Below are 129,217 nucleotides of genomic sequence, written 5' to 3' on the forward strand. Positions count from 1 at the left end.
TAAATTAACAATGAATGTATATATTAATCTGGTAGATTTGACAATTTTATGTACTGTCTTCTTATCCAATAGCATGATAATTTTTCCACTTGTTCAAATCTTGTTTTCTGTTCTCCAATATAGTTTTATAGTCTTCTATATATAATTCCTATGCCTTTCTTAAAGTTAACTACTGCTTTGCATTTTAAAGGGAAAGGAGGCGAAGGAAGAAGGGGAGGGTCAACCCCACCGCTTGCACCACCCAGAGTCCAGCCGTCCATTGTGGTGGTGGCCGAGGCAGCGCCACTGCTCCAGGATTCTGCTCTAAGGACTCGCAGGGGGCGCAGGACCGCGCCGCGTCACCTGGAGCAGCAGAGGGGCCCACCCGGAGCAAGTAAGTAACTTTCACGGGCTCCAGTGAACCGGGCGGGCGGGGGATTCCAACTCGGAGGGAGTGAAACTTGCTTGACGCTCTTCAGTGTCTTCCTGCTCCGCCGCAGCCAACCCGCACGGCCATCCTCTCTACACCTCGTCCCAGTCTGTGGCCTCCGCGTCGGGTCGGTCCGGAGACTGCAGGGGCCCCGCGGGAAGGAGCTCAGGGGGCGGGGGCTGGACGGACGGAGGGAGGCCGCTGGCCGGCAGGGGTCGCTGCGCCCCTCAAAGAACCTCGGTCTACCCTGTGTCCTCAGAGAACATGTTAGCTGTGCACTTTGATAAGCCGGGAGGACCAGAAAACCTTTACTTGAAGTGGCCCAGCCCAGCCCAGGGGAGGGTGAAGTCCTCCTGAAGGTGGCAGCCAGCGCCCTGAACCGGGCGGACTTACTCCAGGTACCCAGGGGTCTGGCAGCGGCTGGGACTGGGCGGGACTCCAGGTTCTTCAATAAACATTCACCAGGGGCTTCCCTGGTGGCGCAGTGGTTGAGAGTCCGCCTGCCGATGCAGGGGACACGGGTTCGTGCCCCGGTCTGGGAAGATCCCACATGCCGCGGAGTGGCTAGGCCCGTGAGCCATGGCCACTGAGCTTGCGCGTCCGGAGCCTGTGCTCCGCAACGGGAGAGGCCACAACAGTGAGAGGCCCGCAACGGGAAAGGCCACAACAGTGAGAGGCCCGCGTACCACAAAAATAAATAAATAAATAAAAATAAACATTCACCAGATGAAGAAAAGACCTAGGGCACTACCATTAATGCTCATCATGATGTGCGTGCTGGGGGTTCTGAAACTAGAACCACTTAGCCTCCGTTGTTTACACAAAATACAGGGGTGTTCGCACAGCAGAGTCCACCCTGCATCAAACCACTGTCTGCTCGGGTTTCAGATAAGGAGACTGGAACTACCATTTGTTGAGCGTGTGTGTGTGTGTGTGTGTGTGTGCGCGCACATGAGTGTTAGACCTTGCTCTATCTCCTTTACTCCTCAGGCAGCCCTGTTCACCATTTGTATTCCACAGATAAAGAAACTGAGGGTCAGAAAGGTTCAGCAATGAGCCCAAGGCCACACACTAATTTATTTATTTTTGGCTGCGTTGGGTCTTCATTGCTGCGCTCAGGTTTTCTCTAGTTGCGGCCGTGGGGGCTACTCTTAGTGGCGGTGCGCGGGCTTCTCATTGCAGTGGCTTCTCTTATTGTGGAGCACAGGCTCTAGGCACACGGGCTTCAGTAGTTGTGGCTTGCGGGCTTTAGAGAGCAGGCTCAGTGGTTGTGGCGCACGGGCTTAGCTGCTCCGCGGCATGTGGGATCTTCCCGGACCAGGGCTCGAACCCGTTATCCCCTGCATTGGCAGGCGGATTCTTAACCACTGCGCCACCAGGGAAGCCCACCCAAGGCCACACACTAGTAACCAGGGGAACTGTGACTCAAATTGAGGTCTTTGTCTTAAGGCTCCAAAGTCTGTATTCTTTCCACTCTGAAGGTCCCAGAGCTGGCAGGGGGCAGTACTCTAAGAATTTTCTTCTGACTTCTTTTTGAAGCACTAAACTAGGCCAGCTGCATTTTTTGAATTAAGAAATGTACACCAGAATCACAGGGGGCACTTATGCAAAATAAATAGGGCCAGGACCCAGGCATGTGTACTTTGAAAAAGCTCCTCAGATGGTTCAGATGCACACTCCTAGTTCAGTCCCTCTGGTCTCAAGCGTCTGGTTAGAGGCTTCTGAGGACTGTGTTGAGCGAGTACAGAGCCTGGCACTTGATATATGAGAACTATCATTAAGGAGTCCACAGTTTGGTTTGCAAGGCAGAAATAGAGACACAGATGTAGAGAACAAATGTATGGACACCAAGGGGGGAAAGCTGGGGGGCGGTCGGGGGGTGGTGGTGGGATGAATTGGGAGATTGGGGTTGACATGTATACACTAATATGTATAAAATAGATAACAAATAAGAATATGCTGTATAAAAAAAATTAATTAAACTGAAAAGAAAAGGAGTCCACGGTTTTATTCCCAGTCTTGCTATTAATTTGCTTTGCCACCTTGGATGGGCATTTCCCTGCCCAGGTCTCAGTTTCTTCATTTGTAAAACAAGGGATTTAGATGAGAGAAATAGCTAAGGACTCTACCAGTTAGACATCCACTGATTACGGGGCCTGCAGTCTCTTATTTGCATGAAACAAATCACCTCTCCTCTCTTTTTTCTTGAGTTAAAAAACCTAACTTTACCCTGAACTTTGTCTTGAAATAAAAAGGGGCTATGGGAAGAGGGCCAGGGATGGTGACACACAGACTTCTGATCATGTTCACTACTTAGTGCACCCTTTCTCTGCAGAGACAAGGCCAGTATGCCCCACCCCCAGGAGCCAGCAACATTTGGGGACTCGAGGCATCTGGACACGTGGCAGAGCAGGGGCCTGGCTGCCAGGGACACTGGAAGATTGGGGACCCAGCATGGTTCTGCTGCCTAGCGGGGGCCAGTATGTCACTGTCCCTGAACGGCTCCTCATGCCCATCCCAGCAGGACTGACCATGCCCCAGGCTGCCGCCATCCCAGAGGCCCGGCTCACCACCTCCCAGCTGTTACATCTCTTGGGTGAGGACCACCCCACCCTACCTCATGCTCACTCCATACAGCATGGTTCAATTTCTTCATGACTCAGCCACCTCAGAACCCAGCAGTCCTGCAGGGCAGCTTTGATCTGGCCACTGAGCCACACCCAACCCCAGCACCTCAGCCTACTGTACCATCAGTAGTATCAGGTCCTCATACTGTGCAGCAATATTGAGGCTGAAAATCATGGCTAGCACACAGAAAACCTGGAAAGCGCTGGATGAAAGGCCTGTGCACATCCTCACACTGTAAGCCCAGCAGTAGCCCCAGCTTCTCAGTCAGGCTAAGCTTCTCTCTGGGAGCCCTAGCACAGCAGAAGGAGGCATTCAATTAACTCTTTAATTCCTCCCCAATCCCACTGAGGCCAGCAAAGAGCTTACATGAGGATCCCTGGCTTTGGGGAACTCAGTGTAACTGGCAAGACAACCACAGTGTTTGGAAGGGTGGCCCTGTCTCTAACTACAACAGAAGCTCAAGATGGGAAAAGTTGGTGTGGGCAAAGAGGGTCCGAGAAGGCTTTCTGGAACAGAGGGCCTTGAAGGGTGGCAGAGCTGTGATGGACAGATGGCATACGAAGGTGGCCTAAGAGGGTCAAGGTGAGATCAGCTGCTTCACTCAGAAGTGAAGGATGACAACTGTAATTTGTGAAACATGAGACTGGGACTAGATTGTGGTGGCCTTGAATGGCAGGCTATTTGGACTTGACATGAAAGCCAATCAAGAACCACTTGACATTTTGAGGAGAAAGTGACATAATGAAAGCTCCATTTCAGGAGGAGCCTGGTGGCTGCGTGTGGTGCCTGGATTTGTGAGACCAGCTGGAGGCCAGTTTCAGACTGAAGAGGGGCTGGCTTCAGGTAGTGACAGCAGGAATGGTGGTTATTCTTACTCATTCAGGTATAGGTCAGAGATATGTTTTGGTATTATTTCATAGGTAAAACAGAGATTATGGATGTGGCTGCTAATAACTGTTTCCAAAAGTTGTTTCCCACTTTGACCAGAGGCAGTAAGACAAAAAGTCAAGATGTTCTCTCAAAACAGCCAGAGATTTGACATTTGGTGGCCCCAGGGCCAGGTGATCATGGTAGAATAAGCCTATGTGGAGAATGTGTAGCAGTTGCAAAGCAAAGAAAATGGTTCCTGTACTTTCTGTCACAGGAAATGTTCAGGCTGGTGACTCTGTGCTAATCCATGCAGGGGCAAGTGGTGTGGGCACAGCTGCCATCCAACTTACCCGGATGGGTGGAGCTGTTCCTCTGGTCACAGCTGGCTCCCAGCACAAGCTTCAAATGGCAGAAAAGCTCGGAGCAGCTGCTGGATTCAATTACAAAGAAGAGGATTTTTCTGGGGCTTCCCTGGTGGCGCAGTGGTTGAGAGTCCGCCTGCCGATGCAGGGGACACGGGTTCGTGCCCTGGTCCAGGAAGATCCCACGTGCCACGGAGCGGCTGGGCCTGTGAGCCATGGCCGCTGAGCCTGCGCGTCCGGAGCCTGTGCTCCGCGGCGGGAGAGGCCACAACAGTGAGAGGCCCGTGTACCGCAAAAAAAACAAAAGACAAAAAAAAAAAAAATAAAATAAGAGGATTATTCTAAAGCAACACTGAAGTTCAGCAAAGGTAAATAAAGCTTCTGCCATTCAGCAGGAGTTTCAGAGATGATTAAATAAAATCCTCACCAGCCTCAGTGTTGCCTCTGGATCTGTCTTCCCTCTGCTAAAAGCACAACAACTGCCCAGGCCAAATTCTAGTACTCTGGTGTTTGACCACTGGAGACAGGCAGGCAGTATTTAGGGCTAAGATGATTTTCCTGTGCATTCTTGTAAGTGATATGATTCATACACTTTTTAGAAGGTGGATAATCACACAGAGTTGGCCTGGAATTATTCAGGACCTCTTTTTCCCAACCAGCCACTCTGCAGTGAATTAACAGGAGGCATGGAGCAGAAACCAGTTTGGAGCTGGTCAGAGTAGGCTTGGGTAGGTAGCTCCCTAGACGGGGGAGTGGATGTGTCTGCCTCTGTATTCTGAACCTGAATCTGCATATATTTGGCTCATCCCCTTCCACTGTTCCACATGAATCAAAAAGGAGAGATGAAAACAAAGCTAGCAAAGCCATGATTCAGGCAACCCAGCTCAGACACTTGATAACTTAGATATGGACTAGCCTGTCCTGTAGCCTGGGGTGGATCTCCCCTATTCCCCTGGGTGCCAGTGGGTTCTCTACTTACGTGGAGGTCCGGGGAAATATCAGATCATGGTGCTGCCCCATTTCCCTCCTGCTGTGGCAGGGATCATAAAATATGAACTATATCACACATGTATAATAGAGTTCAGCCAACTAAACTCCATTTACAACCATGTTTCTATAAGCAATGTTTTGAGTTCCAACCTATAGATTTACTGCTTGCACTTGTATTTATTTATACCCATATTTCCACAAATATACCATCTAATCTTATTTTACACCAAGCTTTCTGTGTCTGACTAGCATCACATAACTGTGTTTCATGTGAAAGGCGCTGGAGTCAACCTTATTCTAGACTGCATAGGCAGCTCCTACTGGGAGAAAAATGTCAACTGCCTGGCTCTTGATGGTCGCTGGGTTCTCTATGGTCTGATGGGAGGTGCTGACATCAGTGGGCCTCTATTTTCAAAGCTACTCTTTATTTTTTTATTTATTTATTTTTTTTTGCGGTACGCGGGCCTCTCACTGTTGTGGCCTCTCCCGTTGCGGAGCGCAGGCTCCGGACACACAGGCTCAGCAGCCATGGCTCACGGGCCCAGCCACTCCGCGGCATGTGGGATCCTCCCAGACCGGGGCACGAACCCGTGTCCCCTGCATCGGCAGGCGGACTCCCAAACACTGCGCCACCAGGGAAGCCCTCAAAGCTACTCTTTAAAAGAGGAAGTCTGATCACCAGTCTGCTAAGATCTAGGGACAAAAAGGTGAGTGATGGGTGAAAAGAAAACGTGATTTAACTATTATCCATAAAAGTGTGATTCATTCACATAATCCTGAGAAAGTAAGATCATATATTAAGTTAGAGAGCCTATGTATTAATAGAAACCTGCTCCTCTGTGGATAAATAGGTAACCTAATTTCACAGAACTAATTAAAATTGGTTGATAAAGGCCTCAACATCTTGGAAACAGGGTAATGTATTATGTAAACTTTATAACAATGAACAAAGCATTGACCATATTAGGAAACTACTAATAGTTCCAAGACTTTGTTTTCAAAGGCAAAACTGTTCTCGGTGTGCTAAGAAAGCCTCTTAGGTAAGTAAGGTTAGTAAGCTTCTACCTTTAACAGATTATACATTCATGAAGTCTTTTCTGTGTGGCATTCCAGCAGGTGCCAGCTTTGGGAGTTTCGTAACAGGGTTTCACAACTGATGGGGGGACAGCAGAGGTTAAGCACCCCTTTTGAATTGAGCCTATATTAAGTCCTGTCTGTGGCTGCCTCCTGCTTGAAGTCTTTATTTAAAAACAGCCTTTCAGGGCCTCCCTGGTGGCGCAGTGGTTGGGAGTCCGCCTGCCGATGCAGGGGATACGGGTTCGTGCCCCGGTCTGGGAGGATCCCATATACCGCGGAGCGGCTGGGCCCGTGAGCCATGGCTGCTGAGCCTGTGCATCCGGAGCCTGTGCTCCGCAACGGGAGAGGCCACAACGGTGAGAGGCCCACGTACCACAAAAAAAAAAAAAAACAGCCTTTCAGCTTCCAGTGACACTAATATTTTCTCCAAGCTTTCGTCTTTATCTGGGACAGAATAGAGCTTACAAATCTAGGGACATGCACACACATGCTGGTAGTGAAGGGATTACATACCCTTGTGTGACTTTTCAGATGTGTACAAGTTTCAGAGAAAGCAGAAAGACTAAGCAGGGTGGGGAGTGGCAAGGTAAGGCCTCTGTCCAGGCTGATGGTCTCCTTTTCCTTATCTTAGTACAAGCAGATGCTGGTGAAGACTTTCACTGAGCAAATTCTGCCCCACTTCTCCACGGGGAACCCTCAACGTTTACTGCCGGTTCTGGACAGAGTCTACCCCATAACTGAAATCCAAGAAGCCCATGCGTACATGGAGACTAACAAGAATGTGGGTAAACTCGTCCTGGAGCTGCCCAGTGAAGGAGGAGGGGCAGTACAGGACAAGGCTACCTCAGGTCTTCCAAGAGCAAACTTGGAGAAAATTCACAGTACTCAGGCGACCGGGTGCTACACCAGGCTCGCCTGTAATCCCCTATTCCTCTCCCAGCCTCAAATGATCAGTGTAAAGCCGGTCTAAGGAAATAGTGGACTTGAAGAGTGGCGCGTGGACTGTGGCCGTTAGGGTGGGGGTGAGGTGGGAGTCGGGACAGGCATCGCCGAGGGGATTACAGAAGAGGCTCGGTCAGCTGATGCTGAACTTCGGGGGCTGAGCCAGCGCCAGGGGTTCTGGGTACGGAGTACAGCGTCGGCCACGACCCAATCGGCCAGAACCCTGCAGGCTCGTCTTCGTGCACTGTCAGGGGCCCAGGCACACCCACGCGTCCCCCGCATAGCAGCGCGCGCCCCGCAGGCCCGGACCCCACTCTAGTCCCCGCCCTCTCCGGCAACTCACCCAGGCGCAGACCCATCTCTCACAACTCTCCTCAGGCTCCACCCCCTTCTGCCAGCTTCCGCTGCTCTGGGCCTCCGCGACCGGAACACCGCCCCTTCTTAAGCCCAGGCCCCGCCTTTCAACCTTCCGGCCTCTTAAGTGTCTCAGCCCCGTTTTGCCCCGGAGTCTTTTCCTGAGGGGAGACTACGTCAGCACGTTTTGGCGTGAGACGGTGGTATTCCGGTGTGTTAGAACAGCTTCCGGCGGGGTCTGGATGTTGATGTCCTGCGTCTGACGCCTTGTTGCACTTGAAGCTGAGCGAGCTCCGGAGGAGTGCGGAGGAATTTACGTGTTTGCTGCGGTAACCTCATCAGCCTGCCAAGATGGCGATGCAAGCGGCCAAGAGAGCGAACGTGAGTGTCTGGGACTTCTGTCGAGGAGGGGGAGCGCTTCGCTGCTGGGCTTTCTCAGCGGCGTAATCAGAGCATTCTTGGCCTTCTTCCGTCCCCTAGGCGGGGAAGCCCAGAAGTTACTGACCTGTCGGGGGATTCCATTCTGGACCGGTCCTTAGGGATGTGCTCCTTGAGCCACACTTCCGCCCTTACCCCTTTTGAGAGTTCCTTTAAGTCTGTTATCCTAGGGTCAGTGATGGTGTTAACAGCCTGTGTTGCTTCACCTGCACCTGGGACCCGGCCTCAGGACCTTCTCCTTGGCCTAAAAGTCGGTAGCACAGATGAGTCCGCAATAAATAACTTATCCTTAACAGGCAGCTGGAACCTGGAAGTCTCCTCAGATCATGGAGCTTTTTGGATCCTTCATTAATGTTTTCAGTGATAATTTTGAGCGTCTAGTATGTACCAGACTTGAGTGATAGGATACTATAAATCAGTCATATTTATTGAACACTTACTATGTGCCAGACACTAGTCTAGGTATCGGAGATACCTAGAATAAAACAGAAAGGCCTGCTGCTTACATTGTAATATTAGGGAGTCGGGGTGTTATGGAAGCCTAAGAAAAATTGTCTTAGGAGAGAGAGTAGTCAGCTCTTAAGATGCTGAGAGGTACAGTAAGTTGAAGACAGTTAAATATAGTGAGATGAAGATTTTTGGTAACTTTGATGATAATCATTTCAGTGGATGAAATGTGGGATGCGGTGGGGTGAAAAGAAGATAGAAGTTGAGAAAATGGAGACAGCTCTTTCCACACATTTTCTCGTAAATAGGGAGAAGAGAAATTGGATGATAGTTAACTTTTTTTAGGATGTGTGATATAAGGTGTATTTGTGTGCCAATGAGAATGATCCAGTAGAGCCGGAGAAACTGATGATGTAGGAGAAAGGTGGGTTAAGTTCAGGAGTAGTTTGGGGTGGGTGAGGGGTTGGCATAGCAATGAGAGGGAAAGTGGCTGGATATGGATGAATGCATATTGAATATCAGGTACTTACCATTTGGTCGTATCTATTTTCTCCAATAAGCAAGAGCCAAGGTTATCACCTGGGATGAGCAGGGAAGAGAGGATACAGCTCAGCTCGGATGTTAGAGGGAGTGGTGATGGTAAGGTTTGACGAAAGAAGGGAAAATGTGATATAGTCTCTTGCAGAGTGAGAAAGCAGATGTACTAGAGATGTATATTGTGATTGTCTGACAGTGTTTATCATCTATTTGAACTTAACCTTAAATCTTAAAGTCTAAAACTTTATTGTACTTATTTGTTTACCATTTGTCACCACCACCAGTTTGAGGGCAGGGAATAAGTATCTCATTCTTCCATTTATCCAACACTTAGGTTAATGCCTGAAGTAGTTGCCAGTTTAATAGTTATTGAGCAAATTAATGTCTAGTATGTAATTAAGTATGTTAATAAGAAGCACAGGAGTGAAATCTGGACCGGAGATACATATTTGAGAGTCATAGACTCAGTGTGGAAAACGTGCATGGTTAAGAGAATGTACAGTTAAGGGGAGTATACAGAGAGTCAAGAAAAGAAGTCTAAAGGTGAAACTCTGTGGAAGAGCCTATTTTAATGACAAAGAAGACTGAGAACAACTAGCCAGAGAGTTAGGAGGAATCCAAGGAAATAGAGTGTCAAGAACAGTCAAAAACGTACTAGTCAACAGTGTCAGAAGCCTCAGAGAAATTAAGTGGATGAGAATTGAATACTATACTCCAAAAAAAATTTTTTTAATGCAAAAAAAAAGAACACTGCAAGTGAAAGGTCTTAGTGCATAAAAGCATTTTTCATCGGCGTGCTGGAGTAGGAGCTAGACTGTGGTAGGCTGATGAGCGTTATGAAGTAAAGAATATAAGCAGTGAGTATAACCTGCCTCTTTTCAGATGCTTGACTGAGAGAAAAGAAAAAAGAGCAAGACAGGATAGCAAAGAGAGGGCTGATAAATTCAGGAAAGGCAGAAAACTTGTCTTTTTTCCTTCACTCTGTAATCCTAATACCTTGCCTGGTGTATATATAACGAAGGCACTCATTAAATATTTGAGTGAATGAAGAGGGATCCAAATAAGTGTTTTGTTTTGTGTAAGTTGGGAGTACATAAGCAGCTGCTCACATGAGTAATAAAAGAAGCCAATGGTGAGGGAAAGGCTGTAAATTCAAAAGAAAGAGATCATTGATAGAACAAGTTCCTGAGAAGACCAGAGAATGGTCATCAGTGGGAGTTTTATTATCCAGCAAACAGGAACAGTTCCCTTGTTCCTTCCCACACATGTCTGCGGCATTGAGGACTTTTAAGTGAGGTTGGAGATCTTTGTTTACCTGTAGTGACTGAAAACCTGGGTTTTGTAGTAGCCCCTTATTAGTTCCTACTAATAGTCCTCCCTAAAACCAATGCTTTTCCAAAGAGCATGCCATTTTCAGTGATATCAGATTATAATTCTTATTCTTGGCTTATAAAAATTATGCATCATCTTTATTAGAATTTATTATGAGAATTTTAAAAAAATGATAGCACTCCTGCCTCTGATTATAATAACAACACATTATTTTTCATTTTAGATTCGACTTCCACCTGAAGTAAATCGAATTTTGTATATAAGAAATTTGCCCTACAAAATCACGGCTGAAGAAATGTATGATATATTTGGAAAATATGGACCTATTCGTCAAATCAGAGTGTGAGTCTTACTGAGACTTTTGAAATGTCGTTTAAAAGAAAATGATTGAAAAAAAAAAAGAAAATGATTGCATAATTTATAATCTCAGAATTATAGCTGACAGAGGGCCTAACCAAGAGCCTAGAGACCAAGGGAAAAGTACCTACAGAGACCCTCATGATCCAGCTCAGTGAGAGCCAAGAATGGTAGCTGTGAAATTATAGAGAGCATGAAGTAGTAATGAGTGGTTTGAGGCGAATGGATGGGAAGAGAAAAAACCAACATTTATTACATACCTACTATTTGTTAAGAAGTACTCTGCTGTGGGTTTTATATGCATTAACTCTAACTCTCTCAACACTCTTCACCATCTCCTTTACTGATTCCAGAATTTCTGAATAAGCTGTGCAAAGGGATTTAAAAGTAACAGAAAAATGCTTTTTTTTTCCAACTATAGCTTTCTATTGAAGATTTAAAGGTATGGGGCAAAATAATTATAACATAAATCCGTGTTTTAATTTAAAGATTGGGGTTCATACCTTCATATGATGTTTAACATCTGCTGTATGCCAGTTGTCGTAATAGGTGCTTTTGTTTGCATCACCAACACTACAGCCCTGTGTGGAGGTGAGAGTGTCTATTTCACAGGTGAGACTAAGGCTTAGAGAGTAAAGTACCTTTCTAGCTTCACACAGCTATTTAGTGATAAAATCTTCTGATTCTAAATTGAATCTCTACACAGTACCACAGCTGCTGTCATTTTAACTAGTATACATAAGCCAATTACCTGAGTCCATCTAAGAGGATTTCTAAGCTTTTTATTTTTAATTGGAATATCCCTTTCTTAATACATTTTCTTCTATGACTTGAGAGTTCCTCCGTGGCTTTTAGAACTCTGAGATCTTGAGGACTCTCCTTTACAATGATCACTATCCCTCCAGAGCTAGAAATATATCATCATTGGTACTCAAACAGGGATGAAAATGAAGTGTTATAGAGCAGCTGTCCTTTTTAGGAACTCTCTTTGCATATTTGATAAAAGCTTTTGACCCTTTCTACAGAATACACACAACGTTTTGCAAGTGATTTCAGTGGGTACATGGACTCTAGGTTGAGAACTCCTGTTCTAGACATACAAGAATAGTGTACAGAAGAATCCCTGACTTTGGGGCTCAGGAGACGAGATTCTACTGCAGGCCCTTTTACTAGCCATGTGACCCTAGACAAGTTGCCCAGCTTTTTCCTCACATGTAGGATAATTGGTCACCTTACCTGGCATGTAGTAGACTCGCGGTGCTTTGAACTTTTTAAAGCCCTTTCATACTTGTTACATCTTTTGATTATTAAAGCCATGAGTAAGGTGGGACAGGTGATGGAGCCTGATGTCACTATTTGACACATGAAGCAGCTGAAGCTCAGAGAGGTTAAGTTACACGATTAGGTTTTCTTATTTTCACTTTAAGCTTTTACCACCAATCAAGAAAATAATGTTGACTCAGTGCTTAACATATAGTAGGTAGCAAGTACATGTTTTTAATTAAAATTACAATGTGGAGATCAAGATATTAGGTTGATAATTAGGGGCTGGGGCGCTTGAGATGGAGAGTCTTTCTTTTTTTTACATCTTCATTGCAGTATAAATGCTTTACAATGTTGTGCTAGTTTCTGCTGTACAATAAGTGAATCAGCTATATGTATACATATATCCCCATATCCCCTCCCTCTTGAGCCTCCCTTCCACCCTCCCTATCCCATCCCTCTAGGTTGTCACAGAGCACTGAGCTGATCTCCCTGTGCTATGCAACAGCTTTCCACTAGCCATCCATTTTACATTTGTTAGTGTAAATATGTCAATGCTACTCTCTCACTTCATCCCAGTTCCCCACCCCCACCCCCGTGCCCTCAAGTCTGTTCTCTATGTCTGCATCTTTATTCCTGCCCTGCCACTAGGTTCATCAGTACCGCTTTTTTAGATTGAGATGGAGAGTCTTTAAAATGCAATTAGCGCCTCTCCCTATTCTACTTCCTAAGAAGATGTAAGAGGAAGGAAGAGAGATGCTTTTGTTTTGTTTTGTTTTGTTTTGTTTTGTTAGCTTCCTGGAGAAAAGATGTGTGAGAGAACTGATAGGAGAAAGTAGATCTCCACCCTTCAAATGCTTATTAGCACTTGCTGAATGCATAGCACTGTGGGAGTAAAATAAAATATAAGGTCATGTTTGCCCTTAAGGAACTTAAATTGTTGTTGAGTTTTTTATGGTTTTATTCTGAAGGAGAAATTAGGTAGAGTTTTTGGGAAAATCTTTGGGACAGTGTTTTTTTCCTTTGGGTAGTCCCAATTTTCATACCTAAAGCATTCTAGAAAATGGTTAAAAGTCAAAAGTCCAAAAGTTGTTAGATTATTTGCAGAGAGTAAAGAATATTATAAAATTTTTCGTCAGGCCCATGTAACCTGACAAAGTGGGAGTGTTTGATGACACTGGCACCCTCCAACCACCCGGCACCCTATACCTATCCCATCCCCTTCTACAGGAAGCACAAGCTCTGACCAGGGCCCAAGACTGTAGTCTCATCCTAGATCAAATCTAGGCAGGTGCCTCCCCTTCCCATGGGGCCCACTGCCTTTCCTTGACCCTCTGCAGGGACTGTGGCAGTTAATAAACCTTATTCTGCAGTTGCATTGGGTGGAGAGAACACAGATGGAGGAAAGGGGATCCATCTTTAGCTTACCGGAGCATAGGCTGGATGGGACCTCTGCCAGCTGTCCCCACTCACAAGCACATGGCCATCTGCCACCTGCAGTTTGTTGCTCCTCACACTTCCCTAGCTCCTCCCCTAACGGAAGCTGGTGAGGTGAGGAGAGGAGGTGGCAAGGAACACCTACACAAGAAGCAGCCCCATATCCATGAGTGAGATCCAGCTTCTGCTTTCCACTTCCAGCCACCTTCCAGCATTCTGCTCTGGCTCACAGGTAACCCCACCAACAAGCACACTTCAAACCCAATCCCTCCAGAAACCCAGCGCTTTTCTCCAGCTACACAGGGCTGTGTAATGCATAAAAGTGCAGATATTATTAAAAATGAATGTGTGACCCTTGTTTTAAAAGGGCAGTGAATCTTAGGGGAATTCCCTGGTGGTCCAGTGATTAGGACTCCGAGCTTCCACTGCAGGGGGCACAGGTTCAGTTCCTGGTTGGGGAACTAAGATCCCGCATGCCACGTGGTGCAGCCAAATAAATAAATAAATACATAAGCAAGCAAGCAATGAATCTTCTAAGAAGAGTGGAAGAAACTATATTGGCTCTTTACATTGGAGGATATCCTTTCCTGGCCATAAAGGATGGTGGTTGCTGTTTTCCTGTGTATCGTTTATAATTTTGCTGTCTTCCTGGTAGGGGCTTCCTTCCAATCCCACCTCCTTCTACAGACACAAAATGGTTTTATTTTTATGGATTTGGTAAACTTTAATAAAATAGTACCCAGAAACTTTTGTTCCCTACATTGATGGAGATTTTTTGTGGGTTTTTTTTGTTTTTTGTGGGGCGGGGTTTGGCCGTGCTGTGTGCTATGTGTCTTAGTTCCCTGACTAGGGATTGAACCCATGCCCTCTGCAGTGGAAGCTTGGAGTTTTAACCACTGGACCGCCAGGGAGATCCCGAGGTCATCTTATTTTTAAGGACTGGAACTAAAATTAGAGTGAGGGAGAAAATCAGAATCTTTAGAAACAAGGGACTAGTGTGGTAAATAACTAAAGTATTGGTTCTGTTGCATAAATGCATAGTAAGAAAAACCCCATTCTAGACACTGCTGACTAATCACAGCTATCACTCCTAAGGTAGCATACTTTCCAGTGTAAAATTGAAAATTGATTCTTATATGAGAAGTAGGAAAGACTAGAGCAGTGAACATGAAAACTGAAAGTTTCAAGCTAGTTCTTTGCTGCTATTGCTTTAGTAGCCATATTAGTATTCTTGATATAACAGTAAGTTTAACCTGAGCTATTTTACTTAAATAAAAACAAAAATTACATATTTTGAGAAATTATAGGCTTATCCAGCATACCTATCCATAGTATCTATTTCCTTTAATGGTTTTCAGGTATATGTGTATTTTAATTAAGTCTGATTCAACTCGGTAGGGGGAACACACCTGAAACTAGAGGAACAGCTTATGTGGTCTATGAAGACATCTTTGATGCCAAGAATGCGTGTGATCACCTGTCAGGATTCAATGTTTGCAACAGATACCTCGTGGTTTTGTACTATAATGCCAACAGGGTAAGTATGGCCACGGTTCTCATCACTTGGGGACCCCATGTAAGAGTCAGTAGAGAGCTGTACCACCACTAGGGGAGATGTGTACCCTGAGTCCTTTTCTAGCTACTGCTATTGGTGAAATTCATTTGACTGTAGATTGGTAACTGTTAACTTTGGTGCTTACCACATTTTCAGGCATTTCAGAAGATGGACACAAAGAAGAAGGAAGAACAGTTGAAGCTTCTCAAGGAGAAATATGGCATCAACACAGATCCACCAAAGTAAACGTTTTCTGCATTTTCATTTTGGACTGTTTAAAACCCACGAATGACCACCACTACCCTTTTTTTTTTTAACTAATAGTGAATGTTGTGATTTCTTATTTGAGATTCAAAAAGACCTCCTTGAAACTTTGATATATTTTAGAATATATTATGTTAATAAACTTGTAGCTTTTTGTAAAACATGTCAGTGTTTTATCTTAAAATTTCTCCTCCTGTATTATAGCAGAAAAAAAATAATAAAACAGCAGTTGAACCATAGCAAGAATTGTTCAGTGGTAGGTCGTCCTAGAGACTGAGTTTCTCGAGGATGGGGACCTTTTGATATTCTTAATGCCTCCAGTGACCAGTACAGTGCTTAGCCATCAAAGGAACTTGTTAAGAGTATTGTTATTTATTGAATATCTATTAATAATGAAATCTCCATAACAACTTAGTGAAGGTGTAGGTATCTCCACTTCGCAGGTCCAAAGCTTATCATGTTGAGTGAATGAATAAAATGCTTACATAAAAAGCTGCTTTTTACTTTTTTTTTTTTTTAATACTTTTTTGGCTGCACCTCATGTGGGATCTTAGTTCCCCGACCAGAGATCGAACCCGAGCCCCTTGCATTGGAAGCACCGAGTCTCAACCATTGGACTGCCAGGGAAGTCCAAAAGCTGCTTTTTTACATCAACTAGTTATTAGCCACATGAGTACACTTGAATACTTGCTTTACAGTTAACGACATACCTTTGTCAGTATGGGTACCCTTGTCCTTACAGGTTTATTCTAGAAATGGTCGTTCAGATGACAGCACATGGTTAGAAATGTGAGAGCAAGCTGCTTGGGTGGTGCTATTTGTTGTTACACGTCTAAGATGTATTTATGTACTTTCCCCTTTAGTTAGTAAGTGTCTGTGTATATTTTGGACCTTAGCTCACAGTATATCTTTGCCATAAATAAAATACTTAATGTTTATTCTTATAATCACAGACTCCCATGGTGTGGAAATAGTATGGTTATTACCACATTCATCATAGCTCAGCAGCTTGGAGGAGATAGCTATAATTTTCTTTTTATAGTTTAGGCATGGGCCAAATGGAAAAACATGGACTAATTGTTTTGTATATAACTATAGCCCAAAATCAATTTGAAGAGTACAAGCACTGAATCATCTAAATGGACAAAAGCCTATTCTACTTTTAAATGTATTTAGCTTTCAAATCTAACATTACTGTAAGAAAATGGGCTATTTTATACTTTTTGTGCTGTCTTCTCAAAGCCTACTATTGAAAATGAAGAAATAATTGTCTTATTTATTAATTATGTCTGAGTGCTTTTTGAAAGCACTGTTAAAGAGTAGAAAGAGTCATTTCTATAAGGGCAGGAAGATGACAAAGGAGCCACAGCTGTAATTTTCTTGTGAATGTTTTTATGAGTTTCTTACTAATTTTTGTAATGCACAGTGTGCTTTTAGGTATTTACAAATATAAAAAGAATTTTCTAAAAGACTTTTTAAGGGGATGACAAATTAGACTTATAGTGTGATTTGTCTAAATGGCAGACTGACTTGCCCCTAGTATAAGCTGTTTTAAATTAATAAAAGGGGAAATTCCTTCTACTGACAGCTACGGCTGGTCTATCATTTTGATTAATATATCTGTTAGTTGAATTTCATGACCTGAAGTTAAGAGTTTAAAAAAATGCCGTGTAATTGTTTGGAAATTTTTTAGCATGTTCCAGTTATGTTACAAGAACTTTAATTCAGTGCACAAATACTGAGCCTCTGCTCTGTGCCACGTCTGTGTGTAGTAAAACGCTGAGGACATAGTTACAATTAGTCCTCTGCAGCAGGCATTGAAGGCGCAGTTTTAAGAGTGTCAGTAAAGCAGGGCCTGTGAAGCCTAGCATCATATCCTCTCCAGGTGCTAGCCAGTAGGTATTTGCTTTTCCCCCCACCTCTTCTTAGTGTCTCCTGTTACCACGTTGGCTATAAATACTCTAGACTGAGATCTTTTATGTGACTCCATAATGGGCACCTGAAATGGTCCTTGGTGCTATTTTTGGTTATCCTATTGGTGTCATAGCAGAAAACGTGACTGTCTTTTATACAGGCTGAGTTCTGAGAAATTACAGACGTGTATCATTGAGGAAAGCTAGGAACCAAGACATTCTGAAGGAAACCCCCCCAGAAAGGAATGAGTGCAGCACCTTCTGACTGGTCTGGTCCCACTGCAGAGGTGAGCACAGGGACTGGTGATTAAAAGCAAAGCAGCCCCTTTCTCATTTCATTTTCTGCATCTTAAAGCACTGCATCTTCATTAACTCCTCAGTCCTCAGCAGGGGAATACAGCCAGGACTTCTTGGAGACAAAAGGGATACATAAAATAATCAAGATGTTGTGTCCCCATATCACATGTATCGTCATGTGATGTGTTATCAATGAGTCTATGAAGGAAACTAACAGTACCTGTTACCTGCCCCTCCCTCAGTCTTGAAACAATTCCAAGACATCGCTGACAGAATAACTCTACGGCCAAGAGCTTTTCTCACCCATGCCAACTAAAAGAAAAATCTCTTAGCTACATTGCCACAGGCTCCCCTGACGTACACTAACGCATATCAATAAGCAGGCTGGTTATAAAACCTAACTGGAAAGTCCTGTAAGTTACAGTAAATGTAGATTAAAATAAGCAGCATATGTGGAAACAAGTTCAAAATCATACATTCTTCTCAGAAGTAATTCCCCACTGTAAAGTTAGAGCAAATCTAGATGAAAATAAGCACACATTTATTTTCAAAAGTAACTTCCTAATGTGAGTGAGTGTGTGGCTCTGAGGCCTAACACACCCTCATTTCTTTAGGTGCACAAAATGCACTTTTCCATCTTTTTCAAGAAGGGAGCTCATCCTTCTTCTAAGTCCAAATGTAGATTTCATGATTGATCACCTAAAGTGTTCAAATCCCACATTTGATTGCTAAACTGTGGGTTTTGAGCACAATGTATTCCTTTAGTTACTCCGAGGGGAATTCTGAGCCTGTGAGGTGAGTGGCAAGTCGTAACCTACCTTGTGGGGCTGCTTAGAGGATTGGTGGTAATTTTATTTTAAAATTAGAAAAAATTAAAAATAGAACAAGGGCCAGCAAGTACAATAGGTACGTCGGAGCTACAGGTATCCCCTGCTTTTCGAAAGTTCCCTTTACGCTAATTCACTTTTAGGAAAGACCTACAGGAGTACCTGTTTTTGCTGCACGAAAGAAATCCAGAAAGGATTTTTGCTTTTATGAAAAAAGGAGAAAAGCAAAAATAGCGTTCAGAGCCACTATAGAGGCAATATGAACCCTGAGCAGTGAAAGTGACACCACCAAGCTCCTTCCCCGAGAACTATACTCAGTATCTCGGCATCAAGCTGTCGTAGCTTTGAACTGTGTCTGTGAGCATCTGTGCTTTCATCTCGATTTATTTCATGCATCCGTAAGCAAGATGTGCCCTCAGGTAATTGCTTCTTCGCTTTATACCATTTCAGCTTACAAAAGGCTTCATAGGAATGCTCTACTTTCTACTTTCAGATAGTGGGGGAAACCTGTACTGTATTTATTATCACTCTCCTGGCTACTTCTCCTTTCCACTCTTTTCCCAAGGGCAACTGACTTATGTGGTCCTTAAAGCACTTTCTACCTTCAATAAGGATGGACAGGAATTTGTCAAGCACAGAGCCTTTATTTTTCATATCATTTCCAAAAAGGACATCGTTTAAGTCAGCAGAATTTCTGAGAAAGAAAGTGACAGCAAAGGCAACTGGCTCAAGTCCCTCTGTGTACACCGTGTACATTTCATGTCTGAGCACCTTGTGTGTCTGGCTTAAGTAAAGGTAAGGCAGTGTAAATTGTGCGAACAAGAAATCTGTTCTGTGATCAGGAATGGCTACTACATGCATCACGCAAAATGCACAACCTGAAACATTTCAATCTGCAGCTGAAGTTTCCTCAAGCAAAGATGCGCGTGAACAATGACAGAACACATACAGAGCAACTTGGGCTGAGAGAATGGATAACGCCTTGGGGCAGTGAGGTTAGCGCACTGATCAAGAGCCCCAAGCAGGAGGAGCCGTCCCAGTGGCAGAGCAGGCTAGGAGGGTGAGCAGCAGCCATCTCCAGCCACCTTCAGTTCCTTCCTGCCTTCACTCTAAGTTGAGCAGCTCCACGTCAAAGATGAGGGTGGCATTGGGAGGGATGACACCGGGGTGGCCCGTGGCTCCATATGCCACATCAGGGGTGCAGGTCAGCTTCGCCCTCTGCCCCAAGCTCATCTAGCAGGGATGGGGGCAGATGGGGAGAGGAGAAAGAGGACCCAGCTTGATTTAAAAGAAAAAAGTAAGGTAACTATGGCATTTTCCCAAACCATCCTCATGGTAACTCTGAAGATCTGAGATGAGTTTTCTACGTGGCACATTGAAGTGTTGCTAAGAGTTGTAACAAATGCAGATTGTGCCTCAGACTAACAGAGACTTGACTGCGGGAAAATAACTTCTAGAAAGTAGTCTCAAATTCATTCATCCAACAAACACTGCTGGTTATTCAATTAGTGTATGGCCCAACACTTCTATTTGTTCATAATTTTTCCTTCTTCTTCCAAAGAAGCCTAAAGAGGTGTATAAAGAGCACATGTACATGTACATGCTCAAGTAGGTGATAGAAGCAGTTCATTAGAGAGATTTAGAGATTAGAGACCACAGCAAGGAGCATCACATGACTTCATAGAGCAAAGAAGAAGAGTTTGAACCAGGGCTCATCACAGCAGTCCTCAAGAACTTCTCTGGGGCTTCCCTGGTGGCGCAGTGGTTGGGGGTCCGCCTGCCGATGCAGGGGACACGGGTTTGTGCCCTGGTCTGGGAGGATCCCACGTGCCGCGGAGCGGCTGGGCCCGTGAGCCATGGCCGCTGGGCCTGCGTGTCCGGAGCCTGTGCTCCGCGGCAGGAGAGGCCACAGCAGTGAGAGGCCCGCATACCGCAAAAAAAAAAAAAAAAAAGAACTTCTCTGGCATTAGTGGGATAACTGGTGAAATTTGAATAATCAATTTTAAAATTTTGAATAACCAACTCAAAAATTTGAATAGATTGGTTAATAGTATTGTATCAATGTTAATGTTCTGGTTTTCATCACTGTACTATGGTTATGTAAAACACTAACATTTGGGGAAGCTGGGTAAAGAGTATATGGGAACTCTACCTGCAATGTTTTTGCAAGTCTGAAATTGGGTGTTTTTTTTTAATTTTAAAAAACAAATCACCTTGGCCTCCCCCACCCCAGCTCTTCTGCTGCCTCAGTCCCAAACAGCTGGTAGCTCACAGGCTTGCTCAGAACTAGCTGGGGAGATGTGCTTGGGATGAGAACCCCCAGCGACAAAGGAGTCATGCTGGCAACTAAAAGGGTGGGGCCACAAAGCCAGGACTGAAACTAGGTGGCATCGCCATGCCCTGACAGTGGAGTCAAAGCAGTAGTGGGTCTGTGATAGGGTGAGGGTGGAGGGCAGAGTGCTGAGCCCAGACCCCCAGCTCCTCAAATCCCCCTTAACAAGGATCCTCATCCTACCTGGGCTGCGCCCTCTTCAAAACCCTTGATGACTTCCTGTTTGCCAATTCTGAACTTGAAAGGTTTGTTTCTGTCTCTGGATGAATCGAATTTCTTCCCATTTTGAAGCATTCCTGTGAAAGCAAGGATAGGGTGGAAAATAACTGTGGTCATGAGCTAACTCCCAGTTCAGGTTCAACATGTCTAAAATGGAATTCCTATTCTGTACAAACCTTCTGTCTTTCAGTCCTCCCCATCCATCCTGTTGGCCAAGCAAGAAACCTGGATACTTCCACATACAGCATATCACCAAGTCCTACATATCTTTGGAGTCCAGCTATTTTCTCCATTTCTATTACCACCACCCTGTGTGCTCATCAAGCCACCATGATATCTCACCTGTGTACAGGAACCAACTCTAACTGGTCTTTTTGCTCTATTCTTACTCCTCCATTCCATTCTCCGTACTGTACCCAGAATGATTTTTTTTTTTAAACACATACCTGATCCTATTACTCCCTTGCTTAAAATACTTCAGTAACTCCCCAGAGGCAGAATCCAAATGCCTACATTGTATGCAGGCACTTTAAGATCTAGCTACTGTCTGCCTGATAACCTTCTCTCTGCCCTCCCCTTCCTTCCCTTCCCTGCCCTATTCAGGTCATACCTTTCTCAAGTACTTCTGCACATTGCAACTTTTATCATGGAGCTGCCTCAACCTGAAGGTCTGTTTTCCCAGGCATTTCATCCTCAGGTTGAGTCCACACCTGGTCTGCGCAAGGGTCCCCCAACATGCAAAACCCAAAGGTCATATCATCCTTTACTATAGTGAACTGTAACTGTAAAGTGACCCAGACAGGGACCTCCCTGGTGGTCCAATGGTCAAGAATCCACCTTCCAATGCAGGGGACATGGGTTCGATCCCTGGCTGGGGAACTAAGATCCCACATGCCGCGGGGCAACTAAGCCCATGCACCACAACAAGAGACCCCGTGTGCCACAACTAGAGAGCCCATGAGCTGCAACTACTGAGCCCGCGCGCTCTAGAGCCTGTGTGCACCACAACTAGAGAGAAGCCTGCGCGCCACAATGAAAGATCCCGCATGCCGCGACTGAGACCCGACACAACCAAAAATAAATAAGTAAATAAAATTAAAAAAAAAAGTGACCCAGCCCGTCAGTGGTGGCCTCCAGACCTCATACAAAAGAGATATGTGAACCCAGAACACCCCAAGTGTTGTCTTAGCAGTTTGGCGTACCCCTCAGCCTCCAGCTGCAAATACCTTGTCATCCCTGATGTACATGTGTTGTCTCAATCCAGCTGCCTAAGATCCAAGAGCTGCTTTTCTATTTTCTGTTCTTACTGGTGTCTCTAGTTCAAAGATCAGACATTCTGTAAGTGATGCTATTCCATGACTTCTTGTGGCCCCTGGACCACAACAGAAGGCAATTTGGGACCAGAGAAAGGCCTAGCCTGTAAGTTCAGAGACTGGATTCTGACTTCACTCTGACACTAACTCATTGTGTGAAGTGAGGCAAATTACTTCCTCTCATGGCCTCAGATTTGCCATGTTTAACATGAAAGGTCTGGGCCTGCTCAGTATCTGAGCATCTGTGATTCCATTTCCTAATTTCTACAACATAAATGTATAAAAGAGACATTCTTATTTACCTATTTTCTGGGCAGAATAAATTGTGCTCTTGCCCTGGGTACTAAATCAGGCAAAGAAGAAAACCCTATCGCTACACAGAGATGCACACAGATGGATCCTTCTGTATCAAATATAGGAGATCAAATACAAACTCATGCATACACACAGGTTGCTAAGATATTCAGAGATGCGCATGCATGCTCACATGCATATATGCATAGACCCTCAGAAGAAAACCCCGATGGCCAGATGCTAGGAAAATATTTAGATACACAGATATAACACATTCACACAGACACATACTTGTACAATACACATATGGATATGTGCACACACACATTCACACACTCCATTTAAAGACTGATTTGCTCACTCCCCAATTTCTTCAGGTTTCATATGACTTAATCCACTTCAGACGATATACTGTTATCTACTGCTGCAGATTCATCCAAAACCATGCAGTCCAGAAACAGACCCACAGATACATGGTGACCTGATTTGACAAAGGTGCTACTGAATGCAATGGATAAAGGATGATTTTTTTTATTAATGTTGCTGGATTGACGGTATATGCATATGGGGGAAAATGAAACATCAAAGTGAACCCCTATTTCACCCACACATAAAAATCAATTCCAGATGAATCACAGACCTAAATATGAAAGATAAAATAATAAAGCTTCTATTAAAAAAAAATAGAAGAACATCTTCATGACCTAGGGATAGACAAAGATTTCTGAACTGTACTAACTATAAAAGAAAAGACTGATGATATGTAGGACTTCGTTAAAATTAAGAATTCTGTTCAAAAGATGCCAATAAAGGAGTAAAAAGGCAAGCCATAGCATGGGAGATGTCTGGAGTAGGTGTAACCAACAAAGGACTCATATCTAGGATACAGATGAACTCCTACGAATCAATAAGAAAAAGAGAGACCACCACATTTTTTTTTAAGTGGACAAAATTTGGGCAAACTAACAAGGATATCCAAATGGTCAGGAAGCACGTGAAAAGGTACTCAGCTTCATTAATCATCAGGGCTGTGCAAGTCAAAACCACCAGGACAGGCCAAAAATAAAACAAAAACCTGACAACACCAAGTGTTGATGAGGATGTAGAACTGGAATGCTCAGACGTTGCTGCTATCAGTGGGAACTAGCACAACTACTTTGGAAAGCTGTTTGGCAGGATCTGCTACATCTGAGCATAGGTATAACCCTGTGCCCCGGCAATTCCGCTCCTGCATATATATAGGCGACCAGAATGCCTACACGTGTGCACCAAAAAAAATCACCATTCATAATAGCTAAAAACGAACAACAATCTCAATGTTCATCTACTGTAGAAACGATAAATTGCAGTATATTCATACAATGACCTGTACAGGAGTAAAAAAGAGCAAACTACTCTGGATAAATCTCACAGACATCAAAAGTGAAAAAAGTGACATAATGAGTGAAATAAGCTAAACACAAGAGAGTACATACTCTACAATTCCATTTATATGGAGTTCAAAAACAGGTGAAATCAATCCACAGGGACAAAAAGGTAGAATGCTGTTTACCTCTAGGGAGGTGTAATGACTGTGACGAGGCAAGAGGGGGAGTCCTGGGGGTGCTGGAAATGTCTGTTGATCTGGGGGGGGTGGTTACATAAGTGGGATCACTTTAGAAAAAGTTCATCGAGCTGTACATCTTAGAGTTATATTCTCTACTGTATTTATATATAATAAAAAAGTTTACCAAAAAGTCCCATACAGTCTCCTGCTGGGTTTGATGAGACAGTCCCTCCCCAGACCAGAGCCACTCGTGGCTGATGTTAGTATTTAATGCACATTGCCTCCTGTCTGTATGTATTGTGAAAGGTCTTTGCAAAAGGATGTTGTGGTTTGAGTAACTTGACAAGGACTGGTCTGTCTGCAACATGTAGAACAGATAAATCAATTACACAGGTCAGAGGCCTCAGAAGACTCATGGTAATTAGGCCACATCACCAGGAGATAAAACACAGCTCCAGCCCACTGACGTCAGCGACCGGCAACACAGCTGTTGAGAAATACCCACACTGTCTGCCTAGAATCAACCTGGCACTTCACACTGGCCCAGAGGACTGCTAAAAATGGTCCCATCTGACTATGTCCTAGGAGTTAAACTGGCCTTGCTGTCTGCTAAGTGGCTGTCACCAAGTTTGCCACGTTGGGAAGCAGGTCACAAGGCAGAGCACACAACCCCCGGAACAAACATCTGCTTGTAACCTTCCCGCCAGCGGTCCTCAGGATCTCAGCCCACCTGGCCTTCCAGTGCAGATCATCCAAGAGGGCTCAGCAGAGGCGGGGCCTGCTCTGGCCGCACAGCACCCTGACACAGCCACTGCCACCCGCGCCTCACACTGCGTCAGAGCCTCCAGTTGACTTCCTGCCCTCCCCCACCACCCCCAGCCCAATGAAGGTAGGGATCCTCTTGTTTCACTTTTGTGCCCCTACTGCTCAGCACAGCATCTCACACACAGTAGGTGATCAATAACAGTAGGCTGAATTGAATAGTCTGTTTCTGAAAAAAGAAAGGGAATTCTCAGGAAGCTGACCTCCTCTGCTCTAATAACACTGTAGGGTGAAAAGGGAGTCTGCAGGGAGGGTCAGGGCTCTCAGAGCTATAAGAGGAATTTCCAAGTATCGGACAGCACCAGGAGGGCCAGGGCTCCACCCTGCCTGCAACAGACAGAAGGGGAATGGAGGTGGTATATGAGGGCAGGGGTGGGCTTCCCTGGTGGCACAGTGGTTGAGAGTCCGCCTGCCGATGCAGGGGACACGGGTTCATGCCCCGGTCCGGGAAGATCCCACGTGCCGTGGAGCGGCTGGGCCCGTGAGCCATGGCCGCTGAGCCTGCGCGTCCGGAGCCTGTGCTCCACAACGGGAGAGGCCACAACAGTGAGAGGCCCGCGTACCGCAAAAAAAAAAAAAAAAAAAAAAAAAATGAGGGCAGGGGTTAACCTTGCAAGCCCCTTTTCTCATTCCCTCAAGGTTGGCTGGGAGGAGTTGGGGATAGCTGGTCAGAGGGACAAGACTTGGCTGCCTTGGGCTCTGGGCCTGGTCTGGAGGAGCTGATACCTCTGGAGAGGAGTATCAGAGGAGAGACATGCCTGGGGAGCGGCAGGTCTGGATGAGGGCTCAGGGAGTGAAGCCTACCTGTGTAGTGCACCACACACGTCTGGCCCTTCTTGGGGAATGTCCTTCCTGCAAGGAGACATGAGGAGAGATGAATAAACAGCGCATTGTAGAAAGTCGCCTGGGACATTTCAGGTGTGACTGTGACCAAGAGCTCTGGCCCACATTCCCCTCCATACCATGGAGATGCCCATGGTTCCAGTTCTGGCTCTGTGCTTAGTACGAGCCAGATTAGTCACTTTACTTCTCTGGACTTGATTTGAACTTTATTTCCTTGGGTTCCACAACTCCACTGTCTCCTGGTCCTTTTCCTTTCTTTGATTGCTCATTTTACTTTCCTTCGTCCATTCCACGAACCTTTCTGACAGCCTCCTCTCTGCCAGGCCTGGACTAGATTCCAGAGACACAGAGCAATCTGTGAACTCACAATGAGGTTAGGGAAACAGACACATAAATAATAGATTATAATGCAGGGTGATGACTGTGCACAAGGATGAATAAACACAATCATTCACACATATTTACGGAATACCTGCTGTGTTCAAGGCCTGGGCCTGATCTCGGGATACACCAGTGAATTATACAGACAAGATCCCTACTCTTTTGGAGTTTACATTCCAATGGAGGGAGACAAACAATACTCAGATAAACAAGACAATATAGATTGTGATAAGTTCTCTAAAGAAAATAAACACAATGATAAATTACAGAGAGATACGGTGGGACAGACCATTTTAGAATGGGTGGTCCAGGACAGGCTTTCAGAGAAGATGATGTTTCAGCTGAGACTTGAAGGATGAGCAATGCGCTGGGAAAAGCACTGCAGGAAGAGGGAGCAGCAGGCGCACAAACTGTGAGGCAGAAAAGGATCGGTGCATTTACAAAACAGTAAGGAGCCTAGATGACTGGAAAGAAGGGAAGGAGGTGGAGACAAGTGGGAAAGAGCCAGATCATACAGGGCCTTGCAGAGCTGGATTTAATTCTAAGTGCAGCAGGAAGGCACTGGAGGTTGTAAGCAAGAGAATGACATAATCTGAATTAAGATTTTATAAGATCATTCTGCCTGTGTGTGTAGGATGGACAGTTAGGCGCCTGTTGCAATAATCCAGACAGAAAATCAATGATGGCTTGAATTAAAGTGGTTGGCAGCAGAGAAGAGAGTAAAATAGATTGGAAACATACTTTGGAATTGGAGCTGACAGGGCATGCTAATGGCATGGAGATGGGGTCCAGGATGAGAGAGAAGGAGAAAACAACCACGATGCTTGGGTTTTAGGTTTGAGCGACTAGAAGGATGGAGGAGCTGATTCCTGAGATGGGGAAGACTGATGAGGAACAGATTTGTGCAGGTGGCAATCTTAAGATGCCTCTTAGACATGTGAATTTGTACTACAAGTAGACAGATGGAGAGTCTGCACTGGAGGTATAAATTTGAGTGGGATTTAAAGCCTTGTGAGGGCTAACAGCTGAGCCAACATTTAGATGGGGGCCCTTGGGAGGGAGCACCTGACTGACTGAGCAGCAGGGAAAGTATCAGAGAGGAGATAATGGTTAAACTGGGTCTTAAAAGATGAGTAGTTTACCAAGGAAGTTAAGGGAGATAATTTGGGAAGAGTGAACCACATGTTCAAAGGCTTCAAATCGAGCAGTGGTGGGAGCCCGTCTGGTTCCCTGCTGTGTAATCCTAGGGTCTAGCACACAGTATATGCTCAATAAATATTTGCAGAATGACTGGTATATTTAACAACTGGCAGACAGCTCGATAAAGCCGGAGGAAAAGTTGGTGGGGGGGGGCTAGGTACTGGTAGTAAGAGATGAGGCTCTAGTGTGGAAGGTAACAGGAGGCTGTATCACTGTCTGCCTGGAGAAAAAGTAAGATTAATTAAAACGTTTTATGCCCAGGGAGGGGCATGGTCAAATATGCATTTTAAAGAGTGCTCAGACTGTGGTGGGGAAAATGGTGGGGGTGGGGTGGGAGGCCAGATGGAAGGCCAGGAGGTGTGAATGGAGGTGGGGAGACCAGTTTAGAGACTGTGCCGAAATCCAGGTGAGAGATGATGGTGGCCTGAACTAGGGCAGGGGCTGAGGAGATGGAGCCTTAGAGATTATTCAGCAGAAGAACTTGGCAGGATTTGGTGTGGGCTCCACCAAGGCAGGCATCCCCAGCACTGCAGCGTAGTCATTGAAATATTAATTGGTACATTGCCCCCTCTGGGTTATAGCATGGTAGCTGGCCCTTCTGTGTTTTCTTGACTCAGGGGTTTAGAATGAGCTAAAAGCAGAAGGCCAAAGTTCCTCCAGGCTTTCCCTAAAAATCTGATCCCCCTTCAAGAGAAAATGCCCCTTGTCTAGTCAGGGAGGGAGGATAAGTAGAGAAAACTCTAAAGGCTTCTTTGAACCAGGGAAAGGAGAAGAGGCCTGGAGGCCACTGGCAGAACTCTATGGCAGTGCCCCGGTGGGTAAAAAGGCCTCAGGGAGATGCTTCCTGGGACGCAGCACCATGGTTCCCAGCATGGAAAAAGAAGCCTGCAGCCCATGGGTGATCCAAGGTTGTGGCTGGGACTTCTAGGGACCACTGCTTTTCAATAAGGAGGGTGGCCAAGAACCAAGAGACCCTCCAATTTCCTGGGGGTGGGGGAGTGTCAATAATGTCTGACATGCAGTTTGCCTGTCAAATCCTGCAGAAATGAGGGCTCCAGTCTGAATTAAGGTTGGTTTAAGAACTAAAGAAATAGCTACTCCTGGCACATCCAAACTCAATTACAGAAGGGTGATGCCTGTAATGTCTGGCTTGGGAAAGTGACTGGTGCCAATCCTGAGGCAGGAAACAAGGGAACACAGAGGAGTGCTAGGGAGTGGGGAAGACCAGGAGCATGAGTTCTGTTCTGGACTTGCTGACTTTGAGGGATCCGTGGGATGTCCAGATAGAGGCTGAGCAGCAGCTGGATAAATGGACCACCTGGAACTCAGATTGGAGGCCTGGGCTGGAGGCTTAAGTTTGGAGACCATCGGTTTGCAGCCCATAATGAAAGCCATGGGAGTGGACAGGATGGCCGGAGAGGCTGAGTGGGACAGGGAGGATAAAGCAAGATGCAGAGGCAGTGGAAGAAGCGCTCCATCATTCCCAGACTGGCTCGGTCCCTACAGCGTCTCAACGCCCAGATCGCAGGGGGCCGCCCAACCAGAGGCCGGGAGGCGGGCGCATTAGAAGGGGGCTGCCCCGAGCAGAAGAGACCCCAAAGCATGTCCTTTCCCCTGTTTTCAGACCTCACCCAGCAGGGCAGGGAAAGCGGAGCTAAAAAACGGCCCTAGGAAATCAGGAGTAGCGGATAATCGAGCGGTTCTAGCCGCGGGCAGCGGCAGCCCGAGGCCCCCGGGGTGGTGGCGGGCCGCAGACCCCAGCCTCCCAGCCGCCGCCTTCGTTCCTCTAGGTGAGCAGGCGCGTAAGGGGATGGCGGAGGGTGTGCTAGACATCCAACAGTCCCATCTAGGGTCTTCTCCCGCCTCCCCTATCCTAGGCCAGCTCTCCCTGTTCAGCACCCTCCAAGCCACCTCGGAATCGGACCCCCGCCCGCCGGGCTCCGCCCCGAGACCCCTCCTCCTCCCCCGGCTCCGCCACCCGGTACCGTCTCCCGGGGAGATGGTCTCGATCTCCACGCCCATCGCGGTCCCACTGGCCCCGCCTCCGAGGGTCCCCGCTGTTTCCCCGACCCCGGCTCGGCTCCGGCCCTGGCCCACTGGCGCTCCGGCTTGCCACCCCGCCGCCACTGCAGAGTCGGAGGAGGTGCGGCTGGAGTCGGGACCTGCGCGGGGAGGGGCCACCGGCAAGGGGGCGGCGGGGCGGAGCGGCGCGGAAAGGTGGGGTCGACCGGGGCGGGGCTCGGGGGAAGGGACCCTGACGCGGCTGCTCGGGAGCTTGACCAGGCTATTGCAGGAGGCATGCAGACACTCGTGCATCCACCCACCCATCTATCAATCCATTCATCCATCCATCCGTTCAACACATATTTATCTAGCACCTACTCTGTGTTAAGCTGGGGTGAGGGGGCCGGTCAACTCGGTCTCACAGACTAGGGGGAGAAGGCCGGCAACTAAACCAACACTTTTATTAACTGAGTTCACTGCCATAGCGTTCAAAGCGTCATGGAAGCACCAGAGAGGTACCCACCCCAGCTAGGCTGTCCGAATATGCAGGGGCAAGCTGAGGGGTGGGGGCGGGGGGTGGAGGAGAAGCCAGTAATTACTGACTCTCCCCCCCACCCCACCCCAAATCACTGTTCTCCATCCTGCGTAGTTCTGACGTACGCACAGGTGGACTCCCACGTTTCAAGGCAGAGAACTGTGCCCTGGGGATACCGGCTGAATTAAGACAGAATTGCTGTCCTAGAGGAACTGAATCTGCGATGGGCAGGGACACAAACTGTTACGGCGTGGAGAGATTTAAGCTGTGGGATAAATGAATGAATGAATGAGTTCTACCAGACCCTTCACCTCCACCCAAAGGAGACATAAGAATCTGGAAAGGTATTTTTTTGGAGAAGGTAACATTTCTTTGAAAAATGAATGGGACTTTCTCTCTCTTTTTCTCATTCTTCATGCATTGTTGCAAAAATTGATATGAAGCTATGATTCTTCCAGCTATGGTGCTGGAAGATAGGCATGGGGAGAAAAGCCTGAGCAAAGAAGAGTGGGCCCTAGAGGTGTTCTTCTCCTTCTCTCCCAGATGGTCGGGGCAGAAACTTCAGGTTATCAGCATCGCCGAAGGAGGGTTGGCTGTGTGTTCAAGAAACATGATGCTCAACTGTACTGTGAGGGTCAGGATCTGAAATTCCCCATGCGCGGCCCCAAGGCGTGGCCCAGAGTCTCCCAGGGGTATAGCCGGTCTTAAGCCTAGTGACGCACTAGCTTCTTGAACTGTGGCCATGGTCAGGCACTTTTGGGGTAAGTGTAGAATAACGGTTTGTAATTAGCACAGGTCCATGGAACGGCTTCAGTATTTTGTGTACGGAAAAGAACATTTTTCTGAGGAGATTTTATCTTATTTTAGAGGTCCTCGACTCCTTCCCCAACAACCCCCGCACCCCTAAAAAGGTTAAGAAGCCGTGTTGACTCTAGGGCTCCCGGACTCCTTCTTAGATTAAGAGAACTGATGAGAAGTGGGGGAAGGCGCTATACCTTTCAAGGGAGAAATTGTAGCAGGCTTACCTTCGGCGGCGTTTCACGGGGAATACAACTCCCAGAGGTCCGTGCGGCAAAGCCTGATCTTATTGGCCAATTGGAAAGACCGTCTCATAACGGGACACAAGCAATAGCCAATAGACAAGGGGCATTGCCGAGCTTGCCCAGCCACCGCTCCACCTATCAGGGGCCTAGGAGCCGATGCTTCCGGTCCCCGCTCAGGGCTTCGGATCCGCGGTCTGTGAGCAGGTACGGCGTCGGGGAGACTGATTTTCGCTTGGGCAGTGAGACCAAAGGTATTTTTGTCTCCACTGCCTCCCGGCCTGGCTGTTGTGGGGAGACTGTAGGTGGGCGGGGAGGGAGGTGGAAGGACAGGCACTTTGGGGGAGAGGGGAGAAGAGGAAGTGTCACAGGTATGCGGAGAAGATGGAGAGAATGGTGGGGGGCTGCGTGCGAGGGCTGGCGGATGCGGGCGAGCAGGGGGTGGGTTTAAACCAGAGAGTATATTCCCTGTGACTCACGAGTGAAACTTCTGGGAATATATCCTAAGGAAGCTATTCAAAATGAAAAACATGCTTTATGCATAAACACCTTTATTCCCAGCGTTATTTATAAAAGGATAAAGTTGGCTCTAACCAGGTATCTCACCAGTAAGGAAAAATTATGGAACTTCCTCAACAGTGAGGAAAAGTGAATATTAAGTGGCTTCTAAAAATAATTTATAAAGTCTTTAAATAACATGGGGGAATCCTAATATATAATGTGAAGTGAAAAGATCGTGATATGTAATTGTACAGTATGATTGAAAAAGTTTAACCCAAACTGCATAAAAAAATATCTGGAGGAATGTTTGTAATTTTCTTTGGATGAATTTTTTGTGTGTGTGAATTTACCTTTTGACCTTTAAAAAAATTTTTTTATTGGAGTGTAGTTGATTTAAAATGTTGTGTTAGTTTCTGCTGTACAGCAAAATGAATCAGTTATACACATACATATATCCGCTCTTTTTTTAGATTCTTTTCCCATATAGGTCATTACAGAGTACTGAGTAGAGTTCCCTGTGCTATACAGTAAGTCCTTATTATCTATTTTATATATGGTAGTGTGTATACGTCAGTCCCAATCTCCCAACTTATCCCTTTCCCTCCCCGCTTTCCTCCCTGGTAACCATGTTTGTTTTCTACATCTGTGACTCTATTTCTGTTTTGTAAATAAGTTCATTTGTACCATTTTTTAAGATCCAACATATAAGCGATATCATATGGGGATTTGTCTTTCTCTGTCTGACTTACTTCACTCAGTATGACAATTTCTAGGTCCTTTTGACCTTTCTTGTGTGTTAATTTAAAACAGTAATAAGGGCTTCCCTGGTGACGCAGTGGTTAAGAATCCGCCTGCCAGTTCAGGGGACACGGGTTCGATCCCTGGTCCGGGAAGATCCCACATGCTGCGGAGCAGCTAAGCCCATGCACCACAACTACTGAGCCTGCGCTTTAGAGCCTGCAAGCCACAACTACTGAAGCCCGTGCGCCTAGAGCCCGTGCTCCACAACAAGAGAAGCCACCACAATGAGAAGCCCGCACACCGCAACAAAGAGTAGCCCCCACTAGCCGCAACTAAAGAAAGCCTGTGTGCAGCAACGAATACACAAGGCAGCCAAAAAAAAAAATTTAAAAAAAAACCAAAAAAAACAATAATAGGTGTAAAGAACTTGGAATTATTTTATAGTGAAAACACAATAAATTTAGAAAAACAAGTTGGGGAGTATGTAACTGTTTAAACCTACTGGAAGTGCTCCATTTCACCTGAGCCCCTTGATTCTCACTATGAGTTGTCTTTAAAGAAGATTAAAAACAGAAGAATTAAGTGGCCATAGACTGAGCACCAGATCCTGGTTCTGACTAGCTTTTCCCTGAATTAATATAGTCAGCTTTTCTCTTCGTAAAACAACCAGGGCTCCTGATTTGAGAAATCTTATAGTCTTGAGGGTTGAGGGACCAACAGGTATACAGTTAGCTTCAGGCAAATTGTAAATATTTTAAAACATACAAAATAATTGGGGAGCACCAGAAGTTCATTTCAGCCTTTGTCCTCTTGGCTCTCTGATCTTTTAACTACCAACTCTATAACAGTGACTCCCAAATCCTTACCTCTGACTGCCTGAGGTGCAGTGCTACCCTATAAACACCTTAAATGAAGCACATCTAATACTAAACTTATCACACACTACACACTATTCTTACCTTTGAAGCATTCCCTGTCTTCTTTATCTCTGATTAATGGTTCAGCAATTTCCCAAGCTAAAAATTTGCATGTTATCCTTTATTCTCCTTTCTTCCTCACCACTTACCCTACTTGATATCGATTTTATCTGCCTTAGAAATATCTCTTGAATCTGGCCCTCTTTCTCTACTGAGGTAGCTACAAACTTGGCTCACTTTCTCATCCTGACATTCAAACTGTTCCATGGCCCACTTGTCAGCCTCCTACTTTTCTCAGGTCCATTCTGCACATTGTTGCATGAATGTGTGCTGGTTCCTCTAAATTCCAAATTATTCAGCAGGGCCTTTATGATCAGGGAGATAAGGTTGGAAAGGTATAGCAATATAAGATAATTTAAGGCCTTCAATGCTTTGCTTAAACATTTTGGAAGAACTTTTATATACACAGACTGTGGAGACTCATCAAAGGTATTTGAGCAGAAGTGCAAAATTACCAGAGCTGTGACTTTTCTCAAGATAATTCTACCCAACACACAGAGTCCAGGCTCTGTGGGAAAGAAGAAACCTAAATGAAGAGGACTTCTTGTCCTACCCTACTACAAAGGAAGAGGTGGTCAGGACCCTGACTAATAATGGGAGTAGAAAGGATTGGAAGAGATTTTTGTAATTATCATTGGGTTTTTGAGGAAATTTTTCATAATTTTTATTTTTTAATTTAATTTTATTGAAGTATATTTGATTTACAATGTTGTGTTAGTTTCAGGTGTACAGCACAGTGATTCAGTATATATATATATATATATATATATATATATATATATACATATATATATTTTTTCAGATTCTTTTCCTTTATAGGTTATTATAGAATATATAGTTCCCTGTGCTACACAGTAGGTCCTTGTTGGTTATCTATTTTATTGGGTTGGCCAAAACGTTCGGGTTTTTCCATAACATCTTTTTTTTTTTTTTTTTGGCTGTGTTGGTTCTTCGTTGCTGTGCGCGGGCTTTCTCTAGTTACGGCGAGCGGGGTCTACTCGTCGTTGTGGTGCGCGGATTTCTCTTTGTGGTGGCTTCTCGTTGCAGAGCACGGGCTCTAGGCATGTGGGCTTCAGTAGTTGTGGCACGTGGGCTCAGGAGTTGTGGCTCGCGGGATGTAGAGCGCAGGCTCAGTAGTTGTGGCGCACGGGCTTAGTTGCTCCGCGGCATGTGGGACCTTCCCGGACCAGGGGTTGAACCCGTGTCCCCTGCATTGGCAGGCGGATTCTTAACCACTGCACCACCAGGGAATCCCTTCCATAACATCTTACATCAATATATATAGTAGTATATATACGTTATAGTAGTATATATACGTTAATCCCAACCTCCTCATTTAAACCCCACCCCCCACCCCGTCCTTTCCCTTTTGGTAACCATAAGTTTCTGCGTCTGTGGGTCTATTTCTGTTTTGTACATAAATTCATTTCTATCTTTTTTTTTTAGATTCCACATATAAGTGATATCATATATTTGTCTTTTTCTGTCTCGCTTACCTTACTTAGTATGATAATCTCTAGGTCCATCCATATTGTTGCAGAGGCATTATTTCATTCTTTTTTATGGCTAATACTCCATTGTATATATGTACCACATCTTTATCCATTCATCTGTCAATGGGCATTTACGTTGCTTCCACATCTTGTCTATTGTAAATAGTGCTGCAGTGAACATTGAGTTGCATGTATCCTTTTGAATTAGAGTTTTCTTTGGATATATGCCCAGGAGTGGGATTGCAGGATCATATGGTAACTCTATTTTTAGTTTTTTACCAAATTTCTGCTTGTTAGTAAAGATGAAAATATTAAAGTTAATTCTTCTAAAAAATCTCAGTAACTTTATTATCAAGTTTGTTTTTCCTTTATTTACAAATCCTTACGCTGTGCTAACCCTAGCCATACACACCCTCAATGACATTAGACTGACTTGGGTGGCCTAAAACATATCATATAAATTGCTTTTGATGTAATTGGCCCATTAGGAATTTTCTCTTCCAGGAAAATGTATCATGCATTATTTATCAATAAAAGTCTTTTTTTTTTAAGTGCATAAGTAGATATTAGGGAAAAACATATATTATCTTATACAAGACCAACGGGTTTGAGGTGGCAGTTTTCTTCATCAGTAATGTCAGAAGACATATTTTTCCATTTAGCAAGCCACTGTAGAACCACTTAACCTGACCTCATGTGTAAGAAGTATAACAGACCATTCCCTCTTAGTAAAAGATTCTAAGAGTAGGAATGAAGCTAGCAAAGAGGAATGAGAAAAAATTTGCAGATAAGTTAAAAGCAAATCCTCCAGTTTGGTGAAGAATACATTTCCTTGGATTTAGAGTCTGAAGGCAGCTTCTCAAGTTCTGTCTTTGACATTTACTAAGTACAATAACACAAGGTTGAAAAATGTCCATTGGATTCAGTGACGTGGATATCACTGGTGGGTTGGTGAGAGTTGTTTTGGAGAAGAGTTGGGAATGGAGTCAATTTGGGGTGGGTTAAGAAGAGAATGAGTGGTGAAGAAATGGACACTGCAAGTTTAGACAATTCTTTGATAACTAATAAGATTAAACATCATTTAGAATATGTTTATTGATCATCATAATTGTTTTGTAAATTGCCTGTTGATATTCTTTGGCCACTTAAAATTTTGTCATTTTTTGGGCTTCCCTCGTGGCGCAGTGGTTGAGAGTCCGCCTGCCGATGCAGGGGACGCGGGTTCGTGCCCCGGTTCGGGAGGGTCCCACATGCCGCGGAGCGGCTAGTCCCGTGAGCCATGGCCGCTGAGCCTGCGCGTCCGGAGCCTGTGCTCCGCAACGGGAGAGGCCACAGCAGTGAGAGGCCCGCGTACCGCAAAAAAAAAAAAAAAAATTTGTTGTTTTAACCGGCTTATAAGAACTTTTTATTTATTTATTTATTTATTTTTGGCTGCGTTGGGTCTTCGTTGCTGTGCGGGGTCTTTCCCTAGTTGCAGCGAACGGGGGCTACTCTTTGTTGCTGTGCGCGGGCATCTCACTGTGGTGACTTCTCTTGTTGAAGAGCACAGGCTCTAAGCACGCAAGCTTCAGTAGTTGTGGCACGTGGTCTCAGTAGTTGTGGCTCGCGGGCTCTAGAGCACAGACTTAGTTGTGAGGCATGGGCTTAGTTGCTCCCCAGCATGTGGGATCTTCCCAGACCAGGGCTCGAACCCGTGTCCCCTGCATTGGCAGGCAGATTCTTAACCATTTTGCCACCAGGGAAGTCCCAAGAACTTTTTGTAAATTAAGTATTTAGTACATTTGAATCTTTAGTTTGTTTTTTCAATTAGAAAAGGGCTATTTGAATATATACTTATTATAAAAACAGTCTTTCCAAAAAATACAGAAATAAGTAAAGAGGTTCCCACCTTCTCTCTTCTACCACCTCACTCCATCTCAGTATGTACTGTGAACAGTTTGGTATGTGTTATTTCTGATCTTTTTCTGCATCTGTAAATATATACAAACACATGTATATGGACATATAGAGGTGGATTTTTTTTTTATAAATAGTAGCTTACTAAACATGTTATCTTGTGAATTTTACTGCTTTTTTGGGGGAGGGATTTTTCCATATCAGTACTCATGGAGCTTCCTTATTTTTTTATTTATTTCCATATTGATGTACATTTAGGTTTTTCTGTTACAAAAAATGCTATAGTAAATCCTTATCCTTATACACATACATATACATGTTTGAATATTTCTATAGTAGTGTAAAAAGTCTTTCTTTTAAATCTCTTAATTTTTGTTTTACACATTTGGATCTTTAATCTGTCTGGAAGGTGTTTTGTTATAAGATATGAAGGGCAAGTTTCTTCACTTTTTAGAGCTTCAGATCTGTTGTCTCTCACCTAAGAATAACAGTGCTACCCTCACAGGACTGTTACAAGGGTTGTATCAGATTCTAGGTGACCAGCACCATGTGTGGCACGTACTGGACATATTTATTCTCTTCCTTTCCTTCTAATTTGCCCAGCAAATTAAGGTAGTATCTGGGTGTGTTTATAGAATATGGTCTGTTTTTGCATATTCAATAATAATGTCGTCCTGATTTCCTCAGTTTTGACATGTCTCACATTTCACAGAAAGGCTAAGCCCAAAATTTTACCATCGAAATTGATAGAAGTTAGTAAGGCTCTACCATATTTTAAACTGGTGACAAACGGGAGTTTAAGTGTTGCCTTTTGCTTTCCCTTCAGTGTTAGGAAGGAAATGAAATAAAGCATACTGACAAGAGTCAGATGTAAGCAATCTAAAAGAAAGATATACATAAAAGTTATTTGAAAGCCTTAAAAATGAGGGTCTTTTAAAATATTTTGGATCCTTAATTGCAATAAAAATTATTACTCTTTCAAATAATATGATGCATTTTGTAATTAGGTTTTGGCATTTAACTTTACAAGATTTTAATCTTTATGCACACTTATGATCTTATTATATATGTAATTGTTACATACTCTGTTTACAGAAGGACTAGAGGCAGCCATCTATAGTATTGATCAATTCCATGATGAGATGACTCATTTCTGGCCTTATGTGTATCTTGCATATTTTATTGGCTCTTTCTAATTCATCATAGTATCATAGTGAGGCTGCAGTAAAAAAGTGTGATTACAGTAACTTAAAGAGACACAGGGTTAGTAAGCATTTTTTGTTTACCTGATTTCCTATGAGTGGCTCGGAATTTTGAAACAAAAACTGCTACCATCAGCATTACTATTTTGCCTGTATTGCTGATTTTTAGTATCCCAATTCTGTGATCAAGGAATTTTGAACTAGAGGTGCCCCAGATATACATTTGGCTGCATAAATAGCCAACTGTTAAAAACCAGTATGGCTTCCCTTGTGGCACAGTGGTTGAGAATCCACCTGCCGATGCAGGGGACACAGGTTTGATCCCTCGTCCGGGAAGATCCCACATGCCACGGAGCAGCTAAGGCCATGTGCCACAACTACTGAGCCTGCGCTCTAGAGCCCACGAGCCACAACTACTGAGCCCATGCACCTAGAGCCCGTGCTCCACAGCAAGAGAAGCCACCGCGATGAGAAGCCTGCGCACCGCAATGAGGGGTGGCCCCTGCTCGCAGCAACTAGAGAGGGCCCATGTGCAGCAACAAAGACCCAATGCAGCCTAAATAAATAAATAAATAAATAAAATGAATTTTAAAAAATTAAAAAAACAAACCAGTATTCCACAGAGGCAGTCATAGAATGAACCTGTGGAACAACAACAAAATCTGAAATTTCATCCCCATTATTAAAATTTTACTAAATCATTTTATTCATTAGGTTTCAAAAGTTTGACCTTATTTTGCAGGCAAAATAATTTCTCAGCATTGCTAGGCAGTCTTTTTTTTTTTTTTTTTCTGTACGTGGGCCTCTCACTGCTGTGGCCTCTCCCGTTGCGGAGCACAGGCTCCGGACACACACAGGCTCCGCGGCCCTGGCTCACGGGCCCAGCCGCTCCGCGGCATGTGGGATCCTCCGGGATCGGGGCACGAACCCGTGTCCCCTGCATCGGCAGGCGGACTCCCAACCACTGCGCCACCAGGGAAGCCCTAGGCAGTCTTTTAATCTGTCAAATTCCTCCCATCCTTTTATCCTCTCACAATAATGACCTGTGAAAGGGCTAAGCCAGTTGTCTTGTAAAATGTACTACATCCTGAATTTGTCTGACTATATTCTCATGGTATAACTTCCTAATTATTTCAGATAACCTTTATCAGAAAGGATGGATTTGGGAAAAGGAAAACTTCTCAGGACTGGACTGAATGCGTTGTATCAAGCAATACACCCAATTCACGGCCTTGCCTGGACTGATGGGAATCAGGTAGTCCTGACCGATTTACACCTTCATAGTGGAGAGGCCAAGTTTGGGGACTCAGCGGTCATTGGACAATTTGAACATGTGTATGGGGTGTCCTGGGCCCCACCTGGTACAGCTGACACACCTGCTTTGCTCGCTGTCCAGCACAAGAAGCATGTCATTGTGTGGCAACTGTGTCCTAGCACTACGGAGACAAGCAAATGGCTGATGTCTCAGACCTGTGAGATTAGACAGTCACTCCCTGTCCTTCCCCAGGGCTGTGTGTGGCACCCAAAAAGTGCTGTCCTGACTGTGTTGACTGCACAGGATGTCTCCATTTTCCATAATGTTCACTGGGACAGTTCCCAGGTCAAAGTGGACATCAGCACCCAAGGCCTCATTCACTGTGCATGTTGGACCCAGGATGGCCAGAGGCTGGTGGTGGCAGTAGGCAGCAGCGTGCATTCTTACATTTGGGACGGTGCTCAGAAGACTCTTCACAGGTGCTCCTTCTGCCCAGTGTTTGATGTAGACAGCTGCGTGCGCTCAGTCGGAGCCACTGTGGACTCACAGGTCGCTATAGCCACTGAGCTTCCACTAGATAAGATTTGTGGCTTAAATGCATCTAGAACCTTTGATGTTCCCCCTAGTAGTGAAGGCACTTGTCTATATACTTTACCAGTTATTGACGAAGTTTCCTCTGAAACAAATTCTGAAACACCAGTTTCTCCCTTTTCTTCATCCTTTTCTGATCCTCTGGATCTAACTCATATACACTTTGATAGATCTAAATCTGAGGCTAGTTCTCTTATTTGTCTAAGAAAAAAGGACTACTTGACAGGAACTGGCCTGGATTCTTCACACTTGGTCCTCTTGACCTTTGAGAAGGAGGTTACCCAGAACAGAAAAGTCACCATCCCAGGCATTCTGGTTCCTGATCTAATAGCGTTTAATCTGAAAGCACAGGTAGTCGCAGTGGCTTCCAACACGTGTAATATAATTTTTCTCTATTCTGTCATTCCATCGTTTATGCCAAACATCCAGCAGATTCACTTAGAGAGTAATGAAAGACCAAAAGGCATAAGTTTCTTGACAGATAAATTATTGTTAATTTTGATAGGAAAACAGAAATCCACTGATTCGGCATTTCTTCTTTCTTCAAAGTCTGATCAGTATATGATTCGTCTGATTGTTAGAGAAGTTATGTTGGAAGAAGACTCTCCAATGACACTGAGTGAAAACCAGAGTGGCTACTCTGCTTTCAGGACTCTGTTAAATAAAGCAAATAGAAAAAAGCTAATTGAAAGTCTTTCCCCAGATTTTTGTCACCAAAATGGAGGGCTCTTGTTAACAGCTAATAGCAGCAGTCAAAGTGGAAGGCCTGGAAGAACCCTTATTCAAGAAATCAGAAGTCCTCCATCCAGTGTCTGTGATGGCTCCACAGCCCTAGAAACTCTAGATTCCGGGCCTGTTAACCAGTCGGTAACACTGCCCGGACCCAGCGGCACACCAGACCACACCAGTACCGTGGGACCTCCTAACTTACAAGTGGAAAAGGAAACTTATCAGCTATCTAAGATACTGGAAGTTTTATCTAGGAACCTGATTGAAGTGCAGCAGCGTCTTTCTGAACTGACAGACTTTCTGCATAATGGAAAGAAATCCTCTCCAGTGTATCCACTCTCTCAGGATGTGCCTTATATTCACATCACTTGCCAGGTAACTTCTCCTTTGAGGAGCTACCACTGGCTCCTGCAGCCAGTAGGTACTGCAAGAGAAATTTATTGATGAGGAAGTAGTATTCTAATTGAACTTCACTGATACTGGACATGTTATATTCAGGCAAGTTGTTACACCTTTCCAGGTTGGTTGGATGGGCACACATAGCAGTATACAGCGTGATTTTATCATGTGCATGGTGTGAAAACATGAATGATTGCACTCATTCTGGCAATCTATGTTTAGAAAAAAATTTTTTTAATTCATGCTGTTTCATTGCGAAAACCTTTTCCTTATGCAATTGCAGACACTCTTCTATTTATAAGAGAGCTTATAATAGCATAACAGCATAAGATTATAACAGCATCTTATATGCTGTTATAAGAGAGGTTATAGTCATTAAAATTTTTTAATGCATCTGTTTATGCCTGTATACACAAACATAAAATATTACATAGTGAGATCATACCAGACCTGTTTTTATCATGAACACTTTCCTTTCCCGTCACACTTGGCCCTGCTTCTCCTCCCTGTAACCCACCTTAACTAGCAGCTTAATGTGGATCCTTTCATATTTTACTTCACACTCATATAATCTTACACAGGTCTTTGTATACGTAGGTATATAGGTGCGGGGGTGTTGGTGGTGACTTTGTCATTGTTTTCCAAAAATGGTGTCGTATGGTGCATTCTTTACTTCATGCTGGGAGTATGGTGTTTATTCAGCCTTTCCCTTGCTGATGGACATTGACTTTGTTTTCAGTTCTTAGGCACTCCAAATGGTGCTGCAATAGTATTCTCATATGTATCTATTTGTATTCATACTTTTATTTCTGTTGGCTTGGTTCCCAGAAGTGGAAGTGCAAGTTTGAAGAGTATATATATACACACATATATATATGCTTCTACTTTTAATAGAGTTGACAGATTGCCTTTCAAAGATTTTTTACTAAACAATGCATCATCACATGTCCATCAGCGACCAATGAGACTGTCCTTTTCCTCACTTCCTCACCAATCTGATGAGTGCAAAGTGGTATTTCACTTTTATTAATTTGTATTTCCTTTACTATTAGTGAATTTGAGTATTTTGTCATGTTTTTTGGCCAATTGAATGTGAATTGCTTTTTGCTCATTTTTTCCTATTGAGTTATCAGTTTACAAGAGCTTTTTTTTATATTATAGAAATTGATATATATATGTAATAGTCTAGATTTTCTTGCATTATTTTACTACATTGTTTTTACATTTAAGTTTTTAACCTTTATTAACATTTTCTGAAATTTAAATAACCAGTTATGCTACCAACATTATTAAAAATCCATCTTTATCCCACTGAACTTGATCTACCACATTGGTCATATATAAACTTATATATACTGAGATCTAATTCTGGATTCTTCTTACTGCAGCTACTGTAATGCTGGTCTCTTTATCTAGAACTTTAACAATAGCACACTGATTTGATTACTGTGGACTTATATATCTTTGTTTTAAAAGATATTTGCAGAAAGTTGGTACTGAAATCAATAATAAATAATATGTAAATTACTATTTAAATAATGGTCAAAAGAGATATTTTAATTAGTTTTTTCATAAAACTACTGTTGACTGACTCAAGGACATAGGTTTTTAAAAGAACCAAACACTAACTTAAAATTGAATTAAAATTATTTTAGTATAAAAAATTTCAAACACATAAAATATATTTTTTATTATGAAAAAATTGTAAACATATAGAAAGAATACCTAATGAAACCCTATCTATATCTATCACCTGGATTGAATGGTTTTTAACATTATACCATAATTGCTTCTTTTTTTTTGTTTTCTAAGATATTTTTCTAAGTAGAGGCATCATGGTGTTTCACCCATAAGTATTTTGGGATGTTGCTCTAAAGTGTAAGCACATTTTCTTTAATTAGCACTGTACCATTATCATACTTGATAACATTAACAATGATTACTTAATGTCATCTAATACCTAGTTCTTATTCAAATTCCTAAATTGTCCCCCAAACCGGTTAAATCACAAATAAATCAGTTAAAAATCATTTAAGTCACAGATATAAAAAATTTTTTTAAATTAATTTCACAGCCACATTAGGGATCTTAGTTATATTATGTACCAAAGCTAATTGAAACAAATATTTATAAACATTTAACATCCCAATCCTAGAGTTTTGAAGAGGATTTTTCCCACATTGTCTTCAACCAAAACAAATATTTAAATGGCTTTATTAACTACATGAAGTTTTCAGTGTATTTTCAATAAACATTTTTTATTTTTAAAAATTATAGTACTTTATAAGTGTGAAATCTAGTTTGGATTTTTTTTTTCCTTCCATGACTTTTCAAATATTTTTTCTTTTTTCCCTTTTTATTTCTTTTTTTGAATAGGCAATTCATTTACTTGCTTTAAAAAACAAAACATTATTTAAATAGAAAAGTATATACTGAGAAGTCTTAGCTTCACCCCATCCTTGTTCAGCTTGTTCCCCTCACCTCATATAGGTAACCTTTTTTTTTTTTTGTGGTACGCGGGCCTCTCACTGTTGTGGCCTCTCCCGTTGCGGAGCACAGGCTCCAGATGCGCAGGCTCAGCGGCCATGGCTCATGGGGCTAGCCACTCCGCGGCATGTGGGATCCTCCCGGGCCGGGGCACGAACCCGTGTCCCCTGCATCGGCAGGCGGACTCTCAACCACTGCGCCACCAGGGAAGCCCCACCATTTTTATTTTTATTACTTTATTCAGATATTAGCAGATCTTACTATTTATTTTTATTTTTCCTTTTGTCACACAAAAGGTAAGGTACTATATACAATGTTCTACATCTTTTTCCATTTAGTTACATAGTCTCAACTCTGTATCAGCACACAGAGCTTTAAAAAATTTTTTTACAGATGCGTAGTATTTCTTTTTCCTAATTACAAAAGTAATGTATGCTCATTGAAGACAAAATTTAACCAATATAAGCATATTTAATGTTTGTTTATTGGTTTTTTAATATAAGCATATTTAATGTAAGCATAAGCATATTTAATGTTTCTTTATTGGTTTTGTTGGCCACCCTGCGTGGCTTGTGGGATCTTAGTTCCCCAACCAGGGATCGAACCTGGGCTTTCAGCAGTGAAAGTGCAGAGTCCTCATCACTGAACCACAGGGAATTCCCAAGAATATTTAATGTTGAAAGTAAAAATTCCTCATAACCAAACCTGTAGACAAAACCACAGGTATAGTTAGTAATGGAAGTATTTATTCCATTTTTTCTACGCATTTACTAAAACCTTTGTCGATCTAAAAGATATAATGTCTAATTGTTTGATTTTATTTTTCTTTAAATAGATTATTTATTTATTTATTTATTTGGGGCTGTGTTGGGTCTTCATTGCTGCTCACAGGCTTTCTCTAGTTGCGGCGAGCAGGGGCTACTCTTCATGGCGGTGCTCGGGCTTCTCATTGCGGCGGCTTCTCTTGTTGCAGAGCACGGGCTCTAGGTGCACAGGCTTCAGTAGTTGTGGCGCATGGGTTTAGTTGCTCCGCGGCATGTGGGATCTTCCCGGACCAGGGCTCAAGCCAGTGTCGCCTGCATTGGCAGGCGGATTCTTAACTACTGCGCCACCAGGGAAGTCCCTAAATAGATGATTTTATCAAACAATATATGTTTTTACACATATTTAAAGTATAAAGAAATGTGTTTTTTGCCTTTCAACTATTCAGTTTCTCAGTTTATAATGAGCTAGTTCAGCCAAGCTGTTATCAGTAAGTACTTCTGGAGGTAGAATTTGGGGGACTTTACTTTCTGCATTATAAATTTCTGTTTTCTTTATGTTGAGCATATATTTCTTTCGTAATGAGAAAAGTAAAAGAAAAACAAAATAAAAGCAATGAAGAGTTTTTCCTCCTATAATATCAGAAGCCACATTTCATAAGAGTTAAGATGAATAATTGGTTGCTTATGGCCCTTATAGTTTATTCATGTGCTGTCTTTTAAAATGTTATTACATAGACATACATCTTTTGAGCTGTTCATCCTATCACAAATGGAGTCAGTTTACCTTTTATCATTGAAATTATTTTTCTTAGTAAGAAAATGAGTAGTGATAACTTTAACAAGAAACTAAGTTAGACACATAACTTATAAAACTTTAAGAAATGCTTACATGAAGATATTGTCTCATAATATAGAATTAGAAGTTATATTTTTTATTCTACATTCTATGGATATACCTTTGGACTCAATGTGTCTTAAATTAGAGCTATACTTGTTCTATATTTTCTTTATGGATATTTGCAGACATTTTCAAAGATGCGTTAATTTTTAATATAACCTTTTAAAATTTAAAAATCACTGTTATTTGTACTTTTTCTAAGCTAAGTGAATTTTGACCACAGTTTGTTTATTTTACTTATGCAAATCCTCTGCTACTCCACGACTTAGGGCAGTCTTTCTTGGCATTTTTTCCCCAATAAAGAAAACGTAAAACTTCTTAGTTATACAGGCATACCTAGTTTTATTGCACTTCAGAGAGATTGTGTTTTTTACAGATTGAAGGTTTGTGGCAACCCTGTGTTGTCAGATGATAGTTAGCATTTTTTAGCAATAAAGCATTTTTAAATTAAGTTATGTACATTATTAGACATATGCATCTGCATACTTAAATGGACTATAGAATATGAATTAGGAAACCAAAAACTTTCATGTGGCTCACTTTATTGTGATACTAGCGTTATTGCAGTGGTCTGGAACCAAACCTGCAGTATCTCCAAGGTACACCTGTTTCTAAAACAGCTAAGCATTTGTTCCTCACCATCAGATTTTATCTCTCAGGCTGCCATCCATCATCCTATAGTGTTATTAGTCACGTCCTAGGAAAGCCAGTTCCTAGCAATAAGGATATAACGCTGGGGAAGAACAGAGCAAAAGGAAATTAGGGGTTGTGTTTTGTCTGATTCTTTAGTTGTGTTAAATGATGCAGCAAAAAGCTCCTTATTTAAAACTGAAGTCTAGTTGATAGCGGTAATAGATAAGAATTTTTTAAACTACACATTCTATTCTTAGGAAATGTTAACTCCATTGCTTCTGCAATCAGTTTAACAACTTTTATTTTTGTATTTGAAGAAATCTTATTTTTTAGGTCCTGTTGTAGAAAAAAGAGCCGTGCTTCTCTGCAATGGCAAGCTAAGACTCAGTACAGTCCAGCAGACTTTTGGCCTCTCCCTTATTGAAATGCTGCATGGTAGGTAAAATTCAGAAATTGACTCTACCTGACACCCCCTCCCTCTGTTTTGTAACTTTCACTGGTAATGAAAATGAAGTGTACCAACCATTCAGTGATTCATTAGATAGTTTAAAAGTATTATTAATTGCCTATTGTATGCCCAGGCCTATTATAGGTGCCAAAAAACATGGAAAATATGGGTTCTACCCTTAAGGAACTTAAAACCTAGCTGGAAAACCTAAATGTACACATGAAAAAACCAAATAGAGTTATGAAGCAATGTATAACAGCTGCAAGGAAATAACATAAAAACCTCATATATACTTGTTGCACTAAAACATAAAGATCATAGCATTGCAGAATATTTCTTTTGTGTGTGTGTGTGGGTGTTTTATATATACATTTTTTTAATATTCTTTTCCACTATGGTTTATCACAGGACACTGAATATAGTTCTCTGTGCTATACAGTAGACCTTGTTGTTTTATTTTTTATTTTTGGCCATGCCATGCAGCTTGTAGGATCTCAGTTCCCCGACCAGGGACTGAACCCTGGCCAGGACAGTGAAAGCCCAGAATTCTAGCCACTAGGCCACCAGGGAACTCCCACAGAATATTTCTTAAAGGAATTGTCATTTTAATATGCAGCAGACTTGTGGACATGAAGGATACTCCTAGGTGGCAAGGGACTGAGTCATGCCTGTGTTCCATCCAATGGAGAGCATGGCGGTTTTCTTATGCCTGAGTCTTCAGGACACCCACTACACTGAACATAGAATTTTGTTTCATCTTTTCCCCCTTAACATTGTAGCATCAGCATTTTTCTTTTTTTTTTTTTTTTTTTTTGCGGTACGCGAGCCTCTCACTGTTGTGGCCTCTCCCGTTGTGGAGCACAGGCTCAGCGGCCATGGCTCACGGGCCCAGCCGCTCCGCGGCATGTGGGATCTTCCCAGACCGGGGCACGAACCCATGTCCCCTGCATCGGCAGGCGGATTCTCAACCACTGCAGCATTTTTCTATTTTGACACATGCATTTATGATATGACTTCATAACTGTTATTTTTACTGGGTTAATAGTCTATCCTGGGCATACCATGTATTTTTTTCCTTCCAGTTTCATTGAGATATAATTGACATACAGCACTGTATAAATTTAAAGTGTACAACATAATGATTTGACTTAAATGCATCATGAAGTGATTATCACTGTAAGTTAGTGAACATCCATCATCTCATATAGATAGAAAAAACTTTTTTCCTTGTGATGAGGATTTACTCTTTTAATACCATATTTTACTTGGCCATGTTTTCTTTGACATTTAGGTGGTTTCCAATTTATCATTATCATAAATAACCCTAATAAAAACATCTCTGCATATTTTACATGTTGTTGGAAAGTGTAGATTTTTAGAAGTGAAATTACAGGGCCAACAGGTGAGACACAGTAGACTCAAAAGAACCAGAGGAAGTCCAGGTATGTATTATGCTAGTGGCCCTAGGTTACCCCAGAACAAACTCTAGGATTATCTGGGCCATTCTAGTCTAGCTCTAGTCAGCTCAGCCTCCTTGGGTGTCTAGAGGCTGGTATGGATCTCAAGAATATAGAATTTTCCTCCAAAGAGTAGCTGTTCCCAACTTTACATAGTTTCTGGAGAAACTGCTTAACAGCATGTATTGATATGTAAGTTAGGAACACCATACACCCCTAACACCTGTGTGCACACATGCACACACAAGCTCAAATGCATAGCACTGAGTGATTAATGCCTAACCTGGGTGAAAATACATGTCCCTTAGCTATGCCTGTCATCAACATCCCCTTGCTGCCATGTAACCTGACCTTAAGTTTATACGGGTCCCTCCATCTCCCCATTCTCTGTAACGTCTTGTGATGGTCAGGTTCACCAACTACTACATTCTTTTCCTCAAAAAAGTCATATTGGTCATATTTTTCTTTATAGAATAAGGCAGGATATCCTAAATTGCCTATGTGTTTATTTTACTTTGCAGACTCCCACTGGATCCTTCTCTGTGCTGATAGCGAAGGCTTCATCCCCTTAACTTTCACAGCCACACAGGAAATAGTCATAAGAGATGGTAGGTCAAATGACTTTAGGGGCCCTGTCTCTTGAAGTCTTTTAGAGACATACTGCCCAAAGCGTAGATGCCACCGGCTGTTCTAACAATTTTGGCAGTATAGTCTGATACTTGTTTGCAGAATGTTTGCTGCACAGCCTTTCAGATGAGGTTATTACAAGCAAGATCTGTTTTCTGAGGTGGACGCTCCCCCGCTGGGATTTGTATTGTCGCTGGGAGGTGAAGAACTTGCCGTGGCTGGCTCGGCCACCTCTCCCCCGAGGCTGACATTGCCTACTCTCAGCAGAGCCCAGTCTTTGGTAGATGGCTCAGAAAGTGGTTATTTATGTATTCATTACTGTGTGGTTTTGTCTAAGGGCAGAATTCCCGGCACAAAGCGATTTTATGGTGCCATATGGATTGTGTTTTATGGTTTCTCTGAGGTTTTTTTGTCCCTTACCCAAAACAGTGTTAAAGCCCTTAGAAGCACTTAAAAGGTACCTCAGCATTGTTATAAATCTTTTTCTTGGCTTAAAGTTGAGTGTGAGGAGTGCTGGAGAACATCTGCTGCAGCCTATCTTTTTACCCCAAACGAGCAGGAATCAGCAGAGCTCAAAGGAAGACAAAAAATCGATTGACTTCTGCTCCCAGGGCTACCTAGAACAGAAAGTAGTTCTCATGTTGGCTGGACCTCCCAGAATTTAAACCTAACCCTCTCGCTTCCCTAGAAAATTCTGGCTGACATAGTTCCAGGTACTCCTAAAAACTGTCCCTGGGCAGATTTCAAATGAAATTTCAAGTGCTTTGACTCCCTCTGGACCCCACTTGAGTGTGTCCTGATGTTACTAGTAAAACGCTAAGCATAGGTGAGGCCTATAGCATGATTTGTGCTGTTGCCACTCATGATTTTCTCCCTGATAGGTTACCCACCCCCATTGTTGGGATCATAAAAATGTCCTATTTTTTCCCCAGTAATCAGCTCCCTTAAATTGTCACTTTAATTTTGATATTTTTCTTCCCCTCACCCTCCGGATTCAAGTCTTAGAGACCAGCATAGAATCTGCGAGAGAAAGTATTTCAGAAAGTTGGAGGTTTCACTGAATCTGAGATAGTTTATTATAATTATGGGCTAAAGCGCCAGCTTAGCATAGTGCAAAGAGCCCTGATTCCAGCTTCAGATAGACTCACCTTTTCTCACTGCCTTCAAACAGTCATAAGCTTCAGTTACTGCAGCATAACGAACGGCTCAGTGTGTAGCTGGTCAGAGCACATCTGCAGATAAATTGTTTCAGCCATAGGAGCTCAGATGCATAAGAGCTCAAGTGCATCTTTTTCACCCTTTCTTTTAAAATCATCTGGAAAGAAATACTTTGTACCCTTGAGGACTCCTGTTGGTCTGTTACAGTTTATGAAGGTGGAGCTGGGATAGGGAAGAAGCGAGGGCCCACTTTGTGATTGAAATGCATTAGAGGAGCTGCTGGGATAATGGAAGTGGAGCCCCCTTGTCTGGAATCAGTTGCCTGAGAGCATTGGCTGAGGACAGTCTGAGGCCTGCTTCCATTTTCAAAGAAAGTGTCCGGGTGGGGTGAAAGCACAGAACTGTGAAGCCTCAAAAGGGGGTCTGGGGTACCCCATAGTAAGATCAGTGTAGGTCCCGCACTCAAGGTGTATGTTATAATCATTTCGCTGGTTAGAATCCTGTGAATGAGTCTTCAATAAAATCACTAATGGTTGTTGTGGCTTTTGTGAATGTTTTGATGGTGTTTGCTTTGTGATTGTTGCTGGTATAAAGGAATGTTCTTTTTTTTTTTTTTTTTTTTAAGGAATGTTCTTGATTTTACATATGTGTACGTTGTCTTTGTATTTCTTCTGGTGGACAGTCGAGAACATAAATTTTTTTTTTCCAGCAAATCTGATTCCATGACAACTCTCAAACAGATGTTTCCTTGGCCTTTACTATTTATAATCATTGGAATCTTAGAAGATAATCCAGTATTTGTTGGTTTGGGGAGAGAAGGAAACAGGGAGAGAAGAGCTAAATTCTTTAAATTATTGTTTAATGTTACATTGAGAATATTTTGCATAAAGACATTATTTATAAATCCTATTTTGCGCCCACATTTTTAAAAATTTTGTACGGTATTATTTGATAAATGCAATAGATGTGAGGTGTAGGAAGGCTTAATAATAAAGTGAATAAAGTAATAATAAAGTAATAATAATAAAGTAATAATAAAGTAAAATAATAATAAAGTGAACCACCTACCACCTAATTTAAGAACCAGGAACCATTCAAACTCCCTGTGTATCCCTCCTGGATCCTTCTGCATAGAGGTGACTCCACCGCAGGGGTGACTAATCTCTAGATTCTTGTAAATTATCATTTCTTCATTTCTTTTCTTTTTATTTTTTATTCTTAATTTAATTTTATTTTGGCCCCGCCGTGCAGCTTGCGAGATCTTAGTTCCCTGACCATGGATTGAACCCAGGCCACCTCAGTGAAAGCGCCAAGTCCTAACCATTAAACCACCAGGGAATTCCCTCTTTCTTTTTAAAAAGGAATTTCACCATGATCACGTATACACATTGGCCTAGATAATGTAATGTTTTGGAGCTTTATACAATGGTATTTTATTGTATGTACTCTTCTGCAACCTGCTTTTTTTTCACTCAATATTGTTTCTAAGGTTCATACTTGTTATGTGTATGTTCTATTGCTTTCATTGTTTTAAGTTACCACAATTTATCAGTATTCTTGCTGTGCACATTTGGATTGTTCCCTGGTTCTATTTTTGTGATTATAAACAATATTGCTTTGAATATTCTTATTAAATGTCTCCTGATGCAGTGTTTGCAAAGTCCCTCTAGGGCCTTTTATCTAGATGTGGAATTGCTGGAGCACAGGGTGTATGTAAATTCAAGTTATTTTCCAAGGTGATTATATCAATTTTCATTCCCAACAGCTCCTATTGCTCTAAAGCTCAAGGGTTCTTAATTTATGACCCTCCAATAGTTATAAATGGTTTCTCCTTTAACCTGACTTTTACTTCTGGACCAACAGTGAAATTGAGCATCTTTCATGTGTTTATTCGCCATTCCAGTTTTCTCTTTTGCAAAATGCCTCTTCTTGTCTTTTGCCCAAATTTCTATTGGGTTGTCTTTTTCTTGTCGAGTTGTAGGGATTCTCTTCTTTTTTTAAATTGAAGTATGGTTGATTTACAATATTATGTTACCAAGTTGTAGGGATTCTTTATATATTCTAGATGTTGTTAGTATGTGGCTAATATCTTCACCTAGTTTGTGACTTGTCTTTTCTCTTCCTTGATGGTGTGTTTTATTGAATAAACATAGTTAATGAAGTCACATTTTTTATTGAAGTATACTTGATTTACAATGTAATGAAGTCACATTTGTCTTTCCTTTTATGAAAGTTTTGTCTTTCACATTTGTTTGTTTCTTTTTTTTTTTTTTTTTTTTTTTGCGGTATGTGGGCCTCTCGTTGTGGCCTCTTCCGTTGCGGAGCACAGGATCCGGATGCGCAGGCTCAGCGGCCATGGCTCACAGGCCCAGCCGCTCTGCGGTATGTGGGATCTTCCTGCACGGGAGCATGAACCCGTGTCCCCTGCATCGGCAGGCGGACTCTCAACCACTGCGCCACCAGGGAAGCCCTACCCTTTCTTATGTTTAAAAATTTCCTTTTCTTCTTGGTTTGTTAAGTACTTTTATCATAAATGGGTGTTAGATTTTTATCAAATGGTTCTTTCTGTATCTATTGAGACTGTAATTTTTACCTCCCTTAATCTGTTAGTGTGGTGGATATCACTTGATGGATTTTTCTAACATTAAACAAACTTTGCATTGTTGGAATACACCCAATATCTTCATGATGTATTTATTTTTTAGACACTGCCAGACCCAGTTTGTTAATATTTTGTTTTGGATTCTTGCTTCTATGTTCATAAGTAAGATTAACTTGCAGATTTCCTTTCTGTTTGCTTTTGCTTGTCTAGTTTTGGTTTCGAGCTTATTCTGGCCTGGTATAATGAGTTGCTGAGTATGCCTTTTTCTATTCCCTGGAAAAGTTTTCATAAGATAAGAATGATCCTTGATTGAATGTTTGATAGACTTCGGATCTGGTCTTTTCTTTGTGGGAATGTTTTAAAATACTTATTTTATTCCTTTAATATTTATGGGACCATTTAGGATTTCTGTATATTTACACCCAGACACATATACACTCAGTTCTGTTATAATGTTTGTCTTGAAAACAAATTTGTTCCAACACAATTGTTATATTAGGGAAATATTAGAGCATAACTTGAATTTCCTGTTGCTTGTATACCAGTTTCGTCCTTAAGAAACACTAAGTGAACACAGAAAACTGTACCCAGCTGAACTGAGTCCCATAGGGATACACAAACATACATACACATGTATACACATCTCAAACACCTAACGACCAGCTACATCAGTTTCCTGTGTGTGTTATGAGCCACACCCATCCATATCTGGTGTTACAACTTTCTGTTCAATTTCAAATAACTTCTACCATTTGATAATGGTAGAACCCACAAATTGCTTTCCCTTTGCTTTAATCCATACTCGGTATATATGGGAAATGGGGTGGTGGAGTGAATGGGAGAGAAAGGAGACTAAGAAGAGACCAAGTTTTGGGTTCTGGTGACTGGATAGACGCTGACGTGAATTCACCGAAAATGCAGGAGACAGAATATGGGTGGGGAGAAGGTGAGGAGTCCATTTTGGACATGTGATGTTTTAACTGCCTGGAAGACACTGAGATGGGCATCTGATCTTTGATTCTGGGGACCTGAAGGTCAGCAGAGAGCTCAGGGTTGGAAATAGAGTGGGGCAGAGGTGGTGGTAGTGAATGAAATCACATGGCCCTGAGAAGCCCAAGATGACCACAGAGCATCAAAGGAAGAAGAAGCAACAGAAAAGTCAGAAAATGTATGGTCAGAGATGGTGGAGGAGAACCGGGAGGGAGGTAAGGGAGCCAAGGAGGACAGGGTTTTGAAGAAGAATGGTCAGCATTATGGCTACCTGTGATTGAGGTTTCCTTGGTCAGTGTTACCCCACCTAATCATTAGACCTGTCCCAACACGTAGGTAACAGTGTACACATTTCTTTCAAGAAATAAATGGAGGGACTTCCCTGGTGGTCCAGCGGTTAAGACTCCGTGCTCCCAACGCAGGGGGCCCGGGTTCGATCCCTGGTCAGGGAACTAGATCCCTCATGCTACAACTAAGAGTTCACATGCCTCAACTAAAGATCCCACCTGAGGCCCGTGAGCCATGGCCGCTGAGCCTGCGCGTCCGGAGCCTGTGCTCCGCAACGGGAGAGGCTACAACAGTGAGAGGCCCGCGTACCGCAAAAAATAAATAAATAAAAAAATAAAGATCCCACCTGCTGCAACTAAGACCTGGCGCAGCCAAATAAATATTTTTTTAAAAATGGAGGCTCAGATTTGTTTTAAAAAGTTGACTAAAACCACTAAGAGAGGAAAGCAACATACAAACTCCCTTCTCCCTTTCTCTGATGCTGGAGTGCGCCTGCCAGGCTGCACTGTCTCCTCAGTGGGGAGGCAGAGGCCAAGTTCAGTGGGTTAAGGAGGGAATGGTAGGGGCTTCCCTGGTGGCGCAGTGGTTAAAAACCCGCCTGCCATTGCAGGGGACACAGGTTCAAGCCCTGGTCCGGGAAGATCCCACATGCCGCGGAGCAACTAAGCCCATGCGCCAGAACTACTGAGCCCGCACGCCTAGAGCCCGTGCTCCGCAACAAGAGAAGCCACTGCAATGAGAAGCCCGCGCACAGCAACCAGAGAAAGCTTCACAGCAACGAAGACCCAACACAGCCAAAACAAATCACACTCAAAAAAAGGAGGGAATGGCAGGTGAGGGTCAGGAGACAGGAGACAACGCTGTGGAGCCGGGGGGCGGAGGAGAAAGTGAAGGGAACAGGAAAGGCTGTTTTTGTTTGTTCGAGGACGAGGGCACCATGGACATTCACTTGTTCAGTTAGCAGACATTTATCCATGTTGAACGTTCACCTCTGGGCACTGAGGATGTAGCCCTCGTGACATTTCTGTTTTAACAGGGGTGTCAAGCAGTAAACAAGAAAGCCGTTGATAACTATATAGTTGTATGTGGAGGTGGGTTCTACTGAGCACAAGCAAAGTGGGTGGAGCGTAGAGAGCTGGGGGTGGAGCAGGCGATTGTGGGGAAGCAGGAAAGGCCTCCCTGAGGAAGTGATACTTCAGGAGAGACCTGATCCTGTGAGACCTTGAGGGGGACTGTTGATGGGATGCAGGGGTGGGGCTGAGAGGGCCTTGAGCAAGTGGATGGCATGCTCTCCTGGATTTAAGTGGGGATGGAAAAGGTCGTGGAGAGGGAAGGGACAAGGGGAGATGTCTGCCTTTGCTGGCGATAGGCCCTGGGCTGGCCGTGGTGGTAAGGAGAGATCTTCTCCCGCTGAAGCAGGAGGACGGGCTCTGAGGAGGGTGGGTGTCACGAGAGGGACGTGGATATGGGGCGAGCTCAGTGGGCAAATGTGAGCCGAAGGTCGAAGAGTAGGAATAATGGAATTACAGTGGAATCGAAGCATAGCGTCAGAGGCAGGGACGCTGGCGTTTGGTTTCAGAGGAGGAGTGGTCCTGTGATACCGAAGTCCTGGGTCAGCCATACCTCCAAAAACTATTTTAAGCCCTGGCTAGCTCCACAAGCTTTGGAATCAGGCCAACTTGGGTACAAGACCGTTTCTACCACCAACTGATCTTAGGCAAGTTGCTGAATCTCTCTAAGCCTGTTTCCTCATCTGAAAATGAGAATCTTAGTACCTGCTTCATAGGGCTGCTATGAAGAAGAAATGGAATAATACCTTTTGGCCAGCCCATGATTACCTCCTGTCTCTGAGATCTAACCCCTAACCCCCAGAGGTGGCCCCCTGCAGCTGTCTTTGTACAGTGAAGCTCTGATCCTTGAGACTGCTTTCCCGCGAAGTAGCATAGGTAACATAAAAGGTGGCACAAGCTTTTGATCCCACCTGCGTTGCCCAGGTTTCCAGAGCACAGCATAACATAACATGGTAGAAACTACCTGGTCTTCGGTCCTACCAGGTACTGTCCCCATAGGGCCAGTGATTTTTCAGTGTTAAGAAACTGTTCTGTATGTGTGCGTGTGTGTGAGTGTGCAGTGTGTGAGGTATGTGTGTGGTGTGTGCGCCTGTGCACAGCGGGGGGTGAGTAGATCTTCCTATCAGCCCCTTCCTGAACCGGTCAGGTGGACAAGGAAGAGAGACGGAGCCCAGCTCTTTCTCTGGGGCCCTGTGACCTCAAGGATCAGATGCCCATGTCAGTGTCACGGGTCCAGAAAGTTCAGGTATCAGACAGACTGGGTCACACTCTGCACTCTCTCTCTGAGGTCAGCTTCCTTCTTGTGCTATAGCATTTGTAGAGGAAGCTGAACACTTTAAGCTCTGAGGGGCACATCCTGCCTGAGTGTGTCTGAGCTCTGGCCGTCTTAGACCTCGCACCTAATCTCACACCTAAGAGGCAGCCAGAGGTCTAAAGAGGAAGGGGGCCTAGCCCTGGGCAGTGGGCTCAGGAGGGGACTGAGCTGGGGGCTGGGAGAAATGTGGGGGGCAGGTCTATACCTCCTGGTCTCCCTTGAGGTATCTGGGCTTCTCTAGGAGGAGTTGCTGGGGCATCAGGGTCCCCACAGGTTGCTCAACTCTTCCCCAGGCCCCAAACCCACATGAGCCACCTGGCCACTATCAAGTCTCAACTTTTTTTCTCTTCCAAAGGAAGGAAGTAACCCACCTCCCACATGGCATCTCTGGTCTGAGGAAATGCAGACTCTGGGACATGTGGCTGATGGGCCACAGCCAGTTTCAGTGACATCAGGCACCCTCCCCTTCCCTCCTCGGGACGGGGCTTTCCCAGGAGGTGGGATGAGAAGGCTGGTCACAGGCAAATTTTACAGACTCAATAGAAGATAAACCCTTTAATTTGTTTCTGAAAAAATAAATCTCAGTGGATCTTTCTTCCCCAAAGACATGGCCTCTAGAAAACGGTGGTTCCTGTGCTTTTATAAGATAAACTTTCAGGGGACTTCCCTGGCCGCCCAGTGGTTAAGACTCCGCACTTCCACTGCAGGGGGCATGGGTTCCATCCCCGGTCGGGGAACTAAGATCCCCCATGTGGTGTGGCACAGCCAGAAAAACAAAAAGATAAACTTTCAGAAAAATATTTCCACAAAACTAACTTTTGTTCATAAAAATGATGGATCTTCGGTGGCTCAATATCAGTCAGTGTCCGCTTCTAGAAACAGTGTCATCCACTTAGCTGTACAAAGGGAAAGAAACACCTCATGCCCTGCTCAGTGTATCCCCACCACTGGCCCCATTCGCTCCCTCTGGGGTCTTCTGGCCTCGCTGCATCTGTCTCTCTCCTAATTGGACATCCCAGCATGTCCGTCTGTCCCCACTCTGCCCACTCACGTGCTGTCAGCCTCTCTCAGACATCCAGTGGAACATCAGGGGAAACGAGTTCTGTGTGTCTGTCCTGTCAGGTAGCTTTGCCATCCAAGCAGGTTGGTGGGCCTGGTGCTCCCACAGGAAGTCTGCAGACCAGGCTGTTAGGGGCTTCCTTTTTCCAGGAATAGTTGCTGCTGGTATGCTTTCCAGGTCACAGGTTGCCTGGAGCTGGGTAGTCAGGGGCACAGGCCTATCTGAGATGTCCTGCAGTCAACAGGCAAGACATGACAGGTGGGGGTCCTGGAGCCCAGGCCACTCCCTTCAGGAGAGTCACCGAAGACGCCATATCCCAGGGGGAAAGACAGGTCGTGTGTAAACTGTGAAGCAGGGGTGCCGAAGGGCTGAGAAGAAAGGGGGACTTGGAGTCCAGAAGACGCTGCTCCTGCCGCTCCAGCTCACACGAGTCTCAAGTTCAAGCGAGGCTGTAGCTGGTCCTCCTGTCGGAAAGGGAAGAAGCCAAAGGGAAGGAGGAGGTGGGTGGTGCCCCGTGGAAGTGTCAGTGGCTGCTCCTTGTCTCTCTAGCAGCTCCTCCCCTTCTCAACCCCGTGAATGAAGCTAAAACCCTGTTCTCCCGAGTCCCACCAAGCAGTTCCCCATCCACCTGTTATTCCCCGAGTGTAGCGCATGAGCTCAGTAAGATGGGCTGGAGTCCCAGGCCGTCCACAGCAAGCAGTGAGGGACCCATGACAAAGCCACTTCCTGCCTATCGTGCGTGGTCCTCTGTATCTACATGGACTCGTGTTTGTAAACGCATGAGCGTCGGCAAAAACGTGGACAAGGCTCGTGAACGTCTGCTGGACCAGACGTGTTGATACTGCAGCGCCTGCTTGGCCTCAGGCTCTGGGCTGAGCTCTTGGGACGCAAAAGTGAAGAAAACAGACCCAGCTTTCAAGGTCCCCCCAGTCCACTGCGAAAGCCAGACAGTGAGCAGATCACCCTCGGGCAGTGGGATCGGTGGTGGTTCGCAGGGGAAGAACAAGGTCAGAGAGAGCTGCTCGGTGCAGCCTGCGGCGGGGAGAGCGGGAGACGGCTCCCAGGCTGGAGGGTGGTGCCATCCACCGGGACCCGGGCACAGCAGGAGCAGCGATTGGGGAAGAAGATAAATTCGGTTTGCGGCCCATTTAGACTGACTGCCATGCTTGTGGGACATCAGGTGGAGGTGACCAAATGAGAGCCGTGCACATCTGCATGCCTCCCGGGCGTTGGCAGCCCTCCTGTGTATACCCGTGTGCGAGAGGTGCCTACCTCCCAAGGGAGCGGGAGCTGTTCCGACGTGGCACCTTTGGAGTGCGGCCGACCAGGAAGATGCACAGACCGATGAGGATCAAGCAGGTGGGTATGGCACCGATGAGGACTTTGAGGGTCACCACTACCTGTTCTGCCTGCTTGCAGGCTCCTGGCTCATACCCCGCAAAGCTGGGGAAACACCATCCAATGCATCCAGCTCAGAGCCTGGCTTCCTGACGGAGGGGTCCCAAATGCCCAACCACCACGCTATCCTGTAACTTGGATAGTTTCCTGGCCACATCAGCCTAACTATGGGGGACGGAGTGTGAAGGAACAAACAGACCAGGGAGGAGTTCAGAGAAAGCTGAGAATGTGGGAAGCAGAGGCTTCAGAAGGGGTACAGCCACCAAGAAGGGCCCCTCCCAGTCATGTGCACAGAGAAAGCTAGGGTGGAGGTTCCCACACACCCTCCGGACCCACGGGTGACCCCTGGCTGGCTAAGGTGGGGGACTCTGCCCTCTGCTTCCCACGCCGCTAGTCTTTTGTGCCTCTGGTACAGCCCAGCTCTGTGACTCACTCCAGGCTGAGAGTGGAGATGCCCAGGGCGCCTGCACCTGAAAGCTTGGTGAAGAAGACGTAGGATGAATAGAAGATGGTCTCCAGCCCTGGGCCGTGCTGGTGCTGCAGCTGGAATTCATCCACCACATCTGGAAGCATGGACCTGGGGGAGGGGGCTGCAGAATTATCCCTTTTATCCTCTCAACAGCCACCAGCCCAGGAGCTCTCTGGGGACAGAGAGTGAGGCAGATTCACCCCTGCGTCCCCGCTGCCCAGGACCGGCCCACAGAGTCAGGCAATATTTCCCCAACACACAACTGTCCACCATTCCTGCCGCCTGGCGCTCTTTCGGGAGGGCTCCACAGATGGCACTGGCAGCCTCCATCTCCCGCAAGGCGGGGAGGGCCCCTCCCCAGCGCAGTCTGTGCACAAGGCCTGGGACAGCAGGTTGATGTGAAGGAGGGATACCCAGTAGGAAGGACGTGAGGCTCCCACTCCCATTTCCCTTCACCCAGCCTACCAGGTTAGCAGCAAGGACACGGCAATGCTCACGCCAGATACAAAGGCCACGACGTATGCCACGGGTGCTGTGGGCACAGCAGCCAGCAGGATTGCAAATGGCACCATCCCCTAGGGAGACAGACACACTAGCTGCTCCCTCCACCTGCACCAGCCCCCCTCAACTGCTCTTCGATGCACACACCCACCGCTCTACTGATGACCCCCTGCGCCTGGTCCCCTGCAAGGCACTGAGCACTGCCGGCCCCCAGGAGGCTCAGGCTCTAAGGTCACCGCCCCCCAATATCCCTCCAGGCCTTGCTTCCTGCCTCACTCACAAAGATCCCGAAGGCCGACATCCTCTTCCCAAATCGCTGCAGAACCCACTCCCACATCGGGGTGCTCAGCACTGCCGAGACCTGTGAGCAGACAGAATCATCCCAGCCCAGGACACGCCCCCTGCGCCTGTGCCTGTGCCAGGCCCTCAAAGCCCTGACTTTTAGGAGGGACCCTCGACGTTGACCTTGCCCCCTGGCTGGAAACAGTGGCTGTGAACTTTATGACCCTGGCCCCAATTCCACACTCTGCTGAAATGCAGGTGACCAAGACCACAGCAGAGTCCAGAACACTGGCCACCGGCAGTCCGGCCACGTGTGTCATGGCAAGGGTCACACATCCCCAACTCAGGCCCCCGAGCGCCCTTGCCTCTACCGCCCCAGGTTCCCTCACCAGGATGGTTATCACCAGGCTCTGCACGTGGTCATGGAGCCGGGAGGCGTGAGCGCAGAACAGGACCAGGTAGCTCTGCTCCACCTGAGCAGGTCGACAGGAAGTGGGCGTGTATGGGAAATGGCAGAGACGTGGACGTCAAGGGCAAGGCCAGGGTCTCAAGTCTGGCCTCCCCTTTGGGACCTCAAGCGTCCGGTTCCTGCCGCCATCACGCAGTCCCCTCCCCAACGAAGGACGCGTATCCCTGACACACGTATAAATGCCATTCCTAGTCCCCCTCCCCGGCACAGCTGAGAACCACCCCAGACAGCGTCAGCTTCCTGGTGTCTGGGCCCTGACCCTCCCCAGCCCCACAAGCTCTAGGCAGGTTTCTCTCCTCCCAGCACCAGCCTCGCCAGGCGCTTGCCAGCCACTGGTTTCTCTCTGGTGCAGTGGGGACGAGAGACACCTGAACCTACGCAGGGTCAGTATGGCCAGAGCCAAGCCAGTGGGGATCAGCCTGGCCAGAGGTACCTGAACGGCTGCCGAGATGAACAGGAAGGAGATGACCAGCTTCAGGTAGGGCGGGTGCCGGACTGTGAGCCGCAGCCCAGCCAGGAAGCTCAGGCCCTGGCCGGAGGCTCGGGCAGAGGCATCTGCAACACAGGAAGGGAACATCATGGGTGCCCCTCCTGTCCCTCAGCCCCTAACTCCGGGTTGAGGGGATCAGTGGGGACATGCCAGCCTGGCGCAGGCCTGGCCTCAGGAAGCTGCTGGCCTGGGTTGGCAGTCTGGTGGCAGGCACCATCCTAAACTCTGCCCGGTGCCTCAGTTCTTCCAGGTGCCCTACACTGCACTGACCATGCTCTTGACCCCCAGCCCCAGGGAGCGGGACTCGGCCACCGTGTACCGTGAGTGCAGGCAGGCGTGGGGGGCGTGGGGTGGGATGGATCTCCCCCTGGCCCCACCAGCTGTCACCTTGCTCCACGCTGTGTCCCAGGGATGACCTTGGAGATGGCAGGGACGCTGATGGGAGCCACTGTCCATGGACTCATCGTGTCTGGTGCCCACGGGTCCCACAGGTGCAAGGAGACTGCGCTCCCAGGACAAGTGTCCATCTCCCCCAACGTGGTGAGTGCCCAGGCTACCCAGACCCACTGGGACCCCTGCTTCGGGTCACTTGTTTCTTCCAGGGCCGTTTCTCCCCCAGGTCTCTTCATGGTGGTTTGGGGGCTCAGCTCTGCACACCATGCCCTCTCGTTCCTTCCCTGCTCCTGAAGCTGAGACCATGCCCTCCGTCCTCCCTGCTAAATCTGCTTATGCTGGGTGCCTTCTAAACATGGAGTCAGACAACAGATCAGCAGGCCATCTGGAGGGGAGGAGGCGGACCCCAGAGAAGGGATGGGGTGGGGAAGGGCCACAGGCAGGGACAGGGGAGAGAGACAGCAGAACGGTTTGGTGTCCTGGCAGAGCCCTGGGCAAAACCTGACCTATGACCAGTCCTACCCATCCCTGAACGGGTGACTGCCAACGCCAACCCCACCCCCAGTGTGAAAGGGCTAGTACCCCTTCGTGTCTCCTCAAAGTAGGTCCCTTTTCAGCAATTAGGGGACGTGCCTCTATTTATCCATCAAGTTCATCTTCTATCCACACCCCAGCCCTTTCTCCTTAAGCAAATGACATCACTCACCTCCACCAACATTTGGGAATTAATGGTATGAGAATAATACCACCAACACCCATGGTTCACCACCCGTAAGGAAACATTACAATGAAGTCCTTGTGTACCCCCCCATCCCCAGACCCATCGGTAGCCCGGCTACAGAATGTGCCTGAGCACAGTGCACAGTGAGGCTGTAGAGCCCCAGAGAGAGCGGGGAAGTCAGCTTCCCCTTCCCATGGCCCACTGCCCCGGTCTAGGGATTGCCTGAGTCAGGGTCGGGGAGAGACTCTGCCCAGTTGCCCTCAAACCCCATCATGGTGCTATGAGCCTGGGATCAGAGGGATTGCGACCTGCAGATTCACCCTCCCCTCTTCCATGCCTAGGCCCCACTGAGGCCTCTACAAGTGCCCTCCCCAAAGCTACTGGGTCACTGTCTGGGTGAGGGTGGAACAGAGGGTGGCAGTGGCCTTGGGTTGGAGAGCAGGAGCTGGGCAGGGCCTGGGATGCCAAGAAGTAGGGAGCAGGAGGCTGAGAACCCCTCCCGGGAGGCGGAGCCTCGTGTGAGCCAAGGCGAGAAGCATTCAGGTGCCTCTTGGTAGTTCCAGCTCTGTTGTTCCATCGACTTCACTTACAAAACACAAATTCATAGATAAAATCATCACGAATTTCAAGACAGCGGAGCATTAACTCCCAAGTGCAGTGCCTTCTGAATGTGGGACCCTGTGCAACTGTGCTGGATCCACACTGGTGAAGCCCTGCCCATCTCCCTCTTTCTCCCCCCACCAAAGGCAACCCCTGTCCTGAATTGGGTGGCTGTTACTCCCATGCATGCCTTGAATGTATTTTATTACATATGTGTCTTCCTCTGAATGCTAGGTAGCACCGTTCTGGTTTTGACATTTATCTGCGTCATCATGCATCACACTGTCTGCTCCTGGATCTGTCTCCCCACCCACTCCAAGCCCCTTATTGTGGATGCACAGGATCACTTATTCATCACCGTAACCACAGGGTCTAGCACGCAGAAATCAGCCCCAATGAACGTTTGCTTAAAAAAAAGAGGCGAAGGGGGTTTAGACCCATGGCTGCATGGATGCCCGCAGGAGGCAGAGGGCCAGCAGAAGGACCACTCTGGGCCCTTAGATCTGCCTGTCCTGCTGGGCTGGTGGGGCGGAGGGGCACCCCGCATCCTTGGGCTTGGGCTGAGGGTCCCTGTGCTCCCACTGGGACGTACTCCTGCCCGGCCCCTGGGTATCCTCACCTCCGTGGGTTGGAGACATCAGCCCCACTGAGGTCCTGTCCTGTCCCACAGACTCGTCTCTACTGCACGGCAGCCACTGTGGTTGCTGTGACGTACCCCGTGTGCAGTAGTTTGCTCTGCCTGGGGGTGAAGGAGCGACCGGGTAGGTGCGGGGTGCAGGCAGGGTGGGGGAAGCAGAAGCTGCGGCCGGGCTCCTCTTGGGCGTGGGTTTGGGTTTTGAACTCCACCAAGCCAAGATGTCCCCTTCCTGTGTTGCAGATGCCTCTGCCCGAGGCTCCGGCCAGGGCCTGAGCTTCCTGGCTGGGCTGCGGCTCACAGTCCGGCACCCGCCCTACCTGAAGCTGGTCATCTCCTTCCTGTTCATCTCGGCAGCCGTTCAGGTACCTCTGGCCAGGCTGATCCCCACTGGCTTGGCTCTGGCCATACTGACCCTGCGTAGGTTCAGGTGTCTCTCGTCCCCACTGCACCAGAGAGAAACCAGTGGCTGGCAAGCGCCTGGCGAGGCTGGTGCTGGGAGGAGAGAAACCTGCCTAGAGCTTGTGGGGCTGGGGAGGGTCAGGGCCCAGACACCAGGAAGCTGACGCTGTCTGGGGTGGTTCTCAGCTGTGCCGGGGAGGGGGACTAGGAATGGCATTTATACGTGTGTCAGGGATACGCGTCCTTCGTTGGGGAGGGGACTGCGTGATGGCGGCAGGAACCGGACGCTTGAGGTCCCAAAGGGGAGGCCAGACTTGAGACCCTGGCCTTGCCCTTGACGTCCACGTCTCTGCCATTTCCCATACACGCCCACTTCCTGTCGACCTGCTCAGGTGGAGCAGAACTACCTGGTCCTGTTCTGCGCTCACGCCTCCCGGCTCCATGACCACGTGCAGAGCCTGGTGATAACCATCCTGGTGAGGGGACCTGGGGCGGTAGAGGCAAGGGCGCTCGGGGGCCTGAGTTGGGGATGTGTGACCCTTGCCATGACACACGTGGCCGGACTTCCGGTGGTCAGTGTTCTGGACTCTGCTGTGGTCTTGGTCACCTGTATTTCAGCAGAGGGTGGAATTGGGGCCAGGGTCATAAAGTTCACAGCCACTGTTTCCAGCCAGGGGGCAAGGTCAACGTCGAGGGTCCCTCTTAAAAGTCAGGGCTTTGAGGGCCTGGCACAGGCACAGGCGCAGGTGGCGTGTCCTGGGCTGGGATGATTCTGTCCGCTCACAGGTCTCGGCAGTGCTGAGCACCCCGATGTGGGAGTGGGTTCTGCAGCGATTTGGGAAGAGGATGTCGGCCTTCGGGATCTTTGTGAGTGAGGCAGGAAGCAAGGCCTGGAGGGATATTGGGGGGCAGTGACCTTGGAGCCTGAGCCTCCTGGGGGCCGGCAGTGCTCAGTGCCTAGCAGGGGACCAGGCGCAGGGGCTCATCAGTAGAGCGGTGGGTGTGTGCATCGAAGAGCAGTTGAGGGGGGCTGGTGCAGGTGGAGGGAGCAGCTAGTGTGTCTGTCTCCCTAGGGGATGGTGCCATTTGCAATCCTGCTGGCTGCTGTGCCCACAGCACCCGTGGCATACGTCGTGGCCTTTGTATCTGGCGTGAGCATTGCCGTGTCCTTGCTGCTACCCTGGTAGGCTGGGTGAAGGGAAATGGGAGTGGGAGCCTCACGTCCTTCCTACTGGGTATCCCTCCTTCACATCAACCTGCTGTCCCAGGCCTTGTGCACAGGCTGCGCTGGGGAGGGGCCCTCCCCGCCTTGCAGGAGATGGAGGCTGCCAGCGCCATCTGTGGAGCCCTCCCGAAAGAGCGCCAGGCGGCAGGAATGGTGGACAGCTGTGTGTTGGGGAAATATTGCCTGACTCTGTGGGCCGGTCCTGGGCAGCGGGGACGCAGGGGTGAATCTGCCTCACTCTCTGTCCCCAGAGAGCTCCTGGGCTGGTGGCTGTTGAGAGGATAAAAGGGATAATTCTGCAGCCCCCTCCCCCAGGTCCATGCTTCCAGATGTGGTGGATGAATTCCAGCTGCAGCACCAGCACGGCCCAGGGCTGGAGACCATCTTCTATTCATCCTATATCTTCTTCACCAAGCTTTCAGGTGCAGGCGCCCTGGGCATCTCCACTCTCAGCCTGGAGTGAGTCACAGAGCTGGGCTGTACCAGAGGCACAAAAGACTAGCGGCGTGGGAAGCAGAGGGCAGAGTCCCCCACCTTAGCCAGCCAGGGGTCACCCGTGGGTCCGGAGGGTGTGTGGGAACCTCCACCCTAGCTTTCTCTGTGCAAATGACTGGAAGGGGCCCTTCTTGGTGGCTGTACCCCTTCTGAAGCCTCTGCTTCCCACATTCTCAGCTTTCTCTGAACTCCTCCCTGGTCTGTTTGTTCCCTCACACTCCGTCCCCCATAGTTAGGCTGATGTGGCCAGGAAACTATCCAAGTTTCAGGATAGCGTGGTGGTTGGGCATTTGGGACCCCTCCGTCAGGAAGCCAGGCTCTGAGCTGGATGCATTGGATGGTGTTTCCCCAGCTTTGCGGGGTATGAGCCAGGAGCCTGCAAGCAGGCGGAACAGGTAGTGGTGACCCTCAAAGTCCTCATCGCTGCCATGCCCACCTGCTTGATCCTCATCGGTCTGTGCATCTTCCTGGTCGGCCGCACTCCAAAGGTGCCACGTCGGAACAGCTCCCGCTCCCTTGGGAGGTAGGCACCTCTCGCACACGGGTATACACAGGAGGGCTGCCAACGCCCGGGAGGCATGCAGATGTGCACGGCTCTCATTTGGTCACCTCCACCTGATGTCCCACAAGCATGGCAGTCAGTCTAAATGGGCCGCAAACCGAATTTATCTTCTTCCCCAATCGCTGCTCCTGCTGTGCCCCGGTCCCGGTGGATGGCACCACCCTCCAGCCTGGGAGCCGTCTCCCGCTCTCCCCGCCGCAGGCTGCACCGAGCAGCTCTCTCTGACCTTGTTCTTCCCCCTGCGAACCACCACCGATCCCACTGCCCGAGGGTGATCTGCTCACTGTCTGGCTTTCGCAGTGGACTGGGGGGACCTTGAAAGCTGGGTCTGTTTTCTTCATTTTTGCGTCCCAAGAGCTCAGCCCAGAGCCTGAGGCCAAGCAGGCGCTGCAGTATCAACACGTCTGGTCCAGCAGACGTTCACGAGCCTTGTCCACGTTTTTGCCGACGCTCATGCGTTTACAAACACGAGTCCATGTAGATACAGAGGACCACGCACGATAGGCAGGAAGTGGCTTTGTCATGGGTCCCTCACTGCTTGCTGTGGACGGCCTGGGACTCCAGCCCATCTTACTGAGCTCATGCGCTACACTCGGGGAATAACAGGTGGATGGGGAACTGCTTGGTGGGACTCAGGAGAACAGGGTTTTAGCTTCATTCACGGGGTTGAGAAGGGGAGGAGCTGCTAGAGAGACAAGGAGCAGCCACTGACACTTCCACGGGGCACCACCCACCTCCTCCTTCCCTTTGGCTTCTTCCCTTTCCGACAGGAGGACCAGCTACAGCCTCGCTTGAACTTGAGACTCGTGTGAGCTGGAGCGGCAGGAGCAGCGTCTTCTGGACTCCAAGTCCCCCTTTCTTCTCAGCCCTTCGGCACCCCTGCTTCACAGTTTACACACGACCTGTCTTTTCCCCTGGGATATGGCGTCTTCGGTGACTCTCCTGAAGGGAGTGGCCTGGGCTCCAGGACCCCCACCTGTCATGTCTTGCCTGTTGACTGCAGGACATCTCAGATAGGCCTGTGCCCCTGACTACCCAGCTCCAGGCAACCTGTGACCTGGAAAGCATACCAGCAGCAACTATTCCTGGAAAAAGGAAGCCCCTAACAGCCTGGTCTGCAGACTTCCTGTGGGAGCACCAGGCCCACCAACCTGCTTGGATGGCAAAGCTACCTGACAGGACAGACACACAGAACTCGTTTCCCCTGATGTTCCACTGGATGTCTGAGAGAGGCTGATAGCACGTGAGTGGGCAGAGTGGGGACAGACGGACATGCTGGGATGTCCAATTAGGAGAGAGACAGATGCAGTGAGGCCAGAAGACCCCAGAGGGAGCGAATGGGGCCAGTGGTGGGGATACACTGAGCAGGGCATGAGGTGTTTCTTTCCCTTTGTACAGCTAAGTGGATGACACTGTTTCTAGAAGCGGACACTGACTGATATTGAGCCACCGAAGATCCATCATTTTTATGAACAAAAGTTACTTTTGTGGAAATATTTTTCTGAAAGTTTATCTTTTTGTTTTTCTGGCTGTGCCTCACCACATGGGGGATCTTAGTTCCCCGACCGGGGATGGAACCCGTGCCCCCTGCAGTGGAAGTGCGGAGTCTTAACCACTGGGCGGCCAGGGAAGTCCCCTGAAAGTTTATGTTATAAAAGCACAGGGGGCTTCCCTGGTGGCGCAGTGGTTGAGAGTCCGCCTGCCGATGCAGGGGACACGGGTTCGTGCCCCGGTCTGGGAAGATCCCACATGCCGCGGAGCGGTTGGGCCCGTGAGCCATGGCCGTTGAGCCTGCGCGTCCGGAGCCTGTGCTCCGCAATGGGAGAGGCCACAACAGTGAGAGGCCCACGTACAGCAAAAAAAAAAAAAAAGCACAGGAACCACCGTTTTCTAGAGGCCATGTCTTTGGGGAAGAAAGATCCACTGAGATTTATTTTTTCAGAAACAAATTAAAGGGTTTAACTTCTATTGAGTCTGTAAAATTTGCCTGTGGCCAGCCTTCTCATCCCACCTCCTGGGAAAGCCCCGTCCCGAGGAGGGAAGGGGAGGGTGCCTGATGTCACTGAAACTGGCTGTGGCCCATCAGCCACAGTTAAGGTGGTTAAGAATCCGCCTGCGAATGCAGGGGACACAGGTTCGAGCCCTGGTCCGGGAAGATCCCACATTCCGTGGAGCAACTAAACCGTTGCGCCACGACTACTCAGCCTGCGCTCTAGAGGCCTCAGAGAGCCACAACTACTGAGCCCGCGTGCCACAACTACTGAAGGCCACGCGCCTTGAGCCCGTGCTCTGCAACAAGAGAAGCTACCGCAGTGAGAAGCCCACGCACCACAACAAAGAGTAGCCCCCACTCTCCTCAACTACAGAAAGCCCGCGGGCAGCAATGATGACCCAACACAGCCAAAAATAAATTAAGTAATTTAAAATAAATAAATAAATAAATAAATATCCCTCTATTTACAAAGACTGCTTACCCTTTTTTGATGGAGTTCAGAAACTGCTGACTTGCACCATCAGAATAACTTCTGAAATCATCATTGACTGTGAATCCATTTTTCCATAATTTTATACTTACATATGCCTGCAAAGCAGTAAGAAACAAGATGCAACATGTTAATAAATGAAGTGTACTAATAAACTAAAATCCCCTTGAAACATTCTTCTATCAGTGTATATTTTCTGTATCAATCTTTTCTTTAAAATAGAGATATAACTGACATATAACCTTGTATTAGTCTTAGGTATACAACATAATAGTTTGATATATATATCTATTGCAAGATGATTACAGAATAAGTGTAGTTAACATCCACCACCGCACACAGCTACAAATTTTTTAAATATACCATTCTTAACAGCAAGCTTCAAATGTAAAATATCAAAAATTATAATGTATACATAAAATAGGGTTCATAATGAATAATATTTTAAAATAATTCATTAATAATCTTCTTTAAGAGAGGTCATTTGCAAAAATATTCTATGCCCTGTCTAAAAGGACACTAAACCTTTCTGTCCAGAACAGACTTCTCAACAGTTTAGAGAATGACTCTGAAATGACTTGAATATTAAGAATAATAAAGGGGGAAAAAAAGACTATGAGTAATTAATGGCTATTCCTTCAAATATAAACTATCAGTGTTACTGTTATCAATATTTCATCTCTCAACATCTTGTGGATCATCTCCTAAGAACATTATTTATTCACTCATTGAATCAAAGAAGTCACTGTAGAAATACAGAAAGGTTCAGAAATACAGTAGGATGCAGAGATGCTTCAGGCTGAACACAGAAGGACTTATAAAAAACTATTTAAGGGGCTTCCATGGTGGCGCAGTGGTTGAGAGTCTGCCTGCCAACGCAGGTGACACGGGTTCGTGCCCCGGTCCGGGAGGATCCCACATGCCGCAAAGCGGCTGGGCCCGTGAGGCATGGCCGCTGGGCCTGCGCGTGCGGAGCCTGTGCTCCGCAACGGGAGAGGCCGCAACAGTGAGAGGCCCGCATACCGCAAAGAAAAAAAAAAAAAAGAAAAAAAGAAACCATTTAGGAAAATAGACTATTAGAGGCCTTCCCTTGTCTCTAGCATTTATTCATTCAGCATATGTTTATTGAGTGCCTAATATGTAACAGACACTCCACTAAGATGTTAGGGAAAACAATCACAATAACGATGCCATACATTATTAGCCTGCCTGCCTATCTATCTGTCTGTCTGTCTATGTACTTACCTGGGAGAGCACTTGTGTGTACACTTACATGTACCAAACACTGTTTAAAGTACTTTCCCTACATGTATTTATTTAATCCTCCTAAAATCCACACAAGGTGGGTATTATTATCCTTTTTATAGATGGGAAATTAGAAACACAAAAGATTAATTAAATTGCCCAATATCACATAGTCAGTAAGGGTGGAGCTGGGGTTGGAATCCATACTCTTAACCACTATATTATATTACCTCTTTTTGTTTACCTATAACCAAACTGCCAAGACTCTGCTCTCATGGTACTCACAGAAAAGAATGAGAACTAAAAAAATTGTACAAATGAACTTACTTACCCAAAAGAAATAGAGTCACACATGTAGGAAACAAACTTATGGTTACCAAGGGGGAAAGTGGCAGGGAGGGATAAATTGGGAGATTGGAATTAACACATATATAAAACAGACAACTAATAAGGACCTACAGTATAGCACAGGGAATTCTACTCAATACTCTGGAATAACCTATACAGGAAAAGAATCTAAAAAAGAGTGGATATATGTATATAAGTAACTGACTCACTTCGCTGTACAGCAGAAACTAATACAACATTGTAAATCAACTATACTCCAATAAAAATTAATTAAAAAAAAAGAAAAGAATGAGAACAAAACAAATAGGAAAAGAGTACATAAAGATACTGAGGAGCGGAATTCCCTAGCAGTCCAGTGGTTAGGACCGGTACTTTCACTGCTGAGGGCCCGGGGTTCAATCCCTGGTCAAGGAACTATCCCACAAGCTGTATGGGCCAAAAAAAAAAAAAAAAAAAGACACTGAGGAAAACAGAAGAAGCTTAAAAACAAAAATGCAAACACGATAATTAATACACTTATATGAGAGGATGTTTGAACGGGAGTAGGAGGGAATATTCAGGGAGCAAAAGAGCTCTTAGAAACTTAAAATGGAAAGTAAACAAAGGGATTGAATATAAGGTGGAAGAACTAGTACAATTAAAATAGAACAAAACAACCACGAGGTGGAAAACAGGAGAAACAATAAGAGACTCAGTCCAAGAGATCCATTATCTAAGTAAAAATACTCTAGAGAGACAGGAAACAGAGGGGAGCAAAATATCGAGAAGCAACATGAGAAAATGTCCTAGAAGAGTAAACTACAAGTTTCTGTATTGAATGAATGAAAAAGAATCTATACCAAGGCCCATAGAACATGAGGAGATTAAAGAAAAGATTCTAATAGGTTGCAGGGAGCAAAAACATGTCACACACACAGGCTCAGATGCCAAAACAGCAATCTATCAATCATGTGTGAAGGCAGAATAAAGGCAAATTCAGGTGCGCAAGGTTTTAAGCCATCCATTTCCCACGCACTCTTTTTACCCGCACTTTCTGCATAAAACACCTCAAGACTGGCTTCATAAAAGTGGAAACATACAGGGTAGGGGTTGGGAGAGGCACAGAATTCAGTGCACCAGAAGTGAGAGGAGAGATAAATAAAGTGCTCAGGATCATAGATTCCAGGGCAGCAGCAGTGTAACTCCCCTAGAGGACATCGGAGAAAGAAGGGCTTCACCACAGTTGTCCTTCAGAAAAAATTAAACTGGTAAAATTATCTAATATGTTCAAACATACTGGAAAAAGATACAGCCTTCTATCAGAGTTCAGGGATAAATTAATGACAGCCACAAAGAAAATAAAGGCAATATGGAAGGGAAAAAACTACTAATTCTAGTGAAAATTTAAAAGGCAGTCAGGAAAAGAACTATCATCACACACTATATGACTCAGTGATGCTGGACAGTATTTACAAAGTCATAAAGATATAAACAATGATAATTGATTTAATCCCAAATTATGATATAATTATGTTAGTCAAATGAGAGGAGGTGGTTTGGGGATGAGGGGAAGGAAGAATAAGAGCTAAATTCTCATTTTCTATTTTAAAAAAGTCAAGACATAACTTGAAAAAACTAAAAACTCAAGAACTATCATTTTTAGTATATTCTTACAAATACAGTCTTTATACAAGAAGAAATAGTTAAGACTACCTCTGGGTAGTGATTACCTCTGGGAATTAGATATCATGGCCATGGAGGAACCGGGCTGCTATTTTTCAACCTAAGCCCTTCAGACTTCAGTCTGAAGAACTAAAGAACTCTCTTCGAGCTCTCAATGCAGGGGGTCCGGATTCGATCCCTGGTCAGGGAACTAGACCTCACATGCGTGTCGCAACTAAGAGTTTGCATGCCAGAGCTCAGGAGCCCGCCTGCCGCAACTAAGACACAGTGCAACCAAATTAAATAAATAAAAAATATATTTAAAAAAAAATTTTAAGGCAAAGTAGAGTAAAGGGATCTCTTTAATGTCTGACTTCGAAAAGCCAGCTAGATTCTCATAATTGCTGCTGCCTTCAGTCCGCTGTGATATGGCATTTTGATTGAAGTACATTAAAAAAAACCAAAAATCAAGCCTCAAACAGATATGTAGTTGCAAAAAGCATTTTAATAGCTTTTCCAAGATACTACCTCAAAATGTAGTAAGTGGTAGTATCTCAAAAGTTAGTTGAGGGCTTCCCTCGTGGTGCAGTGGTTGAGAGTCCGCCTGCTGATGCAGGGGACACAGGTTCGTGCCCCAGTCTGGGAAGATCCCACATGCCGCGGAGCGGCTAGGCCCGTGAGCCATGGCTGCTGGGCCTGTGCGTCCGGAGCCTGTGCTCCGCAACGGGAGAGGCCACAACAGTGAGAGGCCCGTGTACCGCAAAAAAAAAAAAAAAAAAAAAAAAAAATTTAGTTGAAAATATCACATGATAACACATATGTAGAATCTAAAAAAATGATACAAGTGAATATATTTACAAAACAGAAACAGACTCATAGATATAGAAAACAAACTTATGGCTACTGAAGGGGAAAGGTGGGGTGAGGGATAAATTAGGAGTTTGGGATTAACAGATACACACTACTACATATAAAATAGATAAACAACAAGGGCCTCCTGCATAGCACAGAGAACTTATATTCACTATCTTGTAATAACCTATAATGAAAAAGAATTTGAAAAAAATATATAACACATATATTTTATATATATTATATATATCATATATATTTTTATATACATTATATATATTATATATATTATATATATATAAAAAAACTGAATCACTTTGCTGTACATCTGAAACTAACACAACTTTTTTCTTTTTTTGGCCATGCCGCGTGGCTTGTGGGATCTTAGCTCCCCAGCGAGGGACTGAACCTGTGCCCTCAGCAGGGAAAGCTCAGAGTCCTAACCACTGGACGGCCAGGGAATTTCTTAACACAACATTTTAAATCAACTGTACTTCAATTAAAAAAAAAAAAAAAAGTCGAGGGACCTCCCTGGTGGCACAGTGGCTAAGAATCCGCCTGCCAATGCAGGCGACACAGGTTCGATCCCTGCTCTGGGAAGATCCCACATGCCGTGGAGCAACTAAGCCCGTGTGCCACAACTACGGAGCCTGCGCTCTAGAGCCTGCAAGCCACAGCTACTGAGCCCACGTGCCACAACTACTGAAGCCTGCGCGCCTAGAGCCTGCGCTCCTCAACAAGAGAAGCCATCGCAGTGAGAAGCATGCACACTGCAACGAAGAGAAGCCCCCGCTCGCCACAACTGCAGAAAGCCCACGTGCAAAAATGAAGACGCAACGCAGCCAAAAATAAATAAATAAAAATAAATTTATTAAAAAGAAAAGTTAGTTGAGAATCTGAACATGGAATCTTAAACTTAAAGGTATAGTTATTAATATGACAATAATCCTATCAGAAATATCTTTTAAGTTTTGGGAAGCTGTCAAGTGCATGATGGCAGGTTATCAAAATTCTTACTTTCACTTAACAAAGTTGATAAAATCGTATCTTATCATTTGCAATAAATACTGTAAGTTGTTTCCCTTGAAGTGTCAGATTTACTTCATACATTTTGAGAAAATGTCTGCAGAATATCCAAGACTGAATAACTAGTTGTCTGTAAATCACTTTCATGTAAAAACAGTACACCATGAAAAAGCAGAGTGTTCAGCTTGTATCTCAAGCAATGGTACTTTTCCTTAAGATACTTCTGTATATTGTAGAAATGTTTTACATACACTTCATATTTTATCACATAGAATATTGTAAGATGTGTATTAAAGAGCTGGGAATTAATGAACTGTGTAGGAAATTTTTAATTGAAACGAGTGTTTTTTCCCCCTGCAAGTTCAAGGAAAGAATACAGTAGTTACTGGTACAGAGTAGTGTCACTACCTCAATTCCTCCTAAGGTGCCAGTTTTGCCTACCATTGCTTTTGCAGTATCGGTGCAAACTCAACACAGTGAAAACAGTAAATAGTATCTTACTATTATTATGAAAACAGTTTTGACCTCTAAAGGGCCATATTTTGAGAAGCACTGGGAAAGAAAAAATTTATGGACACTTACCTGTTTCTTTTGTTCAGTGGGAGACAAACATTTGGCACCAACCTTCTGAGCTTCCTCAAAAAGGCTGTCAACAAAATATTCACAATTTGTTTGTTGATTATCACTAAGAGGTTGGTGGTCAGATCCTGTTTCACAAACCCTATACACACACACACAAAAGAAAAAGAAGCACTATTAACCATTAATTCTCTTAAAAATTTACACAAATTGTTTTAGTTAAAGGATCTAGAACTGACATGCTACCTCCACGCCTGCAGTTGAGACTCTCTTCTGAATTAACACAGGAGATATGTGGCCTCGGGAAGTCGTTAACACTTGTGGTCCAGAGCAGGGTTTTCTCAACTTCAGTCCATTGATATTTGGGGAAGGTTAATTCTTTGTTGGGCAGGCTGTCCTGTACACCATGGGAAGTTTAGCAGCATCTGTGGCCGTTAACCACTAGACGCCAGTAGCATGGACAACCCCCAACCCCCCAGTGTTATAATAATAAAACACATCTTTAGACAATGCCAGATGGCCTCTGGGGGTGGGATGGGCAAAACTGCACCAGGTTGAAAACCACTGGTCCAGAGTAAAAAAACGTGTTCTTTGTAAAGCTCTCAAAATGGCTTTAAAGGGGGTTACTATGTACTTTGTGGTAACACAAAGCACTCTTGAAACTAAAGGTGGTAAGGTGTGAGGAACAGTCATAATCATAGTTTTGCTCCTTTGCACACTTCAGAATGAAATTTCCCACTCAAGACTTTCATCTGTAGTGGTTTAATACTCTACTGGGTTTTTTTTTTCTTTCTTTCTTTCTTTTTAAATTGAGGTACAACTGACATACATTATTTTAGTTTCAGATATACAACATAACAATTCAATGCTTGTATGTACTGAAAAATAATCACCACAATGTCTAGTTAATTGTTAACATCCATCACCATACACAGTTACAGAATTTTTTCCTTGTGATGAGAACTTTCAGGATTTACTCTCTTGGCAACTTTCAGATATGCAGTACAGTGTTATGAACTAAAGTCTCCATGATGTACATTATATCCCATGACTTATTTATTTTATAACTGGAAGTTTGTACCTTTTGACCACCTTCCTCCATTTTGCCCGCCCCATCTACTGTTTTTGTATGTGTATGTGTGTTTATATTTTGTCATATAAGAAATATTACCTAAGATTTTGTTTGATAAAAGGATGGTTTCTGGTTGATCTTTTCTAAAGTCACATAGAAAATTCATAAATGTACTGAGAGATAATTTCTCAGATTTCTCAGATAATAATCAACACTTCTATAGTTCTTACACTGTACCAGGATCTGCAAGGCAGATATTTTTATCCACATTTTATAGATAAGGAAAATGAGTCACAAAGAGGTTAAGTTACATGTTAGAGATTACACAGCTAGTAAGTGGCAGAAACAGAATTCAAACCCTGTTAATCTGTCTTCCAAGTCTATGCTCCTAGCCATGATACATTATAAAGCCTCTCTTAATAGCTAATATTTACTAAGCATTTATTAATCCATGTTAGGAACTTTTCTAAGCGCTTTACATGTGTTCACTCTTTCAATCTTCACAGTGACCTAAAAGGCACATATTGTTTTGTTTTGTTTTTAACATCTTTATTGGAGTATAATTGCTTTACAATCGTGTGTTAGTCTCTGCTTTATAACAGAGTGAATCAGTTATACATATACATATGTTCCCATATCTCTTCCCTCTTGCGTCTCCCTGCCTCCCACCCTCCCTAGCACATATTGTTTTTATCCTCATTTACTAGGTAAAGAAAAAGCTTAAGCAATTTGCCCAAGATCACAAAGCTATTGGTAGGCAGAGCTGGAAACTGAACTCAGGCTTCTAATGCCCCTACTCTTTTTCAATTTATTTATTTATTTATTATTCATGTTTGGCTGCGTTGGGTCTTCATTCAGGGTCTTCATCCCTGAATGGTATACTTTAAATGGATGAGTTATATGGTATGTGAATTACGTCTCCACAAAACTGTTAGAAGTCCTAAGTTAATTTTACTCTTTAAACTCAGTCATTCAGGGCTTCCCTGGTGGCGCAGTGGTTAAGAATCTGCCTGCCAATGCAGAAGACACGGGTTCGAGCCCTGCTCTGGGAAGATCCCATATGCTGTGGAGCAACTAAGCCCGGGCGCCACAACTACTGAGCCTGCACTCTAGAGCCTGTGAGCCACAACTACTGAAGCCCACACATGTAGAGCCCGTGCTCCGCAACAAGAGAAGCCACCACAATGAGAAGCCTGCGCACCGCACACACAATGAGTAGCCCCTGATCACCGCAACTAGAGAAAGCCCACGTGCAGCAATGAAGACGCAACACAGCCAAAAATTAATAAATGAAAATTAAAAAAACAAATTAGTCATTCAACTGGGGCTTCTGTGGTGGTCCAGTGGTTAAGACTCCGTGCTTCCACTGCAGGGGGCACGGGTTGGATCCCTGGTTGGGGAAGTTCTGCAAGCCACAAGGTGTGGCAAAAATAAATAAGCAAGCAAGTAAGTAAGTAAGTAAGTAAATAAATAAATAAATAAATAAGCAAGCCATTCAACTTATTTCTGTGTAGAAAAGAGTTAACGTAGCAGGCCTAACTGTTGCTATCCTTTTTACTTTTCTCATGAGTATGGAATTTAAAAATGTGCCTAGTCCCCAGTATAAACCCTAGGCTCATTTCCAATGAACTTCCCTGGTAGACAACATCTCACACGTGCTATATAACTTATTACTGGAGGAATTAAGTGTGTGTCCTGGTGGCTGCACTGGGCAAGGACTCTTACAAGCTTATGCCTGGTTTCCCCTGGACTTCACCCCCTTGCAAAGTATCTTTTCATTGCAATAAAGCTTAGTCATTAGTATGACTATAGGCTGAATCCTGTGAATCCTCTAAGCAAATCATCACATCTGGAGGCAGTCTTAGGGGCTCCTGACATAACCTCACAATTATATACTTAGTATCAGATATTTATAGAAAACAGTAAGTACTCTAGTGAAAGGATAATAAATAGTATTTGTTCGGTATAGAAAGTGTTCACAAAGTATTTGTAAACACCTGTCTCCTTAAATGGACTATGAATGAAAGATATTTACCTTTTCAAGTATTTAAAACACAGAACATAATACAAAAATAAATATTCCACTTCAGAGAAGTGAGAATAAAGAATTTTGTATTAATAAGAACGACAGACTTTGCATCTACCATTTATTGGGTGCCTGCTATATGCTAATACGACGCTCGGTGCTTTAAATTGGTTATCTAATTCTTACAAAAACCTTTCAGGTAACTATGTACACCTCCTCCTTTTTAGATGAGATATTGAAGCTCAAAGAATCTACCTAAGTTGCTCAAATGCCAGAGAAGTAGTGTTAAGACAGAGATGGGATTCAAACCTAGGTTTATCTGATTCCACTATATTTCCACTATGAATTCAAGATGGTATAACACAAGAGGCTAATGAAGTAATAAATAGTTACTTTAATTTCCCTCTTAAATAACAGAAATAATATGTGGGCAGAGAGAAATTTAACACTTAAAAAAATTAATCACAAAAAGACTTAAAACTTGACTAAAATCCATTTAATGCAGCTATGGAAGAAAAACTTTAAAGTACATTACTATTTGGTATTTAACAGATAATCATCATGAAAACTTAACTAAGTCAGTGAAACGTAAAGAGAGAGAAAGACAGTAACAAAAGCATTAATAACAAAGAAAATGCATAAATTAACTCACCATTCTTCCTTTATACTTTCAAGATTATCTACTTCTTTCATTCTCTTTTGCCTTACTGTAAAAGTAAAAAGAAAAATAAGGTAAAGTTCTTAATACAGTATTTTAAATAAATTCATTCCAACATATGCATTAAGATTCTTTACCATTAAGTTATTATGTACTCCTAAAGTAGGTCTTAAGACCCCTAAAGGGGTCTTCAGAACAAGTGACCTAACTCAAAGCTGTCACTTTCACTTAAAGTAAAGCAATAAAAAGTAAATTTTGGATTTGGATAATCTGACAAAAGAAAGATTTCATAAAAGTTATGATGAGGGGAATTCCCTGGCGGTCTAGTGGTTAGGACTCTGTGCTTTTACTACCAAGGGCCCACGTTCAATCACTGGTTGGGAAACTAAGATCCTGCAAGTGCTCGCGGCCAAAAAAAAAAAAAAAAAATTTATGATGAAAAATAATGTATGCTTTGGTCTAATAACAAACAAAAGTGAATGTCAACATTTCACTCAATCTCCAATACTAACAAAATATCAAATCAATATAAACTCATTCTTTTTTTTCCAATGTAGATGATTTTTATTGTCAATATTTTTTTTTTAACATCTTTATTAGAGTATAATTGCTTTACAATGGTGTGTTAGTTTCTGCTTTATAACAAAGTGAATCAGTTATACATATACATATGTCCCCCTATCTCTTCCCTCTTGCATCTCCCTCCCTCCCACCCTCCCTACCCCACCCCTCTAGGTGGTCACAAAGCACAGAGCTGATCTCGCTCTGCTATGCGGCTGCTTCCCACTAGCTAGCTATTTTACATTTGGTAGTGTATATATGTCCATGCCACTCTCTCACTTTGTCCCAGCTTACCCTTCCCCCTCCCCATATCCTCAAGTCCATTCTCTAGTAGGTCTGCAGAGTGAAGTCAGTCAGAAAGAGAAAGACAAATACCGTATGCTAACACATATATATGGAATCTAAAAAAAAAAACAGAAAAAAAAAAAAGACCAAAAAACGGTCAGAAGAACCTAGGGGCAAGACGGGAATAAAATAGAGCTCCTTCACAACAAGAGGAGCCACCTCGGCCAAGGACGACCCCGCAGTGCACAAGGCGGCAGCGCATCTGCGTCAGGACGGAAGCCTGAAGGGGGAGCCGGAAGCCGGAAAGGGGAGCCGGAAGCCTGATAGGGGAGCCGTAGGGAGGGGCCAGTTTCAACTGCGTCACAATCGAATTCGGCCACACAATTGCGTTTTTGCTGAACCAGCCACTACGACTCTTAGATCCCACTCTTACAGTTTGTACTTGAAGCAGTTTTGAAGTCGATTTTGACCGCGATCCTCTCTCACTGCGCAGGCACCGGTCCGATTCTACCAACCCTTGGTGAGAAATGATCTCGACGGCGGAAGTGGTGGAAGCAGAGGAAAGGGAGGTGCTAGGCCGCTAGGTCAAGCGCACGCGTTCGGAGGCCAGGAAGGAGGCGGAAGAGGGTGCCCGGGGGAAGAGGCTGAGCGAAGGGTTTGAATTTTCTCGGAGAAAGACAGGCCGGCCACGAGGAGAAAAGAAACAAGCCGCAGCAACATCTAAGCCCTTGAAAGGATCCCGAGAGAGGGGGGAAGGGAAAACAGCAGCCACCAGCGCAACCACTTGTGTCTTCTGGCCCTTCCCACCTCTCTTGCCCCCCCGCCACCAGCCCACGCTGCCTGGGACTTGAAATCTGTGGCCGAAGGACCGTCACCACATAACGTCAAGAATAATCAACCACCCTCCCTTCCCAAACCCACCCAAATTCACTCATCCAGCGTTTCCTTTTTTTAATCCACTCAGAACTTTTTTTCTAAGACCCCCCCATCCCTACATGGAGTTGGGTGGTGGGGGAATGAATACTGAGTTGGCCTTTATTTTTTTTAAGGAGACTTTTTGATCCAATGAGGCCCCCCAAATAATTGAGTTTTGGGTCCTCTTGGTAGTTTTATTTTTTTTCTCCAAAATTTTAACCCCCTCCCCCCGTGAGCCCGAGGTGGATAAAAACCTCGATCATGGGTTCGGGTCCCATAGACCCCAAAGAGCTTCTCAAGGGCCTGGATAGCTTCCTTAACCGAGATGGGGAAGTCAAGAGTGTGGATGGGATTTCGAAGATCTTCAGTCTTATGAAGGAAGCACGAAAGATGGTGAGCCGATGCACTTACTTGAACATTCTCCTGCAGACCCGTTCACCAGAAATATTGGTCAAGTTTATTGATGGTGGTGGTTACAATCTTCTTAACAATTGGCTGACATATTCAAAGACAACCAACAACATTCCCCTCCTGCAGCAAATTCTCCTGACCCTGCAGCACCTACCACTCACTGTTGACCATCTCAAGCAGAACAACACAGCCAAACTGGTGAAGCAGCTGAGCAAGTCAAGTGAGAATGAAGAGCTCCGGAAATTGGCCTCAGTCCTTGTCAGCGACTGGATGGCAGTGATCCGCTCCCAGAGCAGTACCCAGCCTGCTGAGAAAGCTAAGAAGAAACGGAAAGAAGGGGGAAAGAGTCGAACCACCCCTCCTGAGCGACCGTTGACTGAGGTGAAGGCTGAGACTCGGGCCGAGGAGGCCCCGGAGAGGAAGAGGGAGAAGCCCAAGTCCCTCCGAACCACGGCACCCAGTCACGCCAAGTTCCGCTCTACCGGATTAGAGCTGGAGACCCCGTCTTTGGGGCCTGTGAAGAATGATGCCAGTGCAGTGGTGGTTTCTGACAAGTACAACCTTAAACCCATCCCCCTCAAGCGTCAGAGTTCCACAGCTGCCGCAGGAGTTGCTGTGCCCCGTGCAGAGAAGAAATACAAGCCACTCAACACAACACCCAATGCCACCAAAGAGATCAAAGTGAAGATCATCCCGCCACAGCCTGTGGAGGGCCTGAGCTTTGTGTATGCGCTCAATTCAGCCCCTGTTCCAGGCATTAAAATTAAGAAGAAGAAGAAGGAGGTGCTGTCAGCCACAGCTGCCAAGCCAAGCCCATTTGAAGGGAAAACGAGCACAGAACCGAGCACAGCCAAACCTTCTTCCCCAGAGCCAGCACCTCCTTCTGAGGCTATGGACACAGAACGTCCAGGGACCCCAGTTCCCCCTGTTGAAGTCCCAGAGCTCATGGATACTGCCTCTTTGGAGCCAGGAGCTCTGGATGCAAAGCCAGTGGAGAGTCCCGGATATCCTAGCCAGCTGACCCGGAAAGGCAGGAAGAGGAAAGGTGTGACCTGGCCTGTGGAGGGCAAAGTGAGAGAGCATTTCTATTTTGAATTGGATGCAACTGAACGAGTGAACGTGAATAAGATCAAGGACTTTGGCGAGGGAGCTAAGCGAGAGATACTGTCAGACCGACGCGAGTTTGAGACGGCCCGGCGTCTGAGCCACGACAACATGGAGGAGAAGGTGCCCTGGGTGTGCCCCCGGCCCCTGGTGCTGCCCTCGCCTCTTGTCACCCCTGGAAGCAACAGCCAGGAGCGGTACATCCAGGCTGAGCGGGAGAAGGGGATCCTTCAGGAGCTCTTCCCGAACAAGGAAAGTCCTCACGAGCCTGATCCTGAGCCCTATGAGCCTATCCCCCCCAAACTCATCCCCCTAGATGAGGAATGTTCTATGGATGAGACCCCATATGTTGAGACCCTGGAGCCTGGGGGAACCGGTGGCTCACCCGATGGGGCGGGCGGTTCCAAGTTGCCTCCTGTTCTGGCCAATCTTATGAGAAGCATGGGTGCCGGGAAGAGCCCCCAGGGTCCTGGGGGAGGCATCAATGTGCAGGAGATCCTCACCTTCATCATGGGGAGCCCTAACAGTCATCCCTCAGAGGAACTGCTGAAGCAACCAGACTATTCAGACAAGATCAAGCAGATGCCAGTGCCTCATGGACTCTTAGGCCCTGGTCCCATAGCCAATGGTTTCCCACTGCAAGGCCCTGGGGGCCCCAAGGGCATGCAGCACTTCACCCCTGGGCCTGGCGGACCTATGCCAGGTCCCCATGGGGGCCCTGGGTGTCCTTGTGGGCCAGTGGGTCCACATCTTCTGGGTCCCCCACCCCCTCCCCGGGGTGGTGATCCCTTCTGGGATGTCCCAGGTGACCCCATGTGGGGTGGCCCGATGAGTGGGGGACCAGGTCTGGGGCCATACCATAGAGGCCGTGGTGGCCGAGGTGGGAGTGGACCACCTCCTCCTCCATTCCGAGGGGCCAGAGGAGGTCGCTCTGCAGGAGGACCTCCAAATGGACAAGGGGGCCCTGGTGGGGGCATGGTCGGAGGTGGTGTGCATCGTCCCCATGAAGGCCCTGGTGGCGGCATGGGCGGTGGGCATCGCCCCCACGAAGGCCCTGGTGGCAGTGGCCATTGTCCTCATGAAGGCCCTGGTGGAGGAATGGGTGCTGGTGGTGTACATTGGCTCCATGAAGGCCCTGGACATGGGGGGCCCCATGGCCACTGGCCTCATGATGGCCCTGGTCACCGAGGCCACGACCATCGAGGGCCACCCCCTCATGAGCACCGTGGCCATGAAGTTCCTGGCCATGGCAGAGGGGGCCACCAAGGGCATGATGGAGGCCACAGCCGTGGAGGAGACATGTCAAATCGCCCTGTTTGTCGACATTTCATGAAGAAGGGTAACTGCCGCTATGAGAACAACTGTGTCTTCTACCACCCGGGTGTCAATGGGCCCCCCCTGCCCTAGGGACCACCTGCCCGCCCCGCCCACACTCCTGTGAACTGCAGCCTTGCTCCTTCCACCCTTTTATGGCTTCTGTGAGGCCCATTTTCCCCTTTCCCCAGCTGATGAGGAGCCGGCCCCCTCAGTGCCCACCTGCCTGGGTTCCTGGGGGTTTTCTGATCACTGGTGTGCATTGATGTACATATTTTCCTCCAGTATGGGGAGGAGAGAGACTGGACACATTCTGTACCCTGGACTGCTGAAGAGGAGACCTGGTTGGCTTCACTTTTTGAGGAGATTTGCCCTTTATGCCAAGTGCCTCTCTGGTATTACCCTTTATGCCTGAGAACCTAAAGCTGGTTATCCTGGAGAACACCTCTACTCTCCTCTTGTGGGTCCTCCACATGCACACAGAACTCTGACACGGGATCAGCTGCACTTATGAAATCATCCCCGCCAAATTCATGCTTCCTCGTGGGGTGTGGAGATGGTAAAAGGGGTATTGTGTATCCCACTGCACTGAGAGGACTCAGGCTGGATTTGAGTTCTGGAATACATCATCCCCCTCCTCCCCTGACACAGGCTTTACATTGAGTCCTTTCTCAAGTAAGACGTTGCAATCTTCTGTGAACACCCAAGTTTGCATCATGGGTATGCCAGGTTCAATGATGGCAAATTCACATCGGCATCCGGTGAAAAGTTTTAGCTGGCATAGGTGAGGCCACTGGTGGTGGTCCACCCTTGCCTGCAGCTCATCCTGGAAATTAAAACACTTCAGTGAGACCAGCTTTTCAACTGAAGCCCCGTGTGCTGGGCATGCCAGTCACACTACATGCACTGCCTCTGGGAGTTAGCACGCCCCTGGCGCCCATCTGGAACCTTGTGGGTGTGAGGCCTCCAGCTCCCTTGAATCAGCCACCTCTAAAACCCCACCAGGTGCCTTCCTGGGTGGATTCGATAAGATGACCTGCCCTCTCCCAGCCCTCTCCTTCACCTGTCTCAGCATCAGTTGTTTTCTATGAAAACAGTGGATTGGTTGGGTTTTGCGCAGGGTCTTGGGTTAGAGCCACAGTGGATTTGAGGATGAGTATTTTCTTTCTTCTTTTGGTTTTGTATATTTTGTACATTAATAATAAACAGTGGAAAGAGAAGTATTTAAGAAAAAAAAAAAAAGAGGAGCCACCTCAATGAGAAGCCCACGCACCACAACTAAGAGTAGTCCTCACTCGCTGCAACTAGAAAAAGCCCACGCACAGCAACAAAGACCCAACGCAGCCAAAAATAAATAAATTAATCAATTGTTTTAAAAATGGTGAGAAGCAAGAGTGAAAATAGTTATTGTTCGGGGGGGGGGGTAAAAAATTGTGGATTATTTTCTCTCTTTCCCAAACTTTCTGCAATACTCTTTTGCCCTTACAACAAAAATAATATAAGAAATAAGGAAACAAATCGATGTTTAAAAGAGCCCAAGCCATCTGCGCTTTTTTTTTTTTTTTTTGCGGTACGTGGGCCTCACACCATTGTGGCCTCTCCCGTTGTACATATACATACATACAGACCTATATGTGTATGTATATATTGAAAATTGGTTAGATGTAGAATACTATCAACCCTTCTGAAATAAAAACTGACCAAAATAAGTACATTACACCATTAAATTGATGTTACACATAAAATCATGTGCTAAGGACAGTGCCATCGGACAGATATTTAATTTTGTGTATCTTTTTAGGAAAGCAAGAGCATGAATATGAGCATCAATTGCAGAAAGAATGTTCATGCTTTTTATTCATTAATTTTCTTTCTATCAATCTATCATGAAAGAGTAATCGGAGGTTCTGTTAGAACTTTAATTATAAGAAAACATAGGAGTAAGGGACTTCCCTGGTGGTCCAGCAGTTAAGACTCTGCACTCCCAATGCAGGGGACCCAGGTTCGATCCCTGGTCAGGGAACTAGATCCCACATGCCAAAACTAAAAGATCCCACATGCTGCAACTAAAGATCCAGCATGTATCAACTAAAGATCGCACGTGCTGCCACTAAAGATCCCACATGCTGCAACTAAGACCTGGCGCAGCCAAATAAATAAAATAAATAAATATTTAAAAAACAAAGGAAAGGAAAACATAGGAGTAAAATCTTCAAGGCCCTGTGGCCTGTGTGCCACAACTACTGAGCCCACATGCCACAACTACTGAGCCTGAGCTCTAGAACCCGTGAGCCACAACTACTGAGCCCACGTGCCATAACTACTGAAGCCCACGTGCCTAGAGCTTGTGCTCCGCAACAAGAGAAGCCACCACAATGAGAAGCCCACGCACTGCAATGAAGAGTAGCTCCCAGTCGCTGCAACTAGAGAAAGCTGAGCACAGCAAGGAAGACCCAATGCAGCTAAAAAAAAAAAAAAAAAAAAAAGACACGTAGGGCTTCCCTTGTGGCGCAGTGGTTGAGAGTCCGCCTGCTGATGCAGGGGACACGGGTTCGTGCCCCAGTCTGGGAAGATCCCACATGCCGCGGAGCGGCTAGGCCCGTGAGCCAAGGCCGCTGAGCCTGCGTGTCCAGAGCCTGTGCTCCGCGACGGGAGAGGCCACAACAGTGAGAGGCCCACGTACCGCAAAAAAAAAAAAAAAAAAAAAAAAAAAAAAATAGTGAATTAATTTAAGTCAGCTTTTGGTTGGTCAGAATTCAAATTCCTGACCCTTCAAAATTACAGCTGTGGTTCTTTTAAGAAAACTCATCTTATGAAAAAATCTGAATTTATAAAAGAAAAAGTGTCTTTGAATGCACAGGAACATGTGAACAACATTAAAAAGAATCTTCTAAATGAAATATATCTAAAATATTCTTCTTGGACTTCCCTGGTGGTGCAGTGGTTAAGAATCCGCCTGCTAATGCAGGGGACACGGGTTCGAGCCCTGGTCCGGGAAGATCCCACATGCCGTGGAGCAACTAAACCCTTGCGCCATGACTACTCAGCCTGCGCTCTAGAGGCCTCGAGCCACAAGTACTGAGCCCGCGTGCCACAACTACTGAAGGCCACGCGCCTTGAGCCCGTGCTCCGCAACAAGAGAAGCTACCGCAGTGAGAAGCCCACGCACCGCAGCAAAGAGTAGCCCCCACTCTCCACAACTAGAAAAAGCCCGTGGGCAGCAATGATGACCCAACACAGCCAAAAATAAATTAATTAATTTAAAATAAATAAATAAATAAATAAATATCCCTCTATTTACAAAGACTGCTTACCCTTTTTTGACGGAGTTCAGAAACTGCTGACTTGCACCATCAGAATAACTTCTGAAATCATCATTGACTGTGAATCCATTTTTCCATAATTTTATACTTACATCTGCCTGCAAAGCAGTAAGAAACAAGATGCATCATGTTAATAAATGAAGTGTACTAATAAACTAAAAGCCCCTTGAAACTTTCTTCTATCAGTGTATATTTTCTGTATCAATCTTTTCTTTAAAATAGAGATATAACTGACATATAACCTTGTATTAGTCTTAGGTATACAACATAATGGTTTGATATATATATCTATTGCAAGATGATTACAGAATAAGTGTAGTTAACATCCACCACCGCACACAGCTACAAATTTTTTAAATATACCATTCTTAACAGCAAGCTTCAAATGTAAAATATCAAAAATTATAATGTATACATAAAATAGGGTTCATAATGAATAATATTTTAAAATAATTCATTAATAATCTTCTTTAAGAGAGGTCATTTGCAAAAATATTCTGTGCCCTATCTAAGAGGACACTAAAGCTTTCTGGCCAGAACAGACTTCTCAACAGTTTAGAGAATGACTCTGAAATGACTTGAATATTAAGAATAATAAAGGGGGGAAAAAAACTATGAGTAATTAATGGCTATTCCTTCAAATATAAACTATCAGTGTTACTGTTATCAATATTTCATCTCTCAACATCTTGTGGATCATCTCCTAAGAACATTATTTATTCACTCATTAAATCAAAGAAGTCACTGTACAAATACAGAAAGGTTCAGAAATACAGTAGGATGCAGGGATGCTTCAGGCTGAACACAGAAGGACTTATAAAAAACCATTTAAGAAAATAGACTATTAGAGGCCTTCCCTTGTCTCTAGCATTTATTCATTCAGCATATGTTTATTGAGTGCCTAATATGTAACAGACACTCCACTAAGATGTTAGGGAAAACAATCACAATAATGATAGCATATATTATTAGCCTGCCTGCCTATCTATCTGTCTGTCTGTCTATGTACTTATCTGGGAGAGCACTTGTGTGTACACTTACATGTACCAAACACTGTTTAAAGTACTTTCCCTACATGTATTTATTTAATCCTCCTAAAATCCACACAAGGTGGGTATTATTATCCTTTTTATAGATGGGAAATTAGAAACACAAAAGATTAATTAAATTGCCCAATATCACATAGTCAGTAAGGGTGGAGCTGGGGTTGGAATCCATACTCTTAACCACTATATTATATTACCTCTTTTTGTTTACCTATAACCAAACTGCCAAGACTCTGCTCTCATGGTACTCACAGAAAAGAATGAGAACTAAAAAAATTGTACAAATGAACTTACTTACCCAAAAGAAATAGAGTCACACATGTAGGAAACAAACTTACGGTTACCAAGGGGGAAAGTGGCAGGGAGGGATAAATTGGGAGATTGGAATTAACACATATATAAAACAGACAACTAATAAGGACCTACAGTATAGCACAGGGAATTCTACTCAATACTCTGGAATAACCTATACAGGAAAAGAATCTAAAAAAGAGTGGATATATGTATATGTGTAACTGACTCACTTCACTGTACAGCAGAAACTAATACAACATTGTAAATCAACTATACTCCAATAAAAATTAATTTAAAAAAAGAAAAGAATGAGAACAAAACAAATAGGAAAAGAGTACATAAAGATACTGAGGAGGGGAATTCCCTAGCAGTCCAGTGGTTAGGACCGGTACTTTCACTGCTGAGGGCCCGGGGTTCAATCCCTGGTCAAGGAACTATCCCACAAGCTGCATGGGCCAAAAAAAAAAAAAAAAAAAAAAAAAAGACACTGAGGAAAACAGAAGAAACTTAAAAACAAAAATGCAAACACGATAATTAATACACTTATATGAGAGGATGTTTGAACGGGAGTAGGAGGGAATATTCAGGGAGCAAAAGAGCTCTTAGAAACTTAAAATGGAAAGTAAACAAAGGGATTGAATATAAGGTGGAAGAACTAGTACAATTAAAATAGAACAAAACAACCACGAGGTGGAAAACAGGAGAAACAATAAGAGACTCAGTCCAAGAGATCCATTATCTAAGTAAAAATACTCTAGAGAGACAGGAAACAGAGGGGAGCAAAATATCGAGAAGCAACATGAGAAAATGTCCTAGAAGAGTAAACTACAAGTTTCTGTATTGAATGAATGAAAAAGAATCTATACCAAGGCCCATAGAACATGAGGAGATTAAAGAAAAGATTCTAATAGGTTGCAGGGAGCAAAAACATGTCACACACACAGGCTCAGATGCCAAAACAGCAATCTATCAATCATGTGTGAAGGCAGAATAAAGGCAAATTCAGGTGCGCAAGGTTTTAAGCCATCCATTTCCCACGCACTCTTTTTACCCGCACTTTCTGCATAAAACACCTCAAGACTGGCTTCATAAAAGTGGAAACATACAGGGTAGGGGTTGGGAGAGGCACAGAATTCAGTGCACCAGAAGTGAGAGGAGAGATAAATAAAGTGCTCAGGATCATAGATTCCAGGGCAGCAGCAGTGTAACTCCCCTAGAGGACATCGGAGAAAGAAGGGCTTCACCACAGTTGTCCTTCAGAAAAAATTAAACTGGTAAAATTATCTAATATGTTCAAACATACTGGAAAAAGATACAGCCTTCTATCAGAGTTCAGGGATAAATTAATGACAGCCACAAAGAAAATAAAGGCAATATGGAAGGGAAAAAACTACTAATTCTAGTGAAAATTTAAAAGGCAGTCAGGAAAAGAACTATCATCACACACTATATGACTCAGTGATGCTGGACAGTATTTACAAAGTCATAAAGATATAAACAATGATAATTGATTTAATCCCAAATTATGATATAATTATGTTAGTCAAATGAGAGGAGGTGGTTTGGGGATGAGGGGAAGGAAGAATAAGAGCTAAATTCTCATTTTCTATTTTAAAAAAGTCAAGACATAATTTGAAAAAACTAAAAAATCAAGAACTATCATTTTTAGTATATTCTTACAAATACAGTCTTTATACAAGAAGAAATAGTTAAGACTACCTCTGGGTAGTGATTACCTCTGGGAATTAGATATCATGGCCATGGAGGAACCGGGCTGCTATTTTTCAACCTAAGCCCTTCAGACTTCAGTCTGAAGAACTAAAGAACTCTCTTCGAGCTCTCAATGCAGGGGGTCCGGATTCGATCCCTGGTCAGGGAACTAGACCTCACATGCGTGTCGCAACTAAGAGTTTGCATGCCAGAGCTCAGGAGCCCGCCTGCCGCAACTAAGACACAGTGCAACCAAATTAAATAAATAAAAAATATATTTAAAAAAAATTTTAAGGCAAAGTAGAGTAAAGGGATCTCTTTAATGTCTGACTTCGAAAAGCCAGCTAGATTCTCATAATTGCTGCTGCCTTCAGTCCACTGTGATATGGCATTTTGATTTGAAGTACATTAAAAAAACCAAAAATCAAGCCTCAAACAGATATGTAGTTGCAAAAAGCATTTTAATAGCTTTTCCAAGATACTACCTCAAAATGTAGTAAGTGGTAGTATCTCAAAAGTTAGTTGAGGGCTTCCCTCGTGGTGCAGTGGTTGAGAGTCCGCCTGCTGATGCAGGGGACACAGGTTCGTGCCCCAGTCTGGGAAGATCCCACATGCCGCGGAGCGGCTAGGCCCGTGAGCCATGGCTGCTGGGCCTGTGCGTCCGGAGCCTGTGCTCCGCAACGGGAGAGGCCACAACAGTGAGAGGCCCGTGTACCGCAAAAAAAAAAAAAAAAAATTTAGTTGAAAATATCACATGATAACACATATGTAGAATCTAAAAAAATGATACAAGTGAATATATTTACAAAACAGAAACAGACTCATAGATATAGAAAACAAACTTATGGCTACTGAAGGGGAAAGGTGGGGTGAGGGATAAATTAGGAGTTTGGGATTAACAGATAAACACTACTACATATAAAATAGATAAACAACAAGGGCCTCCTGCATAGCACAGAGAACTTATATTCACTATCTTGTAATAACCTATAATGAAAAAGAATTTGAAAAAAATATATAACACATATATTTTATATATATTATATATATCATATATATTTTTATATACATTATATATATTATATATATTATATATATATAAAAAAACTGAATCACTTTGCTGTACATCTGAAACTAACACAACTTTTTTCTTTTTTTGGCCATGCCGCGTGGCTTGTGGGATCTTAGCTCCCCAGCGAGGGACTGAACCTGTGCCCTCAGCAGGGAAAGCTCAGAGTCCTAACCACTGGACGGCCAGGGAATTTCTTAACACAACATTTTAAATCAACTGTACTTCAATTAAAAAAAAAAAAAAAAAGTCGAGGGACCTCCCTGGTGGCACAGTGGCTAAGAATCCGCCTGCCAATGCAGGCGACACAGGTTCGATCCCTGCTCTGGGAAGATCCCACATGCCGTGGAGCAACTAAGCCCGTGTGCCACAACTACGGAGCCTGCGCTCTAGAGCCTGCAAGCCACAGCTACTGAGCCCACATGCCACAACTACTGAAGCCTGCGTGCCTAGAGCCTGCGCTCCTCAACAAGAGAAGCCATCGCAGTGAGAAGCATGCACACTGCAACGAAGAGAAGCCCCCGCTCGCCACAACTGCAGAAAGCCCACGTGCAAAAATGAAGACGCAACGCAGCCAAAAATAAATAAATAAAAAATAAATTTATTAAAAAGAAAAGTTAGTTGAGAATCTGAACATGGAATCTTAAACTTAAAGGTATAGTTATTAATATGACAATAATCCTATCAGAAATATCTTTTAAGTTTTGGGAAGCTGTCAAGTGCATGATGGCAGGTTATCAAAATTCTTACTTTCACTTAACAAAGTTGATAAAATCGTATCTTATCATTTGCAATAAATACTGTAAGTTGTTTCCCTTGAAGTGTCAGATTTACTTCATACATTTTGAGAAAATGTCTGCAGAATATCCAAGACTGAATAACTAGTTGTCTGTAAATCACTTTCATGTAAAAACAGTACACCATGAAAAAGCAGAGTGTTCAGCTTGTATCTCAAGCAATGGTACTTTTCCTTAAGATACTTCTGTATATTGTAGAAATGTTTTACATACACTTCATATTTTATCACATAGAATATTGTAAGATGTGTATTAAAGAGCTGGGAATTAATGAACTGTGTAGGAAATTTTTAATTGAAACGAGTGTTTTTTCCCCCTGCAAGTTCAAGGAAAGAATACAGTAGTTACTGGTACAGAGTAGTGTCACTACCTCAATTCCTCCTAAGGTGCCAGTTTTGCCTACCATTGCTTTTGCAGTATCGGTGCAAACTCAACACAGTGAAAACAGTAAATAGTATCTTACTATTATTATGAAAACAGTTTTGACCTCTAAAGGGCCATATTTTGAGAAGCACTGGGAAAGAAAAAATTTATGGACACTTACCTGTTTCTTTTGTTCAGTGGGAGACAAACATTTGGCACCAACCTTCTGAGCTTCCTCAAAAAGGCTGTCAACAAAATATTCACAATTTGTTTGTTGATTATCAGTAAGAGGTTGGTGGTCAGATCCTGTTTCACAAACCCTATACACACACACACAAAAGAAAAAGAAGCACTATTAACCATTAATTCTCTTAAAAATTTACACAAATTGTTTTAGTTAAAGGATCTAGAACTGACATGCTACCTCCACGCCTGCAGTTGAGACTCTCTTCTGAATTAACACAGGAGATATGTGGCCTCGGGAAGTCGTTAACACTTGTGGTCCAGAGCAGGGTTTTCTCAACTTCAGTCCATTGATATTTGGGGAAGGTTAATTCTTTGTTGGGCAGGCTGTCCTGTACACCATGGGAAGTTTAGCAGCATCTGTGGCCGTTAACCACTAGACGCCAGTAGCATGGACAACCCCCAACCCCCCAGCGTTATAATAATAAAACACATCTTTAGACAATGCCAGATGGCCTCTGGGGGTGGGATGGGCAAAACTGCACCAGGTTGAAAACCACTGGTCCAGAGTAAAAAAACGTGTTCTTTGTAAAGCTCTCAAAATGGCTTTAAAGGGGGTTACTATGTACTTTGTGGTAACACAAAGCACTCTTGAAACTAAAGGTGGTAAGGTGTGAGGAACAGTCATAATCATAGTTTTGCTCCTTTGCACACTTCAGAATGAAATTTCCCACTCAAGACTTTCATCTGTAGTGGTTTAATACTCTACTGGGGTTTTTTTTTCTTTCTTTCTTTCTTTTTAAATTGAGGTACAACTGACATACATTATTTTAGTTTCAGATATACAACATAACAATTCAATGCTTGTATGTACTGAAAAATAATCACCACAATGTCTAGTTAATTGTTAACATCCATCACCATACATAGTTACAGAATTTTTTCCTTGTGATGAGAACTTTCAGGATTTACTCTCTTGGCAACTTTCAGATATGCAGTACAGTGTTATGAACTAAAGTCTCCATGATGTACATTATATCCCATGACTTATTTATTTTATAACTGGAAGTTTGTACCTTTTGACCACCTTCCTCCATTTTGCCCGCCCCATCTACTGTTTTTGTATGTGTATGTGTGTTTATATTTTGTCATATAAGAAATATTACCTAAGATTTTGTTTGATAAAAGGATGGTTTCTGGTTGATCTTTTCTAAAGTCACATAGAAAATTCATAAATGTACTGAGAGATAATTTCTCAGATTTCTCAGATAATAATCAACACTTCTATAGTTCTTACACTGTACCAGGATCTGCAAGGCAGATATTTTTATCCACATTTTATAGATAAGGAAAATGAGTCACAAAGAGGTTAAGTTACATGTTAGAGATTACACAGCTAGTAAGTGGCAGAAACAGAATTCAAACCCTGTTAATCTGTCTTCCAAGTCTATGCTCCTAGCCATGATACATTATAAAGCCTCTCTTAATAGCTAATATTTACTAAGCATTTATTAATCCATGTTAGGAACTTTTCTAAGCGCTTTACATGTGTTCACTCTTTCAATCTTCACAGTGACCTAAAAGGCACATATTGTTTTGTTTTGTTTTTAACATCTTTATTGGAGTATAATTGCTTTACAATGGTGTGTTAGTCTCTGCTTTATAACAGAGTGAATCAGTACATATACATATGTTCCCATATCTCTTCCCTCTTGAGTCTCCCTGCCTCCCACCCTCCCTAGCACATATTGATTTTATCCTCATTTACTAGGTAAAGAAAAAGCTTAAGCAATTTGCCCAAGATCACAAAGCTATTGGTAGGCAGAGCTGGAAACTGAACTCAGGCTTCTAATGCCCCTACTCTTTTTCAATTTATTTATTTATTTATTATTCATGTTTGGCTGCGTTGGGTCTTCATTCAGGGTCTTCATCCCTGAATGGTATACTTTAAATGGATGAGTTATATGGTATGTGAATTACGTCTCCACAAAACTGTTAGAAGTCCTAAGTTAATTTTACTCTTTAAACTCAGTCATTCAGGGCTTCCCTGGTGGCGCAGTGGTTAAGAATCTGCCTGCCAATGCAGAAGACACGGGTTCGAGCCCTGCTCTGGGAAGATCCCATATGCTGTGGAGCAACTAAGCCCGGGCGCCACAACTACTGAGCCTGCACTCTAGAGCCTGTGAGCCACAACTACTGAAGCCCACACATGTAGAGCCCGTGCTCCGCAACAAGAGAAGCCACCACAATGAGAAGCCTGCGCACCGCACACACAATGAGTAGCCCCTGATCACCGCAACTAGAGAAAGCCCACGTGCAGCAATGAAGACGCAACACAGCCAAAAATTAATAAATGAAAATTAAAAAAACAAATTAGTCATTCAACTGGGACTTCTGTGGTGGTCCAGTGGTTAAGACTCTCTGCTTCCACTGCAGGGGGCACGGGTTGGATCCCTGGTTGGGGAAGTTCTGCAAGCCACAAGGTGTGGCAAAAATAAATAAGCAAGCAAGTAAGTAAATAAATAAATAAGTAAGCAAGCCATAAATAAGCAAGCCATTCAACTTATTTCTGTGTAGAAAAGAGTTAACGTAGCAGGCCTAACTGTTGCTATCCTTTTTACTTTTCTCATGAGTATGGAATTTTAAAATGTGCCTAGTCCCCAGTATAAACCCTAGGCTCATTTCCAATGAACTTCCCTGGTAGACAACATCTCACACGTGCTATATAACTTATTACTGGAGGAATTAAGTGTGTGTCCTGGTGGCTGCACTGGGCAAGGACTCTTACAAGCTTATGCCTGGTTTCTCCTGGACTTCACCCCCTTGCAAAGTATCTTTTCATTGCAATAAAGCTTAGTCATTAGTATGACTATAGGCTGAATCCTGTGAATCCTCTAAGCAAATCATCACATCTGGAGGCAGTCTTAGGGGCTCCTGACATAACCTCACAATTATATACTTAGTATCAGATATTTATAGAAAACAGTAAGTACTCTAGTGAAAGAATAATAAATAGTATTTGTTCGGTATAGAAAGTGTTCACAAAGTATTTGTAAACACCTGTCTCCTTAAATGGACTATGAATGAAAGATATTTACCTTTTCAAGTATTTAAAACACAGAACATAATACAAAAATAAATATTCCACTTCAGAGAAGTGAGAATAAAGAATTTTGTATTAATAAGAACGACAGACTTTGCATCTACCATTTATTGGGTGCCTGCTATATGCTAATACGACGCTCGGTGCTTTAAATTGGTTATCTAATTCTTACAAAAACCTTTCAGGTAACTATGTACACCTCCTCCTTTTTAGATGAGATATTGAAGCTCAAAGAATCTACCTAAGTCGCTCAAATGCCACAGAAGTAGTGTTAAGACTACTACTTAACAGTCAAACCTAGGTTTGGGATTCAAACCTAGGTTTATCTGATTCCACTATATTTCCACTATGAATTCAAGATGGTATAACACAAGAGGCTAATGAAGTAATAAATAGTTACTTTAATTTCCCTCTTAAATAACAGAAATAATATGTGGGCAGAGAGAAATTTAACACTTAAAAAAATTAATCACAAAAAGACTTAAAACTTGACTAAAATCCATTTAATGCAGCTATGGAAAAAAAACTTTAAAGTACATTACTATTTGGTATTTAACAGATAATCATCATGAAAACTTAACTAAGTCAGTGAAACGTAAAGAGAGAGAAAGACAGTAACAAAGGCATTAATAACAAAGAAAATGCATAAATTAACTCACCATTCTTCCTTTATACTTTCAAGATTATCTACTTCTTTCATTCTCTTTTGCCTTACTGTAAAAGTAAAAAGAAAAATAAGGTAAAGTTCTTAATACAGTATTTTAAATAAATTCATTCCAACATATGCATTAAGATTCTTTACCATTAAGTTATTATGTACTCCTAAAGTAGGTCTTAAGACCCCTAAAGGGGTCTTCAGAACAAGTGACCTAACTCAAAGCTGTCACTTTCACTTAAAGTAAAGCAATAAAAAGTAAATTTTGGATTTGGATAATCTGACAAAAGAAAGATTTCATAAAAGTTATGATGAGGGGAATTCCCTGGCGGTCTAGTGGTTAGGACTCTGTGCTTTTACTACCAAGGGCCCACGTTCAATCACTGGTTGGGAAACTAAGATCCTGCAAGTGCTCGCGGCCAAAAAAAAAAAAAAAAAAAAATTTATGATGAAAAATAATGTATGCTTTGGTCTAATAACAAACAAAAGTGAATGTCAACATTTCACTCAATCTCCAATACTAACAAAATATCAAATCAATATAAACTCATTCTTTTTTTTCCAATGTAGATGATTTTTATTGTCAATATTCTTTTTTTAAAAACATCTTTATTGGGCTTCCCTGGTGGCGCAGTGGTTGAGAATCTGCCTGCTAATGCAGGGGACATGGGTTCGAGCCCTGGTCTGGGAAGATCCCACATGCTGCGGAGCAGCTAGGCCCGTGAGCCACAGCTACTGAGCCTGCGCGTCTGGAGCCTGTACTCCGCAACGGGAGAGGTCGCGATAGTGAGAGGCCCGCGCACCGCGATGAAGAGTGGCCCCCACTTGCCACAACTGGAGAAAGCCCTCGCACAGAAACGAAGAGCCAACGCAGCAAAAATAAATTAATTAATTTAAAAAAAAAAAAAAAAAAAAAAAAAAAACATCTTTATTAGAGTATAATTGCTTTACAATGGTGTGTTAGTTTCTGCTTTATAACAAAGTGAATCAGTTATACATATACATATGTCCCCCTATCTCTTCCCTCTTGCATCTCCCTCCCTCCCACCCTCCCTACCCCACCCCTCTAGGTGGTCACAAAGCACAGAGCTGATCTCGCTCTGCTATGCGGCTGCTTCCCACTAGCTAGCTATTTTACATTTGGTAGTGTATATATGTCCATGCCACTCTCTCACTTTGTCCCAGCTTACCCTTCCCCCTCCCCATATCCTCAAGTCCATTCTGTAGTAGGTCTGCAGAGTGAAGTCAGTCAGAAAGAGAAAGACAAATACCGTATGCTAACACATATATATGGAATCTAAAAAAAAAAAAGACCAAAAAATGGTCAGAAGAACCTAGGGGCAAGACGGGAATAAAATAGAGCTCCTTCACAACAAGAGGAGCCACCTCGGCCAAGGACGACCCCGCAGTGCACAAGGCGGCAGCGCATCTGCGTCAGGACGGAAGCCTGAAAGGGGAGCCGGAAGCCTGAAAGGGGAGCCGGAAGCCGGAAAGGGGAGCCGGAAGCCTGAAAGGGCAGCCGTAGGGAGGGGCCAGTTTCAACTGCGTCACAATCGAATTCGGCCACACAATTGCGTTTTTGCTGAACCAGCCACTACGACTCTTAGATCCCACTCTTACAGTTTGTACTTGAAGCAATTGTGAAGTCGATTTTGACCGCGATCCTCTCTCACTGCGCAGGCACCGGTCCGATTCTACCAACCCTTGGTGAGAAATGATCTCGACGGCGGAAGTGGTGGAAGCAGAGGAAAGGGAGGTGCTAGGCCGCTAGGTCAAGCGCACGCGTTCGGAGGCCAGGAAGGAGGCGGAAGAGGGTGCCCGGGGGAAGAGGCTGAGCGAAGGGTTTGAATTTTCTCGGAGAAAGACAGGCCGGCCACGAGGAGAAAAGAAACAAGCCGCAGCAACATCTAAGCCCTTGAAAGGATCCCGAGAGAGGGGGGAAGGGAAAACAGCAGCCACCAGCGCAACCACTTGTGTCTTCTGGCCCTTCCCACCTCTCTTGCCCCCCCCCGCCACCAGCCCACGCTGCCTGGGACTTGAAATCTGTGGCCGAAGGACCGTCACCACATAACTTCAAGAATAATCAACCACCCTCCCTTCCCAAACCCACCCAAATTCACTCATCCAGCGTTTCCTTTTTTTAATCCACTCAGAACTTTTTTTCTAAGACCCCCCCATCCCTACATGGAGTTGGGTGGTGGGGGAATGAATACTGAGTTGGCCTTTATTTTTTTTAAGGAGACTTTTTGATCCAATGAGGCCCCCCAAATAATTGAGTTTTGGGTCCTCTTGGTAGTTTTATTTTTTTTCTCCAAAATTTTAACCCCCTCCCCCCGTGAGCCCGAAGTGGATAAAAACCTCGATCATGGGTTCGGGTCCCATAGACCCCAAAGAGCTTCTCAAGGGCCTGGAAAGCTTCCTTAACCGAGATGGGGAAGTCAAGAGTGTGGATGGGATTTCGAAGATCTTCAGTCTTATGAAGGAAGCACGAAAGATGGTGAGCCGATGCACTTACTTGAACATTCTCCTGCAGACCCGTTCACCAGAAATATTGGTCAGGTTTATTGATGGTGGTGGTTACAAGCTTCTTAACAATTGGCTGACATATTCAAAGACAACCAACAACATTCCCCTCCTGCAGCAAATTCTCCTGACCCTGCAGCACCTACCACTCACTGTTGACCATCTCAAGCAGAACAACACAGCCAAACTGGTGAAGCAGCTGAGCAAGTCAAGTGAGAATGAAGAGCTCCGGAAATTGGCCTCAGTCCTTGTCAGCGACTGGATGGCAGTGATCCGCTCCCAGAGCAGTACCCAGCCTGCTGAGAAAGCTAAGAAGAAACGGAAAGAAGGGGGAAAGAGTCGAACCACCCCTCCTGAGCGACCGTTGACTGAGGTGAAGGCTGAGACTCGGGCCGAGGAGGCCCCGGAGAGGAAGAGGGAGAAGCCCAAGTCCCTCCGAACCACGGCGCCCAGTCACGCCAAGTTCCGCTCTACCGGATTAGAGCTGGAGACCCCGTCTTTGGGGCCTGTGAAGAATGATGCCAGTGCAGTGGTGGTTTCTGACAAGTACAACCTTAAACCCATCCCCCTCAAGCGTCAGAGTTCCACAGCTGCCGCAGGAGTTGCTGTGCCCCGTGCAGAGAAGAAATACAAGCCACTCAACACAACACCCAATGCCACCAAAGAGATCAAAGTGAAGATCATCCCGCCACAGCCTGTGGAGGGCCTGAGCTTTGTGTATGCGCTCAATTCAGCCCCTGTTCCAGGCATTAAAATTAAGAAGAAGAAGAAGGAGGTGCTGTCAGCCACAGCTGCCAAGCCAAGCCCATTTGAAGGGAAAACGAGCACAGAACCGAGCACAGCCAAACCTTCTTCCCCAGAGCCAGCACCTCCTTCTGAGGCTATGGACACAGAACGTCCAGGGACCCCAGTTCCCCCTGTTGAAGTCCCAGAGCTCATGGATACTGCCTCTTTGGAGCCAGGAGCTCTGGATGCAAAGCCAGTGGAGAGTCCCGGATATCCTAGCCAGCTGACCCGGAAAGGCAGGAAGAGGAAAGGTGTGACCTGGCCTGCGGAGGGCAAACTGAGAGAGTATTTCTATTTTGAACTGGATGCAACTGAACGAGTGAACGTGAATAAGATCAAGGACTTTGGCGAGGCAGCTAAGCGAGAGATACTGTCAGACCGACGCGAGTTTGAGACGGCCCGGCGTCTGAGCCACGACAACATGGAGGAGAAGGTGCCCTGGGTGTGCCCCCGGCCCCTGGTGCTGCCCTCGCCTCTTGTCACCCCTGGAAGCAACAGCCAGGAGCGGTACATCCAGGCTGAGCGAGAGAAGGGGATCCTTCAGGAGCTCTTCCCGAACAAGGAAAGTCCTCACGAGCCTGATCCTGAGCCCTATGAGCCTATCCCCCCCAAACTCATCCCCCTAGATGAGGAATGTTCCATGGATGAGACCCCATATGTTGAGACCCTGGAGACTGGGGGAACCGGTGGCTCACCCGATGGGGCGGGCGGTTCCAAGTTGCCTCCTGTTCTGGCCAATCTTATGAGAAGCATGGGTGCCGGGAAGAGCCCCCAGGGTCCTGGAGGAGGAGGCATCAATGTGCAGGAGATCCTCACCTTCATCATGGGGAGCCCTAACAGTCATCCCTCAGAAGAACTGCTGAAGCAACCAGACTATTCAGACAAGATCAAGCAGATGCCAGTGCCTCATGGACTCTTAGGCCCTGGTCCCATAGCCAATGGTTTCCCACTGCAAGGCCCTGGGGGCCCCAAGGGCATGCAGCACTTCCCCCCTGGGCCTGGCGGACCTATGCCAGGTCCCCATGGGGGCCCTGGGGGTCCTTGTGGGCCAGTGGGTCCACATCTTCTGGGTCCCCCACCCCCTCCCCGGGGGGGTGATCCCTTCTGGGATGTCCCAGGTGACCCCATGTGGGGTGGCCCGATGCGTGGGGGACCAGGTCTGGGGCCATACCATAGAGGCCGTGGTGGCCGAGGTGGGAATGGACCACCTCCTCCTCCATTCCGAGGGGCCAGAGGAGGTCGCTCTGCAGGAGGACCTCCAAGTGGACAAGGGGGCCCTGCTGGGGGCATGGTCGGAGGTGGTGGGCATCGTCCCCATGAAGGCCCTGGTGGCGGCATGAGCAGTGGCAGCGGACATCGTCCCCATGAAGGCCCTGGCAGTGGCATGGGCGGTGGGCATCGCCCCCACGAAGGCCCTGGTGGCAGTGGCCATCGTCCTCGTGAAGGCCCTGGTGGAGGAATGGGTGCTGGTGGTGTACATTGGCTCCATGAAGGCCCTGGACATGGGGGGCCCCATGGCCACTGGCCTCATGATGGCCCTGGTCACCGAGGCCACGACCATCGAGGGCCACCCCCTCATGAGCACCGTGGCCATGATGTTCCTGGCCATGGCAGAGGGGGCCACCAAGGGCATGATGGAGGCCACAGCCGTGGAGGAGACATGTCAAATCGCCCTGTTTGTCGACATTTCATGAAGAAGGGTAACTGCCGCTATGAGAACAACTGTGCCTTCTACCACCCGGGTGTCAATGGGCCCCCCCTGCCCTAGGGACCACCTGCCCGCCCCGCCCACACTCCTGTGAACTGCAGCCTTGCTCCTTCCACCCTTTTATGGCTTCTGTGAGGCCCATTTTCCCCTTTCCCCAGCTGATGAGGAGCCGGCCCCCTCAGTGCCCACCTGCCTGGGTTCCTGGGGGTTTTCTGATCACTGGTGTGCATTGATGTACATATTTTCCTCCAGTATGGGGAGGAGAGAGACTGGACACATTCTGTACCCTGGACTGCTGAAGAGGAGACCTGGTTGGCTTCACTTTTTGAGGAGATTTGCCCTTTATGCCAAGTGCCTCTCTGGTATTACCCTTTATGCCTGAGAACCTAAAGCTGGTTATCCTGGAGAACACCTCTACTCTCCTCTTGTGGGTCCTCCACATGCACACAGAACTCTGACACGGGATCAGCTGCACTTATGAAATCATCCCCGCCAAATTCATGCTTCCTCGTGGGGTGTGGAGATGGTAAAAGGGGTATTGTGTATCCCACTGCACTGAGAGGACTCAGGCTGGATTTGAGTTCTGGAATACATCATCCCCCTCCTCCCCTGACACAGGCTTTACATTGAGTCCTTTCTCAAGTAAGACGTTGCAATCTTCCGTGAACACCCAAGTTTGCATCACGGGTATGCCAGGTTCAATGATGACAAATTCACATCGGCATCCGGTGAAAAGTTTTAGCTGGCATAGGTGAGGCCACTGGTGGTGGTCCACCCTTGCCTGCAGCTCATCCTGGAAATTAAAACACTTCAGTGAGACCAGCTTTTCAACTGAAGCCCCGTGTGCTGGGCATGCCAGTCACACTACATGCACTGCCTCTGGGAGTTAGCACGCCCCTGGCGCCCATCTGGAACCTTGTGGGTGTGAGGCCTCCAGCTCCCTTGAATCAGCCACCTCTAAAACCCCACCAGGTGCCTTCCTGGGTGGATTCGATAAGATGACCTGCCCTCTCCCAGCCCTCTCCTTCACCTGTCTCAGCATCAGTTGTTTTCTATGAAAACAGTGGATTGGTTGGGTTTTGCGCAGGGTCTTGGGTTAGAGCCACAGTGGATTTGAGGATGAGTAATTCTTTCTTCTTTTGGTTTTGTATATTTTGTACATTAATAATAAACAGTGGAAAGAGAAGTATTTAAGAAAAAAAAAAAAAGAGGAGCCACCTCAATGAGAAGCCCACGCACCACAACTAAGAGTAGTCCTCACTCGCTGCAACTAGAAAAAGCCCACGCACAGCAACAAAGACCCAACGCAGCCAAAAATAAATAAATTAATCAATTGTTTTAAAAATGGAGAGAAGCAAGAGTGAAAATAGTTATTGTTCGGGGGGGGGGGGTAAAAAATTGTGGATTATTTTCTCTCTTTCCCAAACTTTCTGCAATACTCTTTTGCCCTTACAACAAAAATAATATAAGAAATAAGGAAACAAATCGATGTTTAAAAGAGCCCAAGCCATCTGCGCTTTTTTTTTTTTTTTTTTGCGGTACGTGGGCCTCACACCATTGTGGCCTCTCCCGTTGTACATATACATACATACAGACCTATATGTGTATGTATATATTGAAAATTGGTTAGATGTAGAATACTATCAACCCTTCTGAAATAAAAACTGACCAAAATAAGTACATTACACCATTAAATTGATGTTACACATAAAATCATGTGCTAAGGACAGTGCCATCGGACAGATATTTAATTTTGTGTATCTTTTTAGGAAAGCAAGAGCATGAATATGAGCATCAATTGCAGAAAGAATGTTCATGCTTTTTATTCATTAATTTTCTTTCTATCAATCTATCATGAAAGAGTAATCGGAGGTTCTGTTAGAACTTTAATTATAAGAAAACATAGGAGTAAGGGACTTCCCTGGTGGTCCAGCAGTTAAGACTCTGCACTCCCAATGCAGGGGACCCAGGTTCGATCCCTGGTCAGGGAACTAGATCCCACATGCCAAAACTAAAAGATCCCACATGCTGCAACTAAAGATCCAGCATGTATCAACTAAAGATCGCACGTGCTGCCACTAAAGATCCCACATGCTGCAACTAAGACCTGGCGCAGCCAAATAAATAAAATAAATAAATATTTAAAAAACAAAGGAAAGGAAAACATAGGAGTAAAATCTTCAAGGCCCTGTGGCCTGTGTGCCACAACTACTGAGCCCACATGCCACAACTACTGAGCCTGAGCTCTAGAACCCGTGAGCCACAACTACTGAGCCCACGTGCCATAACTACTGAAGCCCACGTGCCTAGAGCTTGTGCTCCGCAACAAGAGAAGCCACCACAATGAGAAGCCCACGCACTGCAATGAAGAGTAGCTCCCAGTCGCCACAACTAGAGAAAGCTGAGCACAGCAAGGAAGACCCAATGCAGCTAAAAAAAAAAAAAAAAAAAAAAACACACGTAGGGCTTCCCTTGTGGCGCAGTGGTTGAGAGTCCGCCTGCTGATGCAGGGGACACGGGTTCGTGCCCCAGTCTGGGAAGATCCCACATGCCGCGGAGCGGCTAGGCCCGTGAGCCAAGGCCGCTGAGCCTGCGTGTCCAGAGCCTGTGCTCCGCGACGGGAGAGGCCACAACAGTGAGAGGCCCACGTACCGCAAAAAAAAAAAAAAAATAGTGAATTAATTTAAGTCAGCTTTTGGTTGGTCAGAATTCAAATTCCTGACCCTTCAAAATTACAGCTGTGGTTCTTTTAAGAAAACTCATCTTATGAAAAAATCTGAATTTATAAAAGAAAAAGTGTCTTTGAATGCACAGGAACATGTGAACAACATTAAAAAGAATCTTCTAAATGAAATATATCTAAAATATTCTTCTTGGACTTCCCTGGTGGTGCAGTGGTTAAGAATCCGCCTGCTAATGCAGGGGACACGGGTTCGAGCCCTGGTCCGGGAAGATCCCACATGCCGTGGAGCAACTAAACCCTTGCGCCATGACTACTCAGCCTGCGCTCTAGAGGCCTCGAGCCACAAGTACTGAGCCCGCGTGCCACAACTACTGAAGGCCACGCGCCTTGACCCCGTGCTCCGCAACAAGAGAAGCTACCGCAGTGAGAAGCCCACGCACCGCAGCAAAGAGTAGCCCCCACTCTCCACAACTAGAAAAAGCCCGTGGGCAGCAATGATGACCCAACACAGCCAAAAATAAATTAATTAATTTAAAATAAATAAATAAATAAATAAATATCCCTCTATTTACAAAGACTGCTTACCCTTTTTTGACGGAGTTCAGAAACTGCTGACTTGCACCATCAGAATAACTTCTGAAATCATCATTGACTGTGAATCCATTTTTCCATAATTTTATACTTACATCTGCCTGCAAAGCAGTAAGAAACAAGATGCATCATGTTAATAAATGAAGTGTACTAATAAACTAAAAGCCCCTTGAAACTTTCTTCTATCAGTGTATATTTTCTGTATCAATCTTTTCTTTAAAATAGAGATATAACTGACATATAACCTTGTATTAGTCTTAGGTATACAACATAATGGTTTGATATATATATCTATTGCAAGATGATTACAGAATAAGTGTAGTTAACATCCACCACCGCACACAGCTACAAATTTTTTAAATATACCATTCTTAACAGCAAGCTTCAAATGTAAAATATCAAAAATTATAATGTATACATAAAATAGGGTTCATAATGAATAATATTTTAAAATAATTCATTAATAATCTTCTTTAAGAGAGGTCATTTGCAAAAATATTCTGTGCCCTATCTAAGAGGACACTAAAGCTTTCTGGCCAGAACAGACTTCTCAACAGTTTAGAGAATGACTCTGAAATGACTTGAATATTAAGAATAATAAAGGGGGGAAAAAAACTATGAGTAATTAATGGCTATTCCTTCAAATATAAACTATCAGTGTTACTGTTATCAATATTTCATCTCTCAACATCTTGTGGATCATCTCCTAAGAACATTATTTATTCACTCATTGAATCAAAGAAGTCACTGTACAAATACAGAAAGGTTCAGAAATACAGTAGGATGCAGGGATGCTTCAGGCTGAACACAGAAGGACTTATAAAAAACCATTTAAGAAAATAGACTATTAGAGGCCTTCCCTTGTCTCTAGCATTTATTCATTCAGCATATGTTTATTGAGTGCCTAATATGTAACAGACACTCCACTAAGATGTTAGGGAAAACAATCACAATAATGATAGCATATATTATTAGCCTGCCTGCCTATCTATCTGTCTGTCTGTCTATGTACTTATCTGGGAGAGCACTTGTGTGTACACTTACATGTACCAAACACTGTTTAAAGTACTTTCCCTACATGTATTTATTTAATCCTCCTAAAATCCACACAAGGTGGGTATTATTATCCTTTTTATAGATGGGAAATTAGAAACACAAAAGATTAATTAAATTGCCCAATATCACATAGTCAGTAAGGGTGGAGCTGGGGTTGGAATCCATACTCTTAACCACTATATTATATTACCTCTTTTTGTTTACCTATAACCAAACTGCCAAGACTCTGCTCTCATGGTACTCACAGAAAAGAATGAGAACTAAAAAAATTGTACAAATGAACTTACTTACCCAAAAGAAATAGAGTCACACATGTAGGAAACAAACTTACGGTTACCAAGGGGGAAAGTGGCAGGGAGGGATAAATTGGGAGATTGGAATTAACACATATATAAAACAGACAACTAATAAGGACCTACAGTATAGCACAGGGAATTCTACTCAATACTCTGGAATAACCTATACAGGAAAAGAATCTAAAAAAGAGTGGATATATGTATATGTGTAACTGACTCACTTCACTGTACAGCAGAAACTAATACAACATTGTAAATCAACTATACTCCAATAAAAATTAATTTAAAAAAAGAAAAGAATGAGAACAAAACAAATAGGAAAAGAGTACATAAAGATACTGAGGAGGGGAATTCCCTAGCAGTCCAGTGGTTAGGACCGGTACTTTCACTGCTGAGGGCCCGGGGTTCAATCCCTGGTCAAGGAACTATCCCACAAGCTGCATGGGCCAAAAAAAAAAAAAAAAAAAAAAAAAGACACTGAGGAAAACAGAAGAAACTTAAAAACAAAAATGCAAACACGATAATTAATACACTTATATGAGAGGATGTTTGAACGGGAGTAGGAGGGAATATTCAGGGAGCAAAAGAGCTCTTAGAAACTTAAAATGGAAAGTAAACAAAGGGATTGAATATAAGGTGGAAGAACTAGTACAATTAAAATAGAACAAAACAACCACGAGGTGGAAAACAGGAGAAACAATAAGAGACTCAGTCCAAGAGATCCATTATCTAAGTAAAAATACTCTAGAGAGACAGGAAACAGAGGGGAGCAAAATATCGAGAAGCAACATGAGAAAATGTCCTAGAAGAGTAAACTACAAGTTTCTGTATTGAATGAATGAAAAAGAATCTATACCAAGGCCCATAGAACATGAGGAGATTAAAGAAAAGATTCTAATAGGTTGCAGGGAGCAAAAACATGTCACACACACAGGCTCAGATGCCAAAACAGCAATCTATCAATCATGTGTGAAGGCAGAATAAAGGCAAATTCAGGTGCGCAAGGTTTTAAGCCATCCATTTCCCACGCACTCTTTTTACCCGCACTTTCTGCATAAAACACCTCAAGACTGGCTTCATAAAAGTGGAAACATACAGGGTAGGGGTTGGGAGAGGCACAGAATTCAGTGCACCAGAAGTGAGAGGAGAGATAAATAAAGTGCTCAGGATCATAGATTCCAGGGCAGCAGCAGTGTAACTCCCCTAGAGGACATCGGAGAAAGAAGGGCTTCACCACAGTTGTCCTTCAGAAAAAATTAAACTGGTAAAATTATCTAATATGTTCAAACATACTGGAAAAAGATACAGCCTTCTATCAGAGTTCAGGGATAAATTAATGACAGCCACAAAGAAAATAAAGGCAATATGGAAGGGAAAAAACTACTAATTCTAGTGAAAATTTAAAAGGCAGTCAGGAAAAGAACTATCATCACACACTATATGACTCAGTGATGCTGGACAGTATTTACAAAGTCATAAAGATATAAACAATGATAATTGATTTAATCCCAAATTATGATATAATTATGTTAGTCAAATGAGAGGAGGTGGTTTGGGGATGAGGGGAAGGAAGAATAAGAGCTAAATTCTCATTTTCTATTTTAAAAAAGTCAAGACATAATTTGAAAAAACTAAAAAATCAAGAACTATCATTTTTAGTATATTCTTACAAATACAGTCTTTATACAAGAAGAAATAGTTAAGACTACCTCTGGGTAGTGATTACCTCTGGGAATTAGATATCATGGCCATGGAGGAACCGGGCTGCTATTTTTCAACCTAAGCCCTTCAGACTTCAGTCTGAAGAACTAAAGAACTCTCTTCGAGCTCTCAATGCAGGGGGTCCGGATTCGATCCCTGGTCAGGGAACTAGACCTCACATGCGTGTCGCAACTAAGAGTTTGCATGCCAGAGCTCAGGAGCCCGCCTGCCGCAACTAAGACACAGTGCAACCAAATTAAATAAATAAAAAATATATTTAAAAAAAATTTTAAGGCAAAGTAGAGTAAAGGGATCTCTTTAATGTCTGACTTCGAAAAGCCAGCTAGATTCTCATAATTGCTGCTGCCTTCAGTCCACTGTGATATGGCATTTTGATTTGAAGTACATTAAAAAAACCAAAAATCAAGCCTCAAACAGATATGTAGTTGCAAAAAGCATTTTAATAGCTTTTCCAAGATACTACCTCAAAATGTAGTAAGTGGTAGTATCTCAAAAGTTAGTTGAGGGCTTCCCTCGTGGTGCAGTGGTTGAGAGTCCGCCTGCTGATGCAGGGGACACAGGTTCGTGCCCCAGTCTGGGAAGATCCCACATGCCGCGGAGCGGCTAGGCCCGTGAGCCATGGCTGCTGGGCCTGTGCGTCCGGAGCCTGTGCTCCGCAACGGGAGAGGCCACAACAGTGAGAGGCCCGTGTACCGCAAAAAAAAAAAAAAAAAATTTAGTTGAAAATATCACATGATAACACATATGTAGAATCTAAAAAAATGATACAAGTGAATATATTTACAAAACAGAAACAGACTCGTAGATATAGAAAACAAACTTATGGCTACTGAAGGGGAAAGGTGGGGTGAGGGATAAATTAGGAGTTTGGGATTAACAGATAAACACTACTACATATAAAATAGATAAACAACAAGGGCCTCCTGCATAGCACAGAGAACTTATATTCACTATCTTGTAATAACCTATAATGAAAAAGAATTTGAAAAAAATATATAACACATATATTTTATATATTTTATATATATCATATATATTTTTATATACATTATATATATTATATATATTATATATATATAAAAAAACTGAATCACTTTGCTGTACATCTGAAACTAACACAACTTTTTTCTTTTTTTGGCCATGCCGCGTGGCTTGTGGGATCTTAGCTCCCCAGCGAGGGACTGAACCTGTGCCCTCAGCAGGGAAAGCTCAGAGTCCTAACCACTGGACGGCCAGGGAATTTCTTAACACAACATTTTAAATCAACTGTACTTCAATTAAAAAAAAAAAAAAAAAGTCGAGGGACATCCCTGGTGGCACAGTGGCTAAGAATCCGCCTGCCAATGCAGGCGACACAGGTTCGATCCCTGCTCTGGGAAGATCCCACATGCCGTGGAGCAACTAAGCCCGTGTGCCACAACTACGGAGCCTGCGCTCTAGAGCCTGCAAGCCACAGCTACTGAGCCCACATGCCACAACTACTGAAGCCTGCGTGCCTAGAGCCTGCGCTCCTCAACAAGAGAAGCCATCGCAGTGAGAAGCATGCACACTGCAACGAAGAGAAGCCCCCGCTCGCCACAACTGCAGAAAGCCCACGTGCAAAAATGAAGACGCAACGCAGCCAAAAATAAATAAATAAAAAATAAATTTATTAAAAAGAAAAGTTAGTTGAGAATCTGAACATGGAATCTTAAACTTAAAGGTATAGTTATTAATATGACAATAATCCTATCAGAAATATCTTTTAAGTTTTGGGAAGCTGTCAAGTGCATGATGGCAGGTTATCAAAATTCTTACTTTCACTTAACAAAGTTGATAAAATCGTATCTTATCATTTGCAATAAATACTGTAAGTTGTTTCCCTTGAAGTGTCAGATTTACTTCATACATTTTGAGAAAATGTCTGCAGAATATCCAAGACTGAATAACTAGTTGTCTGTAAATCACTTTCATGTAAAAACAGTACACCATGAAAAAGCAGAGTGTTCAGCTTGTATCTCAAGCAATGGTACTTTTCCTTAAGATACTTCTGTATATTGTAGAAATGTTTTACATACACTTCATATTTTATCACATAGAATATTGTAAGATGTGTATTAAAGAGCTGGGAATTAATGAACTGTGTAGGAAATTTTTAATTGAAACGAGTGTTTTTTCCCCCTGCAAGTTCAAGGAAAGAATACAGTAGTTACTGGTACAGAGTAGTGTCACTACCTCAATTCCTCCTAAGGTGCCAGTTTTGCCTACCATTGCTTTTGCAGTATCGGTGCAAACTCAACACAGTGAAAACAGTAAATAGTATCTTACTATTATTATGAAAACAGTTTTGACCTCTAAAGGGCCATATTTTGAGAAGCACTGGGAAAGAAAAAATTTATGGACACTTACCTGTTTCTTTTGTTCAGTGGGAGACAAACATTTGGCACCAACCTTCTGAGCTTCCTCAAAAAGGCTGTCAACAAAATATTCACAATTTGTTTGTTGATTATCAGTAAGAGGTTGGTGGTCAGATCCTGTTTCACAAACCCTATACACACACACACAAAAGAAAAAGAAGCACTATTAACCATTAATTCTCTTAAAAATTTACACAAATTGTTTTAGTTAAAGGATCTAGAACTGACATGCTACCTCCACGCCTGCAGTTGAGACTCTCTTCTGAATTAACACAGGAGATATGTGGCCTCGGGAAGTCGTTAACACTTGTGGTCCAGAGCAGGGTTTTCTCAACTTCAGTCCATTGATATTTGGGGAAGGTTAATTCTTTGTTGGGCAGGCTGTCCTGTACACCATGGGAAGTTTAGCAGCATCTGTGGCCGTTAACCACTAGACGCCAGTAGCATGGACAACCCCCAACCCCCCAGCGTTATAATAATAAAACACATCTTTAGACAATGCCAGATGGCCTCTGGGGGTGGGATGGGCAAAACTGCACCAGGTTGAAAACCACTGGTCCAGAGTAAAAAAACGTGTTCTTTGTAAAGCTCTCAAAATGGCTTTAAAGGGGGTTACTATGTACTTTGTGGTAACACAAAGCACTCTTGAAACTAAAGGTGGTAAGGTGTGAGGAACAGTCATAATCATAGTTTTGCTCCTTTGCACACTTCAGAATGAAATTTCCCACTCAAGACTTTCATCTGTAGTGGTTTAATACTCTACTGGGGTTTTTTTTTCTTTCTTTCTTTCTTTTTAAATTGAGGTACAACTGACATACATTATTTTAGTTTCAGATATACAACATAACAATTCAATGCTTGTATGTACTGAAAAATAATCACCACAATGTCTAGTTAATTGTTAACATCCATCACCATACATAGTTACAGAATTTTTTCCTTGTGATGAGAACTTTCAGGATTTACTCTCTTGGCAACTTTCAGATATGCAGTACAGTGTTATGAACTAAAGTCTCCATGATGTACATTATATCCCATGACTTATTTATTTTATAACTGGAAGTTTGTACCTTTTGACCACCTTCCTCCATTTTGCCCGCCCCATCTACTGTTTTTGTATGTGTATGTGTGTTTATATTTTGTCATATAAGAAATATTACCTAAGATTTTGTTTGATAAAAGGATGGTTTCTGGTTGATCTTTTCTAAAGTCACATAGAAAATTCATAAATGTACTGAGAGATAATTTCTCAGATTTCTCAGATAATAATCAACACTTCTATAGTTCTTACACTGTACCAGGATCTGCAAGGCAGATATTTTTATCCACATTTTATAGATAAGGAAAATGAGTCACAAAGAGGTTAAGTTACATGTTAGAGATTACACAGCTAGTAAGTGGCAGAAACAGAATTCAAACCCTGTTAATCTGTCTTCCAAGTCTATGCTCCTAGCCATGATACATTATAAAGCCTCTCTTAATAGCTAATATTTACTAAGCATTTATTAATCCATGTTAGGAACTTTTCTAAGCGCTTTACATGTGTTCACTCTTTCAATCTTCACAGTGACCTAAAAGGCACATATTGTTTTGTTTTGTTTTTAACATCTTTATTGGAGTATAATTGCTTTACAATGGTGTGTTAGTCTCTGCTTTATAACAGAGTGAATCAGTACATATACATATGTTCCCATATCTCTTCCCTCTTGAGTCTCCCTGCCTCCCACCCTCCCTAGCACATATTGATTTTATCCTCATTTACTAGGTAAAGAAAAAGCTTAAGCAATTTGCCCAAGATCACAAAGCTATTGGTAGGCAGAGCTGGAAACTGAACTCAGGCTTCTAATGCCCCTACTCTTTTTCAATTTATTTATTTATTTATTATTCATGTTTGGCTGCGTTGGGTCTTCATTCAGGGTCTTCATCCCTGAATGGTATACTTTAAATGGATGAGTTATATGGTATGTGAATTACGTCTCCACAAAACTGTTAGAAGTCCTAAGTTAATTTTACTCTTTAAACTCAGTCATTCAGGGCTTCCCTGGTGGCGCAGTGGTTAAGAATCTGCCTGCCAATGCAGAAGACACGGGTTCGAGCCCTGCTCTGGGAAGATCCCATATGCTGTGGAGCAACTAAGCCCGGGCGCCACAACTACTGAGCCTGCACTCTAGAGCCTGTGAGCCACAACTACTGAAGCCCACACATGTAGAGCCCGTGCTCCGCAACAAGAGAAGCCACCACAATGAGAAGCCTGCGCACCGCACACACAATGAGTAGCCCCTGATCACCGCAACTAGAGAAAGCCCACGTGCAGCAATGAAGACGCAACACAGCCAAAAATTAATAAATGAAAATTAAAAAAACAAATTAGTCATTCAACTGGGACTTCTGTGGTGGTCCAGTGGTTAAGACTCTCTGCTTCCACTGCAGGGGGCACGGGTTGGATCCCTGGTTGGGGAAGTTCTGCAAGCCACAAGGTGTGGCAAAAATAAATAAGCAAGCAAGTAAGTAAATAAATAAATAAGTAAGCAAGCCATAAATAAGCAAGCCATTCAACTTATTTCTGTGTAGAAAAGAGTTAACGTAGCAGGCCTAACTGTTGCTATCCTTTTTACTTTTCTCATGAGTATGGAATTTTAAAATGTGCCTAGTCCCCAGTATAAACCCTAGGCTCATTTCCAATGAACTTCCCTGGTAGACAACATCTCACACGTGCTATATAACTTATTACTGGAGGAATTAAGTGTGTGTCCTGGTGGCTGCACTGGGCAAGGACTCTTACAAGCTTATGCCTGGTTTCTCCTGGACTTCACCCCCTTGCAAAGTATCTTTTCATTGCAATAAAGCTTAGTCATTAGTATGACTATAGGCTGAATCCTGTGAATCCTCTAAGCAAATCATCACATCTGGAGGCAGTCTTAGGGGCTCCTGACATAACCTCACAATTATATACTTAGTATCAGATATTTATAGAAAACAGTAAGTACTCTAGTGAAAGAATAATAAATAGTATTTGTTCGGTATAGAAAGTGTTCACAAAGTATTTGTAAACACCTGTCTCCTTAAATGGACTATGAATGAAAGATATTTACCTTTTCAAGTATTTAAAACACAGAACATAATACAAAAATAAATATTCCACTTCAGAGAAGTGAGAATAAAGAATTTTGTATTAATAAGAACGACAGACTTTGCATCTACCATTTATTGGGTGCCTGCTATATGCTAATACGACGCTCGGTGCTTTAAATTGGTTATCTAATTCTTACAAAAACCTTTCAGGTAACTATGTACACCTCCTCCTTTTTAGATGAGATATTGAAGCTCAAAGAATCTACCTAAGTCGCTCAAATGCCACAGAAGTAGTGTTAAGACTACTACTTAACAGTCAAACCTAGGTTTGGGATTCAAACCTAGGTTTATCTGATTCCACTATATTTCCACTATGAATTCAAGATGGTATAACACAAGAGGCTAATGAAGTAATAAATAGTTACTTTAATTTCCCTCTTAAATAACAGAAATAATATGTGGGCAGAGAGAAATTTAACACTTAAAAAAATTAATCACAAAAAGACTTAAAACTTGACTAAAATCCATTTAATGCAGCTATGGAAAAAAAACTTTAAAGTACATTACTATTTGGTATTTAACAGATAATCATCATGAAAACTTAACTAAGTCAGTGAAACGTAAAGAGAGAGAAAGACAGTAACAAAGGCATTAATAACAAAGAAAATGCATAAATTAACTCACCATTCTTCCTTTATACTTTCAAGATTATCTACTTCTTTCATTCTCTTTTGCCTTACTGTAAAAGTAAAAAGAAAAATAAGGTAAAGTTCTTAATACAGTATTTTAAATAAATTCATTCCAACATATGCATTAAGATTCTTTACCATTAAGTTATTATGTACTCCTAAAGTAGGTCTTAAGACCCCTAAAGGGGTCTTCAGAACAAGTGACCTAACTCAAAGCTGTCACTTTCACTTAAAGTAAAGCAATAAAAAGTAAATTTTGGATTTGGATAATCTGACAAAAGAAAGATTTCATAAAAGTTATGATGAGGGGAATTCCCTGGCGGTCTAGTGGTTAGGACTCTGTGCTTTTACTACCAAGGGCCCACGTTCAATCACTGGTTGGGAAACTAAGATCCTGCAAGTGCTCGCGGCCAAAAAAAAAAAAAAAAAAAAATTTATGATGAAAAATAATGTATGCTTTGGTCTAATAACAAACAAAAGTGAATGTCAACATTTCACTCAATCTCCAATACTAACAAAATATCAAATCAATATAAACTCATTCTTTTTTTTCCAATGTAGATGATTTTTATTGTCAATATTCTTTTTTTAAAAACATCTTTATTGGGCTTCCCTGGTGGCGCAGTGGTTGAGAATCTGCCTGCTAATGCAGGGGACATGGGTTCGAGCCCTGGTCTGGGAAGATCCCACATGCTGCGGAGCAGCTAGGCCCGTGAGCCACAGCTACTGAGCCTGCGCGTCTGGAGCCTGTACTCCGCAACGGGAGAGGTCGCGATAGTGAGAGGCCCGCGCACCGCGATGAAGAGTGGCCCCCACTTGCCACAACTGGAGAAAGCCCTCGCACAGAAACGAAGAGCCAACGCAGCAAAAATAAATTAATTAATTTAAAAAAAAAAAAAAAAAAAAAAAAAAAACATCTTTATTAGAGTATAATTGCTTTACAATGGTGTGTTAGTTTCTGCTTTATAACAAAGTGAATCAGTTATACATATACATATGTCCCCCTATCTCTTCCCTCTTGCATCTCCCTCCCTCCCACCCTCCCTACCCCACCCCTCTAGGTGGTCACAAAGCACAGAGCTGATCTCGCTCTGCTATGCGGCTGCTTCCCACTAGCTAGCTATTTTACATTTGGTAGTGTATATATGTCCATGCCACTCTCTCACTTTGTCCCAGCTTACCCTTCCCCCTCCCCATATCCTCAAGTCCATTCTCTAGTAGGTCTGCAGAGTGAAGTCAGTCAGAAAGAGAAAGACAAATACCGTATGCTAACACATATATATGGAATCTAAAAAAAAAAAAGACCAAAAAATGGTCAGAAGAACCTAGGGGCAAGACGGGAATAAAATAGAGCTCCTTCACAACAAGAGGAGCCACCTCGGCCAAGGACGACCCCGCAGTGCACAAGGCGGCAGCGCATCTGCGTCAGGACGGAAGCCTGAAAGGGGAGCCGGAAGCCTGAAAGGGGAGCCGGAAGCCGGAAAGGGGAGCCGGAAGCCTGAAAGGGCAGCCGTAGGGAGGGGCCAGTTTCAACTGCGTCACAATCGAATTCGGCCACACAATTGCGTTTTTGCTGAACCAGCCACTACGACTCTTAGATCCCACTCTTACAGTTTGTACTTGAAGCAATTTTGAAGTCGATTTTGACCGCGATCCTCTCTCACTGCGCAGGCACCGGTCCGATTCTACCAACCCTTGGTGAGAAATGATCTCGACGGCGGAAGTGGTGGAAGCAGAGGAAAGGGAGGTGCTAGGCCGCTAGGTCAAGCGCACGCGTTCGGAGGCCAGGAAGGAGGCGGAAGAGGGTGCCCGGGGGAAGAGGCTGAGCGAAGGGTTTGAATTTTCTCGGAGAAAGACAGGCCGGCCACGAGGAGAAAAGAAACAAGCCGCAGCAACATCTAAGCCCTTGAAAGGATCCCGAGAGAGGGGGGAAGGGAAAACAGCAGCCACCAGCGCAACCACTTGTGTCTTCTGGCCCTTCCCACCTCTCTTGCCCCCCCACCACCAGCCCACGCTGCCTGGGACTTGAAATCTGTGGCCGAAGGACCGTCACCACATAACTTCAAGAATAATCAACCACCCTCCCTTCCCAAACCCACCCAAATTCACTCATCCAGCGTTTCCTTTTTTTAATCCACTCAGAACTTTTTTTCTAAGACCCCCCCATCCCTACATGGAGTTGGGTGGTGGGGGAATGAATACTGAGTTGGCCTTTATTTTTTTTAAGGAGACTTTTTGATCCAATGAGGCCCCCCAAATAATTGAGTTTTGGGTCCTCTTGGTAGTTTTATTTTTTTTCTCCAAAATTTTAACCCCCTCCCCCCGTGAGCCCGAAGTGGATAAAAACCTCGATCATGGGTTCGGGTCCCATAGACCCCAAAGAGCTTCTCAAGGGCCTGGAAAGCTTCCTTAACCGAGATGGGGAAGTCAAGAGTGTGGATGGGATTTCGAAGATCTTCAGTCTTATGAAGGAAGCACGAAAGATGGTGAGCCGATGCACTTACTTGAACATTCTCCTGCAGACCCGTTCACCAGAAATATTGGTCAGGTTTATTGATGGTGGTGGTTACAAGCTTCTTAACAATTGGCTGACATATTCAAAGACAACCAACAACATTCCCCTCCTGCAGCAAATTCTCCTGACCCTGCAGCACCTACCACTCACTGTTGACCATCTCAAGCAGAACAACACAGCCAAACTGGTGAAGCAGCTGAGCAAGTCAAGTGAGAATGAAGAGCTCCGGAAATTGGCCTCAGTCCTTGTCAGCGACTGGATGGCAGTGATCCGCTCCCAGAGCAGTACCCAGCCTGCTGAGAAAGCTAAGAAGAAACGGAAAGAAGGGGGAAAGAGTCGAACCACCCCTCCTGAGCGACCGTTGACTGAGGTGAAGGCTGAGACTCGGGCCGAGGAGGCCCCGGAGAGGAAGAGGGAGAAGCCCAAGTCCCTCCGAACCACGGCGCCCAGTCACGCCAAGTTCCGCTCTACCGGATTAGAGCTGGAGACCCCGTCTTTGGGGCCTGTGAAGAATGATGCCAGTGCAGTGGTGGTTTCTGACAAGTACAACCTTAAACCCATCCCCCTCAAGCGTCAGAGTTCCACAGCTGCCGCAGGAGTTGCTGTGCCCCGTGCAGAGAAGAAATACAAGCCACTCAACACAACACCCAATGCCACCAAAGAGATCAAAGTGAAGATCATCCCGCCACAGCCTGTGGAGGGCCTGAGCTTTGTGTATGCGCTCAATTCAGCCCCTGTTCCAGGCATTAAAATTAAGAAGAAGAAGAAGGAGGTGCTGTCAGCCACAGCTGCCAAGCCAAGCCCATTTGAAGGGAAAACGAGCACAGAACCGAGCACAGCCAAACCTTCTTCCCCAGAGCCAGCACCTCCTTCTGAGGCTATGGACACAGAACGTCCAGGGACCCCAGTTCCCCCTGTTGAAGTCCCAGAGCTCATGGATACTGCCTCTTTGGAGCCAGGAGCTCTGGATGCAAAGCCAGTGGAGAGTCCCGGATATCCTAGCCAGCTGACCCGGAAAGGCAGGAAGAGGAAAGGTGTGACCTGGCCTGCGGAGGGCAAACTGAGAGAGTATTTCTATTTTGAACTGGATGCAACTGAACGAGTGAACGTGAATAAGATCAAGGACTTTGGCGAGGCAGCTAAGCGAGAGATACTGTCAGACCGACGCGAGTTTGAGACGGCCCGGCGTCTGAGCCACGACAACATGGAGGAGAAGGTGCCCTGGGTGTGCCCCCGGCCCCTGGTGCTGCCCTCGCCTCTTGTCACCCCTGGAAGCAACAGCCAGGAGCGGTACATCCAGGCTGAGCGAGAGAAGGGGATCCTTCAGGAGCTCTTCCCGAACAAGGAAAGTCCTCACGAGCCTGATCCTGAGCCCTATGAGCCTATCCCCCCCAAACTCATCCCCCTAGATGAGGAATGTTCCATGGATGAGACCCCATATGTTGAGACCCTGGAGACTGGGGGAACCGGTGGCTCACCCGATGGGGCGGGCGGTTCCAAGTTGCCTCCTGTTCTGGCCAATCTTATGAGAAGCATGGGTGCCGGGAAGAGCCCCCAGGGTCCTGGAGGAGGAGGCATCAATGTGCAGGAGATCCTCACCTTCATCATGGGGAGCCCTAACAGTCATCCCTCAGAAGAACTGCTGAAGCAACCAGACTATTCAGACAAGATCAAGCAGATGCCAGTGCCTCATGGACTCTTAGGCCCTGGTCCCATAGCCAATGGTTTCCCACTGCAAGGCCCTGGGGGCCCCAAGGGCATGCAGCACTTCCCCCCTGGGCCTGGCGGACCTATGCCAGGTCCCCATGGGGGCCCTGGGGGTCCTTGTGGGCCAGTGGGTCCACATCTTCTGGGTCCCCCACCCCCTCCCCGGGGGGGTGATCCCTTCTGGGATGTCCCAGGTGACCCCATGTGGGGTGGCCCGATGCGTGGGGGACCAGGTCTGGGGCCATACCATAGAGGCCGTGGTGGCCGAGGTGGGAATGGACCACCTCCTCCTCCATTCCGAGGGGCCAGAGGAGGTCGCTCTGCAGGAGGACCTCCAAGTGGACAAGGGGGCCCTGCTGGGGGCATGGTCGGAGGTGGTGGGCATCGTCCCCATGAAGGCCCTGGTGGCGGCATGAGCAGTGGCAGCGGACATCGTCCCCATGAAGGCCCTGGCAGTGGCATGGGCGGTGGGCATCGCCCCCACGAAGGCCCTGGTGGCAGTGGCCATCGTCCTCGTGAAGGCCCTGGTGGAGGAATGGGTGCTGGTGGTGTACATTGGCTCCATGAAGGCCCTGGACATGGGGGGCCCCATGGCCACTGGCCTCATGATGGCCCTGGTCACCGAGGCCACGACCATCGAGGGCCACCCCCTCATGAGCACCGTGGCCATGATGTTCCTGGCCATGGCAGAGGGGGCCACCAAGGGCATGATGGAGGCCACAGCCGTGGAGGAGACATGTCAAATCGCCCTGTTTGTCGACATTTCATGAAGAAGGGTAACTGCCGCTATGAGAACAACTGTGCCTTCTACCACCCGGGTGTCAATGGGCCCCCCCTGCCCTAGGGACCACCTGCCCGCCCCGCCCACACTCCTGTGAACTGCAGCCTTGCTCCTTCCACCCTTTTATGGCTTCTGTGAGGCCCATTTTCCCCTTTCCCCAGCTGATGAGGAGCCGGCCCCCTCAGTGCCCACCTGCCTGGGTTCCTGGGGGTTTTCTGATCACTGGTGTGCATTGATGTACATATTTTCCTCCAGTATGGGGAGGAGAGAGACTGGACACATTCTGTACCCTGGACTGCTGAAGAGGAGACCTGGTTGGCTTCACTTTTTGAGGAGATTTGCCCTTTATGCCAAGTGCCTCTCTGGTATTACCCTTTATGCCTGAGAACCTAAAGCTGGTTATCCTGGAGAACACCTCTACTCTCCTCTTGTGGGTCCTCCACATGCACACAGAACTCTGACACGGGATCAGCTGCACTTATGAAATCATCCCCGCCAAATTCATGCTTCCTCGTGGGGTGTGGAGATGGTAAAAGGGGTATTGTGTATCCCACTGCACTGAGAGGACTCAGGCTGGATTTGAGTTCTGGAATACATCATCCCCCTCCTCCCCTGACACAGGCTTTACATTGAGTCCTTTCTCAAGTAAGACGTTGCAATCTTCCGTGAACACCCAAGTTTGCATCACGGGTATGCCAGGTTCAATGATGACAAATTCACATCGGCATCCAGTGAAAAGTTTTAGCTGGCATAGGTGAGGCCACTGGTGGTGGTCCACCCTTGCCTGCAGCTCATCCTGGAAATTAAAACACTTCAGTGAGACCAGCTTTTCAACTGAAGCCCCGTGTGCTGGGCATGCCAGTCACACTACATGCACTGCCTCTGGGAGTTAGCACGCCCCTGGCGCCCATCTGGAACCTTGTGGGTGTGAGGCCTCCAGCTCCCTTGAATCAGCCACCTCTAAAACCCCACCAGGTGCCTTCCTGGGTGGATTCGATAAGATGACCTGCCCTCTCCCAGCCCTCTCCTTCACCTGTCTCAGCATCAGTTGTTTTCTATGAAAACAGTGGATTGGTTGGGTTTTGCGCAGGGTCTTGGGTTAGAGCCACAGTGGATTTGAGGATGAGTAATTCTTTCTTCTTTTGGTTTTGTATATTTTGTACATTAATAATAAACAGTGGAAAGAGAAGTATTTAAGAAAAAAAAAAAAAGAGGAGCCACCTCAATGAGAAGCCCACGCACCACAACTAAGAGTAGTCCTCACTCGCTGCAACTAGAAAAAGCCCACGCACAGCAACAAAGACCCAACGCAGCCAAAAATAAATAAATTAATCAATTGTTTTAAAAATGGAGAGAAGCAAGAGTGAAAATAGTTATTGTTCGGGGGGGGGGGGTAAAAAATTGTGGATTATTTTCTCTCTTTCCCAAACTTTCTGCAATACTCTTTTGCCCTTACAACAAAAATAATATAAGAAATAAGGAAACAAATCGATGTTTAAAAGAGCCCAAGCCATCTGCGCTTTTTTTTTTTTTTTTTTGCGGTACGTGGGCCTCACACCATTGTGGCCTCTCCCGTTGTACATATACATACATACAGACCTATATGTGTATGTATATATTGAAAATTGGTTAGATGTAGAATACTATCAACCCTTCTGAAATAAAAACTGACCAAAATAAGTACATTACACCATTAAATTGATGTTACACATAAAATCATGTGCTAAGGACAGTGCCATCGGACAGATATTTAATTTTGTGTATCTTTTTAGGAAAGCAAGAGCATGAATATGAGCATCAATTGCAGAAAGAATGTTCATGCTTTTTATTCATTAATTTTCTTTCTATCAATCTATCATGAAAGAGTAATCGGAGGTTCTGTTAGAACTTTAATTATAAGAAAACATAGGAGTAAGGGACTTCCCTGGTGGTCCAGCAGTTAAGACTCTGCACTCCCAATGCAGGGGACCCAGGTTCGATCCCTGGTCAGGGAACTAGATCCCACATGCCAAAACTAAAAGATCCCACATGCTGCAACTAAAGATCCAGCATGTATCAACTAAAGATCGCACGTGCTGCCACTAAAGATCCCACATGCTGCAACTAAGACCTGGCGCAGCCAAATAAATAAAATAAATAAATATTTAAAAAACAAAGGAAAGGAAAACATAGGAGTAAAATCTTCAAGGCCCTGTGGCCTGTGTGCCACAACTACTGAGCCCACATGCCACAACTACTGAGCCTGAGCTCTAGAACCCGTGAGCCACAACTACTGAGCCCACGTGCCATAACTACTGAAGCCCACGTGCCTAGAGCTTGTGCTCCGCAACAAGAGAAGCCACCACAATGAGAAGCCCACGCACTGCAATGAAGAGTAGCTCCCAGTCGCCGCAACTAGAGAAAGCTGAGCACAGCAAGGAAGACCCAATGCAGCTAAAAAAAAAAAAAAAAAAAAAAAGACACGTAGGGCTTCCCTTGTGGCGCAGTGGTTGAGAGTCCGCCTGCTGATGCAGGGGACACGGGTTCGTGCCCCAGTCTGGGAAGATCCCACATGCCGCGGAGCGGCTAGGCCCGTGAGCCAAGGCCGCTGAGCCTGCGTGTCCAGAGCCTGTGCTCCGCGACGGGAGAGGCCACAACAGTGAGAGGCCCACGTACCGCAAAAAAAAAAAAAAAATAGTGAATTAATTTAAGTCAGCTTTTGGTTGGTCAGAATTCAAATTCCTGACCCTTCAAAATTACAGCTGTGGTTCTTTTAAGAAAACTCATCTTATGAAAAAATCTGAATTTATAAAAGAAAAAGTGTCTTTGAATGCACAGGAACATGTGAACAACATTAAAAAGAATCTTCTAAATGAAATATATCTAAAATATTCTTCTTGGACTTCCCTGGTGGTGCAGTGGTTAAGAATCCGCCTGCTAATGCAGGGGACACGGGTTCGAGCCCTGGTCCGGGAAGATCCCACATGCCGTGGAGCAACTAAACCCTTGCGCCATGACTACTCAGCCTGCGCTCTAGAGGCCTCGAGCCACAAGTACTGAGCCCGCGTGCCACAACTACTGAAGGCCACGCGCCTTGAGCCCGTGCTCCGCAACAAGAGAAGCTACCGCAGTGAGAAGCCCACGCACCGCAGCAAAGAGTAGCCCCCACTCTCCACAACTAGAAAAAGCCCGTGGGCAGCAATGATGACCCAACACAGCCAAAAATAAATTAATTAATTTAAAATAAATAAATAAATAAATAAATATCCCTCTATTTACAAAGACTGCTTACCCTTTTTTGACGGAGTTCAGAAACTGCTGACTTGCACCATCAGAATAACTTCTGAAATCATCATTGACTGTGAATCCATTTTTCCATAATTTTATACTTACATCTGCCTGCAAAGCAGTAAGAAACAAGATGCATCATGTTAATAAATGAAGTGTACTAATAAACTAAAAGCCCCTTGAAACTTTCTTCTATCAGTGTATATTTTCTGTATCAATCTTTTCTTTAAAATAGAGATATAACTGACATATAACCTTGTATTAGTCTTAGGTATACAACATAATGGTTTGATATATATATCTATTGCAAGATGATTACAGAATAAGTGTAGTTAACATCCACCACCGCACACAGCTACAAATTTTTTAAATATACCATTCTTAACAGCAAGCTTCAAATGTAAAATATCAAAAATTATAATGTATACATAAAATAGGGTTCATAATGAATAATATTTTAAAATAATTCATTAATAATCTTCTTTAAGAGAGGTCATTTGCAAAAATATTCTGTGCCCTATCTAAGAGGACACTAAAGCTTTCTGGCCAGAACAGACTTCTCAACAGTTTAGAGAATGACTCTGAAATGACTTGAATATTAAGAATAATAAAGGGGGGGAAAAAACTATGAGTAATTAATGGCTATTCCTTCAAATATAAACTATCAGTGTTACTGTTATCAATATTTCATCTCTCAACATCTTGTGGATCATCTCCTAAGAACATTATTTATTCACTCATTGAATCAAAGAAGTCACTGTACAAATACAGAAAGGTTCAGAAATACAGTAGGATGCAGGGATGCTTCAGGCTGAACACAGAAGGACTTATAAAAAACCATTTAAGAAAATAGACTATTAGAGGCCTTCCCTTGTCTCTAGCATTTATTCATTCAGCATATGTTTATTGAGTGCCTAATATGTAACAGACACTCCACTAAGATGTTAGGGAAAACAATCACAATAATGATAGCATATATTATTAGCCTGCCTGCCTATCTATCTGTCTGTCTGTCTATGTACTTATCTGGGAGAGCACTTGTGTGTACACTTACATGTACCAAACACTGTTTAAAGTACTTTCCCTACATGTATTTATTTAATCCTCCTAAAATCCACACAAGGTGGGTATTATTATCCTTTTTATAGATGGGAAATTAGAAACACAAAAGATTAATTAAATTGCCCAATATCACATAGTCAGTAAGGGTGGAGCTGGGGTTGGAATCCATACTCTTAACCACTATATTATATTACCTCTTTTTGTTTACCTATAACCAAACTGCCAAGACTCTGCTCTCATGGTACTCACAGAGAAGAATGAGAACTAAAAAAATTGTACAAATGAACTTACTTACACAAAAGAAATAGAGTCACAGATGTAGGAAACAAACTTACGGTTACCAAGGGGGAAAGTGGCAGGGAGGGATAAATTGGGAGATTGGAATTAACACATATATAAAACAGACAACTAATAAGGACCTACAGTATAGCACAGGGAATTCTACTCAATACTCTGGAATAACCTATACAGGAAAAGAATCTAAAAAAGAGTGGATATATGTATATGTGTAACTGACTCACTTCGCTGTACAGCAGAAACTAATACAACATTGTAAATCAACTATACTCCAATAAAAATTAATTAAAAAAAAAGAAAAGAATGAGAACAAAACAAATAGGAAAAGAGTACATAAAGATACTGAGGAGCGGAATTCCCTAGCAGTCCAGTGGTTAGGACCGGTACTTTCACTGCTGAGGGCCCGGGGTTCAATCCCTGGTCAAGGAACTATCCCACAAGCTGCATGGGCCAAAAAAAAAAAAAAAAAAAAAAAAGACACTGAGGAAAACAGAAGAAACTTAAAAACAAAAATGCAAACACGATAATTAATACACTTATATGAGAGGATGTTTGAACGGGAGTAGGAGGGAATATTCAGGGAGCAAAAGAGCTCTTAGAAACTTAAAATGGAAAGTAAACAAAGGGATTGAATATAAGGTGGAAGAACTAGTACAATTAAAATAGAACAAAACAACCACGAGGTGGAAAACAGGAGAAATAATAAGAGACTCAGTCCAAGAGATCCATTATCTAAGTAAAAATACTCTAGAGAGACAGGAAACAGAGGGGAGCAAAATATCGAGAAGCAACATGAGAAAATGTCCTAGAAGAGTAAACTACAAGTTTCTGTATTGAATGAATGAAAAAGAATCTATACCAAGGCCCATAGAACATGAGGAGATTAAAGAAAAGATTCTAATAGGTTGCAGGGAGCAAAAACATGTCACACACACAGGCTCAGATGCCAAAACAGCAATCTATCAATCATGTGTGAAGGCAGAATAAAGGCAAATTCAGGTGCGCAAGGTTTTAAGCCATCCATTTCCCACGCACTCTTTTTACCCGCACTTTCTGCATAAAACACCTCAAGACTGGCTTCATAAAAGTGGAAACATACAGGGTAGGGGTTGGGAGAGGCACAGAATTCAGTGCACCAGAAGTGAGAGGAGAGATAAATAAAGTGCTCAGGATCATAGATTCCAGGGCAGCAGCAGTGTAACTCCCCTAGAGGACATCGGAGAAAGAAGGGCTTCACCACAGTTGTCCTTCAGAAAAAATTAAACCGGTAAAATTATCTAATATGTTCAAACATACTGGAAAAAGATACAGCCTTCTATCAGAGTTCAGGGATAAATTAATGACAGCCACAAAGAAAATAAAGGCAATATGGAAGGGAAAAAACTACTAATTCTAGTGAAAATTTAAAAGGCAGTCAGGAAAAGAACTATCATCACACACTATATGACTCAGTGATGCTGGACAGTATTTACAAAGTCATAAAGATATAAACAATGATAATTGATTTAATCCCAAATTATGATATAATTATGTTAGTCAAATGAGAGGAGGTGGTTTGGGGATGAGGGGAAGGAAGAATAAGAGCTAAATTCTCATTTTCTATTTTAAAAAAGTCAAGACATAATTTGAAAAAACTAAAAAATCAAGAACTATCATTTTTAGTATATTCTTACAAATACAGTCTTTATACAAGAAGAAATAGTTAAGACTACCTCTGGGTAGTGATTACCTCTGGGAATTAGATATCATGGCCATGGAGGAACCGGGCTGCTATTTTTCAACCTAAGCCCTTCAGACTTCAGTCTGAAGAACTAAAGAACTCTCTTCGAGCTCTCAATGCAGGGGGTCCGGATTCGATCCCTGGTCAGGGAACTAGACCTCACATGCGTGTCGCAACTAAGAGTTTGCATGCCAGAGCTCAGGAGCCCGCCTGCCGCAACTAAGACACAGTGCAACCAAATTAAATAAATAAAAAATATATTTAAAAAAAATTTTAAGGCAAAGTAGAGTAAAGGGATCTCTTTAATGTCTGACTTCGAAAAGCCAGCTAGATTCTCATAATTGCTGCTGCCTTCAGTCCGCTGTGATATGGCATTTTGATTGAAGTACATTAAAAAAACCAAAAATCAAGCCTCAAACAGATATGTAGTTGCAAAAAGCATTTTAATAGCTTTTCCAAGATACTACCTCAAAATGTAGTAAGTGGTAGTATCTCAAAAGTTAGTTGAGGGCTTCCCTCGTGGTGCAGTGGTTGAGAGTCCGCCTGCTGATGCAGGGGACACAGGTTCGTGCCCCAGTCTGGGAAGATCCCACATGCCGCGGAGCGGCTAGGCCCGTGAGCCATGGCTGCTGGGCCTGTGCGTCCGGAGCCTGTGCTCCGCAACGGGAGAGGCCACAACAGTGAGAGGCCCGTGTACCGCAAAAAAAAAAAAAAAAAAAAAAAAAAAAATTTAGTTGAAAATATCACATGATAACACATATGTAGAATCTAAAAAAATGATACAAGTGAATATATTTACAAAACAGAAACAGACTCATAGATATAGAAAACAAACTTATGGCTACTGAAGGGGAAAGGTGGGGTGAGGGATAAATTAGGAGTTTGGGATTAACAGATAAACACTACTACATATAAAATAGATAAACAACAAGGGCCTCCTGCATAGCACAGAGAACTTATATTCACTATCTTGTAATAACCTATAATGAAAAAGAATTTGAAAAAAATATATAACACATATATTTTATATATTTTATATATATTATATATATCATATATATTTTTATATACATTATATATATTATATATATTATATATATATAAAAAAACTGAATCACTTTGCTGTACATCTGAAACTAACACAACTTTTTTCTTTTTTTGGCCATGCCGCGTGGCTTGTGGGATCTTAGCTCCCCAGCGAGGGACTGAACCTGTGCCCTCAGCAGGGAAAGCTCAGAGTCCTAACCACTGGACGGCCAGGGAATTTCTTAACACAACATTTTAAATCAACTGTACTTCAATTAAAAAAAAAAAAAAAAGTCGAGGGACCTCCCTGGTGGCACAGTGGCTAAGAATCCGCCTGCCAATGCAGGCGACACAGGTTCGATCCCTGCTCTGGGAAGATCCCACATGCCGTGGAGCAACTAAGCCCGTGTGCCACAACTACGGAGCCTGCGCTCTAGAGCCTGCAAGCCACAGCTACTGAGCCCACGTGCCACAACTACTGAAGCCTGCGCGCCTAGAGCCTGCGCTCCTCAACAAGAGAAGCCATCGCAGTGAGAAGCATGCACACTGCAACGAAGAGAAGCCCCCGCTCGCCACAACTGCAGAAAGCCCACGTGCAAAAATGAAGACGCAACGCAGCCAAAAATAAATAAATAAAAAATAAATTTATTAAAAAGAAAAGTTAGTTGAGAATCTGAACATGGAATCTTAAACTTAAAGGTATAGTTATTAATATGACAATAATCCTATCAGAAATATCTTTTAAGTTTTGGGAAGCTGTCAAGTGCATGATGGCAGGTTATCAAAATTCTTACTTTCACTTAACAAAGTTGATAAAATCGTATCTTATCATTTGCAATAAATACTGTAAGTTGTTTCCCTTGAAGTGTCAGATTTACTTCATACATTTTGAGAAAATGTCTGCAGAATATCCAAGACTGAATAACTAGTTGTCTGTAAATCACTTTCATGTAAAAACAGTACACCATGAAAAAGCAGAGTGTTCAGCTTGTATCTCAAGCAATGGTACTTTTCCTTAAGATACTTCTGTATATTGTAGAAATGTTTTACATACACTTCATATTTTATCACATAGAATATTGTAAGATGTGTATTAAAGAGCTGGGAATTAATGAACTGTGTAGGAAATTTTTAATTGAAACGAGTGTTTTTTCCCCCTGCAAGTTCAAGGAAAGAATACAGTAGTTACTGGTACAGAGTAGTGTCACTACCTCAATTCCTCCTAAGGTGCCAGTTTTGCCTACCATTGCTTTTGCAGTATCGGTGCAAACTCAACACAGTGAAAACAGTAAATAGTATCTTACTATTATTATGAAAACAGTTTTGACCTCTAAAGGGCCATATTTTGAGAAGCACTGGGAAAGAAAAAATTTATGGACACTTACCTGTTTCTTTTGTTCAGTGGGAGACAAACGTTTGGCACCAACCTTCTGAGCTTCCTCAAAAAGGCTGTCAACAAAATATTCACAATTTGTTTGTTGATTATCACTAAGAGGTTGGTGGTCAGATCCTGTTTCACAAACCCTATACACACACACACAAAAGAAAAAGAAGCACTATTAACCATTAATTCTCTTAAAAATTTACACAAATTGTTTTAGTTAAAGGATCTAGAACTGACATGCTACCTCCACGCCTGCAGTTGAGACTCTCTTCTGAATTAACACAGGAGATATGTGGCCTCGGGAAGTCGTTAACACTTGTGGTCCAGAGCAGGGTTTTCTCAACTTCAGTCCATTGATATTTGGGGAAGGTTAATTCTTTGTTGGGCAGGCTGTCCTGTACACCATGGGAAGTTTAGCAGCATCTGTGGCCGTTAACCACTAGACGCCAGTAGCATGGACAACCCCCAACCCCCCAGCGTTATAATAATAAAACACATCTTTAGACAATGCCAGATGGCCTCTGGGGGTGGGATGGGCAAAACTGCACCAGGTTGAAAACCACTGGTCCAGAGTAAAAAAACGTGTTCTTTGTAAAGCTCTCAAAATGGCTTTAAAGGGGGTTACTATGTACTTTGTGGTAACACAAAGCACTCTTGAAACTAAAGGTGGTAAGGTGTGAGGAACAGTCATAATCATAGTTTTGCTCCTTTGCACACTTCAGAATGAAATTTCCCACTCAAGACTTTCATCTGTAGTGGTTTAATACTCTACTGGGGTTTTTTTTTCTTTCTTTCTTTCTTTTTAAATTGAGGTACAACTGACATACATTATTTTAGTTTCAGATATACAACATAACAATTCAATGCTTGTATGTACTGAAAAATAATCACCACAATGTCTAGTTAATTGTTAACATCCATCACCATACATAGTTACAGAATTTTTTCCTTGTGATGAGAACTTTCAGGATTTACTCTCTTGGCAACTTTCAGATATGCAGTACAGTGTTATGAACTAAAGTCTCCATGATGTACATTATATCCCATGACTTATTTATTTTATAACTGGAAGTTTGTACCTTTTGACCACCTTCCTCCATTTTGCCCGCCCCATCTACTGTTTTTGTATGTGTATGTGTGTTTATATTTTGTCATATAAGAAATATTACCTAAGATTTTGTTTGATAAAAGGATGGTTTCTGGTTGATCTTTTCTAAAGTCACATAGAAAATTCATAAATGTACTGAGAGATAATTTCTCAGATTTCTCAGATAATAATCAACACTTCTATAGTTCTTACACTGTACCAGGATCTGCAAGGCAGATATTTTTATCCACATTTTATAGATAAGGAAAATGAGTCACAAAGAGGTTAAGTTACATGTTAGAGATTACACAGCTAGTAAGTGGCAGAAACAGAATTCAAACCCTGTTAATCTGTCTTCCAAGTCTATGCTCCTAGCCATGATACATTATAAAGCCTCTCTTAATAGCTAATATTTACTAAGCATTTATTAATCCATGTTAGGAACTTTTCTAAGCGCTTTACATGTGTTCACTCTTTCAATCTTCACAGTGACCTAAAAGGCACATATTGTTTTGTTTTGTTTTTAACATCTTTATTGGAGTATAATTGCTTTACAATCGTGTGTTAGTCTCTGCTTTATAACAGAGTGAATCAGTTATACATATACATATGTTCCCATATCTCTTCCCTCTTGCGTCTCCCTGCCTCCCACCCTCCCTAGCACATATTGTTTTTATCCTCAATTACTAGGTAAAGAAAAAGCTTAAGCAATTTGCCCAAGATCACAAAGCTATTGGTAGGCAGAGCTGGAAACTGAACTCAGGCTTCTAATGCCCCTACTCTTTTTCAATTTATTTATTTATTTATTATTCATGTTTGGCTGCGTTGGGTCTTCATTCAGGGTCTTCATCCCTGAATGGTATACTTTAAATGGATGAGTTATATGGTATGTGAATTACGTCTCCACAAAACTGTTAGAAGTCCTAAGTTAATTTTACTCTTTAAACTCAGTCATTCAGGGCTTCCCTGGTGGCGCAGTGGTTAAGAATCTGCCTGCCAATGCAGAAGACACGGGTTCGAGCCCTGCTCTGGGAAGATCCCATATGCTGTGGAGCAACTAAGCCCGGGCGCCACAACTACTGAGCCTGCACTCTAGAGCCTGTGAGCCACAACTACTGAAGCCCACACATGTAGAGCCCGTGCTCCGCAACAAGAGAAGCCACCACAATGAGAAGCCTGCACACCGCACACACAATGAGTAGCCCCTGATCACCGCAACTAGAGAAAGCCCACGTGCAGCAATGAAGACGCAACACAGCCAAAAATTAATAAATGAAAATTAAAAAAACAAATTAGTCATTCAACTGGGACTTCTGTGGTGGTCCAGTGGTTAAGACTCTGTGCTTCCACTGCAGGGGGCACGGGTTGGATCCCTGGTTGGGGAAGTTCTGCAAGCCACAAGGTGTGGCAAAAATAAATAAGCAAGCAAGTAAGTAAGTAAATAAATACATAAATGAATAAGCAAGCCATAAATAAGCAAGCCATTCAACTTATTTCTGTGTAGAAAAGAGTTAACGTAGCAGGCCTAACTGTTGCTATCCTTTTTACTTTTCTCATGAGTATGGAATTTTAAAATGTGCCTAGTCCCCAGTATAAACCCTAGGCTCATTTCCAATGAACTTCCCTGGTAGACAACATCTCACACGTGCTATATAACTTATTACTGGAGGAATTAAGTGTGTGTCCTGGTGGCTGCACTGGGCAAGGACTCTTACAAGCTTATGCCTGGTTTCCCCTGGACTTCACCCCCTTGCAAAGTATCTTTTCATTGCAATAAAGCTTAGTCATTAGTATGACTATAGGCTGAATCCTGTGAATCCTCTAAGCAAATCATCACATCTGGAGGCAGTCTTAGGGGCTCCTGACATAACCTCACAATTATATACTTAGTATCATATATTTATAGAAAACAGTAAGTACTCTAGTGAAAGAATAATAAATAGTATTTGTTCGGTATAGAAAGTGTTCACAAAGTATTTGTAAACACCTGTCTCCTTAAATGGACTATGAATGAAAGATATTTACCTTTTCAAGTATTTAAAACACAGAACATAATACAAAAATAAATATTCCACTTCAGAGAAGTGAGAATAAAGAATTTTGTATTAATAAGAACGACAGACTTTGCATCTACCATTTATTGGGTGCCTGCTATATGCTAATACGACGCTCGGTGCTTTAAATTGGTTATCTAATTCTTACAAAAACCTTTCAGGTAACTATGTACACCTCCTCCTTTTTAGATGAGATATTGAAGCTCAAAGAATCTACCTAAGTTGCTCAAATGCCAGAGAAGTAGTGTTAAGACTACTACTTAACAGTCAAACCTAGGTTTGGGATTCAAACCTAGGTTTATCTGATTCCACTATATTTCCACTATGACTTCAAGATGGTATAACACAAGAGGCTAATGAAGTAATAAATAGTTACTTTAATTTCCCTCTTAAATAACAGAAATAATATGTGGGCAGAGAGAAATTTAACACTTAAAAAAATTAATCACAAAAAGACTTAAAACTTGACTAAAATCCATTTAATGCAGCTATGGAAAAAAAACTTTAAAGTACATTACTATTTGGTATTTAACAGATAATCATCATGAAAACTTAACTAAGTCAGTGAAACGTAAAAAGAGAGAAAGACAGTAACAAAGGCATTAATAACAAAGAAAATGCATAAATTAACTCACCATTCTTCCTTTATACTTTCAAGATTATCTACTTCTTTCATTCTCTT

At 44.2% G+C, this 129,217-nt stretch overlaps 9 protein-coding genes across 12 annotated transcripts; 7 read left to right on the forward strand and 2 right to left on the reverse strand.

Moving 5' to 3' along the window:
* Positions 1-673: 673 nt before the first annotated feature.
* Positions 674-7,895, forward strand: TP53I3 (tumor protein p53 inducible protein 3; the record flags this gene model as incomplete). The annotated part of the gene is given in 10 exon segments (XM_079720728.1): positions 674-719; positions 722-807; positions 2,745-2,856; positions 2,859-3,005; positions 4,182-4,381; positions 5,509-5,656; positions 5,896-5,966; positions 6,968-7,162; positions 7,352-7,579; positions 7,677-7,895. Coding segments are annotated over 10 exon segments (1,452 nt in total).
* Positions 7,837-15,425, forward strand: SF3B6 (splicing factor 3b subunit 6). 2 transcript variants are annotated; one of them, XM_079721239.1, is made up of 4 exons: positions 7,837-8,013; positions 10,610-10,728; positions 14,842-14,980; positions 15,155-15,425. In XM_079721239.1, the coding sequence occupies exons 1-4, from the start codon at positions 7,984-7,986 to the stop codon at positions 15,242-15,244; spliced, it is 378 nt and encodes a 125-aa protein (XP_079577365.1). In that variant the 5' UTR covers positions 7,837-7,983; the 3' UTR covers positions 15,245-15,425. The 2 variants fall into 2 exon arrangements, with proteins under 2 accessions (XP_079577365.1, XP_079577366.1); XM_079721240.1 differs by lacking the exon at positions 7,837-8,013 and adding an exon at positions 9,108-9,156.
* Positions 15,426-19,403: 3,978 nt separating this feature from the next.
* On the reverse strand, positions 19,404-29,271 carry FKBP1B (FKBP prolyl isomerase 1B; the record flags this gene model as incomplete). 3 transcript variants are annotated; one of them, XM_079721289.1, is made up of 4 exons in its annotated part: positions 19,404-19,532; positions 20,815-20,927; positions 25,630-25,677; positions 29,235-29,271. In XM_079721289.1, the coding sequence occupies 4 exons, from the start codon at positions 29,269-29,271 to the stop codon at positions 19,404-19,406; spliced, it is 327 nt and encodes a 108-aa protein (XP_079577415.1). The 3 variants fall into 3 exon arrangements, with proteins under 3 accessions (XP_079577415.1, XP_079577416.1, XP_079577417.1); XM_079721290.1 differs by lacking the exon at positions 19,404-19,532 and adding an exon at positions 19,533-19,577; XM_079721291.1 differs by lacking the exons at positions 19,404-19,532; positions 25,630-25,677 and adding an exon at positions 19,533-19,577.
* Positions 29,272-38,794: 9,523 nt separating this feature from the next.
* WDCP (WD repeat and coiled coil containing) lies at positions 38,795-47,942 on the forward strand (the record flags this gene model as incomplete). Its single annotated transcript, XM_079721423.1, has 3 exons — positions 38,795-40,588; positions 45,712-45,829; positions 47,821-47,942. The coding sequence occupies 3 exons, from the start codon at positions 38,795-38,797 to the stop codon at positions 47,940-47,942; spliced, it is 2,034 nt and encodes a 677-aa protein (XP_079577549.1).
* A 9,735-nt stretch (positions 47,943-57,677) lies between these two features.
* LOC307064249 (sphingosine-1-phosphate transporter MFSD2B-like) lies at positions 57,678-60,108 on the reverse strand (the record flags this gene model as incomplete). The annotated part of the gene is made up of 6 exons (XM_079720729.1): positions 57,678-57,852; positions 58,241-58,384; positions 58,742-58,851; positions 59,058-59,138; positions 59,449-59,532; positions 59,962-60,108. The coding sequence occupies 6 exons, from the start codon at positions 60,106-60,108 to the stop codon at positions 57,678-57,680; spliced, it is 741 nt and encodes a 246-aa protein (XP_079576855.1).
* Positions 60,109-60,164: 56 nt separating this feature from the next.
* LOC307064250 (sphingosine-1-phosphate transporter MFSD2B-like) lies at positions 60,165-65,845 on the forward strand (the record flags this gene model as incomplete). Its single annotated transcript, XM_079720730.1, has 11 exons — positions 60,165-60,209; positions 60,260-60,338; positions 60,428-60,558; positions 62,403-62,493; positions 62,610-62,731; positions 63,161-63,244; positions 63,555-63,635; positions 63,842-63,951; positions 64,309-64,452; positions 64,841-65,011; positions 65,821-65,845. 11 exons carry the CDS (start codon positions 60,165-60,167, stop codon positions 65,843-65,845), a joined length of 1,083 nt encoding a protein of 360 aa, XP_079576856.1.
* Positions 65,846-79,002: 13,157 nt separating this feature from the next.
* Positions 79,003-81,663, forward strand: LOC307064312 (serine/threonine-protein phosphatase 1 regulatory subunit 10-like; the record flags this gene model as incomplete). The annotated part of the gene is made up of 1 exon (XM_079720793.1): positions 79,003-81,663. One exon carries the CDS (start codon positions 79,003-79,005, stop codon positions 81,661-81,663), a length of 2,661 nt encoding a protein of 886 aa, XP_079576919.1.
* A 14,815-nt stretch (positions 81,664-96,478) lies between these two features.
* LOC307064491 (serine/threonine-protein phosphatase 1 regulatory subunit 10-like) lies at positions 96,479-99,190 on the forward strand (the record flags this gene model as incomplete). The annotated part of the gene is made up of 1 exon (XM_079721087.1): positions 96,479-99,190. One exon carries the CDS (start codon positions 96,479-96,481, stop codon positions 99,188-99,190), a length of 2,712 nt encoding a protein of 903 aa, XP_079577213.1.
* Positions 99,191-113,989: 14,799 nt separating this feature from the next.
* Positions 113,990-116,701, forward strand: LOC307064687 (serine/threonine-protein phosphatase 1 regulatory subunit 10-like; the record flags this gene model as incomplete). Its single annotated transcript, XM_079721363.1, has 1 exon — positions 113,990-116,701. One exon carries the CDS (start codon positions 113,990-113,992, stop codon positions 116,699-116,701), a length of 2,712 nt encoding a protein of 903 aa, XP_079577489.1.
* Positions 116,702-129,217: the final 12,516 nt, after the last annotated feature.

The sequence above is a fragment of the Hyperoodon ampullatus genome, assembly GCF_949752795.1.
Source record: "Hyperoodon ampullatus genome assembly, chromosome: 15".
NCBI lineage: Eukaryota > Metazoa > Chordata > Mammalia > Artiodactyla > Ziphiidae > Hyperoodon > Hyperoodon ampullatus.

What these genes read in the sequence shown, in the direction of transcription:
- SF3B6 (XM_079721239.1), top strand. Translation starts at nt 7,984, where the DNA reads ATGGCGATGCAAGCGGCCAAGAGAGCGAAC. An exon ending in AAGCGGCCAAGAGAGCGAAC is followed by an intron (nt 8,014 to 10,609) that starts GTGAGTGTCTGG and finishes TTTTCATTTTAG; the next exon opens with ATTCGACTTCCACCTGAAGT. An exon ending in TGTACTATAATGCCAACAGG is followed by an intron (nt 14,981 to 15,154) that starts GTAAGTATGGCC and finishes CCACATTTTCAG; the next exon opens with GCATTTCAGAAGATGGACAC.